This window comes from Callorhinchus milii, unplaced genomic scaffold (assembly GCF_018977255.1).
Source record: "Callorhinchus milii isolate IMCB2004 unplaced genomic scaffold, IMCB_Cmil_1.0 Scaffold22, whole genome shotgun sequence".
Classification (NCBI taxonomy): domain Eukaryota; kingdom Metazoa; phylum Chordata; class Chondrichthyes; order Chimaeriformes; family Callorhinchidae; genus Callorhinchus; species Callorhinchus milii.
In genome coordinates, this window is record NW_024704763.1 from 8,319,491 (window position 1) to 8,463,669 (window position 144,179).

Sequence of the window (144,179 nt, forward strand, 5' to 3'; positions counted from 1 at the left end):
TACCCATACCTATATCCATATGGTATCTCACACCTGGAGGAATACTGCAGACGCTGGAAATCTAAAATAAAAACAGAAGTTGCTGGGAACAAGCACCAGATCAGGCAGCATCTATGGAGAGAGGAAAATGAGTTAACGTTTCAAGTCGGTAAACTTTTGTCAGAACTGGGGGGTTGATGGAAGGGAGCAGATTGTAAGGATAAACAGAGAAGGGGGCGGGAAAAGAAAGACAAAGGAAAAATCTAGGTGGGATGAGATCAGATGTGTTGATTGTGCAAGACACAAGAACGCAATAGTGGGAGATTATAGAAAGAAAAGATATGTTTAAGAGGATGTGTGAATGGCTATAGAAGAGGGGGAGGGGGGAAGCAAGTCTGAGAGAAGATGGGAGCTGTGGTTAAAGTTTGAACTTACTAAGGTTTTCACTAAGTTCTTAAACACATCTTTTCTTTCTATAATCTCCCATGATTGCCTTCTTTTGTCTTGCGCCATCAACACCTCGGATCTCGTCAGCTCTTGTCTTTCACCTAAATTTTTCCTTTGTCTTTCTTTTCCCACCTCCTCACCTGCTTGTCCTTCTCATCGCCTTATAAATCCTTATAAATCATACCTCCCACAAAATATACAGTCAATTCACTTTACAGTATATTCTGTGAAACTCTTTGAGACAAATACAAATGTAATCTTGTTGTTGAGACGTCTCAGTGACATGATAAGGTCCTACATCAGATCTAAGGAGTATTATTATCGGTTGGGTCATAACATTTAATATGAGTTATGCAAAGTATGACTTACAGGCAAACTTGCGTAAATCGTATAAAATCCGATTTAATCAATAATGTACACTGCGCACACATATTGACACAGTCACCTTTAGATTAACCCTCCACATCTTGTGTTGGGGTTATTAATGTAGATATTCTGCGTGGGTTGAGATTTTGTTCAAAGTGGGGCACTTTCGCTTTAAGCGCATTTATGGTCTAGGGACCGAAATAGAGTTTACAACAACAACAACAAAATTACATTTATAGAGCGCCTTTCACGTCGGGAGGACGTCCCAAAGCGTTTAGAGCAGTAAGGGTCAGGATGAGGGGACTCTCCCCCCAACCTGACCATTTCCCCCCCTGCTCGGGTCCTGACCCAACTGTCCAGCGCCTTGGGATGTCCTCCCGCCGTGAAAGGCGCTCTATAAATGGAATCTTGTTGTTGTTGTAAGGACAGCCTTGGCGACGTGGAGTCCGTGTTCTGGATATGTTACTGAAGCAGAAAGGCGGAAAAGGATTATGTGGGTCCTGGAGGGGGAACCGACTGACACATTGAAAGAGGAGATTGAAAATGGAGGGGAAAAAGTATAAATGTGATACATTGGAAAGGGGAGGAGTTAGGACAATATAAACGGGGGTTCGTTGAACTTGGGGGTCACTCTTCACGTAACTGACCTGAGAGCCTCACCTCCAGGTCAAGATTGGTATTAATTTGTCCGAAACACTGATTGTCCAGCGCCTTGGGATGCCCTCCTGATGTGAAAGGCGCTATACAAATGTAATTTTGTTGTTGTTGTAACTAATTTGGGTGAGGCATAGGGTTGATGACTAATAAAAATGCTGTTGGGTTTTCTGTACAGTGCTTCTCAGGTCTCTGTGAAAAAAAATCAAGGAGGGAGGGGAAAAAAATGTAGGTTATTGCTGATGTCAGCTGTCTGGCAGTCAGTGGGAAGGGCACTGATGATTGAATGCATCCATTTGTTTTGCAATAAAACATCATGATTATCTGTCTTTGTGTGTTTATTCTCATTTTGGTGTTTAACCAGGGATTTATTAATCCCCAACAAAACAATAGTAAACCTTACATAAATCATACCTCCCCCAAAATATACAGTCAATTTACTTTACAGTGTGTATACACACACATATGTATATCAAATTCAAGGATAATGATTATTATCATCATCAGTCGGGACCATAACGTTTAATATGATTTATGCAATGTATGAGTTACAGGCAAACTTGCCAAGTCATATAAACTCCGATTTAATCAATAATCTGCACTCCTCACACATACTTCAATGCAGCCGGTAAGTGCAGTAGCCACATTACAAATTAGGAGATGATTTGCTTAATAAAATAATAATAATAATCCTTGCATTTGATATAGCGCTTTTCACGTCTTGACGTCTCAAAGCGCTTCACAGAATAGACTGTAACGTGCATTGACTGTATATTTGTGGGTGAAACGCACCAGCCAATTGCGCACAGCAATGCCCACAAACAGTCGTGGATTGAAGTGACCAATTTATTATTGTTTTTTTTCTTGCGGGATTATTATCAGGCGTGTGGAGTAAGGAAACTTGCCCAAGGTTTCGCCCCCTGCAGGGAATTGAACCCATGTCGAGTTGTGCAAATAAATCTAAAGTGTTTTTTTCAGTAGGAAACTGAATGGTGTGGGGGGGGAGTTCAGTGCACGTGTGACTCAGGCGATTATACAGATATAGAAAGATAAGATTTATGCAAGTTTTGCTGTATTCAACTGAAAAAAAAGCCCACGTTAAATGTCTTATCAGGGGAGAGAGGGGGAGGGTTGGTTGTATCCAGAGGAACATGCTTGCACATTGGGCCAGAAGTTGCCTGTTTTAAAGTCGATAACTTTGTCAGTCAGTGCGTCCCACACACTCACATGAAAGAGACAAATACCAAGGCTGTATTTTACAGGCTATTTGTTTGGTTGTTTATTTATCTAATTACTTAATTAATTACACAAGGAGCTTGGACAAGCACTGAACAAGCGGGTGATTGTGGGCTGCAGTTCTTGAATAAAGCAGCACTCTCTCGAAACCTTTTAACCCTCCAATGGACAGTGTTAAGGGTGTCGAAAAGGGTTAAGAAAGTGGTTGATGAAGGTGACTCATCATTTCACTTAATTGTGAAACAAATTGCTTTCAGCTGTGGTTATTGGTTCAATGTGCTCACACCTCCCAAAACTCTATATGTGGAGGGGGGGAGTGAGGGAAGGCAGAGAGAAACTAGTTTTAATATTCTTTCTTGGAAGGGAAAGGGTCTTCTAATCTGATACACACTGTTGAAACCTGTATTTCTAAATCTTCAGTCTGGTAGACTTGTTTCAAAACAACATTGTTTTTGGCCTAGAGCCTAGTTTCAGTGACATCACTTGCTATTTCATCACTTGCAGTGTATGTATGTGTGTGTGTGTGTGTGTATATATATATATATAGCTTGCACACACAGCCCAGCATTTAGCATTTTTGCATAAAGGGGAAATACAGTTTTTTTTTAAAAAAACTGGGTGTGGGGGAAGCAGAACTGATGCCTGGATCACTCTTGGTTACAGCTTTGAGAGGAATGTATTGTGTCCCTCCAGCCTGGTTTGTGGTGTTTCTCACCAGTTAACACCTGGCTTCTGGACTAAAGCAGGTGGGTTGGGTTGGAGAAGGGGAAGGAGAGGGAGAGGGAGGCTTTGCTTCTCAGTAGTTCCTCCAAAGACACCTCTTTTTCTCTCTTGTCTCACTCTCATCAGGATTCTCCTTTGAAGGATACAGTCGAGGATCCACAGCAAAGTGCAACACTGTTAATGCAACTTGTGATTTTCACGTTATTTTTGTGTGTGTGTGTGTGTCTGTGTGTGTGTGGGGGGGAGAGAGACAGAGAGAAAAAGGTAAGAATTCATTTCTACCCCCTGCTGTTTCTCCCCTTCACTTGTTATTCATAATAACTTCAAGCAAGTTTTTATTATTTTATTTACATAGATAAAAGAGAGTAGATTTGCCCCAGTGATGTGATTGCAATCCTCAGGCTCAGAAGTTTCCTTATCCTCAGAAGTTCCCCAAAGTGTTTCTATTTTGTGTCTTATGCGAAAACTTGGGCAAGAAAAGAACTTGCAAAGTTTAGTGCAGTATGTCTGCAGTGTGCAAGCTAAGGAAAAGTTGGTTGTTTTTAACCTAAGGTAAGGGACATTGTCAAGTGGGTGGGTGGCTGAGTAGAGAGGGATTCAATTCTAGAAGTGCGAGAGATTAAGGTGTCTTTTTTTTACAAGAGAGGAAATTGTGTTTTTAAAATAAAAATGAAAGACGTTTGCACAAGTCTGCAGCTCTTTTGGTGCAAATGTCTTGCGTTGCAAAATGAAGCCTTGCACTCGATATAACTCCTTACCGTGCTCTCAGTTACTTAAGAGCCCAGGATATTTTTTTTTACTGTTCACGAGCAGCGACTTGTGTGATTTGTAGTCGCGCACGGCAGCCCACTTGAGCACAGTAAGTGTCCCACACATAGCCCACGGCGTGAGTGACCAATTTTATCTGGAGGATTAGTTGGCCAGGACACCTGAGAGAGAGAGAGAGAGAGAGAAAAACTCCCTTCTCTTTCCGCTTACTGCCATGGGATCTTTAGCATCCACCTGAACAGGTAAATCAAACCTCAGAGCAACCTCTGTTAAACCTCTGTCATTGCAGCACACCCCCAGCACAGCACTGGAGTGTCAGCCTCGACTGGAGAGGAGTGCCGACTCAGACTTGGAGCTTGAGCCCACAGCCTCAGAGGTGAGGGTGCTGTCGAGCCACGTCCAACTCACAGAGCAACGGGTCTTTTCTTCAGTTTTCTGCCCTTCCAACTCTTTACACAGAACTTACTCGTGTATTAACTTGCAATAGTGATGTCTGCGTGTCGCCACGTGACTGCCGAGTTCTGTGGAGTAACTGCAACAGCCACTAGATTACACGTGTGGGGGGCATTTCAGACCCGAGCTGGGGTCAGGGGGGAGAAGGGAGGGCAGAGGGGGTGTCCGATGGCGTGGTCGAAGAGGAGGGTCTTGAGCGGGACTGAGGCTAAGGAGGGGTCAAGGCGGAGTGATTGGGGGATGGAATTCCAGAGGTTGGGGCCAGAAGGTTCTCCCGCCAATGGTGGGGCGGATGGGTCGGGGGACGTGGAGCAGGCTGGAGCCGGCTGAGCGGAGGGAACGGGCGGGTTGGTAGGGGGTTAGGAGGTCACAGAGGTAGGGTGAGGCGAGGCCATGGAGGGCTTTGTAGGTGAGGACCAGGATCTTGAACTGGATCCTCTGAAGGATACAGAGCCAATGGAGTCGGGCGAGAGTGGAGGAGATGGGGTCACGGAGTTTGGTGCGGGAGAGGACACGGGCTGCAGAGCTCTGGATTATCTGCAGTCTGTGGAGGGAGGAGTTGGGAAGGCTGACAACTCCGTGGTTAGAGCACACGTCTCACAAGCGAGAGGACCTGGGATCAATTCCCGGGCAGGGCGAAACGTTGGGCAAGGTTCCTTACTCCACACGCCCCTGCTTATCTAGCCGTAAGTAGGAACCCAGTTGTTAGTCGATTATCGGATCGCTTTTCGGCTGTTAATAATCCCTTCAAAATGAAAATAATTTGGTCACTGACTCCATAACTGTCTGTGAGACGCTGCTGTGCACAATTGGCTGCTGCATTTCGCCCACAAAACATAGTCAATTCACTATATGGTATATTCTGTGAAGCGCTTTGAGACGCCTCGAAGATGAGATATGGCGCTGTATCGAATGCAAGGATTATCATTACATTTTAAGATTGACTCCCAACTCGTACATTTGCGTCCATCTTTTGAACGGTACAGAATATTGACATGCTTATTCCCGCACTCCCAGCTGATTGAGTAATCCATTCACTTCCTTTTTTGAAGCGCTCTGAGACGCCGTCCGGCGTTGTTGAATCACTGAAGTACGATCTGTAACCAAAACTGCCACCTCGCCCACCTCTGTCCCGATCTCTCACTCAAATGCTGCCAAATCCCTTATTTTGTCACCTCTCAGCTGGAATTTTCTAACTCTCTCCTCGCTGGTATTTTTAACGCCCACCATTCATAAACTTCAACTGCTCCGCTATCTGCATCCTTACCCGCACCAAACTCCTCATGTCCATCGTCTCCTCATTCCTCAGCCCTGTCTCTCAGATAGATTTCAGGTCTTCACTTATAAAGTCCCTTCACGCCCAAGCACCTCCCTATCTCTCTGATCTCTTGCACTACTCCTGTCCTAGGCTGAATCGGGTCTGCTCTATCATCGGTAACCAGGCTTTCACTTCCTAGTCTTTCACCCTAATCTCTAGAAGGCCTCCACCTTCCCTCATTCCCCTCCTTTCCCCCCATTTCCACATCAGTCTTCAAGCCCCACATTAACACATACCTTTCCAATCTGACATGGAGTTTCCCCCCCCCCCCCCACCAACCCACCCCTTCCTTTAGATGGTAATAAATTATGGTAGGATTCAATAAAGGGGACATTAACAGACCGTTTCCACTTGTTGGGGAGTCCAAAATGAGGAAGCATGAATATGAGATGGCCGGTAGCAGATGGAACAGGAAGTTTAGGAGGAACTTCATTATGCAAAGGCTGGTGACAATGTGGAACCCAAGTAGAGAACATCAACATAATTAAGAGGAAACTCGATTCCAACATGAGTGAGACGGGAATGAGGAGAGACGGTTTGAATGTAGTATGGGCTAGCTGGGCCGAACAACCTGTGCTGGACTGTAATGTTCTATGAAATCTCGGCTTTTCTCCTGTCTCTGTATAATAATAATAATCCTTGCATTTGATATAGTGCTTTTCACGTCTTCTAGACGTCTCAAAGCGCTTCACCGAATATGCTGTAAAGTGAATTGACTGAGTATTTGTGGGCAAAATATATAATCTGCTCGAACTCGTAATTCTCTCAATGCTTTTTGATTCGCCCTTCAGATGAGATTTTAAACCTGAGGTCCCATCTGCCTTGGAACGTCCTCCCGATGTGAAAGGCGCTACACAAATGTAATTTGTTGTTGTTGCCTTAAGCACCCCCAAGACGCTACCCCACATGGAGGGCTCTATGCAAATGCTATTTGTTTTTTGATGTTCCCCGCCCCTTCCTACGAATGACCATGAAGTGAATGACCCGTGTTTTATCTGTGGATTGTTTGGCCACGTATCTTTTGGTTATCAGCTGGTTGGTGTGTCGACATGCCAAACAGTTAACGTTGTCAACTCGTGGTCAGTCATTTACTTGGGTAATCTTGTTGCTGAGCCTTAAGATTCCCAGTTAATCGATGCTTCAAAGTCTTCCCTGTATTAATGTTGTGAGGGCTCCCACTGCAGTGAAGTAAAGAAAAGACTACAGTAAAACTCCTGATAACTCCACCCTGCCTTAATTTGTCACTGCCTCTTAATTGTTCATGCTGTCGATAACCTGGCCAAGTTTAGTTATGTATTAATGCATATAACCCAACTCGTCGCTCCGCAGAACATTTCGGTTCATGTTTCAGACGTGTATACGAGCTTACTTTGAAATCTTGTAAAACCGCACAGGAAGACCTTTGTGTTCTTCACCGTGACAGAAAGAGGAGTCTTCCCCTGCTGGGGGAGTGTTACACTGTCAGAGGTGCCGTCCTTCGGCTGAGACATTAAACCCTTCTGCCTGTTCGCCTGGACGTGTCCAGATTAAATCGTCCATTTACATTACGGCTGTTTGTGGGACGTTGCGGTGTGCAAATTGACTGCCATGTTTGCCCACAAAAATCCAGTCCACTCTCATCTTGCGGTAAATCCCACAAAGCACTTTGTGAGACGTCTTGACGACATAAGATGCTGAATCGAGTTCAAGAATTATTTTAATGCGGTGATACTGAACGTGGAGAGAGCGCAAAATATCGGGCAAATGTAATGATGACGAGAGATTGACGACTAAGTGGTTTCACTTCCTCTCTAGAATCTGTGCCAACTAGGAACCAGGAGAAAAGATTATTCCAGAGTTTCTGGTAAGTGTCTGTTTTCTTTCCTCCTTTGTTTCTGTGGTCAGCTATTATTCAGTGTGTGGAAATAATCGTCACAAGGTATCAGGGGAGTATGTTTCTGGAAAAAAATAGCATTATAATTGTGTGTAATGGTTTTAAGTTGGATTGGAGGGTGATGACATCCTGATGTGGGTAAAAGGCGGTCGTTGACGCACCACGTTTCCTGCAACTAGATGGCACCAGTCCATTCTCTATGTGAGGATAATGGTGACCCCTAGTGGCCCAACAAACCTCGCTTTTGAGATGATTTTCGTTGATCAGAAGTGTTTTATTTTCAGTTTTTGCCTTGAACTCTGCTCACAAAATGACTTTCATTCCCGGTCGAGGGGTGGCGCGGTGGGTGGGGGGAGGGGGGGTGTTACACGTACAGTGAAACTTGCGAGGAGGGCAAGAATTGTGATGGGTTCCTGCGTCAGCCCTGTTGCAGTCGGAGCTCGATGCGTCGTGTGCTTTGGGTTCTGCTCGTAGTGTGGCTTCGCTAAAGGGCAATGGCCCAGCTTCTCTGCTGCAACATACCAGAGCGGAGAACTGTCTCGCACTAATGAACAGCTGAAAATTGTGCTCTTTGATACTGTAACCACCCGAGCCAGGCCAATAGGGACAACGCGCGGGGGTAGAAATGCGTAGCAACATGCCTAAACATTCCCTGTAGTGGTTAGAGCACTCGCCTCGCAAGCGAGAGGACCCAGGTTTGATTCTCCGGTCAGAGTGAAACCTTAGCCAAATTTCCTTACTCCACACGCCTCTTGTTTTCCTAGAAGTAAATAGGAACCCAGTTGTCAGTTGATTGGCCGACCGCTTTGCCGGAGGGAACAATCCCTTCAAAAATGAAAATAATAATAATAATTTGGTCACTCAACCCACCCACGACTGTTTGTGGGACGCTGCTGTGCGCAATTGGCTGCCGTGTTTCGCCCACAAAATATACAGTCAATTCACTTTACAGTATGTTCTGTGAAACGCTTTGAGACGTCTCAAAGACGTGATATGGCGCTGTATCAAATGCAAGGATTATTATTGGCCCTCACGATCCAATCCCCGCTCCAAACCTCAGGCCATCCATGTGCCTCCTGGAACAGGACCTCTTTCCTTCCTGCAAGCCCAGAGAAAGACAGAGCTTGCTGGGGGACTCAGTCGCCCCATTTATGTGTCCCTCCTGGTCCAACCCAATGGCCTTCCTCACTGCCCATTCTCTAAGTCTTATCACATCAACAGAAGGGGCCAGTGTAGGTGCATTTTTTTCTCATTGTGACCCACTTCAAGGAATCTTAGTGATGCAATAATAAGTGTGTGTGTGGGTGGGTGAGGGGGGGGTGGACTGAAGTGATGTAGCACTTGCAGTGCAAACTTAGTTGAAGAACGAATTGGGAAGAAGTATATAGTCACACAGCAGCATTGCAGGAGAAGGAGATTGGTCTCTTGTGCAGGTAACTCTGTACTCGGTAAATGTTGCCCTCGAATGGCCCCCGTGATGATCGCTGTAAAGTTTGTTGTCATTTAAGTTATAGTAAACTCCTGATAACTCGACGCCTGGCTTTTAATTTGTCACCGCCACTTATTATTAATTTATTTGATGTATTTATGCACGTGTCTAAATCGCCGCTCCTGATAACTCGTCACTGAGCCCCCATCCCTCCTCGAAGTGACGATTTTACATGATGACCCTGCTTCTTAAGTATTTTTTTAATGTACATATATGCAAAAATAATAAATTGGTCACTTCAACGCACGACTGTTTGTGGGGACGCTGCTGTATGCAATTGTCTGCTGTGTTTCGCCCACAAAATATTCACTTTACAGTATATTCTGTGAAGTGGTTTGACATGCTTCGAAGATGTGATAAGGCTTTATATCAAATCCAAACATTATTATTATGATCATTATCACAGCATTGGGCTGCTTTTTAAACGAGTCCCAATATTCTGGCCTCAACCACCTTTCCTGGGAATCCTGTTCCAGTTGGTAATTACCCTCCTGAGTAAAGAAGTACTTCCTGGTGTCTGTCCCATGATGTTTTGGTGTGACACAATACCAAATGTAAATATTGACGTGCAGAAAAGGAAGTGGTTGAAACAAGGAAGCGGTCAGCTTTCAAAAGCCAACTGCAAAAACTTGCATCTATATCGCACCTTCGCCCTTCACTGTATCTCACAGCGCTGATAACTAAATTTAACACCTCAAAGGTGAATCGACTACATGGGTGTGGGGAAAAGGCAGGTAAATTGGACTGAAAGGATTGCTCTTAGAGGAGCCGTCACCAACACGATGGACCAAATAGCCTTCTATTGACTCCTAAATGATTGAGTCCAATCGGATAACTAAGCCCAGCTCGGCAGTTTGTTCCAATCAATCTTTATTATTTGCGTCACAAAGGTACAAAAGACATAGGTTTTTTTAATAAAGAAAATATATATTTGTGGATACAATGTACTTATAACCTTATAATAATATAAAAGAATAATAGTTTTGATATAGCACCTTATCACTTTGTTGAGATCATATTAATAATATTAAAAGATAATAATTCTTGCATTTGATGTAACGACTCATTACATTGTTGAGACACCGCAAAGTGCTTCACAGAATATACTGTAAAGTGAATTGGCTGTATATTGGGCAACATGTGGCAGCCAATTCTGCACAGCAGTGTCCCACAGTCGTGCATTGGGTGACCACATTATTATTTTTTTGAAGGGATTATTATCCCCGCAAAAGCGATCCGCCAATCCACTTAACAACCGGTTCCTACTCACTGCTAGGTAAACAGAGGTGTGTGGAGTAAAAAAAACAACTTGTCCAACATTTCACCCAGCACGGGAATCAAACCGAGCACAATGGCTCCAGTGCAAATAAATCTCAATAAAATACCACAAAAAAAACGCTCATTGCAAATTAAACAGTTCACTTAACCCAACCATTTTTCAGACTGTTCACCAGCCAGGCAGGAAAACCCAAAAGATTGCTAACGGGCCACAGAAATTCTTGAGCAAACTCTACACTGATGCCCGACTTGTTTACTTAGCCTTCCTTCAATCTAACCACAAAACCATCTGGTTTGTCTCACATATACCGGTTGTCTTACTTCCGAAATAACAAAAGAACCATTTGCACATTCCTTTTCTACATGATTGCTCCAGCCCCCCCCAAAAAAATGAGGACTGAAGATAAGGAAAAGACAGCACAAATTAATCAGGTTGCGAGGTTGCAAAGGTTAGCAGCAACATTCACAGCAGTAGAACAGCATCTCAGCAATCTAGACTTCTGTGCTGTAAATTTCTGTGGTCCGTTAGCAATCTTTTGGGTTGCGATGAGCGTTTTTTTGTGGTATTTTATTGAGATTTATTGGGAATGTCTCTCTTTTTTAAGATGTGATTTTTTTTTGTTTATGAGGAATATGCCTTTTACCTTCCGAGATGTCCCAAGACATAATGGAAATCCCCAAACCATCCCAAAGAACGGGGTTGCTGTAGCTAATTGGAGTTTCCCCACCTTTGTTGCAACCGTTACAGGTCTCAGCCAGCCTCACTCAGTAGCGCTCTTGCCTCTGAGCCAGAAGGTTATCTTGTCAGGATTTTGAGCTCCCAGTCCAGGCCGACACTCGAGCGATTCATAAAGGAATGGCCTGGAAAAGGAAACTGGCCCAACATTTTGCCCGGCCGTGAGTCGAACCCAGGTCCTCTCGCTGGCGAGGCGAGTGCTCTTACTACTGAGCTACAAGACTAGATTAGAGAAGGAAAGAGTTAAAAAGGGAGTATGTTAAGTTAAGGGGCTGAGAGGCTGGCTGGAGATGGTGAGGAAGAGGACAGGGGTGGACGGTAAGCAGTGGGCTCCAGATCGGTGGATAACGATGGGTTGGGGCAGGGATATGGAGCAATTCGAATGTAGGAATACTAAGGTAGAGAGAGAATCATTGGTGTCTGGCGAGGGTGGTAGTGATGGGCTGCCACGTTCTGGAGGAGCGAAGCTTAGGGAAATGGTCAGGAGATGGGACAGACTCCCAAGGGAAGCAGAAAATGTCATTTGTATCAAGAACAAATTAGATAGGTATCTGCTAGGAATTAATATCTGGGGATGCAGTGTGTGGTTTGGGACATAACATGTGGAGACCTGTAGCTCGCCTTGCTTAGAGACACCTGGGTTCAATTCCAGACAGGGCGAAACCTTGGACAAGTTTCTCTTTACTCTTAATAATAATCCCTCCAAAAAACAAAATAATAATAAATTGGTCATTTTCATTCCACGACTGTTTGTAGGACGCTGCTGTGTGCAATTGGCTGCGTGTTTCACCCACAAATATACAGTCAATTCACTTTACAGTACATTCTGTGAAGCGCTTTGAGACGTCGAGAAGACGTGAAAAGCGCAATATCAAATGCAAGGGTTATTATTATTATGTCAAGCGATGGCCAGGATGGCGGAAGGCGAACTAGATGGACCTTGGTCTTCTTTCGCCAGCAAATTCTTATGCGAGCGTTTTCAGAACAAAATCTGGAGGTGACTTTTATACTAAATACATCAGCGTTAGTCAGTACCTCTCACCCACACGTGAATCCAGAAAGAACAATTAGGCAAAAGTTACTTCGCGTTTCAATGGATCCAAAGTTCAAAACATTTTTTTTTGAAAAAGAAATTAAAATATTGATTTCCGCAAATATCAAAGTGTTGAGTCCTTCAAACACAGATGAGATAGTTTTCTTTTAGGAAATAACATTATGGGATATAGTACATAGATAGTTCAGGACATATGTGCATGTGACCGCCAGGAAGGTAGAAGGCAAGCTAGGTGGACCTTGGTCTTTTTTTCGTCCAGCATTTCTTATGTTAGTATGATACATGTGCCGGTCTCTCAACAAGTTGGGTTTTGAGTTTCTGCCACCTTGGCCAGACTTTCAGGATTAATTATTTTATAAGTGACTTATTGCTGAGGAATGATTTTCTCCACACTGGCCCGGGCACATGTACTCTAGTGATAACCAGACGTGAAAGCCAGATTTTTACTTCCCAAGCCAATAAAGTGTGGAAATTATCCAAAGTAAATGTCTCTTTGCCTGGTTAGAACCAGGGCAGGTGTCTCAGTAAATGAAGAAAGCCCCAAATATTTGTTCTCGCTGGATTATGCACTTGCCCTGCATTCGTCTTATTTAAGATGTCCAAACGTCACACAATAACGATTTGATTAATTTCCAATCCAGTGCGTAAACATGTTGTTCATTGCCACTTTATTTTAAAAAATAAATGAGAAAATGGGACCAGAAGGCCATTCAGGCCATCAGTGTCGAGAAAATCATTCCTCAGCAATAAGTCACTTATTAAACAATAGATCCTGCCAGAACTTTTAAACCCAATCCCCTCACCCTTCCTTCCGCCAAACCCCTTAATATCTCTAATCCTCAAGTAATTGTTTCTCTCGCTTTGAAACATAAAACAGCAGTGTTTGTGGGACACCGCAAATGCTGCGTTTGGCCCACAAACTATACGGTCAATTCACTTTATATTCTGTGAAACGCTTTGAGACGTCTTGACGTGGGTGCAACGCGGCAGCCAATTGCGCACAGCGGTGTCCCACAAACAGTCGTGGATTGAATGACCAATTTCTTTCGAGGGGTTATTACCCCCCCGATAAGCAATCCGCCAATCGACTAACAACCGGGTTCCTATTTACTGCTGGGCAAACAGAGGCGTGTGGAGTAAGAAAAGTTGCCCAACGTTTCGCCCTGCCGGGAATAGAACCTGGGTCTCTCGCTTGCGAGGCGAGTGCTCTTTAACCACTGAGCTACAGGGCTCCCATGTATTGTGTAAAAGATAAACCGATGTTGCTTTGGAGTGGTTTGGTAAGGCTTCGGTTCAGAGCATTTCTGCCGAAACTTTCCCATTGTTTTCCTAAACTGAAGCGAGTTGTGCTTTTTTAAAAAAAAATAATAATTCCTCATTATTTATTTCAAGTTGAATGGCCTGCGCGCTTTTGCCCTTCAAACAGTCACTACACTTTGTAGCGTGTCCTGTGAAACGCTTTTATTTGAGATCTCCTCCCAATATGAAAGGCATTGCATCAAATGTAAGCATTATTATTATTGCTATGATAATCAGTAAAGCTTCTCACAGCTTTCTGTAACGTTCAGGTCTTTTAGTTTCTGGAATAATTATCCTACGTTTTCTGTGTGTGTCTTGTGTGCAAGATTGTATTGGGAGTCCCGGAGTGTATTGGTTAGAGCGCTCGCCTTGCAAGCCAGAGGACCCGGGTTCGATTCCCAGCAGGGCAAAACTTATTCAAGTTTCCTTACTCCACGCACCTCTGTTTACTTAGCACTGAGTAGGAATAATGGTTGTTATTCGATTGGCAGATCGTTTTCTGGGGGTGATAATCCTTCTGAAAAAAAATAAAAATTTGGTCACTGAATCCGCGACTGTTTGTGGGACATTGCTGTGTGCAATTGGCTGCCGCGTTTTTCCCACAAAATATACAGTCAATTCACTTTGCAGTGTATCCTGTGAAGCGCTTTGAGACATCTCGAAGACGTGATAAGTTGCAGTATCACATGCAAGGATTAATATCGATTGATGAGCCCTGCCGGCCTGTACAGTGGTGTTGAATTGAGTGGACAATCTTCGCGCTGTGGTTTAGATGCGCTGGCGCGACACACTGCAGTGCAAGTGGGTGTTTCTCTTCACACCAGGGGCAGGCGGGCGCCAGCCAGGGCGGGCGAGGTGTTCCTTGGTAAAGAGGAAGAGCAGACAGCAGTGGGTTAGCTTGTGCAAGAAGCAGCGTGAACCAGCGGGGTTTTACTTGGTGTAATCTCACAGAGGGTTTACTTGTCAGCAATGGGGGATTGTTAGCCCGGACACCGAGTCTATCCTGAGTGAAGACAACGGTATGCAAGTTGTTGTTGTTGCCTCCTTCAAGACCCTCCTCTTCGACCGTGCTTTGGGTCAACCCTCCTACCCCCTACCCTTCCCACCCTTCCTGATCCCAACCACCAGCTCAGGTGCGGTTCCCTGACCTCGGGACGTCCTCTCGACGTGAAAGGCGCTGTACAAATTGAATTTGTGGTTGTTGAAACGTCTCATAGCAAAAGTAATAATAATATTAATAATCCTTGCATTTAATTACAGCCTCTTAGCACGTCGCTGAGAGGTCTCAAAGCGCTTCATAGGATATACCGTAAAGGTGAATCGACTGTTTCTTCGTGTGGTGGAATTACTGCAAAGTGTGTATTGCTGCAGACTGTGTATCTTGTAGGTGAACCGCGGCAGGCGACCTGCAAACAAACCAACAACAGCTCCTGAACAAACGGGATCTTTGTTCCCCCTCATGTGTTGCTGTGTTTGACTTGAGCTGTTGTCCCACTTGTTATCGTAGACTTGCACAGCACAGAAGGAGGCCATTCGACCCATCGTGTCTGTTCTGTGCCAGCTTTTGAACAGAACCAAAAATCCCACCTCCCCGCCCTCTCCCCATAGCCCTGCAAACTTGTCCTCCCCAACTTTATGACCTTGTCTCGTGCACAGTCTCGACTCTATTATTGCCAAACTGTGCTCTCTTCCTCCTTCCCCTCTCACCCCCCACCCACTGGTGTCTGGGTCAGGAAGCTTTCAGGCCTCCACATTGCAGAAGTGGTTAAGAAGTAAGTCCGCATTTTAATGTGGTCCGAGCTGGACGAGCAGCGAGAAGCTTGCCAGACAGTGCTCTCAACCCATACTCAGTGGTCCCTAAGCCTTGGCTCTCGCCAACCTAATGCGCCTAATACCTTCGGAATTAGGTAAGCAGAGTGCGTCCCTCCTGGGGAGAGATAGAGAGAGTGTGCGCGTTCCATTGCAGACACTGGAACTCGTAAGTGTGGTGATGGGGTTTCCACTTGTGTCAAGATTACCGGCTGAGCAGGAAAAAAAAAGGAACAGCTGTTGGTTTGTTGGGAATAAGGTCAACGCAAGATTTGTCTTATCGTGTACAGCGCCATCGAGGCGTCTCGAGGCGCTTCACAGAATATACTGCGACACGAATTGACTGTATACCTTGTGGGTGAAACGCGGCAGCCGATTGCGCACAGCAGCGTCCGTCCCACAGACAGTCGTGGATTGAAGTGACCAAATAATTTTTTAAATGTTTTTGAATACTTCCCAAGGTTCTCACCTGCTCCATTGCTGAGAGAGTTTGTGTACGTGTTGTTACGTGACAGTACAGTCTGTTCTCTCACGTAACAAATTACTTGTCAGACGCTAGAAACAAACAAACCAAATTGCACGTGCAAAGCGCCTTTTCACGTCGGGAGGACGTGCCAAGGCGGTGGTTGGGACCCGAGTTGGGGGTCGGGATCGGGGAGGGTGGGGGCGGGGAAGGAGGGTGACCGAAGGCACCGTCGAAGAGTAGGGTCTTGAGACGAGTCTTGAAGGATTCAAGGGGGGAGCGAGGCGGGAGCACTGTGGGATGGAGTTCCACAGGGTGGGGGCACAGTGGCTGGGGTGAGCGGGGTGGGGGAGGGAGCGAGCAGGATGGTAGGGGGTTAGGAGGTATAGAGGTAAGGGGGACCAAGACCATAGAGGGCTTTTGAAGGTGAAGACTAGGATCTTGAACTGTATCCTCTGTGTGATGGGAAGCCAGTGGAGTTGGGCGAGGATGCGGGTAATGGGGTCACGGAGCCTGGTGGGGGAAGAGGACACGGGCTGCAGACCTCTGGATGATCTGCAACCTGTGGAGAGGGAGGAGTTGGGGAGGACAACAAGCAGGGAGTTTGCATAGTCTTGAGTGAAGGGCGTTGTATAGATGCAGCAAGTCATCCACTTTGCAAAATCGTTATCGTCCAACAGGCCAGGGTGGGTTTAATGACGAGACCTATCGGAATGTTATGATAGTTATATGGGCGGACTAGAGAGGCTGGGATTAGACCATATAGGTGTTCAAAATTGTGAGGGGTTTTGATCGAGTAGATCGGGAGAAACTGTTTCCTCTGGTAGGTGTTTCGGGGAGTAATGGCCGGCAATGGTGCCGGGGACGAGGGACGAGCAGGAAGCCGGAGCCAAGGCGAGTGGACCAGTAACCAGGGGACACAGATTTAAGATATTTGGCAAAATATTTTTTTTACACACACAGAGTAGTTACGGTCTGAAATGCGCTGCCTAAAAGGATGTTGGAGGCAGATTCAATAACAACTTTCAAAAGGGAATTGAATGGGTAATTTACAAGGATGTGGGGAAAGAGCGGGGCAGTGGGATGGATTGGGAATCTCTTCCAAAGAGCCGGCACAGGCACGATGGGTTGAATTGCCTTCTTCTGTGCTCCGTCTATCTCCTTTTGGTAGATTATTCATTTTTATGAGCCAGCAAAGTGTGGAACAAACCTAACCACACATCCTGAATAAGTCACACCGCCTTTCGAACTGTAACTAATTATGTTGAACAATGTTCGTGTGTGTGTGTGAGCTGGAACCCTGGTCCAGTCTTGTTTGCCTGCAGGCATTGAGGGCTGTGAAATGAACTCAGTTGTTTGACGCACCGTTGCTGCTTTGGGAAGTTCTTTCCCACCTCCTGTGGAAGGCAAATTCACCTCATTCTGTCTTTTGGTGCAAAGTTAGCAATTAAGCAGGCCATATGCATGAAAGGCCAAAAGGAAGATCAAGCATTTTATTGTAAAGTTTTTACAACAACCTATTGAAATATAAGGTGACTATCTCATGTTGACCTAAAACAGATTAACACCCTTGTGATGTTTCTCGAGAGCTCTTGCGAGACAGGACGTTGTATAGTAATCAATTTAGAACGTCTCCTCAGAACTGTTGAATGACTCATGGTACAATGAGATCTGTATAAAGGTGAGATGTTTTCATCTATTTGGGGTGCAGAGTAGGGAGCAGCACTAGAAGAAAGTCGTTGCTACTGCTCTGCACCCCATATATATATATATATGTGAAATAAAGCTTGCTAAGCAAAAGCCGCACTGACTCCGTGTTGAGCTTCAGGTCATCAAGAGCAATCGCACATCGCAACTGGGTTCGACACTCCCTGGTCTTTCGACATGAATCCGCCACTCACTCTCACCCCAATCTGGCCAGGACTCCCGCCCAGTTTATTTAATGGGCTGCAAACGCACAGTCACTCCACTTCACGGTCAGAAACCTACCAGGTGCTGCGAGACATTTCATGAGAAGCAAGTATTAATTATTTTCATGATTTTTCTCCTCCCGCCGAACATCTACCTTTGGAGCTTGATGTCCCTTCTTTCTGCGTGCACAAACAAGTGGAATCATGCATTTGTCGTTTTTTTTATATACACATATATAGCGCTTTTCACGTTCTTCTCGACGTCTCAAAGCGCTTCACAGAACACACTAAAGTGAATTGACTGTATATTTGTGGGCGAACGCGGCAGCCAATTGCGCACAGCAATGTCCCAAAAACAGTCGTGGGTTGAAAATGACCAATTTATTATTGTTTTATTATTGGAGGGATTATTATTAGGCTCTGTGCGGAGTAAGGAAACTTGCCCAAGGTTTCGCCCTCTGCCTGGAATTGAACTCAGGTGCTGTCGTTGCTGTCTTGGTATCAGTTTTCACTGTAGCTTAAGTTCTACCGCGGTGCACAAACTAGCTACGCCCGTGTTGTAACGTTCTATGGAATTCTTCTCAGTTCTGCAATAACGTAAGCGCTCAGATCCTACCCCGTGTGAAGGGTAGTAAGTTGTTGTAACTGTTGGACCTGTCTGATTTGACCTGATCAACCCCTTTCCTCCCACTGTAGGTGTCAGCCTTAGCTCAGCCGGGGACACACTCGCCTCCCACTCAGTAGATTATGGGTTCAAGCCGCACTCAGAAACTTTCAGCTCAGGGGCTAGGCTTGCGGTGGCCAAATTGGGTCCTTGCGTCCACAGAGACAGAAATATGAACTAATAATAATTATCCTTGCAATTGATATCCCGTCAATTGCCTCATCGCGTCAGGACTGCGTCTCAAAGCGCTTCACAGTTTCCAAACATTTTCTCGTCACTGCAGAACTCTACAGAAAGCGCTGTAAAGTGTAGTGACTGTGTATTTTTTTTCAGGCGAGCACTGCAACCAGTCGGAGCACAGCGATGTGCCACAAACAGCCGTGAAGTAAGTGAACGATAATTTTATTTGGGGGATTGGTGGTTAGGACACCGGGGGAGAGAAACTCGCTTCTCTTTTCGGATTAATGACGTGTGATCGTCAAAGTCCACCTGAATAGATACAGAGATTAACGTCTCATCCGAAGGACGGCACTTCCAACAATGCTACAACACTTTGCATTTACGTAGCGCACTTTACGCGAGGTAGCACCCCGGAGCGCTGGACAGTAAGCCCACCCCGCGCCAGGGTGAGGAGTGGGGGGGAGGTGACCGTAAGCACGATCAAAAAGGAAAGTCTTTAGGTGGGATTTGAAAGTGGGGAGGGAGGCGGCCAAGGGGTTGAAGGAGAGAGTTCCAGAGTTTTGGGGGGTGTAGTGGCTGAAGGCACGGCCACCAATGGTAGAGCGGAGGGGACGAGGAACAAACAGGAGGCTGGAGCCAGCCAAGCGGAGGCAAAAGGTGGTGGTGGGTTAGGGGGTTAGTTAGCAGGTGGGAAGGTGCGAGGGCATGGAGGGATTTGAAAGCGATAGAGAGGATCTTAAAACCGATCCGTTCGGTAATTGGGAGCCAATGGAGCTTGGCAAGGAATCGAGTACTGTTCTGCCCCCCGTCGAGCCAGACTGTCTGGATCTAAAGATAACCCGCTCCAGGGTGTTTTTCTTTGGGCTGGTCAGATAGTTTCAGAGGTGTAATGTGATATTGCATCACTCAGACACCACACGTGTCCTGTTATCCCCTCTCCAGGATGAGTAATGGTTGAGTTTGCATTCCACACCTCTTCCTGATTAACCCAACCAGTGCCACAAGCCCGAGCCCAGTGAGTGTCTGCAGCGAGGGAGGAGGTTGTCCATTGACACCAGGAATGTAACGTTATTTCAAACACAAGCAACAACGGGGACCCACGGCCATGGACTGATGCTGCGTCCCCTGCTGGCAAGCAACCAATTGGCATGACGCTACTCAGTGGTTACTCTTGTGGATCAGGCAGATCACAATAGGTTTGTCACGTGCGGAAATCCATCGCCAGGGTTCACTTTGAGCTCACATAGTCTAAGCAGACGCTCCAGTGCAGTGCTGGTGGGGGAGTGCTGCATTGTTGGAGGTGCTGTCCTTCTATATTTCGTCCACAAAATACACAATCAATTCTCTTTACAGTGTATCCTGTGAAGAGTTCCATCAAATGCCAGGATTATTATGATTGTTATTAATTATTATGAGACGTTAAACCTCCCTTTGTTCCTCTCCGTGTGACGTGTGAATTTCCTCATTGGCTTGGGGTGTCATCTGTGATAGCTCTCTCGTCTCTTGAGTCAAGACAGTTGTCATAGCTGCACGTCGGAGTCACATAGACTCTTAAGCTCTCGCTCCAGTGCAGCGCTGGGGGGTGTTGCACGGTTAGGGTCGGAGGTGCCGTCCTTCAGACGAGACGTTAAATCGAGGCCCCTGCTCTGACGAGCCTTGCGTGAGTTTTAATGCCTCTAATTGTACAGAAGTGGAACCGTTAGCAGCTCAGAGAACAGAATAAGTAGCGACAGGAGTTTCTCCTGTGGACGGGCCATGCTGTAGCGAGAGCCCTGGGACAAAATAACAGGCGGAACGATACAGATTGCAAGCACAAGCCTATTAGAAAGCCTGAAACGTAAGGAATGGTGTGTCACCTGGCTCGGCCGGAGGCTACCAATACCATAAAGGGAGAGGGTGATTGCCAAGAGATACAAACTGCAAGCTTGGGTCTGAGCCAAAGACTTAAGACAGGGGAAGGAGACCTCGGAACCAAAGTCTGGAGAGCGTTGAGATCTTGTGTTGAGTGGCAGTCTCCTGACTCCAGGCACGTGCAAGGCACGTGCAAACTCCGTTCTCCCGAGTTATTGACTTGACTGCTCTGTTGCTTGTTCAGGTTCAGAATCGTAAGTAAGCACGCACGCAAGCAAGCGGGTGTGTTTTGTTAGCTGTAACGTTCTAAAGGAACGAGAGCCCAATACTTTTCGCCCACAAAACATACAGTCAATTCGCTTATCCTGTGAAGCGTTTTGAGGCGTCTCGAAGACGCGATAAGGCGATTTATCAAATACAAGGAGTATTGTAATAACCACATGTGGTTGAAATTCACCCACTAATTTAAAAAAAAATAAAGCTGATAATAATTTGGTCACTTCAATCCATGGCTGTCTGTGGGACGCTGCTGTGCGCAATTGACTGCTGCGTTTCACCCATAAAATACAGTCAATTCATTTTACAATGTGTTGTGTGAAGCGCTTTAAGATGACTTAGTGACGTGATAAGGCGCTGTATCAAACACAAGGATTATTATAATAAATTGTTTCTGACGCTTTACGGGTGTGTACCACTGTACTGGTACTGTTTGACCGTGATTGAAACTGATGGACATTTCACTGAGCTTGTGTTGATAATTTTCTCATCTTCTCCTCGCTCGGTTTGGGATGGTAACGAGGACGATGAGGATGTGGAACCAGATGTGTTTTGTCATGTGAGAGAACCTGAGTAGTTGGTGCCCATGTTTGATAAATAGATGGTTTTAGGGTCATGCTTAAAAGAAATCCGAGTCTCCTTATCTAACGTCTTTGTTTGTACAAGTGCCGCCATGCAGAGAAGGAATGTTCAAATGGGATTGTCTTAGTTAGGTGAGATCATAAAAACCAGGAGACTGCATCTTGTGAAACAAACCAGATGATCCTGCAGTTAAGAGTTGAAAAAAAGGTTAAGTAAACACGTAGGGGAGACTATAATTGTGGCTGGTGTATAACCCTTTCATTTGATATAGCGCCTTATTATGCCTTTGAGGCGTCTCAAAGCGCTTCACAGGATATACGGTAAAGTAAATTGACTGTATATTTTGTGGGTGAAACGCGGCAGCCAATTGCACACAGCAGCGTCCCACAGACAGTGGTGAATTGAGTGACAAAATTGTTTTGGGGGGAATTATTACCCACGGAAAGCGATCCGCAAATTGACCGACAAACCAGGTTCCTACTTACTGAAACTTGCCTAAGGTTTCGCTCGATAAGCTCGAGCAAATGCCTCAGTGAGCTTGATTATCTCGGATTCCGAATGCAGTCAACAACCCCTTTCTTCAAGGTTTCCACATTAATATTTTGATAGCAGAACAATGCATTCTGATAATTCATGGCTCTCATGTCAAAAGCAACTCGCCCATGCATGCTCTGTTTATCCAGCAGTAGTTGTTAGTCAATTGGCGGATCCCTTCAATTATAATAATAACTTGGTCAACTCAATCCACGACTGTTTGTGGGTCGCTGCTGTGTGCAATTGGCTATCTCGTTTCGCACACAAAATATACCATTAATTCGCTTTACAGTGTATTCTGTGAAGCGCTTTGAGATGTCCCAACGACGTGATAAGGATCTCTGTCAAACACATTTTTTATTATCCTGTGCCACTATTCTTAAAGAGCCGGGAGTTTATCAGATAAAATTGGTCATTCACTTCCCGGCTGTTTGTGGGACTTTGCTGGGCGCAGACTGCAAAATACAGTCGCCAAAATGCACAGCAAATGCTGAGGAGCCCTTTTGAGATGTTTTGACGGTGTGATAAGGCTCTTTATCAAACCGCAAAACATTGTTATTTTGCTATTGTGAAAGGGCGCCCTTGAATTTTGGAGCTTACGTTTATATGGCATCCTTCACGTGAGCAAGCCTCTTGCAACTGAGAAGGTTTAAAACAAAACCGTGTTTGAACGCAACACGTCAGTATTTATTTAACCTGTTCGCTCCTTCCACTCAGCGGGCTCCATGTCTCACGCTTCGCCCACCCACCATCAGTGGTCAGGGCTTCAGCCGCTCTGCCCCCACCCTCTGGCACTCCACCCTGCAGTCCCTCCGCCTCGCCCGCCCTCCTTCCCTTGCTTCTTTCAAGGCACATCTCAAGACCCCCCTCTTCGACCACGCATTCGGCCACCCTCACAGCCGTACCCGCCCTGCCCTCCTCCCCTCCTGATCCCAACCCTCTGCTCGGATCCATATTGTGGCAGCCGGTTGCACACAATTTGGGACACCACATGTCAAGCGACTGCCAGGATGGTGGAAGGCGAAGTGGATGGACCTTGGTCTTCTTTTGCCGGCAAATTCTTATGGCCCACAAACAGCCATGGAGCGAGTGACCATTGTCTGGGGAATTGTTGGGCAAGACTCCAGGGGAGAGAGAGAAACTCCCTTCTCTTTCCGGAATGTGCCATAGGATATTTAACCTTCACCTGAACAGACAGACGGGATCTGGGTTTAACATCTCATCCGAATGACTTGGTTCATTTGAAAATACAGCTAGCGAGGAATGAAAGTGAGAAGACTGGTTTCACATGTCACCAGAGGTGGGAAAACCTATAGCTGAAACCGAGAGAGCAATCACCAGGCAAGAAAGCCGAGTTTTAACTACTTTCGCTCTGTGGGATTTTTCTGTGTGCCTCTAAATTTTACCTTAACATTTTTTCGGTCTTGGTGGTGGGGAGGGGGAGGAGAGCCACAGGGTTCGCTATTTCTCGGAACGCAGTGTCTTCGTAACCAGTGAATGGGCTTTGGAACAAACCTCGCAATCTCTGCTCAGTTTTGTTCTTCAAAGAGGAGTACTTGGCAACTGCTTATTGGCTGCTCCTTGTAAGTGCCGTCACAAGTGTGTGTGTGTGTGTGTGTGTGTGAGCGCGCTCTGCATTTGGCAAACAAGCAACTGAGGCTGAGATCCCATTTGTTATAGCGTCAGCCACAGTACTAACATGGGTCGAGATTCTTAAAGTCCCCCCCACCCCCTTTCGATTAATCCCTTGATTTGTTTGAAATCTTATCCGTGGGATTTAAATCATGGAGCAAGTCAGTCCCTGTTTATAATGGTACGTGCCGCAACTTATTTTCTCTCCCTCCCTCTGTTCCCCTGTTTTTAAGTGTTCTTTGCTGTTTGGACAAGGATTTTCTCAACCTCTTGACTTTCCCCGTGGCTTGTAATCGCAGGGTTAATAATCCACCAGTTTCTGTGTGGCGAGCGAGTGAATATTCTGACGTGAAGAAGGTTGTTGGAAGTCGTTTTTGCGTTGCAAGTTGCGACTTGAAAGGGACACACAAACCAAGGATACAATACCAAGGGCATTACTAGATCATTGGTACTTTTTTCTAAGTCCTGGCCTGTTCTGTGTGTTCACTCTTTGTTTGCACTTTTGTTCATTGAGTATTTATATTGCAGCATTAGTACTCATAAGGAATAGGACTTGTTTGAAAAGTTGACTGAAAATGGTGTGAGTAAGGAACTGTCTTATCTCGATTACTACGTTGATTCATTACTAGTTCTGTTTCTAAGATTCTTGCCTCTTCCCTCTTATTACAGTTAACCCAGCAGCGACTGCCAAAAGGAGAGTAAAATAAGCTTCGGTTCTCTTGCACCAAACTTTGTTCTGAAGAGAACAGGGAGATCTGTTGACCGTCAACAAGCTTGGGTTTTCTCCACGTTGTGTACATGCAGCGAAAAATACTTTCCTTGTATTCTGTTCTGAAACTTGGTCGGTTTTGTTAAGCTGTTGAACGAACATTGCGAAAAGCCTGGGCAGAGACACAAGTGTGTCACCTTGTGGTGGTTTGGCATAGCGGCAGATTTTCACACTTGACCGCAGTGGATGCATTGAAAGAGTTGTAATAGTTTCATCAGGTTTATTCATTGATTTGGACTTGCATCTCGTGTGGTTCACCTTCATCTCTGCACATTTGGCAACGGTACAAGAAAAGGCTCTTCTTTAGCAGGACCTCTCAATGTCCTTCACAGGCTATAGTGTAAGGTCGAGACTGTGTATTGGGAATGCTGGAAAGCATGTATTATTTTAAAAAAACACACACAGTTGAGGCTTTTGACCTCATGCAGGTTATTGAAACGTTCTAGATTACCTGAGCACATTTGCAACTGATTTACTAGGTTATTTTCTATAATGTGTGATTAAAACAGTGGGAATTTGGGTTGCCATGAAGCCAATCTATCCTCATCTTCTTTCGTGGTGATATTGTTGTCGATAGTTGACCCAGCTCCAAGTGTTGGCCCTTCACCTCCTTCAGAATAATCAATGAAATGGTGATTGACATTGCGTATTTGATGATAATAAAGCTTTACATGTGATTCAGTGCCTTAACGTGTCAGCAGGATGTCTCAAAGAGCTGTCAGATATGTCGGTGCTGCAAGGGGTAACCCACTAGGTCACAGGGAGGCCACACAGATAGTTGACCAGATGGATCATATCACAATAATAATAATCCTTGCATTTGATATAGCGCCTTATCACATCTTCGAGACGTCTCAAAGCACTTCACAGAAAACACTGTAAACTGAATCGACTGTATATTTCCTGGGCGAACACGGCAGCCAATTAATTGCACACAGCAGTGTCCCATAAATAGTCGTAGATTGAGTGACCATATTTTTTTAATTGATTATCAATGGGCGAAGCATGCAGTCAGGAGTGAGAGGAACGAAGAAAAGATGAGCTACATGTAGCCTTGGGACACACTCATGCAAAGCCGACCAGAGGAATGTGTGCTAGTTAATAAGAGGAAAGATAAGGTAACATTGACGGATCATCGAAATGCTCATTAGTTGGTGAGGCCTGGTACCGGGAACCTTGTGATTAAGGAGATGAGATCATTCTGTTTTCAGAGTTCTGCAGTGGACAGAAATGGAACATAAGAAAGGAGCAGTTCCATAATTGTTGGAAGCAAAACAGTCAGAGAATCCTGAAGCTCTGCCTTACACATGTGTAGAGCTGATCACCAAAACCTTTGTAATAAACCTTAATTCCAATACTTTACGTTTTGTGTACACCTGTTGTTCAGGATCGAGCGTGTAAGCTCTTCGGAGGGAATGGGGCAAGTTTAACAGAGCTTTGAGATGTATGAAACACAAGGCTTATGTTATTAAAGCTCAGTGAGGGTGCATTTTGTTGATTAATGTGGGCAGCCAATGTGCGTGTGGCAATGTCCCACAAGCAGGCATGAAGTGACTGACGGATTGCTGATCGCAAAAGTGTTGAGACAACATGCGAGCACGTGAACGAGAAGCTCGAGAATACGGTGATGCAAAAAGAGAGGAACGAAGCCAGAGTTTAACCTGCTGGGCTCTGGAAGAGCTGAGCGTTGAGTTATAATGGGAGAATCTCGCTGCACTTTTTTCTAGTCACCAGAAATGACTGACGGCCGGTGTACACTTGTTTTGGTGGTGCTGGGGTGGGGGAGGTCAAGAACTGAAGAGGAAATGGGACTTTTCCACCAACCACTGTGATGTTAAATTTAGCGTTTCGCTGTTTGACTAAATTCTCCCTTCTCTGTAAAATGGGGGTCACAAATGGGTGTCCCCCATCCCAGGGGATTAACTGGCTCATTGTGCAATGAATGGGACCAAGTACTGGATTTGGTGTCTTGAAGCCGCTCGTTTACCAAGTGCTATCTGCTGTTGGTTCAGTAAACCTTCAGCCAGAGGTGATGTGTTTCATTAACCCCACCTCTTTGTCAAAGCAAGGATGTAGTGACTGTGTGTTTTGTGGGTGAAACGCAGCAGCCAATTGCGCACAGCTGTGTCCCACAAAGAAAAGTGTACAGTGTTGAACAGACACAGGTGGGACCTAGATCTAACGTCTTATCTGAAAGATGCGATTATCTTTTAATCACGCAAAACTACTGTTGGTCGTGAGATTGCTATCAGCCAAGCTAAGATTGGTCTGTGATTCACCTCCGTGCTGTGTCCTTGTATTGTAATTCCTAATGAGAGGAAATTGAGGTCTTGGCAGCCCAGTGATTGTGCTTTGAAGTGGTCTGTTAGCCTACGGCATCATTTTTAAAAAAAATCCAAGCCATTATCAATGAGAAGTTTCACTGCCGCAGATTAGTTTTTCTGTCACTCTTAGACGATTGAGCTGGGAACCTCATTAAACCAGCACAAGGGTAAAATCTTCCTTTCTGAACGGAGGAGGAAAAGAATGCTGTACACAGTAAGACTCAACACAAGTCGGATCAGTCGTGACCATAACATTTAATATGACATTTAATAAGGCTCTGTGACGCTACCCCACATATAAAAGGGCCCTATATAAGTTGTTGTTGTTATGACTTGCACAAAGTCTCCAAGTTGCAGGCAAAGTGTAAATGGTCTAAAATCCGATTTAATCTAAAATCTACACTGCGCGAGCGTAATTCAATGCAGCCAGCATGCGACGACGGGTCAAGCCTGTTTCCTGCGATTGAATGCGCCTCGACCCGTCGCCGCACGCGCACTTAAAGGCGAGCGTTGTGATCACATTGAATTGCGGGGAGTTAAGTTCTCTGCCCCTGTGGCGACTGATCAACACTATGTTTCCCGCGATTTAAGGCAGCCGGTAAGTGCGGGAGTAATGGAGGGTTGGGGCGCAGGGTTACGAGTTGGGAGGTGATTAATATGAGTCGTGCAAAGAAATCTAGGTGTTTTGATAGGAACCTGAATGGGCCTCGGGTGAATGTACAACTTGGCCGATTGTACGAATTGTAAAGAAGAGTTATGTGACTGTATTAATGGCCTGAAAGGTATATTCAACACCAGCAGTTTACACTTGTACAACGCCTTTGACCTTGGGAAGATGTTGCTAAGGGCTTCACGTGACTCACTGGGCTCCCTGAGTTTTGGGGTGGGGGGGTGGGCAAGGAAGGTGGGGGAGGCTGAAAGCATGAAGGAAGAGCAGGGTCTCTTCATATTGCACAAATTAACCATCTTTCACCCACAAAATACAGCCAATTCACTTTACAGCGCTTTGAGATGTCTCGAAGATGTGATGAGGCGCTGTATCAAACGCAAGGATTATTATTAATTTGCTGTGATCGCTCTATCCCAACAACCTGCGTATACATTAACACACTCTCTCTCGTTTCTTTGGTCAGGCCTCGATTCCTTCGTCTGACGGAGAGAGAGCGAACGAGGGGAACGCGAAGCACCATGATGGCCAATAAAAGAAATCTGGAGTACGTGGAATCGCTGATCCGGAGCAAGATGCCTCGATTGGAGAAGGAACTCAACCTCGCAGGGTCTCCGAAGCTCTGCAAGCCCAGTCCACTAACCACGTACGTTCCTGAAAATCCACTGAAATACGCAGGCACGTACTTAGCTTATCACCTGCGCAACCGCGAAGGGCCTGACCTGCCCACGGTGTGGAACCACCCCCCACAGTATTTGACGCACGTGGGGAATCCACATCTCCATGCCCAACCGCCCGGCGATGGTCCTCAACCCAACGACCACTTGTACAGGGTGGAGCCCGAGGGCAGGCCCTCCACTCACCAGTCGGCTGCCAGCGAGAAGAGGAAGGTTGACCTGGTCAAGGATTTGATGAACGTGCGTTTGAAATGGGTCACGTTCGTGGAACGTCAAGAGAATCTGAGGAATGGGCAGAACCCGCCCGTTCTGCTACACCCGTCCCCCGGGGACAAATGCCACTTGGCTGCCGCGCCCCCGTCTTATCTCCCGGGCGCAGCTGCATGAACGTAGCTGTCCCGCAACCCGTCTACAGAAACGGAGCCTGTTACCCCGTCAACGGCTGCTCGTTGGAGAACCCCGCAGATCGCTATCACCGGAGCGTCCAGGAGACCGCCGAGTGGCGAGCCCTCCCTCCTGCATCTTCCAGCTGCTTGATGGCAGGCGACAATCACCGGGTACGTCAACTACAGTACAGTCACCTGCCTCCTCCCGTGGACAACACCTCGGAGCCTGCGCCCAGGCAGGTCAGCTCGGCCGGGAGGAAACACAAGGAAGCGCGAGGGATGCCCCCCGCGATGGCTCCAGGCTACGGAGCTTTCAACGGGAACCTACTGCAGGGCCCCAGGTATTCTGCCCTGTCTTACGATAGCGTGGATGGGTCGAGTCACATCAACGCCCCCGTGCACAGCCTCCAGGAACTGCAGAAAATCTCGATGCAGCCTTACTCGCTGGCGGACTGCCCCCGGGTGCCGCCCCCTCTGTACCACAGCACGTCCTCGCCCCCCAAGTTCCCAGGACCCGTCCAGCTCAAAGTAGTTCAGGGCTCGAGCCAGCCAACCGGCGGCCATTACTCCCTCCAGCCGCAGAGCTACCGGCTGCCTGTGGAGTACCCGGCCTCCAGCGGACAGGTTGCTATGCCCACTGCCCTGTTCACCAACCGGCACAACCCGGGCAGTTTCCCCCTGTTTCCCGACAACGTCCGGTACCTGCCTCCGCACTATCATGTGCTGCCGCCCGAGAGCCCCGGCCCCCCCCCCACCGCCACCACCGTGCCTTTGATCCCGCCCGCCTACCAGCCCCCGGACTTGGCGCGCCAAGCCTCCACCCGAGCCAAAGGGTCTCGCGCCCCCTCGCAACGGGACGACTGCGCCCACACCCCTCCCAACGCTCCGTCAGGAAACGTCTTGCGCTTCCGGCCGCGGGTCATCATCGACGCCCAAAAAGTCCAAAGGTGCCGCCGAAGCCCGCCCGACCTTGTCCCCGACGAGGACCAGGCCGGTCATTGCCAGCTGCTCAGTAAGCACAGCGCCTTCCACCCCGTGGTGTCGGGGAGCCACGTGAAGGGGGCAGGAGAGAAATCCGCTCTCCCTCCGGCCCCCCGCCCGTTGCAAGAACCCGCCGTCCACGACCCCTCGGTGAGCGCCTGCCTCCTGCCGCCCAGCCTGGATTACGACCCGTCCCCGCTTGGCAAGTTGAGAAGGGAACTCGCAAAGGCCAAAGCGGGCGGCCGCCAAACTCCACCCCCGAGCTATCCCCTCGCGGTGGCCGGGACCGCCAGAAAACCCCCGGCCCGAATTCCTCACCCGTTATTGAAGAGAAGTCGAAACCCCCGGCTTCCCCACCCATGCCCGTCATCAACAACGTCTTCAGCCTGGCGCCGTACCAGGCCTACCTGGAGGCCTCGGGTATCTTCACCAAACATCTGAAATGCCAGTTGCACCAGGAGTGCACCTGCGCCAAGGAAGGGAAGATTCCGGGCTGCGGGGAAGGCGTGGAGGACTTGCACTGCGAGAGGCGTAGTAGCCCGGCCTCCAACGGGCCGGCGTCCAAAATGGCCACCGGGTACCCGTTCGAGGGGGGCAGGGAACCCCTCGACGGGACGGGCGGACGCGGGCAAAGTGAGGCCGGCGACTCGGCCGGCCCAGCGAGGGCTCGCTCCGAGTTCCAGCCGCGAGCACTGAACTTCTCTCTCAAGCCCAGCGGCCGGCTCCAAAACGAGGGACCTCCGCCCGGCGGCGAGTGCCCCCCCTTGCCGCTTATGCCCGGGTCAAGCTGTGAGTGCCCGCACGCTCGGCTCGCGGCGGAAAACGGAACGGAACCTGACACGGCCTTGGACCTCAGCGTGAGAAGCAAACTGCGGTTCGTGAACGCCGCCTGGCAATCCCCGGCCCCGTCCTCTTGCTTCTCATCCTCCGCCTCCTCCCCCTCTCCCGGGGCCAAGCAAGAGTCTGCCTGCCCTCAACCGGCTGCACCCGCTGAACTGCCAGAGGTCGTCACCGAGCTCGCGAGCCAGGGAGAGCGACCCGGAAGCCGAGAGCCGTTGCCTGCAGAGCCGGGCGAGAAGAATGCAGGCGAGGCTTCCGATGAGGCCACCAAGTCACAGACAGGGCACGTTAACCTGAAGAAGTACAAGACTCTGAGACCCGCGCCAGCCCCGCCAGCCCCGCCAGCCGAGAAGGTGCCCGGACCTATTAAATTTCATTCGGTCGATCTCCTGGTCCCATTGTCGCTGAAGCTGAGACCTTTGAAGCTGCTGTTGCCCGACCTGCCCAAGTCCATGTTGAGCCGCAAGCCGGAGCCCGCCACTCCCCCGAGCGAGAGCAAGGTGCTCGTGCCCGACAACGGGGAGTCTGTGCACAGCGACCCCCAGGCCTACTTCATGCGTCTCCACCAGTCGCTGTGCAGCATGGTGGCCCAGTCGGTGACCGATACCTCCAAGGATGTCCTGCGTCTCTGCCTGCGGGACGTGGAGGCCGAGGAGAGCCAGGGCACAGAGAACCCCAGGCTCCGATCTTCACCCAAATCCAAGAACGGAACAAAGAACTACGGGCTGCTGAAGATGTCCAAGTCCAAAGAGATCTGGCTGCACCACGAGCCGGTGCAGAGCGCCCTGCAGAAACTGCTTGCCCACCTGGAAACCTACCTCTTCACCCGGAGATGCCCCTTCCCGCACGTCATCCGGGCCGGGGCTATCTTTATCCCCATCTATCTGATCAAGGAGAAGCTCTTCTCCAAACTCGATGGTACTATGATCGACCAGGTTTTCCAAGAGCACAAGATCGAGCTCCGGCCCACGACCCTGTCAGAGGAGAAGAAGCTACAGAGCGAGTTGCAGCTCCAGCGATGCTCCTCCAGGCTCATCAAGCTGCTATCCCTCAAACAGTTGCCCGACATCTATCCCGACTTGCTGAATGTCCTCTGGCATTCCTGTCTGAAAGTCCACCTCGGTGAGTATTCTGTACCGTTTGCTTTCCTTTCCACCTTGGGTGTGCTGAGGGTAGCAATCGATCGCTGCAGGTTGTGACTCCATAACTATGACATCCAAGACTTTTGATGTTCGTGTCGACAGCATAGGGGTTGTCGAAAGACAACCGGATAAATAGCTTAAAAAAAGGAGAGAGATACAGTCGGGATGTGGGGGAAAAGGGCAGTTCAATGGGATTGAAAGCATTGCTCTTAAACGTGCCAGCACAGGGACGATGGGCTGAATGTGCTGTGAATTTCTATTGTTCTTTTGCTCCTGACTCGACTGTGCTTGCATGCAAATCTCTTGTGTCTCTCCCTCTTCAGGCTCTTCCTCAACCACTTTGTCTCCTTGTCCTGCCCTCCTTCCCACCTTCTCTGCCGGCTTGGTCCTGGTGTTAATCGCTTTTCACGCCAATTCCCGGGGAATCCGCACCCGGCCTTCAAAGTATCTTGCTGCGCCTTTGCAAGCGTTCTCTCTGTACCTTGCAGCAAAGACGGATTTAAAATTGCCACTAACTTGTACGAACTAATCATTGGTCATTTCTTTTGGTGCAGAGATCTTGTAATAGTCCTCCTACACTAACTAGACACTGGAAATCAGCTCTAAATCATTTTTCACACCAATACAACCAATGATGTATCATCCCAGGGTTAGGGAGAGGGAAGCCAGCTAGGGTTCTACCTCCCGGTCCCTCTACTGGTTTTTGTGTGTGTGTGTGTGTGTGTGTGTGTGTACCAACCTTTCCGCTCAGCGGGCTCCGGCCTGCTCCAACATCGGCGGCCGAGACTTCAGCTCCTCACCCCCCCCACCCTTTGGAACTCCCATCTCACAGTCCTTTTGTCTTGCTTCCTCCCTTGCCTCCTCAAGACCTTCCTCCTCAACAGCGCATTCAGCCACCATCCTACTTCCCTGCCCTCCACCCTCCCTGATCCCAACCCCCAGCTCAGGTTCAAATCCCTGACTGTCCAGTGCCTTGGGATGTCCTCCCAACGCGAAGGGAACTATACAAATGTAATGTGTTGTTGTTTGTGTGGCAGCCAGGTGGGAAGCGGTCAGGTTCGACTGCGAAGCCACCTACAGTTGAGTGATCTGTTGACACTAACTGCCAAGACTCGCACATGGTCAATGGATGCTAGCGGGGGGTGGGGGGGGGAAGTTTGGTACCAGAGAGCAACCATGCCAGTGGAAGCATATTCCAGTGAAAAAAAGTGTGGTGCGGGGTGGGGGGGAGCGAGAGAGTGAAGAGGAACATGGCAAAATCCTACAGGTTGTGAGTGATGAAAAAGCTACAGATTCATTGTGAAGTGGAGTCCAGCTGTTGCTGAGGGTGGGGGGGTGGTGGGGGGGGGGGTAGGGAATCTTGTGGTGGGGTGTGGTCGGAATTAACGCTTCAGTGAAAATGCGGCTTATTATTTGTCTCTCTTTGTTCGGGCTTTGCACGTTGCAGCGAAGTCTCTTTGTTTGCTCATGATTCCGGGATCGGGTTCCCCGCTGAACTGCCAGATCCGGTGGTGGAATTTTTCGAGTAATTTTCAATTAAATTGGAAGCTTTGTCTCGTTTACAAAAGGGTTAAATGCTGCTCTTTGCCTTCTCTCCTCAAGCTCTTTAATTGACGCACATCAGTTGTTCTGTCTGCCCTCAAGAGAGAGAGAGAGCCTTCCTCTAAGGGCATAAACAGAGCCGAGATCCTCTTGTTTTCAAACCCCTTCATGCTCTCGCACCTCCCTACCTCTCTCTCTCTCTCTCCGACCTGCTTACCCCCCACTCCAGCATCCTCGGCCACCTCCGGCCTCCCGTTTGTCCCTCGTGCCCTCCGCTCCACCATCGGTGCCTGTGCTTCAGTCACTACGCCCTGAAACTCTCCTTCAATCTCTCCGCCCCACCCCCCTCCCTCCCCACCTTCAAATCACCTAAAGACTTACCTTTTTGATCGTGTTTATCGTCACCTCCCCTCTCCCTCCCTGCCCCACCCCCTCAGCTCGGGGTCAGATTCTGCCACTGTCAAGCGTCTGGAACTTTACCCTGCGTGAAGGGGGGGCGCTACATAAATGTTTTTGATGACGCGTTAAAATGCGTAGCAGTTAGCTAGTCATTTTAGCCTTTGATATATAAAAAAAACTGTCCTTCTCTGCACAGTTTCTACACCTTGCACCAAAGTTGACGAGGGAAATTGCCAACGTCTTTCTTTCCCCAAATGGAATTAGTGGCCGGGGCATTCGCTCTGATCCTGAATCTCGTGGGCGTTGAGCTCGTTCTGCAGTCTGTGCTGAGCCGGTGCCTGGTGGTAACTGAAGTGTGACAAATGCCAGCAAGTGTTTAAACGGTGGCAATAATCCAGCCACAGCGCAGTTTTAAGGGAACAACAGACACCAAACAAAATAAAATGAAGAGTCCTTCTCCCTGACATTGTTTGGCCCCTTTAGAATCTTAAAGACAGCAATCATATCGCTTCTCCAGCGTGAACATGCCCAATTTACTTAGTCGCCATTAGTCGTCAAGATGATGTGAATCCCCCACCCCACCCGATCCCAATCCACTGCTCTAGCTCCAAACCCCTGAAGGTCCAACAACTTGGGACATACTCCTGACGTGAAATGCGCTGTGTAAATGTAACTTCTTGTTGTCAAATCTCTTCTGCAATTATCAGCGGATAGAGAGAGATGTGGGAGGTTGACGCTTGTGTGGAATAAAAACCCGAGCATGGACTAGTTGGGCCGAATGGCTTGTCTCTGAGCTGTAACGTTCTGTGTAATAATTCTGGTGTGTCAGGGATACGTGTGGTGTACAAGGTGCTGTTGGCACGGTACATCATCACCTAGCTTAATTTGTGTGCAACCAACTGCGGGAAACAGGTAAGATTAAAAATAACATCAATCCATCCTTTCTGATCTTTGCTGGGGTAAAATTTAAGCGACTTCTATCTGAAATCTTCTTGCTTGCTGGTGGATGTTAATCAAAGGTCTCCTCAAACAGCCTGGGCTTGTGAACAAATACTCTTTATACTAAAAAACTGTTGGCTTTCCAGCTTTCTTTCAAATGATGAGCTTCAGCTAATGGTCTTGGGTGTAAAATGCTAATTGTGGTGGATTCTTCGACCGTGGCTTTGTGTTTCAAGTTGTTGGTTTGGGTTCCATTTGGTGAGTCAGAAGGTTGTGTGTTTAAACCCCACGTTAGTCTTAGAGAAGGGCCCGCTCCATTGTTAGGTGCGTCATCTTTCAGATGAGACATTTAACTACACCCGTCTGCCAGATCGGATGCATATAAAGATCCCATGACGTAGATTTGTAATAGAACAAAGAGTTCTCTCACAGCCTGGCCAATAATTGACGAAATTCACAAATGAATCATTTGACCTGATGAGATAAGGCAATGAGCCAAACAATTGCCTGTGTTTTTTGGTACATTTTAACAAAAAGAATTGCCCCAGTTACCATATTAAGTAACTACAGGCATCATTCTGATAGTTAGTAAAGGGGTAAACGGAGAGAGTAGGACTTTTTTTTCACTTGCACAGTAATAATATAATAATCCTTGCATTTGATATAGTGCCTTATCACGTCTGTGAGACGTTTTCAAAGTGTTTCAAAGGATATACTGTCGACTGTGAATTGACTGTATATTTTGTGAGCAAAACGCGGCAGTTGTGGATTGAGTGGATACGGAATGTTCTGGAGGGTGGTTGAGGCAGAATTCATATTCACCTCTAAGAATTGGACAAATACCGTATCAAGTTTTCTTTTAGGTGATAACATTGTGGGATATAGTTAATAGGTAGTTTGAGACGTGTAACTGCCAGGAAGGTGGAAAGGCAAATTAGATGGGCCTCTGTCTTTTTTCGTCTTATTTCTTATTTTCTTATATATCAATGTGGGGAAAGGGCAGTTAAATGGGACTGAAATGATTGCTCTTAAGGGAGCCAGCACACACACACGATTGGCTTCTTGTGTGTCATAAATATCTATGCTTTCTGATAGCATTAAAACTGCTTGGTGTCGTAAATATGTTTAATCCTTACAAGGATTTTACAGGACGAGAGATAAGTTTGGTCACAAAGACTTTACAGCATATTCTTGTGAAGCACTTTGGGACATCCTCCCAATGTTAAAGGCACTGTACCAAATGTAAGGATTATTATTATTATTCCTACTTGTGTACAAGTGAAACTAAATTTCTAGCAGATATTTATTTTTTCTAAATTTTCATGGACACATTTCAACCTGCCCACACAGCATCAACTTTCCAGTAAATGGGTCATCAGTTAATCATTTGGAATTGGAACAGTTTTTGTTAGCCCGATGCTAATTGTGCTCAAGCAATGCCCGAGAGCAAGTCAGACGAGGATTTAAACCTGGAACCTTCTGGCTCTCGCTGTCTTTACTCACTAGGCCAAGGTGGGAGAATGTACTGTAAAGTTAATTGAATATTTTGTGGGTGAAATGCGACAGTCAATTGCCCACAGCAGTGTCCCACAAACAGCAGTGGATACTCTGTAGAGAAAACAGGGGTTGAGATGAAGTCCTTTCTGGTCTGTAGCATCTCCTTTGGGAGAGGAATGAACTTGATTGCAAACTCTGGGGCCATCTTTATTCAATGGCCTCTTCCCTCTCCTCCTGACTCCATCCTCAATGGATCCACCGCCTCCTTTTAAAATAAAATAATACAAAATAAAATAACACCTCTTTGAGCCAATTGACTTGCCATCTGATGGCTTCAGTCTAGACCACAGAGCGATTCAGAGTATCTTGATAGTTCTACCATTCAGGCTTTGCCTTGATTCCCAGGCAAGTAACGTTATCAGCCCCAACTTTGTTGAGAGTATATTAGACGTCTAAGTGTTGTATTCAGAGTTAAAGATGACTGTAAATTTTCTTGCAGATCTGTCTTCACGTGGTGATCTAGATGCTCCCTTGCAGGTATTTTTTAACCAGTGTTTTGAATCCTGTAGATCTCTCTTATTTTGTTTCCTTTTGACCGTTCTCTCTTTTTTCTTCTTTCGTAAATCTGTCGTCTGTCTGAGAGACTAATGGTCGACTGTTTGTCTCCTTGTTTATTTCTTGTATCAGGTGACGACATTGATGAAGACCTGAAGGACACGGATCCCCCTCAGGCTCCTGCTGATCCGAGCAACAGCGATGACGTCGGCAACAATCAGCCGTCGGACCCTCCTCCCGGGGAGTTTGGGGCAAAACCACAGAGTGTATCGGACGTCCCGTCTTGCACGCAGGAGAAGCAAGACGTTAGCGTCACGGGCTCGAGGCTCAGGGTGAAAGGAACCAAACGCCGTTGGAAATTGGCCATACCTTGCTCTGTGAATTCGAAGATGCCGCGTGTCGCATGCTGTCCACAGAGCGCGCACGAGGTTAAAGAGCGTTCAGAGAGCCCCTCCGGCGTGCGGAGCAATGGAGGTAGTACCCCTGAGGTGAAGGCGGAGGAGGCCGAGACGCCCCAACCATCTTACAGGAAGTTACGGAAGAGGAAGATCCTGTTGATGGCGAAAGCCAGCGCTACACCTAACTGTGAGAAAAACAGTAGTAGTCTGGCGCTCACCAAACCCGTGACCCCCAATGGGGGCGAGAGAGAAGCCAAGGATTCCAGTCCTGTCCGAGTCACCAAAGTATGTCGCGTTTTGAACAGGAACAATGCCAAGGCCGATTCCTTGAGGCCAACCAGAAGCACGTCCAAAGTGCTGCACCTCCGCAGCTCAATCGTGCGCTTGAAATTCCAGAGGCCGCATCGATTGTCCGCGTGCCGGCCCACCACCCTGAAGCCCCCAGTCACCGGGAAAACTGCCTCGACCTGCAGGAAGTACCCTAAAGCCCTCGCAAAACACCGGGAGATGGAGTATCCGAACCTGGTGGGGAAACGCATAAGACACCTCTATGAGGAGAGCGACAAATCAGAGTCCTGGTACAAAGGTCTGGTGGTCCGATTGCACGAAAAGCACCCAAACCCTTTAAAGACCGTGTACGAGGTGAAATACGACAGCGAACCTGAATGGCAGTACTACCTCGAACTCCTACACGATTACGCAAAGGGGTGGGTGAGGGTGGAAGTGTAACTTAAAACGGAACGTAATTCTTTAAAGTTTGATGTAAAAAGAGACTCGAGTAAATATTCCTTATTTTTTTTTCCCCCGGGGTGGGTGAGTGGCGGGGTGGGGAGACAGGGAAGAAAGAGAGAGAGATTTTTGCGTTGATCGATCGCCCCTCGACTCGAGAGGATTACAGATTGCGAAGATCACCTTCAGCCTGAAGTGACAATCGAGCTGCTTCTCCCGGGTCGGGAACGCTACATTTGGTCCGTTGAAAGGATTGAAAGGATTGCCCTATCCTTAACACATAGAGTTCTGTGCACAGCACCTTATGGGTTCACTGTAAAACTCACGGCCGCAACACTGGCGTGTAGCTTGTCAACAGCATTGACCTTGTTGTAATCGTTCAATGTTCTCCCTTTCCCCCCCCCCCCCCCCCCAACCATGCACACCCCCTACACTTTACCTCTTAAGTTAAAACAGATTTATATTTTTTAACAGGTTTCAAAGCCGACTCTAACCTCATTGTCCACGTGGAAATGATAAATTGCTTGAACTTTGCTTCCCTGCGAATCACTTGTGTTGTTTGTCTAAGGTTGACATTCCGCCTATTGGGCGGTGCTGGACTAACAGTGTTTTTGGGTGCAATAGTGACGAGGAAGCTGTGTTTATGCTGCTAGTTCCTAATGCTGCGGAGTTGGCAAGGAAGACTGGCAGAGCTCACTGGGGCAGGCTGGTTGCTGTCCACTGAGCACTCAGCTCCTGTTAGCCCCAGGAGCCAAAGTCCTAGCAGCGGGAAAGCTCGCCGGACCAAAACACTAGCAGAGTTGAACCAAAACTATGCCTATGTGCAAAACTCTGCATTTATTGTCGGTCGTTCAACAGAGTTTTTGACTGTTCTTGTGTTGGAAGGAAATTTCAACCCGGGTTTAGATTTTCCTCTTAATTGTCACATTTCTTGGTTTTTTTTCTTAAAAAGTACTTTGCAGAAAACTTGGCTTCAAGACCAAGGCTCTTGTTTCCACGAGTTAGCCAGATTGGGGATGTTGTGAGATGCTAAGTAAGAGGAGAAGCCTAGACCCTAGTGGAATCTCTTCCCACTTGTTGGCAACACTGTTACACCCAAAAGTGCAATATAATCCTAGGCGGTGGACGAAAATATTCATTTTGGGGGGTGCAGAGTGGGGGCTGAGTAAAATTTGTTGGGTTGTCCTCACCTCGATGGATCTGTCAGTCAAGCCTTTTAAGACTGGCGATCCATTGGCTTGACTGACAGGTCCATTGGCCAATCACAGGTGAGTGCCCCCCCCCCCCCCCCCGATCAGCAGCCCTCCGGGACCAGAAGTGGGCGGGTGCCACCAACAAATTAGGAGATGGTTGAGAAGGGGGCCTGCAGGTTGGGGCTCAGAGGACTAAGGTCTTCTTGGGGCTTTCCCCCCTTCCCTTTAAAGAGGTGACTGAAGAGATTTGGAAGGGGGCTGAGAACCCTGTAGTCTCATTGCTGCCTTAAATCCATCCGTTCTTCCCCTCAGTTTCCCCGACTCCATTAGCATTATTTGTTAGAATAGTTTGGGTTCTCTTTATCAGGGGTTCAGTTGAATCAACTCCAGAGACAAATGTATTTCCATGTTTACTGCTCGTATTTCCAGTCCGTGCTAAACTTGGGCATTGATCAGACACACACACGCATTAATTAAAGTGTTTCTCTCAAGAGTGTATACATTTTTTTTGTTACTCGTTGCAATTTGTTTCATAAGTTAAGTTAAAAAAAGATTCAAGTTTAAATGTTTTCAAAGTTGTTGTTTACTATGTGCCTGGAAGTGGAAAAGGCAGGTTTGAGATGTAACCATTCGCGTTGCAAACTGTGTAACTTTTGTATAAAGATTCGAAAGTGATCAAAACGTGTCTTGTCTTTCTTTTGTATTTTTCTTTCAAAAATTGTGCTCGAGCTCATCACATGCATTTCATACCTTCTGAGCAACATTCCTAAGATGTGGGAACTGCATTGAAAGGAACACAGTGCAGATGCAGTCTGTCTATCCACTGCCATGTTGGAAGGACTTATTTTTTTGCATCGTTGATGAGATGCTTTGAAGAATGAGATCAGAGGAATCCAACATTACTGCACAGCAACTCTTTTCCTCTCCAATCAATCGCCACACAAAAACCTGGAATCATCACAAGTTCACAAGATCGGTTCGCATGAAGAAGGCCTTTCGGCCCGTCCCGTCTCATCCCTCAAACGTTCATCCTTTCAGATCACCCACCCTAATGTTTCTCCCCTCGTCCATGTCCCCATCACAGCATCAAGCTGCTTTTTAAATGAGTCCAGTGTCGTGGCCTCAACCACACTTCCTGGCAACCCTGTTCCAGTCGTTGATTACCCTCTTATAAAATAATAATACTTGCATTTGGTATAGTGCCTTTCAGGTCAGGAGGATATCCCAAAATGCTTCACAGGATTTTTTTGTGCAGTGGGTTTTTGTAGGTGAATGTGGCAGCCAAATTGCATACAGCCATTTCCCACAAACAGCCATGGAGTGAATGATCCAATTATATTTTGTGGGGGCTGTTGGCCGGTAAATCAGGAAAATCCCTTCTCTTTTTGCGCAGTCCCCTGAGATCTTAATGTCTACTTAAACAGGCAGATGGTTTATCTGACATCAGATGACAAGTTTAACAATGCAATGCTCCCCCCCTCCCAGCACGGCAATCGAATGTTAACTTAAGACCGAGTTCCTGGTTCCTGATTTGAGGCTTGAACCCACAACCTCATGCCTGCAGCGAGAGTGTATCAAATGCGCCCAAGATAATTCAACCTTTTATCACTACCATTGAGTCAGGCTGACACTTGTATAAAAATGCCTTGGAGCCACTGTCTCTCACACTTGGAATCGATGGAAATGATTGTCTTTTTAGCTATGTCATTGCTACATGCTCTCATGCGATTGCAATTCTCAATCAACTAACCAGATCAACTCAATCCCTCCCTCATTTGATGCACGACCTGTCACTTACACAAGTCAGATTCCTATGGTGTCCTGGTGCCTTTCATAGTCCAAACCTTTATTTTTGCAAATTATGAGCAAAGATGACTATTTGATTCTGAAGCCAGCAAACCTTGTTCTCGCCTCTTATCGTGGCTTAGGATCCCGGGGTGGTTAGACTATCTGAGCCAATTGGATATCCAGACCTGCCATTGTGGTGAACTGGTGGCAGAAGCCTCAAGAGGAACCATGAAGAATAATTGCTGGTGACTGCCCTGCTAGCTTCCAGGATGCAATGGAAGGTTTTCATGTCTTCCTCTCACAAGGATCTTTTCATCCGCTTAAGGGTGTTCATGTGCTGGTGTCCGCTTCAGCCTGTGGGCTATACTCCAAACTCACATAGGAACAGCAGTAGGCCATTCACCCCTTTGAGCCGGTTCCGCCATTTAACTAGATCATAGCAGATCTGTACCTCAACTAATCCTTTGAATTCCAATTTTCTGCTTTCTCCCCATATCCCTTAATACTCTGACTTACCAAAAATCAATCAACCTCACTCTTGAAGATGTGGATGGATCCAGCTTCCTCAGCTTGAATTATTCTAGTCATGGCCTCTTGGGTTTCTCAGGCAGTTAAAGGACAACCCTCAATAGAAGGTGGTCTGAAAGCTGTCAATAAACCTTGCAATTATTGCAGCGCCTTTCACGTCAGGAGGACATCTCAAAGCACTTTGTAGGATTTTCTGTAAATTACAGTATTTTGTTGGTGAAAAGGCAGCACACAGCAATGTCCCACAAACACCCATGAAGTGAATGATCATTTTTATTTGGGGTATTGTTGGCCAGGACACCGGAGAGAGAAACTCATCTTGTCTTTTCGAATAGTGGCATAGGATCTTTTAACATCTACCTGAACAGGCAGATGGGACCTCAGTTTAACTTCTCATCAGAAAAACACCTCTGACACCACGTTTGGTTGCCCCAATATAGGGATTTGAAACTAGTCGTAAGTAAGATCTCAAACACTTACAGGTTTTCATGAACTTGCTCTTCTGCTATTTATTTCTGCTATTTTACTGGCTTGCTTTGCTTTGTGGCGATCTCAGAACTCAGAACTTCCTAATTCTATGTGATTTCCAGCAATGAGAAAGAATTCGCAAAGTCTTATGGTCGAGTCCAGTTTAGCTTCTCTTGTGGTATTTTGCACTGAAAGAGTCAGGGAACCGAAAAGACGAAGGACATTATATAATGCTGTTCTTGTTCACTACATCCCTGTCAAATTTTAATGGCGTCCTTTAAGATTTGATAAGAGTGCAACACTGATTACTTATTATGAAGAAAAGACTTGTGGAAGATGTTTTTTCTTCAGTGTGTTCCACCTCTGCCACTGGCCCTTTAACCTTCTGTACCTTGTCATCTCTACCTTGCTCTGTATACAGCCCAAGAATAACCAGGTCTGGTCTCCATCATGTTAAACCTTTGTCTCTGGATATTCACTGTTAACACAATCTTTTTGGGCACTCTGCACCTGTTCGATAATTGAACATTTTAACGCAACAGATCGCTCACAAAGACTGGTTTGTGTTTCACCCTAATGGCTGACTGGTTGAGGGTTGCATTTGATTCATCATTGGTAGCGGTTCTGATTTAATCATTGGTTTGCTTCAAATGGGGCTAGAACCTATCTAGAAGCACTTAATGGAGACCAGCAGTCTATCTTTGCTTAGATTCTCGAGAGGAGCCAGAAAGTTTATGACGGAGCCACTTAGAAATAATCTTGAGCAACAAGTGTCCATCTCAGATTGCTTTTCATATGGCGCCTTATACCATCAAAGAATTTGCTGGGAAGTGTAGTGACTGTAATTGTAGCCAAACGCGGCAGTAAATTTGCACACTGTCATGCTCCACAAAAAGGCTATAAAGTGACTTGACTAATTTTACGTGGAGTGAATTGTCAGTGTATTCAGATACGCAAGACAATCAAACTCACAGAAATGTTTTGGGTAAATGGCAAACATTTCTGCGAGTTTCATTAAATGTAAAATTCTGTTATTGTACAGAGGCATAATTACCAAAAAGAAGAGAATAAGTAGTTACAGGAATTTCTCTCCTTTAAATGGTATGTACTGCACCTCCTCACCTCCCGGTTCTGTTGTCGGTTTTGGCAAGTTGGTGCTCTATGCTTATACGCCTGAACAAACTTAAGTTTTCATGACTTTTCCTTCAACTATTAACTACATGACCATTTGGTTTGCCTCACAGATACCGTTTTATTGCTTTCACTTCTCACCTAATAAGGACCATCTGGTTACACATCCCTTTTTCCAGAAAAAGCAAAGTCATTAGATAAAGAAAAGACAAAGACCATATGGTCCTTTTTTCCCTTATTGCTGTCCCAAACCAAGCAAGGACGTTAGATAAGGAAGAGACGGATATTATTCATTTCAAAAGTTACATGAGTACAATCCTAAGCAAAATTTCATTTAAATTGGCTGTGTGCAATTGGCTGCCGCATTTCTCCCAGAAAATAGACAGTCAATGCAGTTGATAGTATATTCTGTGAAGCACTTTGAGACGTCTTGAAGACGTGATGAGGCGCTATATCAAATGTAAGTATTATTAAAGGTGCAGCTATATAAATGTTCAGTAATTTTCCATTATAAGCAAAAGGCATTAAGCATAATGCATTATGAACAACTTCTGTGAAGCACTAATTTATGCTAAGACAACTTGTGCATAATAATGCTTCATAGGGGATTGTTAGCCAGAACATAAGGAGAAATTCCTTTTTCTTTTTGAATAGTGCCACGAGATCTTTAACCTGGACAGGCAGACAGGACCTTGGTTTCAATGTCTCATCTGAAGGATAGCACCTCCAACAATTCAGTGCTCCCCAGTGCTGTAATGTAGTGTCAGCCTAGACTTGAGTTCCAAGTCCTGACATGAGGCTTGAAACCATAATACTACTACTAATAATAATCCTTTTATTTTTATATGAAGCTTTACATGTCTTCTAGACATCTCAAAGGGCCTCGCAGAATATACTGTAAAGTGAACTGATTGTATTTGTGGGCGAAACACGGCAGCCAATTGTGAAAAGCAGTGTTCCACAAACTCATGCATTGATTGACCAAATTATCATTATTTATTTTCTTGAGGGATTATTATCCGCCGTGTGGAGTAAGGAAACTTGGCCAAGGATTCGCCCTGCCGGGAATCAAACCCAGGTCTTTCACTTGCAAGGCGAGTGCTCTAACCACTTGTTATCTGAAGTTTAAAAAGCTATCTTCGGATAACATTGAAACTTGCATTCAAGAATGTCCGTGGTTTTGCTGGTTAGTCCGTGGTTTGTTGTTTATGTTGCCAGTTGTCCTTTCTGAGTAAAATAATCAAGCATTTCCTCTCTACAAAAAGATACCACTAGTCAGACACACCAGCTACAAACCAATTTCCCTTCTGCTTATTCTGATGCTGTTGATGTAAACCAATTGCCCCATTTCAATGGCAGTGAGTTGTTAGCTGGTTACCAAATCAAATTGTGGCACTCCTAAACTCATGCTCCCGCAATGCAGAGCTTTTCTGAGAGCGTCGCTCAAGGTTATGGCAGTGTTCTAGGTAGTATCAGTCTGACGCAATGGTAGCCCTCTCGCCTCCTGAGTCAGAAGTTGGCAGGTTCAAGCCTCACGTCGGGACTTAGAATCACATAATCCTTTAAGTTGACCCTTTATGGCAGTACTGGGGGATGATGCATTGTCAGAGGTGCTGTCCTTTGGTTGAGACATTAAACTGAGGTCCCGTCTGCCGGTTCAGGTTGATGTTAAAGATTCCATGGCGTTAGCCTGGCCAAGAATCTCCCAATCCTGCCTCATGCTAATGATAAATTGATCATTTCAATCCACGACTGTTTGTGGGACACTGTTGTGCGCAAAGAGGCAGCTGCATTTCACACACAAAACGCATAGTCAATTCACTTTACAGTATATTCCGTGAAGCGCTTTGAGACGTCTCAAGATGTGATGAGGCGCTACGTGAAATGCAAGGATTATTATTATTTGGCTGCCGCATTCGCCCACAAATACTCTAGTCAGATATAAATCCGCTTTGAGACGTCGTGAAACATGATAAGGTGCTGTATCATGCAACAATTAGTAGTGTTATAACATTGAAATAAGGATGTGTGTGTGTACCTTTGAATATGAATTATACAATTTACATTGATGCAACGCTTTTCATAATGGGTGCAAGTCTTAATGTGCTTCACACAGCTGGCTGGGCACCCCAGCGCAGGGGAGGGGAAATCTATAAGCACGCTTTAATTATAATCATTCTCCAATTAAATTTTGTAATCCTGCTAGCAATTAGTCACTGATTTGATGAGGGCGAGAATTACATACAGTGCAATAAAACAATAAGGAATTGAATGAGGGTTTTTTTTGTAGATCCTATGGTTGAATGCTCTGCCCAGCGTGTTACTGAAACACACAGACTAAGAAGGTTCCAGGTTCAACCTGCTGGGACAGCAGACACAAGTGTCGGGTGTCAGCCTGGCTCCATCTGCGACACTCCCTCAAGTCGCAATTTCAGTTTGGCTCATCTGATCTCATCCCTCCAGAACACCCACCCTGCAGTTCCTCCATCACAGCATCAACCTGCTTTTTAAATGAGTCCCATTGTCCTGGCCTCAACCAACCTATATTATACAACCTATAAGAAAGAAGATGTGATATGATTATGTTGGATTGCATTTTGCTACAAAATCATAATCAAAATGCAACAGATGAAGTTATACCAGACTGAAAAGCAGGAATTGGTGATATAAGAATACAATATATATATACTCAGCTTTCTTGTATGTGTTGAATGATTACCAAATAAGGGGAGGAATTATATGACCAAAGACATGTGGTAGTAAAATAACAAGGTATATAGTTAGCAAGAAAGAGGTCAATAGTCAAGCTGTGCATCCGCCATCTCACTATTCATAGAAGACCTCAAGTAATAATAATAATAATCCTTGCATCCTTTGACATAGCGCCTTATCACGTCTTTGAGACATCTCAAAGCCCCTCATGGGATATACTGTAAAGTGTAGTGACTGTGTGTTTTGTGAGCGATTGCACACAGCAGTGTCCCACAAATGTGGATTGAGTGACAAAATTATCTTTATTTATTTTGAAGGTATCATTACCCCTGGAAATCCCAATCGACTTACAATCGGGTTCCTACTTACTGCTAGGTGAACAGTCAATTGGAGTAAGGAAACTTTCCCAACTGTTCGCCTTGTCAGGAATCGAATCCAGGTCCTCTCGCTTGCAAGGCGAGTGCTCTAACCATTAAGCTACAGGACTCCAAACCGATAGAGACCAGACAAAGTTCGGTAAAGAAGCTGATACTTAATATGCAGCATGCTTGAGAAATATACAAAGAAGGAATAAAGATTGATTTGTGTTGTCTCTGATTCCCTCTGTTCCTGAGTTTCGTTGAACATCACGATTTAAATTGGATCAATTTAACATTAATAACACAGCAGTGAGCAGATCTGTATGCAGTAGTCTAAAGTGCGGTCTGACCAGAGAACTGTACAGCCTGAGTCTGATTCTGCGCAACTCAACTCAAGTGATTTAGCAATATAGAATCATAGGATATTACAGCACAGAAGGAGGCCTTCTGGCCCTTTGTGCCTGTGCTCTTTGGAAGAGTTACCCAATCAGTTCCACTCTCCCGTTCTCTCCCTGTATCATTGCAAATATTTCCTCTTTAATTGCCTATCTAATTCCCTTTTGAAAGTTGATATTGAATCTGCTTCCACCACTGTTTTAGACCGTAACAACTCTCTGTGTAAAAAAAATCTCATCTCCCCTCTGGTTCTTTTGCCAATTATCTCAAATCGATGTTCCCTGTTTACCGACCCATATACACATAGCCCAGCATCCTGTTTGCTTTGTTTACAGAAGGTTGTGGGTTCAGGCCCAATGTCAGGACTTTGAGCTCATAGTCCAGGCTGATACTCCATCCCAGTGCCTGAAGAGTAAGTAAAATAATCAGCCTGGGTTATTGCTCCTGATAGCAATGTGAATGACTGCTGCTGCAATGTGTGTGGACATAGGATGAGGAAAGGATTGAGTTCAACTGTGACGCAATTCAATTTACATTTATTCAATGCCTTTCACGTCACAAAGCGCTCTGGGATGCTACCCTGCATCAGGGGCGCCAGATAAATGCAAGTTGTTGTTGCTTGGCACTGTTGGTTGGGCACTTGAATTGGGGGTAGGAGAGATGATTCAATATGTGGTCAAACAGCTACCCCTTGAGATAAAACCTTGAATGAAAAGAGAGACTATGCTTCCCTTACCGCTGACATTTGAATAATAGTCACTTGGGTGTGGTATTGGAGGGTTATCAGCACACATGACTCACTGCCCTAATGAAAGGTAATAAAAATGATAATAATCCTTGCATTTGATATAGCGCCTTATTACGTCTTAGAGACGTTTCAAGCGCTTCACAGGATATACTGTAAAGTGAATTGACTGTGTATTTTGTGGGTGAAACCCTGGGCAGCCAATTGCGCACAGCAGTGTCCCACAAACAGCGGTGGAGTAAAATGACCAAATTATTATTATTTTGGGGGGTGGGGGGAAGATGTCAAATGCCAAACACAATACGTTGATGTGCAGCACGCAATTAAACTAGAGCTTGCCCAGAATAGCTTTGCATTTCTCACAAATGTTTTTCTGAAAAGACAAGCAATCTATTTCGAAAAGCGAATCTTTTCGTATCAGAACCAAGCGTTTTCAGTACGATAAACAAGATTTATCATTGCTTCCTTCCTTTCTTGCCGTGGGTCACCATGAAAGCGAAAGAGCTGCGCTCAGTTCAGTTTCTGCACGCCATGACAAACGCTGCAAAGTGATTCGAGTTTATTGAAAACAGAACCCGCAACCACAAACCTTCTTCCTCAAAAGAGAGGTTGCTGTCAGTTGCGGTATTACTGTCCTTCAGACGAAACAAAACCGAGGCTCTGTCTGCCTGTTCAGGTGGACATTAATCTCAAAAGAGGCGCCATCTCAAAAGAGAAGGGAATTTCTCTCTCTCCCGTGTCCTGGCTGACAATCCCCAGATAAAATTAGTCACTCACTTCGTGGCTGTTTGTGGATCATTGCTAAGTGAAAATTGGCAGCCAAGTTCACTCACAACTATACAGTCACTACACTTTTGAGAGGTCCTGATATGAACGGTGGGATATCAAATGCAAACATTGGTTATTATGAGGAAAGACTTTAACATGATGAGCAAGCAGACTGTTTAAACTATGAAAGCAGAACGATAGGATACAGTTGTTTAAACAAACACACGCAGTTTAATTGCTGAAGGCATTCACGCAGAAGATCTCAAAGTTGGAAAGTCTTTCACCGCAATTTGATGGCTTTAGCTGTTTCAATGACTCAGAGCAGTAGATAGAGTGACACACCCAAATTGAAAAGTCATTCATGACTTTGATTTCATGTGAAGTTTACTTTTAACCTAAAATATGTGGCATTTTGTGTTGCAATGCATCAGGTAACCGAAATTCACAAGATTGTTCCCATGTACAGCACATGTTCATTGCTCTACATAATATCTACGGTTGACTATTTTATCTTTAATTATTCTATATTCAATTTATAAAACAATCGTACTTCTCACCTCTGACTCACAAGTGTCATAGTTCTCCGAATCATTATCAGTCATGAGTTCACGTCTTCAGGTCAGGACTTAGAATTCACAGTTCATACACCAACCCTAAATGTTGCCACTGGCATCCATCTTATTATTATTATTATAAGGGGTTATTAGCCCCGGTTGTTAATCGATTGGCGGATCGCTTTCTGGGGGTAATAATCCCTTCAAAATAAATAAAAATAATAATTTGGTCACTCAATCCACATGTGTTGTGGGACATTGCTGAGCGTAATTGTCTGTTGCAGTTCGCTCACAAAATACAGTCAATCCACTTTGAAGGCATGATAAGGTTCTATATCAAATTCAAGTATTATTATTGTTATTATTATAATTACAGACTCATTATCCCTTTCAAATGTTTTCTGAACTTTTGAGCTAGGTTTCAATAAATTCTGTGTTTGCAGTTACACGGGTTCCAACTAAATCATCTGTAAATTAAAATCTTGCCTCAGTTTCAAGCTTGCTTTACCGATTCCAATTTGGATACTGCCTCGACCACATTTTCTGTCAGAAAACCACATCCGCTACAAAAATGAAGCTTATTCTATACAGGAGGCATGGCTCTGAGAGCTTTAACCAGTTAGATGCTGTTCAAACAAGGGAATCCACTCAGCCTTCTGATACCCTTTTGAAGTAAGTAACTATAATGATAATACTTGCATTTGCTTTAGCGCTTTTCACATCTTCTAGACATCTCAAAGCGCTTCACAGAATAGGCTGTAAAGTGAATTGACTGTATATTTGTGGGCGTAACATGGCAGCCAATTGCATACAGCAGTGTCCCACAAACAGCCGTGGATTGGAATGACCAATTTATTATTGTTTTGTTTTGGAGGGATTATTATTAGGTGTGTGGAGTAAGGAAACTTGCCCAAGGTTTCGCCCTGCCTGGAATTGGTGTCTCGCTTGCAAAGCGAGTGCTCAAACCACTGAGCTACAGGACTCCACTGTAACTAACAATAAACAAAATTCCTCACATTTCCTTTATAACCATGATATGGATCAGAACCAGATATTGACCTGAATGTAATCCAACAATGCACCTTTCATGTGATTCCCAAATCCTGCCATAAGTGAATTATTGCTATACCACTCCCAGGTGAAACCAGAGAATGTCGATTATATGACCTTTTCAATCTTTCCATGAAACGTACACCTTTGCACAACAGACCTACAGGTAGGCTATAAACCTCCACAGCACCTCACAGGCCCTGTGACCCCCACCATACAACAACAACTTGCATTTATATAGCGTCCTTCACACGGGGCGCTTGAGTTTTGGGAGATAAGAGCCACCCTCCTGCCGTGCCAGTTGAGCTGGGGGATATAGTGAAAAGTGTAGTTGGTGCTGGGGGGAGGCTTCGAAGAGGTGGACAGTGTCATCGGTAGGCAGCCAGGTTTCTGTTGTATCAATGGGAACGCCATCATTTCTTTGTTCCAGCTCTGCCTTTCTCCACCTCTGCAACTTCGCCCGTCTCCTCCACTGTCTCACACCGCAGGCCACTGAAAGCCTCACACCCGCATTCATAACATCCAGGCTTGACTATGCAAACTCACTGCTTGTCAGCCCCCCCAACTCCTCCCTCCTTAGGCTGCAGATCATCCAGAACTCTGCAGCCCATGTCCTCTCCCGCACCAGGTTCCTTGATCCAATGATCCCCATCCTCTCCCAACTCCACTGGCTTACCATCACACGGAGGATATAGTTCAAGATCGTGGTCCTCACCTTCAAAGCGCTCCATGGCTTTGCTCCTCCGCGACCTCCTTACTCCCTACCATCCCCCGCTCCCTCCACTCAGCAGGCTCCGGCCTGCTTCACGTCGCCCGCCTCACTTGCCCCACTATTGGCAGGTGGGCCTTCTTCCACTCTGCCCCCACCCTCTGGAACTCCATCCCGCAGACTCTCTGCCTCACCCCCTCCCTTGCCTCCTTCAAGACCCATCTCAAGACCCTCCTCTTTGACTGTGACTTTGATCACCCTCCTTCTCCTCCTGCCCTCCACCCTCCCTGGCTCTGAACCCCCAGCTTGGGTCCGAAATACTGATTGTCCAGTGCCTTGGGATGTCCTCCCGACGTGAACAGCACTATACAAATGTAATTTTGTTGATGGTGGTGTTGTTCCCCTCTCCCAGTCATTTCCTGTTTCACTTCCATTTAATGTTCTAGATCTCATGTCATCCGTATCAGGTTTCTGGAGAACTGCCAGTTTCATTATCTTTTTTTCTTTTGGGAGGGAAGTGGGAGGAGATCGGAGTGTAGATGGTCACAGCAAATAATAATAAAATAATAATCCTGGCCTTTGTTATAGCACCTTATCACGTATTCGAGACGTCTCAAAGCGCTTTGCAGAATACACTGTAAAGTGAATTGACTGTATATTTTGTGGGCGAAATGCAGCAGCCAATTGCGCACAGATAAGTTAAGCACCTTCAGCTGATACAAATTTGGATCAGTTATAACAAGCAATAGTTGCAATCACAGCTGTGACAGCTTAGTTAACGCAAGTCATCTGCAATCTAGAATATAAATAAGATGGCGAGCAGGTGAAGATGCTTCATTCTTTGGTTAGTGAGGTGAGTAGTGTAGGCTGTGAGTGCTTCTGGAGCTCTGTGCTGGTAAACAGCTCTGTTTATTTCTTATTTTTGTTTCCCCTGCCCCCAGTTTTGCACCAGTTTTGTGATGGGAATGTGCTGTGAACAACAACAGCAACAATTTGCATTTACATTGAGCCTTTTGTGTGGTGGGCGGGTGGGAAGGGAATGATTCAAAGCAGCTTCGTATTGCTGAGTGGGAGCTGAGCTCCGCTCGTGGAGGTCAGATGACTGAAAGCATAGGTGGAAAGAAAGGGTTTAAATGTGGGGAAGGGGTGAGGCAGAGGGACTTGAGGATGGAGTTCCAGAGAGAGTAGGCAGAATGGCTGAAAGCTTGTCCAGAGGATGAGGATTGGGTGGGGGACATTGTCACAAGGCTTGGGTTCTGTTTGTGCACTGGTTTGAGTGCAAGTTAATGCTCTGTCATTACTGTGGAGTCCTGTAGCTCAGTGGTTAGAGCACTTGCCTCACAAGTAAGAGGACCTGAGTTTGATTCCCGGCAGGGTGAAACTTTGGGCAAGTAATTAGGAAGCTGGTGGCTAGTCGATTGGGGGATTGCTTTTCCGGAGATAGTAATTCCTTTCAAAAAAAATAATAATTTGGTCACTTAATCTACGGCTGTTTGTGGGACACTGCTGTGTACAATTGGCTGCTGTATTTTGCCCACAAAGATACTGTCAATTCACTTTGTGATAAAGCGCTATATCAAATGCAAAGATTATTATTATTTATTATTACTCTGTGACGTGCCTTGAGAAGTATTGATGATGTAATAAATGCAAAGATTATTACATGATGAATTCACTGACACATAATTAAATTGTTTATTAATACAATTTATTTAATACATAATATTTATTAAGATATTTATTCAATGTTCCCTCATTTCTAAGGGTTACAATAAATAAATTTTGTTGGAAATACACACACACGTGTACGGTTCTGAGTTTGAGCAAGAGACAATCCATCCCTCGGGAGAATCGGGTTGTATCTGTCTCCATAGGCAGGTCACAAGATCTCACCACTCCCCAGGACCTAAGTCCCAATGACTCGTGTCTTTATCTCTTGCTTAGATTTGATATAGTTTCGGCATAGGATGTGGTTTCAGCCAGCCTTCTGTCTTGTATACGTAGGTGTTATTTACTTAAGGTTGACCTAGTTTACTGCTTTTAAGCTTTTGCTTGCAATTTGTATCTTTTAGCAATTTATCGTATCTCCTTTTTTACATTATTTATCTCGACATGTCCAGCCTTGTGTTTACTAACACTTCAGCCTTCATACATGGTTAGATGGCTCATTCACCACCCCTCAACCAGAATAATAATAATATCCTTGCATTTCATATAGCACTTTTCACGTCTTCTAGACGTCTCAAAGCGCTTCACAGCATATACTGGAAAGTGAATTGAATGTATATTTGTGGGCAAAACGTGGCAGCCAATTGCACAGAGCAGTGTTCTCCTCCAGCCCCCGCACCGTCTTGTGCGATATTCCTCAGGGCGCTGTCCTCGGGGCCCCTCTTCTTCACCCTCTACAGGCTCCCCTTGGTGACGTCATCTGCAGCCATGGGGTAAATTTCCACATGTATGCGGATGACACCCAATTCTATCTCTTTGCCTCCACCCTGAACTCCAGGACTACTGGCGTCCTGACCGACTGCCTGTCCGACATCAAGTCCTGGACGAGGGACAAATTTCTCCAACTCAATGTCAGCAACACCGAAGCCCTTCTGATTGGCTCGCGCCAGCACCTCCGCACCTCGAGCGCGCCTGGCAGCATCAGCCTCCACGGCTGCACACTCAACCTCACTACGCCAGTCATGAACCTGGGTATCTTGTTTGACCCTGAACTTTCTCCCCCACATCCGCGCCATGACAGGCACTGCCTACCACCACCTCCGCAACATTGCCAGACTCCGTTACTGCCTCACCCCTCAGGCTGCCCAAACCCTCACCCACGCATTCGTCACCTCAAGGCTCGATAATGGGAACTCCCTTCTCATCGGCCTTCCCAACTCTTCCCTTCACATCCTGCAGATCATCCAAAACTCTGCAGCTCGTGTACTCTCACGCACCAGGCTCTGCGACCCCATCACCCTCACCCAACTTCACTGACTCCCCATCCCCCAGAGGATCGAGTTCAAGATCCTCGTCCTCACTTTCAAGGCCGTCCATGGCCTTGCCCCCTCCTACCTCTCTGACCTGCTGACTCCCTACCAATCTGCCCGTTCCCTCCGTTGAGCGGGCTCCAGACTGCTCCATGTCTCCCCGACCCTCCCTACCATCGGCTACCGGACTTTCAGCCTTTCTGCCCCCACGTCCTGGAACTCCATCCCACAGTCCCTTCACCTTGCTTCCTCCCTTGCCTCCTTCAAGGCCGGTCTCAAGATCCTCCTCTTCGATCATGCCTTTGGTCTCCCTCCCACCTCTGTGCCTTCCCTCACCCCTACACCATCCCTCCCCGATGCTCATGCCCCGACACCTGACTGTTCAGCGCTTTGGGATGACCTCCTGACGTGAAAGGCTCTCTATAAATGTAATTTTGTTGTTCTACAAACAGTCATGGATTGAGTGACCAAATTATTATTGTTTTCTTTGAGGGATTATGATCCCTGGAAAATCGTTCAGCCAATCGACTAACAATCGGGTTCCTACTTTTTGCTAGGTAAACAGAAGCGTGTGGAGTAAGGACATTTACCCAAGGTTTCGCCCTGCCAGGAAACTAATTCAGGTCTTTTGCTTGCGAGGTGAGTGCTCTAACCATTGAATTACAGGACTCCACAATGATACCAGGGATTAAAGGGTTAAGTTATGAGGACAGGTTGCATAAACCTGGTCTCTATTCCTTTGAGTTTAGAAGCTTGAGGGGTGATATGATTGAGATTTTTAAAATAATAAAGGGATTTTAATAGGGTAGCTACAGAGAAACTATTTCCTCTGGTGGGGGAAACCTGAACAAGGAAAGCATCGTCTTAAAATTAGAGCCAGGCCATTTAGGAGTGAAATCGTGAGGCAGTTTTTCATCCAAAGAGCAGTGGGAATGTGGAACTCTCTCACCCAAAAGGCTGTGAATCTGGATCCATTTTCAAAATGGAGGTAGATAGAAATTTGTTAGTTCAGGTTATTAAGGGATGTGGGTGATTGGAATTGAGGTGCAGATCAGCCATGATCTTATAAAATGGTGGGGGAGTCTCGAGGGGATGAATAGCCTCCTCCTGTTTCTGTGTTTCGAATGGAGCAGGCGTGTGTTTGCTGCGGAGGGGGAATGAAGCTGGGGTGGTTGAGTTGCAGGAATCTAGTCGTTTCCAACTGATTGATGTGTTTCTTGGGTGCCCCACCCCCAAACCAACCTAAGCCCAGCAAGGTTTCTCTGTAATGCAAGAATTTCAACGTATCAGTTTCCAGTTGTGAACATCACACTCTCAGAGAGTGTGAGTCTGTTTGATTGAAATGGTGTTTCGTGTTGCAAGAGGTGTTGATTCGCTTCGTTGCTTTGTGGGCAACAAGTTGGATCTGAACTGGGATCCAGGTACTTTTTGCACATCATCAGAGCAAGGATAATGTGTCGGATTGTATATATGTAGACCTTTTTCAGAAACACCATCAGGAGTTGGCTACTGTTAATTTTCAAGGTGAAATTTAATATGAGCTTAAATGATGTGTGTCAGCTAAAACATGTGAATAAACCTCCTCGGGGAAAACAGAAGGCTCCAGGTTTAATTCTCTGCTGAGAGCATATGCAGATGACACCTAACTCTACCTCTCTGCCTCCACCCTTGACTCCTGGACCCACTGCTGTCCTGACAGAATGTCTGTCAGACATCAAGTCCTGGATGAGAGCGAACTTACTTCAGTTGAACGTTAACAAGACCGAGGCTCTCCTGATTGGCTCCTGTCAGTGCCTCCTCACCTCAGGCGCTGACAGCATCACCATCCATGGTTGCACACTCCACCTTGCTAAGCCAGTCCGGAATCTTGGGGTCTTGTTTGACCCTCAACCATCCTTCTACTCTACATTCGCGCCATGAGCCACTCTACCTTACCCCACTTCCGCAACATCGCTCGCTCCCACTGTCTCACACCGCAGGTCGCTGAGACCCTCATACACGCTTTTGTTACATGGAGGCTTGACTATGCAAACTCATTGCTGTCGACCTCTCCAACTCCTCCCTCCACAGGCTGCAGATCATCCAGAACTCTGCAGCCCGTGTCCTCTCCCATACCAGGCTCCGTGACCCTATCACCCCCATCCTCGCCCAACTCCACTGGCTTCCCATCACACAGTTCAAGATCCTGGTCCTCACCTTGAAAGCCCTCCGCGGTCTTGCTCCCCTCTACCTCTCCCACCTCCTAAACCCCTTCCATCCTGTTCGCTCTCTCCGCTCAGCGGGCTCTGGCCTGCTTCACATCTCCCACCTTGCTCACCCCACTATTGGCAGGTAGGCCTTCCACCACTCTTCCCCCACTCTCTAGAACTCCATTCCCGCAGTCCCGCCGCCTCGCCCCCTCACTTAGCCTCAAGACCCTCCTCTTCGACCGTGCTTTCGATCTCCCTGCTTCCCGCCCTCGCCCCTTGCCCACCCTGACCCTCAGCTCAGATCCGTAACTCTGTCTGTTCCAGTGTCTTAGGTCGTCCTCCCGACATGAAAGGCGCTATACAAATGTGATGTTGTTGTTGTTGTTGGAAGATCTTAGCTTGTTACAGTAGTGGGAAAGCTTGCCAGATGGTGACATCAATGGCAAGTTATGCGCCTTTAGCTGGTTAGAGTCCGGCATTTACCCCAACATACACTCTAAGTACCCCCAAGCCTTGGCTCTGGCCAATGCTTTCCGGAATTAGGTAAACAGGATGCATCCGTCCAGGGAGAGAGAGAATGCACATTCCATTCCAACAATCTGTCTCTTGGATTTCCATGTGTAGGTGGGATGTATGGAATTCTCAGCTTAGTTTGGATGCTCTTAAGCACGATGATGGGTTTCTGCTTCATGGGCCTCTGGATTAGGTTTAGCCTGAAGCTGGCACTAGCTGGGTGTCAGTTTAATCAATTCCAGAGAGTATCTGACAATGTTGCCAAGAGCCAAGTCTTGAACTAACTGTTGAAGTTCAACCAATTAAAACTGCATGGATCACCATTGAAAGCATTATGGCAAACTTCGTACTGCTTCCAGCCAGGGCTGTTAGGGCTTTGGCTTGCAGGGTTAATCGGAGCTGAGCGGGAGGAATCCCTGGAGGAGTGTTAACAGTGATGATGTGGGGATGGGGCTAGGGTCGGAATACACAATACAGTTAAACCTGTCTTCAATAATTTGTCAGGGGCAAAGTGAGGCCTTTATACAAGGGTTTCTTTTAAGTAAGGGCTTGTTGATGTGCGTGGAATCTTTCTGGGCTGCTCGGGGATGGTTGTTAATATGGTTTACTGTATACAATAGTGATGATTTGAAACTCCTGCTTTTTTTTCCCAAGGTTTCCTGGCAATGTTATTGAACCAGACGTGATCCATTACAAGAAGTGTAAAGGCAGCGCTGTTTGAAGATGTTTCGCCTCCTGCTTTTCATATTTGTGAATCTAGGTAAGGGCTGGTACGTTTCAGCTGATCAAGAAGAACAGATAACATTTGTATAGTGCCTTTTAAGTCAGGAGGACATCAGCCAGTGCAAGCAAATTTATAATCTTAAAAACCTCATTGTGGAATCCTGTAGTGTTAGTGTGCTCGCCTCGCAAGCAAGAGGACGCGGGTTCAATTCCCAATCAGGGCAAAACCATAGGCCTTTTTTTTTTTCTCCACGCAATTCTGTTTACCTAGCAGTAAGTAGGAACCCGGTTGTTAGTCGATGACAGATTGCTTTCCGGGGGTAATAATCCCACCAAACACTGGAACACTGCTGTGTGCAATTGGCTGCCTACAAAATAGTCAATTCGCTTTACAATACATTTTGTGAAGCACTTTGAGACATCTCAATGACATGATAAGGTTTTATATCAAATGCAAGGATTATTATTTTACCAGGACTTGCAAAGGAAACTGGCTGTTGGATTATCATGATATGGGATTTTGGTTTAATAATACAAGAAGATAGATCTCAGTATTGTGCTTTCAGCCCAGGTTATGTTAAGACATGCCATAAGGCCCTAAACTAACATTGTCCAAACTCTATTTCAGCTGAGAGAGCAGATCATTGACATTGCATTCAGAAAGTAAATTCCTGAGGTTAAGTACTAGCCTTGACTCATTACAGAATGTAACTTTACTAAGGCATAATACATGGTCAATCCATTTTACAGCACATCCTTTGAAACTCTATGCGGGTTCTCAACGATGTGAAAAGACTCCATGTCAAATGCAAGGATTATTATTATTTGCAATGTAAAACTATTATATAGAATTTTATACCCTTGCCCAACTCCACTGGCTTCCCATCACAGTTGAAGGATATAGTTGAAGATCCTGTTCCTCACCTTCAAACCCCTCCATGGTCTTGCTCCCCCCTACCTCTCTGACCTCCTAACCCCCTACCATCCTGTTCGCTCCTTACGCTCAGTGGGCTCTGGCCTGCTTCATGTCACCCGCCTTGCTCGCCCCACTATCAGCGGGCAGGCCTTCCGCCACTCTGCACCCACCCTCTGGAACTCCTTCCGCAATTCCTCCATCTCGCCCCTTCCCTCGCCACCTTCAAAACCCACCTCAAGACCCTCTTTGATCGTGCTTTTGATCTCTCTTTTTAAATGGGTTGATTTTTTTTACTTTTTTACCTTTTTTTTACTTTTTTACCTTTTTTTACCTTTTTTACCTTTCACAGCTCCCAGCAACGAGTTCCACAGTCGCACCACCCACTGTGTGGAAAATCTATCGATTTATAGGTCTTGAATTTTTAAGGATCTATAGATCCCTAAAAATTAATCGCAATAAATAGTAGCTCAATTGAAAGAAGCTTTTGCTGAATTCCCTTGAAGTAAATCTGATCAAAGTTGCTTCTTGTGTTTATCAGGGCGGTTCCTTTGTGCACCACTGGACAGGCCTGTTCACTTTCTGTCAACACATGATGCAGTGGACGTAACCTCTGAATCGCTTTCCCTTAACCCGGCTTGGATGACCATTCCTACAGCTACAAACAAGCTGCCCTCGAGTCAAACACCCTGGAGGCATGAAGGATTTGGGCCAACTCTTACATTTTTGGGGAAATCTCTTGTGACGGCCACCAAATTGGATCAGATTTTGCAAAGCAGAGCAGCAGGAAGGAGCAGCACATCCCAGGATGGGCAGAAATTATCTGCTTCCGGCATCCACTCAGATGGAATAACACCAGTGAGCTCTGTGTCCACCAAACACAAGTGGCTGGGGTCAGATGCATCCAACCCTCTTAAAATCATCCCGCCAGTAGATCAACACAACGTGAGGACTGTGAAGCCCCAGAGAATAGTTCCATCTGTTGCTGTTACAAAAATGCTCCTGTCAGTTAATTTACAAACACTCATGTCCAGAACAAGTGAGATGGGTGGAACACCAGTTTGGTACAGAGATGTGACCATCGCAGAGTTTAATCATGGAACACTGTCCCCTTTATCTGAATCTGAGCAAACTCCAACATTCAACGTAATTGATGGTCTGGGAAGCCCATCTACTGCTGGTGATGTGGATCTCGTTAATAAAATGGACTTGTATTCTTCATCTTCTGACTCTGGTAACAAGTTGACACCAGCTTCTGATATGAAGCAAATAACATCTGAACCCATCCAGGTGACATCAAGGTCCTCAATGGGACCAACATCGCCCAGGTCAGAGATGGAAATGAATCTCACTGTGAGATCTCACTTGCTAGATAAGGTAACCATCCAGAAACCTAGCACTGTTGCAGAATCGCTAATAACAGAGCACCCCGAAGACTTGTCAACTGTCCTCATAGGTTTGAGGCCAACAGTTGCCACCTGGCAAGCTAAAGTTCTGAAGACCCATTCCCCAGGGTTACCAATTGGTCACCGAACAACTCTGAAGAATTCTCCACATCCTCACCATCCACCGGCACCAAGTGGAATGTGGGTCCTCCTAGATCAAAGGAAGAACTATCCACAGTTGGACCAGCTCTGGCTACCAGCCAGTTACCTCACATCTCAAATGATGGATCCTTCACAGACTCCCCACTCACAACTACAAGCCATCTGTTCGGTCGCTTGACGGAACAATTCTCAAGGACTCTGTTACCCGCCTCTACTAACTGGAAACTAAATGGTTCTGAGGAAGACCCTCTGCTGGGACCAGTGTGTTGCCTAGTGGCTACCAAGCATCCTCCAGAGCCTTGCCATTTACAGCGACCGATTGGGGACCAAAGGTTTCCACCAAGGAAACGTTCTCCTCAGCTTCATCTACGCCTCCCAGGTGGCTCCTCAGTAATGTCAAAGGTAAATTCTCCACCATCTCACTGTTTACAGTGACTAGTTGGCCAGTTAATTATTCTGAAGATAAAATCTCCACAGATTTGCTCTCTTCAGCCACTGGCGGGCTGGCTGGCATCTCAGAGGCTAGGTCCTCCTCTGTTTTGCCTTCTATTGCTATGAGTCAGGGGTTAACTGGTTCTGAGGAATTCTCCACAGCCTCATCATCAACCACAAGTGGCTCTACTAAAGAGCTCCTCACAGCCACTCTCTCAAAATTCTCACCAACATGGCCATCCACGGCCACTAGCTGGGTACCTTCCAGAAATAAAGACCAATTCTCTACCAGCTTGCCATTTACTGAGACCAGCCAGCTACTCGGTAGCTCTGAGGTAACATTTTCTACTGCTTCACCAGCTTCGCAGATACTAGATATCAGCCACATCTCCGTTGGCACTGAACTGTCTAGAACCTCTCCATTCCCAGATACCAGCCAACAGCTCAGGACTTCTCAGGAATCATCCACAGTGTCGCAGCCTATAGCTGTCCGTTCGCAGACGAAGTATTCCGAGGATGACATCTCCACAGCTTTGCCAAGTGTCCGTAAGAATGGGGTCTCCACGTCCTCACCATCCACAGTTACCACCCATGTGTTCAGTCAGTCTCAGGATTTCTCCACTGCTTCACAGCTTCCTTCTGCCAAATGGACCCCCAGCGGCTCTGAGGTGGGACTTGAAGATTCCACCTCCCGGGATCCCTTCACCTCTGCTGAAGTTCCCTCTACAAGCTCGGCCACTCTTGCTGTTTCTTTGAAGCCCAGTCCTTCTGAAGGCCACCCTCTTACAATGGGAGTTGATGTTGGAAGCAAACCTGAGTTTTGGTCAAACCAAAGACCTACGCAACCCTCACAGACCATTCCCCCTGCAGTCCCCTTTGGTTCTCACCTGGTACAGTTCACAATTCTGAACAGGAGCTACACAGCCTTCCTGAGGAACCGATCTTCAAGTGTTTACCGAGACCTGGAAAGCCTAGTGAGGCAAACTGTAAGTCTGTCTGTGAAATGGATGCTAACGCCAAGAACATTAGAGTTCCTTTTCACTTATTCCACTTCGAACCAGTCAGTCTTCCACAAGACAGCTCCGAATGTGTGATAATCTGTACAACAACAAAATATATTTGTATTGCGCCTTTCACGTCGAGAGGACGTCCCGACGCCCTGAGATGGTGTGCGTGAAAATGTTTCATTTTAGAATATTATGTAAGGTCTGAAATACCAAAACCAATAACCAGGGTTTTGTTGTCATCAACAACAACTTGCATTCATATAGCGCCCTTCATCTGGGGAAGGGTCCGGCAGTGCTTTACTTACACAAGTCAACTAAATGGCTCTATGCTTCTGATTTAAAATTGTGTTTATTTCAGATGGATCAAATCTTTCAAGCTCGCTATGGTGACAGCTTTCTCGAAACCAAGATTCTTAATTTTGTGTAAGTAAGGCATTTTTGATTTTCGACTGTGCTTTAATCCTCGGATTTAGAATTTGTAATAGATATCGATTACAAATTAATTTGTCCAATTTTTAGATGAACAATGTTACTGATGTTCTTTTCTAGTGTTTTCCAGAGTTAATTGTGAAAATCCAAACACTAACAATCTGAATGGACATTAAAGCTCTAGAATGTATCATTGCTGAAAAGTTAATTTTCATTGTAATGGAATTGTTGAATTTTCTCTCTCCTCCATGGAAAGAAATCGCTTGCTTAAGATGTTGAAAGAATATCAAATGTACTGAGAATTTATGGTTATTATTATAATAATAATTTGGTCACTCAATCCACAACTGTTTGTAGGACACTGCTGTGTGTAATTGGCTGCCGCCTTTCACCTGCAAAATACAGCCAATTAATAATAATAATAATAATAATCCTTGCATTTGATATAGCGCTTTTCACGTCGGGAGGACGTCCCAAAGCGCTTCACAGAACACACTGTAAAGTGAATTGACTGTATATTTGTCGGCAGCCAATTGCGCACAGCAATGTCCCACAAACAGTCGTAGATTGAAAATGACCAATTTATTATTGTTTGTGGTTTTGGAGGGATTATTATTAGGCTCTGTGTGGAGTAAGGAAACTTGCCCAAGGTTTCGCCCTCTGCCTGGAATTGAACTCAGGTCTCTCACTTGCAAAGCGAGTGCTTTACCACTGAGCTACAGGATTCCACTGTAATTAGCCTTACAGTGTATTCTGTGAAGCCCTTTGAGACATCTCAAAGATGTGATAAGGCGCTGTATCAATGCAACAATTATTATGAAATTAATTTTGTGAAGCGAACACAATATCTTACATTTTTACTTTGAAAATGTATAATTCTATATAGGTTTGTCCCCGCTGTATTTATTGTATTATTAATAATTTATTATTTAATTATTATAATTATTATTCATGTATTATTATCCCTGCCTCCTCTACTAAGGAGAGGAATTTGCTCCACAAATCAGGTGTGATTGATCCAATATCTCAGCTGACCAAATGTGGCCAGTGAAGGGAGACGTCCTTGATTTCAGGGGTATTTGTGCTATTGACAGCAATTGGCTTTGTGACTAACATGCACACACAGTACTGACTTACACAGGCCAGAAACTTCCAAGTTTGAACTTCAGTTTGAATTCCTGCCGAGATGGTGGCAACACTAACAGACTGTGGAGACCATTTGGCCAGGTTCCTACTCCTGATTTTTTTTTGAATCCAGCCTTTCTTTCTCTTTCTCCCACCCCCCTGTTTCTTTCATCCTCTTTCCTGTTCTCTCCCACTCCTCCGGGTACAACTTTAAGACAAGTTAGCAAGACTCATTCATGTCTAAACTGAATGCTTTGATCTGAATGTGTATCAGCCTCAGCGCCAGGACTTGTACAGCATTAATATATTTATTTAAAAGTAACAATTAAGTGACTATTTCCATAAATGTTTGGCAGTCAAGTCGCTAGATAACCTGGTTAAACACACAGTTTTAAAAGCTCACATTAGCTGTTGAACGCTTTGATGCACAGGAATGGGTCCATTAAAGTTACAAGTGAAGCAATGTTCCAGCATGGTGCCTCGCAGCCCAGTAGCTCTGATGTTGTTCGAACATTGGTTACTCACGTATACAAAGACCTGCTTCCAGCCGAATTGCAGATAGATGCCAGCTCTGTCGTTTGCAACGGTGAGTGAGAATGTAGTTTGAAGGTTTGTGAGTCAGCCTGGCCCAGCGATGGCACTCTTGCCTCTGAGTTGGAAGGCTGTGGTTTCAAGCCCCACGTCAGCATTTGGAATCGCATTGTCTAAGCTCATGCTCCAAAACAGCGCAGAAAGGGGGGGTGGGCATGTTGCATTGTCGGAGTCGTCCTTCATGCAGACAGGTTAAACCCAGACCCTGCCTGGTTGTCCAGGTGGACATTGAAGATCCCACATTCAAAAAGAGAAGGGAGTTTCCCCAATTCCCCAAATAAAATTGGTCACTCACTCCATGACAGTTTGTGGGACCCTGCTGTGTGCAACTGGCTGCTGCGTGTCTCTCACAAAAAAACTAACCCTAAACCAACAAAATATGCAGTCAATCCACTTCATTCATTGTCTGTTGTTTGTTTGGAGGGTGGTGGGGGGAGGACGGAGTGAGAAAATTAACTCGGTCCCTGCGTCTGAGTTGGCTCCAAGGTGCCTGACAATGGAATACTGGAATCAAATAACACACTGGTAGTCCACCAAGTGGGTCTGTAGTATGTTAAAGCACTTCTGAGAGCAAACCATTCAGCCTGACTTGGAAAGTCAGACCAGTCATTATGCTTCTCACTTGGCTCCTGTTAACTCTGCGAGCCGAAGTCCTAATGGGTAGGGTAGTTCCAGATGGACAAACAGCAGGCAGCTTGCCTTGGGACGTCCTCCCGACGTAAAAGGTGCTATATAAATGTAATGTTATTGTTGTTGCTGCACACTCTGACAGTGGTCTCCATTCAAGCTGTGTGTTTCTTTTTGGTGGTAAAACTCTAGCAGTTAACCCAGTGCCATTACATTGAGGCTCGACTATGCAAACTCACTGTTTGTCGGCCTCCCCAACTCCTCCCTCCACAGGCTGCAGATAATCCAGAACTCTGCAGCCTGTGCCCTCTCACGCACCAAACTCCGTGACCCTATCACCCCCATCCTCGCCCAACTCCACTGGCTTCCCATCACAGAGGATACAGTTCAAGACCTTCAAAGCCCTCCATGGTCTTGCTCCCCCCAACCTCTCTGACCTCCTAACCCCCTACCATCCTGTTCACTCCGTCCACTCAGTGGGCTCCGGCCTGCTTTACGTCTCCCACCTTGCTTACCCCACTATTGGAGAGCAGGCCTTCTGCCACTCTGCCTCTACCCTCTGGAACTCCATCCCGCAGTCTTTCTGTCTCGCCCCTTCCCTCATCACATTCAAGACCCTCCTCTTCGGCCATGCTTTCGATCTTTCTGCTTCCTTGCCCTCCCCCTTCCCCCACCCCAAAACTCAGCTCGGGTCTAACTCTGTCTGTCCTGCGCCTTGGGACGTCCTCCCGACATAAAAGGCCCTATGTAAATGTAATGTTGTTGTCGTTGTTACACACTCTGGGTGTCCCCAAGCCTTGGCTCTCACCAAACTGTGCCCCAAACCCTCAAAATAGGTAAGGGTGTAAAGGAGAGACACAGAAAGTAGTATTCCATTCCAGATACAGGCAAACTTACGTTTTTACATTTTGCTGAAGTGTATCTGAACCAAATTGAGTTTCATGCATCTCTCTTACACCTAACGTTTGGAGATTCTTAGCTAACGGCTGCTTTTATTTATTTTTTGGTCAGGTTATAGCTTATCCAACCTGGAACCTGAAAAGCTCTTTGTGGAATTTACAGCCTTGAGTACAGGGTTTGGTCCCAGCTCTGGAAAACCCACATTTTACCAAGATCTCCTCCAACACGTGAGAACCTGGGTATGTACAGTTTGCCTGGGTGTGTAAAAGGCAGTGGTGGTCCAATCCTCCTGCATTGGGATTGTAGAACCATGGCCTTAGATAGTAGTGACCAACCTGTGGTCATTGGGGCCATCAAGAAGTCCACTCCCCCACCCCATCCCACCAACATTCACACAAGTCTAGGTAAGTCCGTGTTCAATCAGTTGTGTGTTTTCAGTTTTTTTTTCTTGATTGATTCATGGCATGAATCAAGAAATATTCAATCAACAACATTTATTTTGTTGGCCGACCATAAAGGAGTTGAGCATTTGGAGTTGAAGTACAGATCAGGCCATGATAGAATGCCAGAACGGGCTCGAGGGGCTGATTGGATTTATGTTCCTAAAGGTTGGCCACCTCTGCCTTTGAACTCCTGGTTCTCCAAAGCTATGAGCTATGAACATCTGGTCAAAACTCGCAGCAGATAAACGGGAGTGTTCAGAAGAAAAGAGTTTGGATGAACTTGATCTCTTTGCACAATGTCACTCCAACCATTGGATCAGTAGCTCAGGCTTGCCCTTGACTGCCTTTTCCTTGTCTCACATACTCCTATCCATGCCTCCTTATTCTGTAAACATCTAAATATTGTTCTGGTTTTGCTTGACAATTCCTTTTAATATGCTATATACACCTCTCGACTCTCTTCCTCCTCCTCGCTCCCTCCCTTCCCTCCCCTCACCCTGACCATTTCCCCCCTCCTCTCTCCCTCCCTTCCCTCCCCTCACCCTGACCATTTCCCCCCTGCTCGGGTCATGACCCAACTGTGCAGCGCCTTGGGACGTCCTCCTGACGTGAAAGGCGCTCTATAAATGGAATCTTGTTGTTGTTGTTGTTGTGTCTGTGAGGTCTCCTCTGGTATGGTTTCTCAGCTTGTTCAATCGTTGCTCATCCCTCATTCCTTTTGACACTGGAACTCTTGAGGGCAGCTCCGATTTAACTTTTAATCTCCTATGTTAACATTTCTCTCAACTGAGACACAAGTGATGGTGGTTGGGTGTTTTCAAGAACGGGTGCCTGTATGTGAGTGTGCTGTCTTTATCAATAGCCAGTTGTTCTAATGTGTCTTGACTGTTTGCAAGGTTGTGCAGAGCCTCGAGGAATGGTATCCAGTCCAAGAGTTCAATATCGATAGGGTCAGGTGAGTAAACTTTCCACTTCAAAATTGAACAGCTCAGAAATAGGCCATTCGGCCCATCCAGTCTGGTTGGCTTTTACATTCCACGTAAGTGCCCATCTTAGATCCTATCCCAAGTCCCATATCTTGTCTTTCTCCATATCCCTCAACTTTATTCTCTCTACTACGTGTCCAATTTCTTTTGAATGTGCCTTGGTCGCTGCCCCAACAACTGGCCTGCGGTTTGAGCCATCAATCTGGATAGGACTCCAGTCTGGGAGCAGGGTTGCTCGTTTGGAGGTGGCAGCCTGGCCCAGTCAACGGCACTTTGGCTCCTGAGTCTATTGCACGCAAGGGCTTTGAGCTCTTTGCTGACACTCCAGTGCAGTGCTGAGTGGGTGCTGCCATCCTTTGGATGAGACATTAAACTGAAGTCCTTTCAATCCGTGGTACTATTCAAAAAGAGAAGGGAGTTTCTCCTAGTGTCTCGGGTGTGAAGTGAACAACGGTCTCCTTCCCACCCACCTCAATTGAAATTGGTCATTCGCATTGTGGCTGTTTGTGGGGCCACCTGAGGTGAACAAGGGAGCTGCAAAATAATCATTCCACCTGGCATTAAAGCCCTTTGAAACATGTTGAAGGCATCGTGTCAAAATACAATCACTACACTTTAAAGCATATTCTGTGAAGCGCTTTGAGAGATCTCAACGACAGGATAAGGCGCCGCATCAAATGAAACGATTAATATTATTAGCAAATGCAAGGAACAGTATTACTCCCCCTTTTCTTTCTCCCCCACATCCGCGCCATGACCGGCACTGCCTACCACCACCTCTGCAACATTGCCAGACTCCACCAATGCCTCACCCCTCAGGCTGCTGAAGCCCTCACTCACGCATTCGTCACCTCAAGGCTCGATTACGGGAACTCCCTCCTCTTCGGTCTTCCCTTCATAAGCTGCAGATCATCCAAAACTCTGCAGCTCGTGTACTCTCACGCACCGGGCTCCGCGACCCCATCACTCCCACCGTCACGCGATTCCACTGTCTCCCCATCCCCCAGAGGATCGAGTTCAAGATCCTCGTCCTCACTTTCAAGGCCATCCATGGCCTTGCCCCCTCCTACCTCTCTGACCTGCTAACTCCCCAACAACCTGCTGCTCCCTCCGCTCATCAGGCTCCGGGCTGCTCCATGTCTCCTGCCTGACCCTCCCTACCATCGGTGGCCGGGCTTCCAGCCTCTCTGGAATTCCATCCCACGGTCCCTCCGCTTCGCTTCCTCCCTTGCATCTTTCAAGGCCGGTCTCAAGAACCTTCTCTTCGACCGTGCAATTATCTCCCTCCCACCTCTCGGCCCTCCCTCACCCCTACACCACCTCTCCCCCATGCTCAGACCCCAACATCTGACTGTTCAGCCCCTTTGGATGTCCTCCCGACTTGAAAGGGGCTCTATAAATATAATTTTGTTCTTGTCCTTGAGATCTGTTTGTTCATGATCGCAGGCACATCCAGGGGGATGTGAATGTTCATGGCACAGCACTCCTGAACACCTCTGGCCACGTTGATGATGTGCAAGCATTGAACAATCTTCACAGCCTTGTTAATCATTCTGTGGATCTGAGGTCCCTGAAAGTGAACGGTGAGTCCCTGGTGCCTGATTAACCTCTCCTTATCTTGGTTATCATTTGGTTAATCTTGAGGCTGGCCATTGTCAAAGACTTGAATACAATGTGGCATGTGATTGCACTCCCAACATTAGTAACCTATTAAATGCAAATACAGATCTCTGACAAATAAGTCTAAGCCCACCGAGACTGCCCAAATTTAGAGTAAAGTTCAAGGTGACTTGTGCACTCTGCTACCTTAAGACTGTTTGTGGGACACTGCTGTGCACAATTGGCCCACAATTTCGTATTTCACCCACAAAATACAGTAACTCTACCATACAATATGTTCTGTGAAGCATACGTATTCCACTCCAGACACAGGGACATTTCTATACATAAGTGGCACATCTCTGTGGAGCTCTGTCAAATCCGAATATATTTAAGCATGGTGATGAGTTTCTGGGGATGTGTCAGACACTTGGATGACCAAAAAAAAATCGAGGGCACGAAACAGCCTGAATTCTCCTCCACCCCGTAGCCTCACAAATTGGGTTTACAAGTGACTTGAGGTTAAATATTCTGCCAGCATATTGTGATACTGACTGGACTATGAAATCTATGTAAGAAATGTTTCAATTCTTGCAAAATGTTAAGCATTTTTAAGAGCTGCAAACGTGGCTTTATCTGCTTCGATTTATGCTAGCGCCTCCCTACCTCTCCAACCTGCTCACACCCCACTTGTCTACCCACCCCCTTTGCTTGGGCCTTCTGTGTGCCTCCCAATCCCTCCGCTCTCCCCTGCCTCAGTCCTTCCATCTTGCCCCTCTCTTTACTTACCTTCAAATCGCACCTGAAGTCTTTCCTCTTCGACTGTGCCTATGGGTAAAAAAAATAAAGTCCTATGAGACACTGTCCCACGTGAAGGGTGCTATATGAATTAAAATTCACGTTTTAATTTGATCACTCAATCCATTACTGTTTGTGAGTCACTGCTATGTACAAATGGCTGCTATGTTTCACGCACTTTAACTTGTTCCTTATTTTTGAGACCACAAATGAGTCATGACTTCTGTCCTTGTTTCATCTGATTACCTCACTTCTGTCCTTGTTCCAGCTCTTTATCCTGTTGTCATCCTGTCAGTGTATTTTACATTGACTTGCTGACCACATCCCCTCCTGTTCAACCTTATTCCTGGACATTATCTCCGTTAGAGTGTCTCACAGCGATTGTTTCAGCAAAACATCTGCTTCCATCCACTTTCAGTTCCCTAGCCGCATAGATCTTGCAATACTTCTCATTGTAAAATAGCTGACATTCATTTAATATTTATATATTCTGTAAAGTGGTTTTGACTGTTTTGCCCACAATACAGTGCAAACCATAGTATATCCTATGAAGTGCTTTTAGACGTCTCGATGACGTGATAAGGCGCTATATCAAATGCAAATATATTTTAATACTTCACATTCACTTCATATTTTACAATCCTCAGTGTTATTGGACAGAGCTGAAATTATTGCTTGCGTATTTACCTAGCAGTAAGTAGGAACCTGGTTGTTGGATCATTTTTCCTGGGGTAATAATCCCTTCAAAAAATAATAAATGAATTAATAATTTAGTCACTCAATCCACGACTGTTTGTGCTACGCTGCTGTGTGCAATTGGCTGCTCGTTTGGCCCATAAAACATAGTCGATTCACTTTTATAGTATGTGGAGTCCTGTAGCTCAGTGGTTAGAGCACTCGCTTTGCAAGCGAGAGACCTGAGTTTAATTCCAGGCAGAGGGCGAAACCCTGGGCAAGTTTCCTTACTCCACACAGAGCCTAATAATAATCCCTCCAAAACCAATAATAAATTGGTCATTTTCAATCTACGACTGTTTGTGGGACATTGCTGTGCGCAATTGGCTGCCGCGTTCGCCCACAAATACAGTCAATTCACTCTACAGTGTGTTCTGTGAAGTGCTTTGGGACGTCCTCCCGACATGAAAAGCGCTATATCAAATGCAAGGATTATTATTATTTTCTGAAGCGCATTGAGACATCTCAACGACGCGATAAGGCGCTATATCAAATGATATATTAAAAATCCTGTAGGCACAGTTTATTATTATTGAAAAACATACAGATGACAAAGATGTTGGGTCGGTGTATTGAAACTGGATGTTTTATCGCTATCGTATTGTTGTGTATAAATGTGCTCTGCTTGTTCCAGGTGCTGGGGTGAGTCTTCATGTGTTGCCAATTTCCTTTGCTATCACCAGCCGGGAGTACAACAGCACACTAAGAGACTCGCGATCTGCTGATTACTGCAGCCTTGGCAGAGCCGTGGTGGAGGCTGTAAGTTTCCGCTATTATGTCTTTAAAATTGGTCAGTCGAGGGTTTAGCTAAAAGTCTCTGTGACCAGAACCCACCTCAAGCTTTTTGGCCATCACCCCCATTCCTTTCCCAAGGGGAGATACGGAAATCATAATCCCGTTTGGCACACGTGTTGCCCGGTCATTAACTATTAAATGCTTTGGTTAATGGATGATAGGGTGTGCTGTACTCTGACTTCTGTATATTTTCTTTGCTCATAACCGTTTTGCCCAGCTGTTCAAAGGCATTTTATCTACTCTTTACTGGTCATTCCAGAGGGTTTCAGGATGGATTGGAGCTGTTGAACATTCATTATATACAGAAACGTGTCCCATGGCTTGACGTCGCTGTAGCATGGGCTTACTTGATTTTATTTCAGCGAGTAGATTGGGGAAGAGGTTGAGAAAAGGGTGAGGGTTTCAACGTATTCACTCCCTCACCAGACTCCCGAGTCTATTACTCCCGACAATTAGACACAAAAAGTATCATTGGTATTAGACACTAACTCAGTCCCCTGGGTGTGGCTGAGCCCCTTGCTCAGTTCAGCTACTAGCAGGACGATATTAACGCCACAGAACTGAGCACTATCTCATAGAAAAGCCACAGTTCAGGTCTAGAAGGTGAATATAATTGTGGAGACTGAATCTGTTGGTAGTTTTCCACTGGAGTTTTTTTTACATTAAGAGTCCACAGATAATCCTTCAGATGGTAGATATTACAGAGTGTCTTTCATACAGAAGCTTGAATGAAAAAGAATAATCGTTGAAGGGTAGAGGTGATGATACTTTGACTCTACATTGACTGCAACCCTTGAAGAGGTCTAGCCTTTTAGTTCTCCAAGCAGACTGAGCCAACAGTCCCTACTTACCCACCAATAATAATAATTTGGTCACTCAATCCACGACTGTTTGTGGGACACTGCTGTGCACAATTGGCTGCTGTGCTTCGCCCACAAAATACAGTCAATTCACTTTACAGTATATCCTGTAAAGCGCTTTGAGACGTCTCGAAGATGTGATAAGGTGCTACATCAAATGCAAGGATTATTATTATATATCTCACCTTCCCTTGTTTTGAGAATTTCTCCTTGTTTTGAGAGCTTTTCCCCTCTCGGACTCCATTTCCCTCCCCTGCCCCCACCCCGACACTAAACACCAATATGAAAGAGTCAACAGACAGGAGGCTTGTGGTTTGGGTCCCCATCCCCCAATGGATAGAATTCAAGATTTGCATTTGAATTTCTCCAGGATCTTACAACAGCTGTGTATATTACAAAATAGACCTTGCCCCATTACATTCTGTGCAACTTCCGCTCCGCTTTGCAGCAATAAGCAGATTGTATTCCACAACAATGATGATAATAATCCTTGCATTTGACACAGCGCCTTATCACTTCATTGAGACGTCTTAAAGCACTTCACAGGATACACTGTAAAGTGAATTGACTGCGGATTTTGTGGACAAAACGCGACAGCCAATTGCGCACAGCAGTGTCCCACAAACGGTCGTAGATTGAGTGGCCAACAAGTGTGGACCATTGAGACGTCTAAAAGATGTGAAAAGCGCTGTATCAAATGCAAATATATTATTATAATTTCTCTGCTTTGCAGCACTTCATCTAGTGCCCGAACAGCAGACCCCTTAGTGACCAATGATCTAGTGAAGCACTTTACGATGGCATTCCCCTATGTTACCGGTTAGGAAAGGGCTTTGGACTTTGTTTATATAATAATAAACCTTGCATTTGATATAGCACCTAATTATGTCTTCGAGACGTCTCAAAGAGCTTCACAGAATATTCTGTAAAGTAAATTGACTACATACCTTCTGGACGAAATGTGGCAGCCAGTTGCGCACAGCAACGTCCCACAAACAGTCGTGGATTGAGCGACCACATCATTATTTTAAAAATGTATGCTTTTGAAGAGATTATTACCCATGGAAAGCGATCTGCCAATTGACTGACAACCAAATTGCAACTTACTGCTAGGTAAACAGAGGCGTGTTGAGGAAGCAAACTTGACCTTTGTTTCGTCCTGCCCGGGAATCAAACGCTGGTCCTCTCGCTTGTGAGGCGAGTGCTCTAACCACTAAGGCGCTGCACCGACTCTGTCAAACATTGGCAAGTTGTAGAGTGAGGCAACAACAAGGACAATAAATTACGCTACATTTGTACAACAACAGTTTTCATGCCGAGAGGATGTCCCAAGGAGCTGAGGCACTTACTAAGCTTTGCTTCTTTCAGTTGCAGAGAATCCTGGAAGAAGAATATGGCCATTTCAAGCAAGCAGTAATCAAACACTTTAGGTAAGCTGATAAATCAGTTTGTTGTAGTTTCTTTATTTGCAACAATCGCCAATCCTCAAACCCTTCATTTAACTCCAGATCACTTATCTTCAGCCCCTCCCCCCAGGAGCCTAATCACTACATCTTATTCACTGTAGTCTTGGCAACATTACAGTACCAGTGCCAGCCTTTAGCTGACAGTCATTTATTATATTATTGTTGCCCACTGGGTTGGACATTCCTCTTTTTGAGCCTCTTCCACAATTTTGCCAGATCTCTCGCACATTTGCCATAACCCCTACTCTAAAAAGATTGTACGAGACCTGAACTAAACTAATGGAACGGGTTTGATGGCCTCCTCCTACGTTCCCTTTATGACTTTACTGCCCTCCTGTCCTTCCAGGGAGAGCGTGCATATTCGATTAGACATGAGAGGTTTTGTTTGAAGGTAGCAAGCATGGTTTGGGTATTCTTAAGCATTGTGTTGGGTTTCCATATGTGTCAGACACCTGGCTGACCAAAACACAAACCTCCACTACCCACATCTCTCTCTCCCCCTCTCTCTCTTAACTCTCCCTATTGATCCTGGAGTTCAATTAATCCCATTTCCTTTATTAGGAGAGGGTCTATCATCGCCACAAGTGACCTGATATTTCTGAACACACCACCATCCAGGAGTGATGTTTTGGATCTATTTTCAAGATCTGCTCCAAAGGGACTTTTGGCTGGGACAGACTTTGAAGTTGACTCTTATTCTTTCAGTGTTGGAGGTGAGAATCCCGATTTGTAACTTTCCCTATAACTAAGGTTTCTTCAACAAAGTCACCTTGACTAAAGATTTGCTAATGAAGCGATCAACCAACTTGCACACAGCGATGTCCCCAAAAACAGACGTGAAGTGAGTGAACAATTTTTTTGGGGGGGAATTGTTGGCCTGAACACCGGGAGAGAGAAAACCCCTTCTCTTTTCGAGTAGTACCACATGATCTTCAACATCCACCTAAATGTTGACTGAAGTCGTCTTTCATTCTCTTATTGCTCGCTTACCTTCCTTGTCCTGTACTTTTCTTGGGTAATAATTGACAGATTGTGGAACCAATCAATTGTCATGGAATTGCATAGAATATACAGCACAGAAACCGACCATTCAGCCCAACTGGTCTGTGCTCCACATGAGCCTCCTCCTGCCCTTCCTCAACTATGACTATCAGCATAACCTTCAATTCCTTTCTCCCTCATGTACTTATCTTGCTTCCCCTTAAATGCATCTATGCTATATGCCTCACCTACTCCTTGTGGTAGCAAGTTCCACATTCCCACCGGTCTCTGGGTAAAGAAGTTTCTTCTGACTTCCCTATTTTATTTATTGGTGCCTGTTTTATATTGATGGCTGGTTTTGGTTTCCCCCACAAGTGGTAACACCTTCTCTATGTTTACTCTATCAAAACCTTTCATAGTTTTAGAGATCTCTATTAAGTCACTGCTTCTCAACCATTTTAATAGAAGACGCGAAAAGCGCGATAACAAATGCAAGGATTATTATTTAATCAGCCTTTCAGTGACTTCACTGGCAACTCCTGACTTGGCTATTTGCCATTAACTCGCTTACTTTAACTTTACTGTTATTTTCAAGCTTTTACCCCTTGATCAGATTATCTGGATGTTTTCATTTTGGGTCTGGGGTTCTCTTTATGTGGGTGGAAATGGCCTGAGATGGTTCAAGTGAAATTCCGGTCAGATGCTACTTTACAGATCGCCTACAAAGTCAGTAAGTCCTGAGTCATCTCAATGACATAAATCCCTATATCAAATCCAAGGATTGTTGTATATTAAGTAGCTATTCTTTAGTTTTTGTTCTTGATCACTCAGAGCCATTGATCTTTGAGATGGGTGATGCCACAGTTCAGGAGATATGGTCTGTAATGGTAACTTTCCCAGCAACAAGGTATCTGTTAGAAACTCCTTCAGACTGCTGGCACCACACTGGCAATTAATCCCACCTGTTATGGTGTAAGCGAGACAGTTATTGCCTTTGTGTGGAGTGTCCCTTCTGCTTAATTGGCTTCTTTGGCACCTCCTTACAGATTGATTTGGTTTGTTTTGCTTTTACTTCATGTCTGGTTCCTATCACACTGACCTCCTTGTAACCTCACTGAACTGGCAACACAGCAGAACCTCTTACTTCTGCTAACCATCCCCAAGTAGTATAATACCTTGACCAACATGAACCCTTCAGTCAAGCTGTTCATTGCCACTGATTTGAGTGTCACTTTTCCAACAGGATTGCAGTTAGGACTACCAATTTTTGTTTTGTTTTTAACCAATAAACCCTGATAACAGCCCTGATACAAACACAATTCTTGTGAATCTTCTTGTCTCTTTGTCTTCTATCTTCTCGATTCAAAAAAAAAAATAAATTTGGTGTTTATCCTGCCGAGTTAACAAGGCAGCTTTATCCAATAAACATCAGAACTGCCTGCCTTGATATAACTCTGAGATGAGATTTTCTCTTTCTTTCTTGCTCTAGGCAGCTTCCCGGTGTGAAACTGCACACACGTCACTCTGCGCCTCTCCCTCTTCTCCGTGCAATGTGTGCGCATGTGTCTGAAGTGTTTGTAAAGAGGGAAACACTGCGCGTGTGTGTGTATGTGTGTGAGGGCATCTCTCTCCCCTCCATGCGCACTGTCTTCTCAATACATTAACCAAGTTAACAAAGCCCTGGACACCCACCCCCCATATTACAAACGTGCTGAAAATAAACCACGAAAGATCAAATCAATAAATTCCAAAAATCAGAACCCCTAATTTAACTATAGTTTGTAAACCTCCCTGATATCCCTACAACTGTGTGTTTTGATGTGGGTGTCAGCTGCATTTTCGATTTGTCTTAGTTTAGGTATCAAAATGCCACTGAAAGTCTCACTAAAAATGCGTTCAATCAGTGTCATTGAAAATCTGACCTCCTCCCTCTGTAGGTGTATAATGCAGTCTTGTAGTGCACACTCACCTCGCAAGCGAGAGGACCCAGGTTCGATTCCCGGGCAAAGCAAAACCTTAGGCAAGTTTCTTTACTCCACACGCCCCTGTTTACCTAGTAGTAAGTAGAAACCCTGTTGTAATAAACCCTCCAGAAAAAATTCACTCAATCCATGACTGTTTGTGGTACACTGCTGTGCGTAATTGTCTGCCATTTAGTCCACAAAATATACAGTCAATCCACTTTGCAATAAATTCTGTGAAGCACTTTGAGACGTTTCAATGACATGATGAGATGCGATATCAAATGCAAGGATTATTATAATAATTGCAATGCTTCAAGACTATTTGAAATTCCTGTTGTGAGCTGGCCCTTTGCCATGCTCTGCTGAGTTAACAATCCAGCTTTTTGGGGTAAAATATTTACAAGGCTTTCTGTGGCTCAAGTCAAATCCACTCAGTCTCCCGTTCCCCAGCTCTGTTGCCAATTTATCCCATTTGAATCCGTTGACTAAATTCGTTACTCTATTTTAATTATAGTTATTTGTATTTCATTTAAATGAAATTGTTGACTTCTAGGTCTTCATGTTAATCAAGCTTACAGAGACATTTAAGAAATCTTTATACAGCAATGTGCCTGATTCAGGGTTTAACTGATCCGGGGAACAGAGTTGAACAGATCTGAGATGCTTGTATTTCCTTCTTGTGAACCTTCTTGCTGCTTTGTCTTCTATCTTCCGGGCAAGGTGGTTCCAACTTCAGGCGAGTGCACGACCAATACTTTTCTACCCCTGAACAAACATGTTTGTTGACTTGGTGCTCAACTGTTCTCCTTCAATCCATCATTGGTTTTGAATTGCCATGGAGTCCTGTAGCTCAGTGGTTAGAGCACTCACCACGCAAGCGAGAGACCTGGGTTTGATTCCCGGCAGCGCAACACCATACGGCTGATGATAATCCCTCAAGAAAAAAAATAAATTGGTCACTTCAATCCATGTTTGTTTGTGGGACAAACGCTTGCTGCATTTCACCCACAAGTATATAGTCAATTCACCACTTTACAGTACATTCTGTGAAGCGCTTTGAGACGTCTAGAAGATGTGATAAGGTGCTATAGCAAATGCAAGGATTATTATTATTACAATTTTCATCCACTATATTTTCCTTACATGGATCTACTATTATCAAATGGTTCTCTTGATTATTACACCGATGCTATTTTTTCTTTTAATTGTTAATAGAGAGCAAAGACTTAAAAAAATGAAAGGGTGGTGGAAACAAATTCAATAACCACTTTCAAAAAGGAATTGGATAGCTACTAGAAAAGGAAAAAATTGTAAGGATTTGGTGAAAGAGCTGGGGAGTGTGACTGATTGTCAGGAAGCCGGCACAGGCACGATGGACCAAATGGCGGCCTCCTGTGGTGTAATATTCTATGATTGTATAACTCACATGCATCCTCCCACTGCTACATCCTGCCTCTTAGACTTTGAGATAGGCCCCATCCACTTCTGCATACCAAACCCTCTTGTCATACAGCCTTTTTCTAATTAACTGCTCAAGGACATTAGACAAAGGAAGAAAAAACAGACTATTCATTTCTACCAAGGTTAACAAAGTTCTCAGCAGAATTTCAGTTCAAAGTATAGCCGTACAAATTTCAAGTATCTTTCATTATTGCCTCTTCCATCTGAATGTTAAATGCCAATGCCACTTTGGGAAAAGAAATACTCCTATTCATTTCGCCCACAAAATAAGGTCAATTCACTTTACCGTATGTCCTGTGAGGCGCTTTGAGACGTCTCAACAAAGTGATAAGGCGCTATATCAAATGCAAGTATTATCATTATGAACAAAATGCATAATAAAACAGCATCATAGTCAACTTAACTGAGTAATGGTCTATACTGTTAAAGTGATTGCAAATGTATTTCATACTGGCAAAACTTAGCAATTGTCTACAGTATATTGTCATGATGTATCATATCCTTATGCCAAAAATAATGCATCATGAAACTTCCCACGGTTGTGTGTGGGTGTGTGAAAAATGCCAATCCCAAGCTTCCTCTGCAATCGAATTAAAATATAAGCTTGCATTTGATACAGCGCCTAGAACCTTGATCTCTAAAGGACTTCAAGGGTAATTGCTGTCAACTGTAGTAGATATTTGCAGGTTGACGTAGCAGCCAATTTGTGCACCATGCCATAATGTGAAACAGCTATGAAGTGAGTTACCAGTTTTGTCTGGAGTATTGTTGGGCAGTGCTCTGGGAAGAACTCCATTCTTTTTCCCAAAGTGGAATTGCATTTAACATCCAGATGGAATAGGCAACAGAATCTCAGTTTAATGCAGTTGTTAACACCTCAAACAAAATATTGCATCTCTGCCAACTCAGCTTTCCCCCAGCCTAGGCTTTATTCCCAATGTGGGTCTCACTCACTCTGAGGCCCTGCTGTTGAGATTGTCTGGGTACGTCTCTCTCCTCTGTATATATATGTGTGTGTGTGTGTCTCTCTCTGAGTGTGTGTCTTCTTCTGTGAGTGTGTACGTCTCTGCGTGTGTGTGTCTCTCTCTCTGTTTGATAATAATTATCATGGTATAATGCCTTATCACGTTATCACAATGTCTCAAACGCTTCACAGGAATGACTATTTTATGAGCCAAACACGGCAGCCAGTTTACGCACAGCAATGTCCCACAAACAGTCTGGAAGCAGTGACCAATTTTTTTAATTTGAGGGTTTATTAGCCAGGACACCGGAAGAAGCTCCATATCTTTTCAAATAGTACCATGAAATCTTTTAACATCCACCTGAACAAGCAGATGGGACCTCGTTTTAACGTCTCATCAGGAGTAAAGTGGATTGATTGTATTTTGTGGCCCTTAGGCAATTTGGGCACATTTTTCTATTCCTAAAAATTGGTGAGGATTTAAAACAAAAAGTGTATTTTGGTGGCAGAAGGGAACCTAACTAAGGGAAGGAGGTCTGAGAAAGTGTTGGAGGATAATTTGGGAAGCTTATTTTTCTTTACCATTTAGACCCAAGGAAGAGGAACAAGCAAGGGAAAGTGAGGAGACCTGGGCAAATGTTCCCTGTATCAGATCACTAGACCTTTATCTTGTTTCCTGCTCAATGCTCTCTCGAAATATGGAGCATTCCTGGAGTCTTGAATGCATTGGACCAGGAGAGAGATTGTTGTTTATGAGGTAACTTGTAGAACCATATAATAATCCTTGCACTTGATAGATATCTCGAAGTGCTTCACAGAATATATTATAAAGTGAACACACTGTATATTGTGAACAAAATGTGGCAGCCAATTATGTGTCGCAATGTCCCACAACAGTTGTGGATTGACAACCGTCATGTTATTTTTTTCAAAGCATTGGTAAAGCAATCTGCCAATCGACTAACAACCTACTAACTGCTAGGTAAACAGGAGGTGTGGAGTAAGGAAGCTTGCCCAACATTTCGCCCTGCCTGGGAATCAAACCCAGGTCCTCTCGCTTGCGAGGCAACTGCTCTAACCACTGAGCTCAGGACTCCTCAATCAAAGAATTGTGCTAGAGATGGTATTGAAACTTGACTTACAAATTGGGATGCTTCAGAGAAAAGTGCTGATGAGCAGTACTTTAGCAAATGGAAGGCTATGATTGAGTTGAGGTCTAGTGTTGACTCTGGCAGTTGGTAGTATTGTGAATTGAAGGCTTGTGTGTCATTTGGCTCGGGTGGTAGCACTCTTGCCTCTGAGTCAAGCCCCACCATGGCTTGGACCTTGTAATGTATGCTGACACTGCAGTGCAATGCTGAGGGTGTGCTGCATTGTTGGAGAATATCCTGTAGAAGTCCAGTCATGTACATTATTAATTTGGCATTTGTATTTTGCGTTTAATTATTCACGATTCTTCTGCTCGACCAAATGGTCAGGAGAGTGATCATTCACGTTGGAACTTCTGAATTTTGCCAACAACCTGCATTTTCGCCCACACTCACTTTACGGTATATATTCTGTGAAGTGCTTTGAGACGACTCAAAGACGTGATGAGGCGCTCCATCAAGTGCAAGCGTTACTAAGGATTATTATTGATTTGGGCCAATTTTTAGCACAACGTTTTATTCAGTTAGGGAATGGCTAGCTTGCTCGGGTAGCTTGAAGTCAGAACTTTTTGCACTCAGTGACTGTACCCACGAGACCTCACAGCTAATTATTGAGTTCCAGTGATGCCTGGGGCTTGTTTAAGGATCACACGTCCCACGGGGATCCTGACTCCCCTGAGGTTTGCTGCCTCGCACAGACTTGTATGTTGTGGGTAAGTGGCTGGCTTTCTGCACAAGTTTTCCATTTTGTGTGGTTTTGAACTGTGCCAGTAATAGGCATCAAAAGTGGCGGATGTCTGCACGTGGAGCTATGGTTAAATGCTGGGCGAGTGGTTCCTGAATCATCCAAGCAAGTGGCACATTGTGAAATTCACTGTGTGCTTTGAAATCATAAATGTGGTGTGACTGTTTTGTGGCAGAAATATACACGGTGATGCCACTTTAAGGTATATCCCATGTACTTGAAATTATAAATTATACCATTGTCATAAGAGTAATCCTTGCATCTTTGTCATGTCTTCAATACTATAAAGTGAATTGATTGCATCTTTTTGTGGGCAAAATTCAGTAGCCAATTGTGCACAGCAGTTCTTGCAAACATTGGACTATATTCCAAGGATAATCTCTTCAAAAAAAGAGGAAAATAAGACGTGATGAGGTGCTGTATTAAATGCTGTTTTATTTTTATTATTCCCAGTTCATGTCCAGTACAACTCCCATAGACACTTATCCTACTCTGACGCTGTCCGTTTGTTCCATTCACAGGTGGGCAGATCAGCCAAAAAAAACCTTTTGATGTTTGCAAACTTAGCAGCGAGACACAAATTCATATTCATAGTTAATTATAAATGCAAAAACTCTAATGCATTTGGTTTAATAAAAAGAACCTTGCATTTGGTACAGTGTCATCACATTACAGGATATACGTCAAAATGGTATGACTGTTTTGTGAACGAAATTAAAAAATATTCCTTGCATTTGATATAGACTATATATTTTGTGGTCACTGTGAAACAATCATATGAATGAATCCCATTAGAAGATCCCACACATTATCTTTCTGTCCAGTATTGCATTAACTGTAACATACAAACATAGATATTATGGTGTGTATATATATATATATACACGGTGGCCCCACTTTAAGGTATATCCCTACTACTACTAATACTACTACTAAAAATCCTTGCATTTGATATAGCGCCTTATCACGTCTTCTAGATGTCTCAAAATGCTTCACAGAATGTACTGTAAAGTGAATTGATTGTATATTTTGTGGGCAAAACATACTGTGATTCTGTGAAAGGAGAAGAGTATGTGTGGGACTGGGTGGCTGTCTTTGTTAGCTGTAATCCACTCAAACACTGCCACCTCATCCTACATTGTTTGTAGGTTATTTTTGGTTTATTTTTAGTTCTCTTTATTAACGGCTGGAGGGAGATGGGTTTCAGTGGGGACATCTGGAGGCTGGAGTTGGTCTCTGGAGGATATGTTGTAAAGTCAGTGGGTAAAGGTAGATGTGCCACTGTCTGATTGGCTGACAATAACCACAAGAGACGTCCTCTGCGCTCATTGTAGTGGAAAGTTTTGTTTGTGGTGACGTGTCCTTATTTAAGGCTCGTTTTCTTCCCCTTCTTATTTCTCTCTCTTCCCTCCCTACCCCACCCCCACTTCCCTCAAATACTCGGTCTATCTTGGATAAAAGTAAATTCCCACGGTATTTCCAAGCTGCAAAATTGCATGTGTATAGGGCCTTTCCTGACGTGAAAGGCACTATACACATGTAATTTTGTTCTTGTTGAGCTCAATTTAGGATGACACTCAAGTATTGTGTTTGGGGGGCCCTGCATTGTTGGAGGTGACCTCCCTCAGAAACATTCTGACTCTCCGTTCAGCTGGATGTTCGATTCCCGGGTGGGGTGAAATGTCGGGCAAGTTTCCTTACTCCGCACACTTCTGTTTATCTAGCAAATAAGTAGGAACCGGGTTGTTAGCCGATTGGTGGATCGCTTCTCCAGGGTAGGAATTCCTTCAAAAAAAAATAATGACAATAATTTGGTCACTCAATCCATGACTGGTTGTGGGACATTGCTGTGCACTGGCTGCCGTGTTTCGAGCTGAAAATATATAATCAATTCACCAATTGAATTGGCCAATAATTTCCCAGATAAAATTGGTCCTTCACTTCATGGCTGTTTGTTGAACGTTGACATTCACCTCTAAAATAGCCTCCACACTTCACAGCAAAACTTGATGAGTTTTGCAGTTGAGGTTAAGGTACATGTTTTGAGTTTTTCCTTGAATGCACTTTTTTTTAGTTGTTGGTCAGAGAATGTGACTGCAGGAAGACTGCTTGAGCCTGTGTAAATAGCGCTGCTTGTATTCTAGAATCTATTTATTTTCCGCTTAACTTTTGCCAATATGCAAATGCTACAGAAATGTAGACTGCTGCCCAGGACCAGGCCAATCCTATGGGAAGCAACCCTGGTTTCTCTCCTAAGCAGCTGTGATCTGCAGAATTCCTGGAGCCCCGGGAATGGGGCTCCAGGAATCCATCTGTCAGTATGTAACATATCAGCTTTGATTGATCAAAGGGAAGGGACGCAATGACCTTAAATATGAACCTGATGACTTTTGTTTATATGGGCGCTATTAAATTGTGCTACTTGTACAAACTCCCCCCTTAAGACTCTGGCCCCTTTTAGACCTGTCAAATTCCAACGTAACACTTTTCACACCCTAAATTTGCTGGTATTCCGCTGCTTTGTACTTGTCCAAATGCAACTAGTCTAAACTTCAGAGCGAGGTGCTTTGGAAAGTTTGGCATTTAAGTGTTGTATCAAATGCGGTTGTGGCAGAACCTTGGTGACTTCTGCAGTTCCATACTGCTCCCTGGTGGTGGTCGATATATAACTTACCTTTTTCAAAATAACTTCCCGCAGGACTTTATGTTAAAGATTAAATATGTAGGCTCACACATGGTTGACAATGTGAACCGGAAAGTCATCTGAAAATGATGACGAGCCCGTTAATTTCAATTCTTAATGATCTTTACATTTGGTATAGCAGAAGTTCGCAAAGTGGTTCAAGGACTGTATGTAAAGTTTATTGACTGATCTGCAGCCAGTTTGCACATAGCAACGTCCCACAAACAGCCATGAAGTAAATGATCAATTTTATTGTTGGCCAAGTCACTGATAGAAACTCCCTTCTCTTTTTAAATCGTTCCATAGGACCTTTACTGTCCACCTGAACAGACCTCAGATTAGCGTCTCATCCAAAGAACTGCACCTCCAATGCAGAGCTCGCTCCCCCAGCACTGCCGTGGACTGTCAGCAAAGACTGAGTTCAAGTACCAATGTGGGGGTTCAAGCTAACAACTTTTCGACTCTGAAGTGAGATTGCCACCACCTCAGCCAGACTGATGTGCACACTCAATGGCTGCCAGGGAACTCAAGTTTTGCGTTCTTATTCCTAGACTTATACAACATCTACTTGGTAAACTGTTCAACTGAGCCAAGCTGCCACCCTTACATTTGCCATGTCCAATAGATAATGATAACCAATGCAACAGTCTACAAATACTACCTTACAATGTCTGAACAAACCCAGATCAACTAGGAGTTTATTTGAACTACAGGAGGGGTCGGTACAGACTGAATATTGTAACCATTCATTTTAATTTTAACTATTTTCTTTACGAAAAGATAGTCACACACTTTAGTCAGTTCTGTGAAGTGCTTTGAGATGTCCTGACAAGAAAGGTGCTCCCTGAAATGAAGTAGTAACCAGTGTTGAACAAAACCTTGCTGCTTAGTGCAAGTTAACATAGATTTATGATCTGTAAGGACACACAAATCTACTTTTTAAAATGTTTGCTTTTTCACAGCATTAAATTGTTTGATGCTAAAATGGGTTTTAATGGCATTTAAAATGCTTTTACTGGCAAGTTATCTCTATAAATGTCTTGTTTTTTGTGTCCTATCCATAGAGTTCAGTCTTGTACAGTTGGTAGCACTCTGGCCTCTTCGTCAATGTTGTGTGATTAAGTCAGGACTTTGAACTTTAATCTTGGCTGGCAATCCACTGCCTTTGCTGGGGGAGCACTGCTTTGTCAGAGATGCCATCCTTCGGATGAGTTGTTAAACTGAGGTTCTATCTGTCTATTTAGGTGGACATTAAAGATCTAATTGAAAAGGAAGGGCCAACAATCTCCCTGATAAAATTGTTCAATCACTTCTTGGCTGTTTAAAAGTTATGTGCAAGTTGGCTGCTGTGTTTGCCTGCAAATAGTCACTATACTTCACAGTAAAATCGCGTGAAGTATTTTGGGATGTCTTCATGTGATAAGAATCTATAATAAATGGTAAGTTTTTTTTAAGCCTCGGCTTTCACGATGGCAAAAGGGCAGGGGAAATATTGGCTGTTGAGACCAAAGTGGTATAGGATGGAAACTGACCCCCCCAAAAAACTAAACTGTCCTCTTGTGTCATTCTCCAGGTGCAAGATTACAAAGGCCATACACGTATGTGCATTTCCCAGGATTTGGGATTGCAATCATTCTGATGTGTGGCATATCACTCCTCCTTTTTCCTGCGATGGTCTATCTGGTGAGTGTCACAGTGCTCGACGATGGGTTGCATGTGTGAGTTCACACTGTCCTGGGAAGGGGGTAACAGGGGACTCCTTGGAACTCCTTTTCCCCTGAGTCCTCTGCTCCACCCTCAACGGCTGTGCCTTCAGCCACTATGCCCCGAGGCTCTGGAACTGCCTTCCTCACTCACTTGGCAACAAGAATTTAGCCACTGTGATGGTCTCTAGTCCAGTTCCTGAGCCAGGTGGGTCCATAGTATTCCAGGGCACTCACTGCTGATGACAGCACAGCCCAGCCTGGCTCATCAGCAGGCCTTGAAAGGACAGACCAGTTACTGGGGGCAGCGAGTCATCCCACTCAGCTCCTATTAACCATGCAAGCCAAAGCCCTAATGGATACAGTGGTCCAAATCTCCATATCCTGATCCCAAGCACCAGCTCGGCTGCGGATCCTCAACTATCCAACACCTTGGGACGTCCTCCTGACGTGAAAGGTGCTACACAAATGTAATTTGTTGTTGTAGGTCCAAGCTGGACTAGCGCTAGGCTAGTGCTTTCAATGGCAAGTTGTGTGTTTTGTAGCTGGTTGGACTCTGGCACTATCTTCACGTAGTATTGGGTCCCTGAGTGCAGAAATCAGCCTACGGTTGCAGTAAATTGTTCTCATAAGTGCAGCATTCCACCTCTTTGGGATGTGAGGAATGCATTCTTGAGTCCTGCCATTGCCACATGCACACAGCTGAAATATCACTTGTGCAAAAAGCACTCAAAAAATGCCATAAACTTGTTGAGGTCCTCTTGCAAACCAAGGTGTGGTCTTTTAGTCTTTACTAGTTTTATTGTTTTGTCTTTCTAAACCGTAATCATACAGTAGGAAGCGAGCATTTAGTTTGAGGTTGGGTTTTTCCCTGGTGTATTATTCAGTCCAATGTTTTGGTTCCGCCTTGCCAAACATACTTGCAAAAATTCCTTAACTTGACCTATCATTTTCAAATCAATAATTCACTGTTTTGATGATGACGTTTGCCTAAGAAATTTGTAGACTAGAAGGCCATTCACCCTCTTTACCCTCTGCCTCCCAACCTCCACCCCACCACTCATCAGGTCTGTACCATATCTCTGAAAGATCGATCCATTCAATCCCATTTACCAGTCTCTCCTGTGCCCTTGCAAACTGCTCTTTTTTTTCTATCTCACTCCCTCATTAAAAAGTTGGTCTGGATTCTGCCTTGGCTACCACATTCTTTTGTGAATTTTGCCCACAAAATGGTCACTGCACTTTCCAGTACATCCTGTGAAGCACTTTGAGACATCTTCCTCACGTGAAAGGCAGTATATCAAAGAATTATTATTATTTTTAGAACATTTCCTTTGTTGCTGTCAGTATGACTTAGGTGTACTGAACATTGAGAGTGTTGATATCACAAAGTTAGGGAGGGTGGTAAACAGTGAGAAGGATAGAGCCAACTGCAGGAAGACGTAGACAGAATGATAAAATGGGCAACACATGGCAGATGAGTTTCAATGTGGAGAAATGCAAAGTAATTCATTTTGGTAGAAAGAATGAGGGAGCAATATAGGCGGTAATACAATCTTAAGGGGGTGAAAGAACAGAGACTTGGGGGTGCAGGTAAATAAATCCTTGAAGGTGGCAGGACAGGTAGATACAGCTGTAAAAAGGGCATATGGGATACTGGGCTTTATAAATAGGGGCATTACAACAACAACAAGATTGCATTTATAGAGCACTTTTCACGTCGGGAGGACGTCCCAAGGCACTGGACAGTTGGGTCGGGACCCGAGCAGGGCGGAAATGGTCAGGCTGAGGGAAGGGAGGGAGCAAGGAGGGGGAAAATAGTCAAGGTGAGGGGAGGGAAGGGAGGGGGCGAGGAGGGGGTAGAGAGTTGAGAGGGGAGCTGAAGGCACAGTCAAAGAGAAAGGTCTTGAGACCGGCCTTGAAGGAGGAAAGGGAGGAAGCGGCGAAGGCACTGGGGGAAGGAGTTCCAGAGCCTAGGGGCTGAGAGAGAGGCTGAAGGCCCGGCCACCGATGTTAGGGCGGTTGGGGCGGGGAATGTGGAGCAGACCGGAGCCAGAAGAACGGAGGTAAGTAGGGGGATAGTAGGTCGGAGAGGTAGGAGGGAGCAAGGCCGTGAATGGCCTTGTAGGTGAGGATGAGGATCTTGAATTGGATCCTCTGGGGAATGGGGAGCCAGTGGAGGCGAGCAAGTGTGGGAGTGATGTGGTCGCGAAGCCTTGTGCAGGGAGATTAAGTACAAGAGTCAGGAGGTTATGATTAACCAACATAAAACACTGGTTAGGCCTCAGTTAGAATACTGCGCTCAGTTCTGGGCACCGCACTATAGGAAGGATGTTAAGGCATTAGAAAGGGTACAGAAGAGATTTACGAGGATGGTACCAGGAATGAAGGACCGTGATGATGAGGAAAGGCTGGAGAGGCCGAGATTATTCTCAATGGAGCAGAGAAGGTTACGAGGAAACCTAATAGAGGTCTTCAAAATCATGAAAGGATTTGATAGGTTAGAAAGGGAAAAACTGTTTCCACTGGTGGGTGTGTCGGTCACAGATTCAAATTAGTCTCTGAAAGAAGCCGAGGGGAGAGGTGAGAAGTAATTTTTTCACGCAGTGAGTTGTTCGAATCTGGAACGCATTGCCCGAAAAGGTGGTGGAGGCCGATTCGATAACAACTTTTAAAAACGCGGTGGACGGGTATTTGAGGATGACGGGTTTGCAGGGTTATGGGGAAAGGGCTGGAGAGTGGGATTGACATTAACTGCTCTATTCAAAGAGCCACACAGACTCGATGGGCCGAATGGCCTCTTTTTGTGCTGTACGATTCTATGATTCTGTTCTATGTACAGAAGTGCAGGTAACTACAATAGATTCACAATTCTCAAATGTAGAGGTGTCCCATTGAATGAATGAGAATTAATTTCTTTCTCAATCAACCATTGCAGGTTTATTATTGATCTCTGTCTTGACCTTTTAGTGCTGGAAATATGAAGTGCTCACAAAGTGGCAGAAACACTGCTCACTCAACAGATGGAATATTGAACAGGAGGCAGTAAGCATTCCTATCCCACTCCCAGAGGTAAGGTCAAACCCTTGTGTTTGTTAGCGACTTAACTATCTCATGAAATTTCAGTCGAATAAAAATCAAGCTTTGAACTTTAGAATCGTTTGAGATCTGGGCATCAATTTAAGTGGAATAATTGTCTTGTAATAATAATCATAATCATCATAATCGCAATAATAATAATTATTAATAATCCTTGCATTTGCTATAATGCCTTGTCACGGCTTTGAGAAGTGTAGTGAATCTGTGTTTTGTGGGCGAAACACAGCAGTCAATTGCGCACAGCAGTGTCCCACAAACGGTCATGGATTGGGTAACCAAATTCTTATTTTTAAGGGATTATTACCCCCGGAAAGCGATCTGACAATTGCCTAACAAGCGGGGTCCTACTTATTGCTAGGTAAACAGAGGCTTGTGGGTGTGTGGAGTAAGGAAACTTGCCTATATTTTGGATGATGGCACTTTGTCATTTCTTATAGTGACAAAAGTGCCAAAATACTTTCTTCCTTCCTCATTTCTTTCCTGGTTTGTCTATCTCTCGATGGCAATCAGCAACAGAGCCTTCACAGTTCTTCTCTGCTCATCCAAGGACATAGTTGGCACTAAAGCAGGTTGTGTGAGCCCTAGTTTAGCCCAGGGAGACACTGAACATCTGACCTGAGCTTTGTGGATTAGTACCGCAGATTTTAAAATAACTTGTATGTTTAAACATTCTAGTGTTCTACACCAAAAAGGTGTAATAACTGTGCTAAGCAAAGGCCCATGTACTGGATGGGCCAACTGTGGAGTCCTGTAGCATAGTAATAATAATAATCCTTGCATTTGATATAGCGCTTTTCACGTCTTCTCGACATCTCAAAGCGCTTCACAGAATAGACTGTAAAGTGAATTGACTGTATATTTGTGGGCGAAACGCAGCAGCCAATTGTGCACAGCAGTGTCACACAAATAGCCGTGGATTGAAAATGACCAATTTTTTTTATTGTTTTTTGGAGGGATTATTATTAGGTGTGTAACCTAATGCCTAATGCCTCACATGCCTCTGTTTACCCAGCAGTAAGTAGGAATCTGGTTGCTTGTCGCTTAGCCATTATTTTCTGTGGGTAACAATCCCTTCATAAATAAATAAGAATAAACATAATAATTTGGTCGCTCAATCCACAACTGTTCGTGGGTCACTGCTGTGGGTCAGGCGCTGACAGCATCAGCATCCAAGGCTGCACTCTCCACCTCTCAAAGCCAGTCAGGAACCTCGGCGTTTTGTTCGACCCTGAGCTGTCCTTTCTCCCTCACATCCGCACCACAACTGGCACCGCCTTCCATCACCTCCGGAACATCGCCAGACTACGGCATTACCTCACCCCTCACGCGGCTGAAACACTGGTCCACGCCTTCATCACCTCAAGGCTGGACTATGGGAACTCTCTCCTCGCCGGCCTTCCCGCCACCTCCCTCCACACTGCAGGTCATTCAGAACTCTGCAGCTCGTGTACTGTCCCGCACCAGACACCGCGACCACATCACTCCCACCCTCGCTCGCCTCCACTGGCTCCCCATCCCCCAGAGGATTGATTTCAAGATCCTCATCCTCACCTATAAGGCCATCCACGGCCTCGCTCCCTCCTACCTCTCTGACCTACTATCCCCCTACCTACCTGCCCGTACCCTCCGTTCCTCTGGCTCTGGTCTGCTCCACGTCCCCCGCCCCAAATGCCCTACCATCGGTGGTCGGGCCTTCAGCCTCTCAGCCCCGAGGCTCTGGAACTCCATCCCCCAGTGCCTTCGCCGCTTCCTCCCTCTCCTCCAAGGCCGGTCTCAAAACCTTTCACTTTGACCGAGCCTTCAGCTCCCCTCTCGACACTCTTCCCTCTCCTCGCTCCCTCCCTTCCCTCCCCTCACCCTGACCATTTTACCCCCTCCTCGCTCCCTCCCTTCCCTCACCCTGACCATTTCCCCCTGCTCGGGTCCTGACCCAACTGTACAGCGCCTTGGGACGTCCTCCTGACGTGAAAGGCGCTTTATAAATGGAATCTTGTTGTTGTTGTGCCCGATTGGCTACTGCATTTCGCCCACAAAATATGCAATCAATTCACTTTACAGTATATTCTGTGAAGCTCTTTGAGACGTCTCAGTGATGTGATAAGGTGCTATATCAAATGCAGCCAGTAACTATTATTATGCAATCTTCCAAAAATGTTGAGATTTGCACCTTGTTGGTGCACCTTGGAAAGGGCTGATTTTTTTTAGATTTTGTTGCATTAATGTTCATCTTTTTGTATTGTCCTCTGATTTTTATTATTTCGATTTGGGCGTTGCGCCTTCTCTGAACATTTGCTCTTGATCTTGTACCAAAAATACATTTTCTGTGACTTTGTTCTTGACTCTACAAATGCCAGTCTTTGAATTCCTCTTGCTCTCCAATTCCCTCTCTCTTAGCCCCAGGTGGCTGCGCACAATTTTAATAATAGACCATGATCGTTACATCGCTAGGAATGCCACTCTGTCTGAAGACTTGAGGAATCTCAGGACCTCCCTATTAAGTAGCAAGATAGTTTAATTTGCCACCTACATTGCCCTGGATTTCCTTGACGTTGTTTGTATACTTCACACTGGATCCCCGTGCCTTTCAAATCCAATCTCTCTGAGGCCCTGTGTATCCTGACTTGCCTTTATCTAGTATATTCAGTGGTGATAACATTCTGCATTTGAGACAGCACCTTATCACATTGTTGTTTTGTTCCACTTCACTACATTTCATTGTAAAGTTTAGTGACTGTTTTGTGGGCAAATTTGGCAACCAATTTGCGCACAGCAATGTCTCACAAACAGCTGTGAATCTAATGATCAATTTTATCTGGGGGATTGTTGGCGAGGACAAACTTGTTTAATAGTGCCATGGGATCTTTAATGTCACTACACTTTATGATGAAATCTTGTGAAGTGTTTCGAGACATCAACAATGTTGAAAAGGTGGTGTATCAAATGCAGTTCATCAACGGGTAGATGGGACCTCAGTTTAATGTCTCATCTGAAAAACAGCACCTCTAACAATCTAGTGCCCAGCACACTACACTGGAGCATCAGCCTACATTGACTTCAAAGCCCCGACTTCAACCCACAACATATGAAGCCAAACCATAACTCGGTAACTGGAGTTTCGTTTTTCTTTTGCGAACAGGTTGGGCCACAAATTTACAGGCGTCGTTCTGTAGACGAGGATTCATCCGAGCCCTAAGATTTCACCCACCACCAAAAAGGACTGGGGTCTTGACAAGATGGGTGAGAGATTGGCTCAACATTGGAAGACAAGCATCTACATTCTGAGCAGGAAGGTTAACCATTCTTTCCAAACTTTGTCTACCATTTGTGCCACTTTTGGAACCATTCTTCTCAGGGACTCTAGTTCTGAGCTTTGTGATGTGGGGCAGATTCACTGTGCACATCTTTCAGGATAGTTTTTTTAAAATAAAAAGGGATTCAATTTGTTACACTAAAGTTAATTGTGGGAAAACTAAAATGGGCCAACAGGAATTGGCATAAGGTTTGTCAGTACAATAAAACCAAGTTTCAAGTTTGAACAAAAAGTTACCCTCTCACTAACCTGATGATCTTTTCAGAGAGGGCTTCCAGGATGGAGCATTCAATGAAACCTCCTTACAAACCTGACAAATTGGCAAAAGTGTCTCATTTAAGCTGCGGCAGTAGANTTTTTTTTGGGGTGGAGAGGGGTTTGTGTGTAACTGGAGACCCATACCATGATTACTTTACTTTTGGCTGGTTAGCATGACTTGTGAACTGTCTAGGTGGATAACTAGGCTGGGCAAAATAATGCCAGTCACTCAACTCAGCTGATTACTACAGAGTGGGAGGTATTCTTTGACTTTGTTGGGTGGAATGCTCAAACAAAGCACCACATAATTATTATTGGAAGAGAAGTGAAATCAAGTGTTGCAATATCCCTTATGGCTTCTATTTGTCTTGTCATCCCTGAATACACTGAGGTGTAAATCTGGTTACATCTCATTCTAATCTAGGTGTATGTCTTGATTAGAATATATTGGGTGAAGTCCATTATACAGATTTGGTTCCACAAGCATGTCCGTGACATTGGGTTTGATTGTTCCCAGAAACAAATCATTGACTAGTTTGTCTTGTATTCATCCTTCAGAATGCTGTTTAATGGTTCCCGACACACTTTCCTACACTGTGGAAATAGTTAATTGTGCACTGCACTGGATGGGATACTGAGCTTTTTTTTAGTGGGTGGGGTGAGAGAAGAGAGTGGACCGAGGGCCTTGTGTTCTGATTTCGACCTCTGTTTTTTTGGTTAGGATATGGTCTTTTTAAAATTCAGCTGAGATATTGAGGGGAATAGTGACCCATCTCAGTTCTCACTAGATCACAGGCCTACAACACGACTGGCTGCAATGTGGTGCTAGATTGGTAATGGAACTGCATAATATAGCACTGGGCTGGAGGGAGCAAGGTTTCACAATGGAATCTGAGGCTTTGGGAATTCTTGGACAGAATGGGAGACAATTGATTCAATCAAATCATGGGCTGCTGAGTGATGCCACATAGTGTTCATATTTACAGTTCTGACCTCCTCACCTGAACTCAAACTATTTCACTTTTAAAATTGTTTTAGTTTTTTATATATGGAACAAATGGTTCTGGGGGGAGGGGGTGGGGGGGGAGAATGAGGGGTGATGTATATAGTGGACCTTGTGGCTCGGCTGAAGCAACCTGAACCTGGTTGGTTCTGAGTACATACCTGCATATGTATCTGTGTTCCCATTCAGTCCCTGACGACTGAAATCTCACACTGAGGTCTTCAAATTGTCAATCCCTCTGATGAAACCATTTCACATTGACTGGTGAGTCTAAGCCACTGAGCGAGTCTGTGACTAAACCGGCACTGATAAGGCCATTTAGTTCCAACCTTCAGAAGCCATTGCAAATTACTTTCACTGCTCCAGCCCATAGTTCTGACACTGGTCTCATTTCTCTGAATATGGACAATGATCATTCACTTGGTTACTCTAAACTTGCTTCAAGAAGGCCAGGTGTAAATTGTGCAGGGTGTTGATTCTTGCCTTCAGAACGTGAATGTCTGCTGGCATTCTAGCTAATGGGGTTCTCAAAAGGGGATGTTTTCTGCTTGTGCAATCGGCAATGTGCAAACTAAGCATTTTGAAGCATTTGTTGACCTGTCGACCAACTTTTTCCACTCCTACACTTTATACAGCGCTTTCTGAAACATCACCCTCCCTGCCCCCTCCCATTCCACACACAATGAACTCTCCATGATCTAATTGTCACCAGCTGATACTTCAGGTTGAGTTGAGTCAATATTGGGAATCGTTCCCTGATAATGTGGGCATTATTGCTCAGTTTGTTTTAATATAACTTCATGTGTACAGTATTGCAGTGATGTGCAACAGGCAATTCACAAAAGTTATCACTTTTGGAAAACCTCAGCACAAGAATTGCCCAGAAATGACCCCATGGATGTGAATGAAGCTATGGTGAGGTTGGATTCACTCGTACATTAAATTATTTGTAAAGATTTTTATTAAAATGTCACCTTTGATCTCTGAGTTGGGTATCTTTCACTGTGCAGGGTACAAGATCAGCTGGGATGAAAAAAAACCTTTGGACCATTTGATCTCTGAACACTCAGTTTATGTGGAGTTTAAGCGAGAGAACTGGGTTTGATTCCTGACAGAGCGAAACATTGGGCAAGTTTCCTTATTCCATAATCCTCTGTTTACCTAGCAGTAAGTAGGAACCCAGTTGTTAGTTGATTGGCGGATCGTTTTTCTGGGGATAATAATTCCTTCAAAAAAAATAACTCAATCCACGGCTGTTTGTGGGACGCTGCTGTGCGCAATTGGCTGCCGCATTTTGCCTACAAAATAAACAATCAATTCACTTTACAGTATATTCTGTAAAGCGCTTTGAGACGTCTCGAAGACGTGATGAGGTGCTGTATGAAATGCCGGGATTACTATTATTTACTGTCCTCCTGTCACATTGGAGTCTCTCTAGAGGGCGTTCCAAATACTGAGATAGCTTCAGACGATAACTGGGATTGAAAAGGTAAACCCAGAACAGTATCAGCTACATCTGGACAGGATAACTGGTTTAGAATTACTCAGAGTGATTATCAGGACAAATTTCCAAAGGGTAAAAGAAGTCTCATAGCATAGGGTGTGGCGCGCATGCCTGGCAAGCGAGAGAACCTGGGTTTGATTCCCAGACGAGGTGAAACCTTAGGCAATATAACGTTTGCCTGCAATGTTGGGATTCTCAAATCACTTCACAGAATATACCATAAAGTGAAAATAGGCAAATTTCCTTACTGTACAGGCCCCTGTTCCCCTAACCATAAGTAGGAACCCAATTGTTAGAGGATTGGTTGATCACATTGCCAAAAGCACTTACAACATCAGTTGCCTTACTTTACTGGTTTGTCCCTTCGATCGTGTGAATTGTTTTGATTTCCCCCACCCCCATGTCACTTACCGTAACTTATTACTGTGCACCATAATGATTGACCTTTCTACATCTATCGCTGGTCTAATTGCAAGGTAGGTGTGGCTGCTATGTTGCAAGTATTTCACGCACAAAGTCATTCCACTTCACAGTAAATTCTGTGAATCGCTTGCAGGCATCTCGTTGATGTGAATAAATGTCATCTGTGGCTTTATAAATCTCTTTATACAGATGCCAATTAAAGAAACAACTCTAAATGAAGCACTTGATGTCCACACCCCTATTTATGTGTTAGCTTATAAAATGGTATCTCCTCTCTCACCCCACCACAACCACCCGCCTGAAATCAAAGCTATTGATCTCCCCAGCTTTATCCTCTTTAACTTCTGACTCATTCAGACCTCAGCACCCATAATAATAATTAATAATACCTGCATTTGATGAAGCACCATATCACATTGAAGTTTCAAAGTGCTTCATATAAAATAAATAATTATTGCATAGCACCTTACGTCAGTGAGACATCTCAAAGCGCTTCACAGAATATATTGCGCAGTGTAGTGGCTATATTTTGTTGACAAAATATACTGTGAAGTGACTATTTTGTGGGAGAAACTCGACAGCCAATTGCGCATGGCATTGTCCCACGAACTGTCATGGATTGACCACAATTTTTTTTGGGGGGAGCCGGGAGGGATTATTACCCCAGGAAAGCAATCTGCCAATCGACCGGGTTCCAATCTACTGCCGGGTAAACAGAGGCGTGTGCAGTAAGGAAACTTGCCTATGGTTTCCCCCGCACAGGAATTGAACCTGGGTCCTCTCACTTATGAGGCAAGTGCATGAAGCAATGTGCCACAGGATAATTCTCACTCTCCACCCAATCACTAGGTTCCACTATCGCTTGGTGCCAACTATCCTATTGTTCATGCTCTTTTCTTACCCTCCCTCTGCTGTCTCTTCAGTCCATTCACCTCCAACTGGGAGCGTACTGCATGGCCAATGCTCTCTCTGCCCGATCATAAGTGGCCAAACTTTCATCAGTGGTGCCTCGGAGTACTTTACTGCGCACCCACCTGGCTTAGGAACTGGTCTCCAGCACCTGCATTTATTTGCCCCACTCTCAGCGGGCAAACGTTCAGTCATTTTATCCTTGCTCTCTTAGAAATCCATCCCCGCTGATTGGCACCCTTTCCCTCCCCACTTTCAAAACCTACCTCAGGAAGGACTTCCTTCTTTAATTGTACTTTCAGTTGTATTTTTCTCCTTTGTTTCCTCTCCAGCCCTTGGCTCTGGCAGTCAGTCAGCTGTGTTGAATGCTTTGAGATGATCTCCTGAGGTTACCACAGAATGTTTGCTGAATTCCAATATTTCACTGCTGAGCACCTCACCTTGGAATTAGTTTGGCCTGAGTGAAACTTTTCATCTTTCTCTACCCCCTTCCCGAAAATACTTCCTCATCAGTTAATCACAGGTTTGAGCCATTACTGGGCGGGGAGCAGGTACCAGATGAGCAGGACTGACTTATTTAAAGCTTACTAATACTTACACAAACAGTTCATTCAAATGGCATATTGATAATCTAGGTTTTGTTTATTGAATATTTTTAAGGTACCTGGTTTAGAACAGGAAGTAGAAATGAAAATATACAATTCCTCCACTTCACAATTGGTTTCTCGGTAATTGGGTTAGATTCAAAAGGTTTTCCACGCCCATAATAATAATTGCTATACTGTAAAATGCAGTGACTGTATATTGTGGGTGAAACAAGGCAGCCAATTGCGCACAAACAGATGGATTGAGTGACCAAATTATCATTATTTTTTTTGAAGCGATTATTACCCCCCAGAAAAGTGATCTGCCAATCACCTGAAAACTATGTGCTTACTTACTGCCAGGTAAACAGGAGGTGTGGAGTAAGGAAGCTTGCCCAACATTTTGCCGGCCTGGGAATCAAGCCCAGGTCTTCTCGTTTGCGAGGCAACTGCTCTAACCATTAAGCTACTGGACTCCATCACCCCAGTCCTCTCCTGGCTCTGAAAGGATTGATTTTTTTTCCTCAAAGATCCTCACCCTCTCAGGCAAATCTCTGAGAGGGTGAGGATCTTTGAGGAAAAAAAACACCTCCCAACCTCTCTGATCTGCCTGTGCTCCACACCACTACCTGTCACCTTCACATGCTCAGGCTTGCTGCACAGCCCCCACCTCCTCCGTACCCATGAACGGTGGCTGGGCCTTCAGTCACTGCACTCAAACTCTGTCTCAATCTCTCCGCTTCTTTTCCTCTTAACTTTAAATCTCACCTTAAGATCTACCTCATTCATCATTTCTATGGTAAGCTCCATCTTCTCGCTTGCTCAGCATCTGACCCCTACTTAGTGCGGAAAGCTATCTTTGTTGGAGGGATACGATACATCAGAGTGGCCACAACGTCCTGAAGCTTTGGAACACTTTCCCTCAATCCCTCCGTCTCGCCCCCTCCTTCCCCCCCCCCTTTACAGACCATCCCTGAAGACCTTCCTCTTGGACTGCGCTTACGGTCATCTTCCGCCTTCACCTGGCTTGCCTTCATGCTCTGCCACTGTTAGTGACTCTGCGTCACCATTCTACGTAAAAGGCACTCTATAAATGCAAGTTGTTACGTGAAGGTCTATGGTGTGGACTATTGTAAGTGACGGGTGCCATATTGTGGGAAGGTTACAGTAGTCCTAACTGGACAAGCAGTTGTAAACTTGCAAAGTAATACTCGCCTGCGCAAGCTCCACCTTTTATCTACGCTGGGGTCCTTAAGCCTTGGCTCTCACTCTAACCTGAGCCGAATGCTCTCTGGGCTTAGATAAGCAGAGTGCACATCTCCAGGGAGAGTGAGTATCCCATTCCACACGGAATGGTTTTAGGTTGCTACAGGTTAGACACCCGGAGGACCAAAATCTGTTGATCACACAGCAATTCAGTTTAATTCCCTTCAAGGTAACTTGCTGCCCATCGGGAAACATCTCACCATGAGGACAATCCACCAGACAACAACAAGATTACATTTGTCTAACACCTTTCACGTCGGGAGGACCCAAGGCACTAGACAGTGTACGGCATTTCAGATTCGAGCTGGGGAGGAGAAGGGGGGTGGCTGATGGCATGGTCAAAGAGGAGGTTCTTGAGCCGGGACTTGAAGGAGGCTAAGGAGGGGGTGAGGCGGAGTGATTGGGGGATGGACTTCCAGAGGTTGGGGGCAGAATGGCTGAAGGCTCTCCCACCAATGGTGGGGCGGGTGGGTCGGGGGACGTGGAGCAGGCCAGAGCCGGCTGAGCGGAGGGAGCGGGCGGGTTTGTAGGGGGTTAGCAGGTCGCAGAGGTAGGGTGGGGCGAGGCCATGGAGGACTTTGTAGAAGAGGACCGGGATCTTGAACTGGATCCTCTGAAGGATAGGGAGCCAATGGAGTCGGGCGAGAATGGGGGAGATGGAGTCACGGGAGAGGACACGAGTTCTGGATTATCTGCAGCTGTGGAGGGAGGGGTTGGGAAGGACGACAAGCAGGGCGTCGATTCTGGAGGTGATGAAGGCATGAACAAGAGTTTCAGCAGCCTGAGGGGTGAGGTAGTGGCGGAGTCGGGCTGTTACGGAGGTGAGGGAAGGCAGAGCGGGTCATGGCTTGGATGTGGGGAAGAAAAGTCAGTTGAGGGTCGAACAAGCCACCCAGGTTCCTGACTGGTTGGTGAGTTGAAGTGTGCAACCGTGGAGGTTGATGTTGCCAGAGCCTGAGGTGCGGAGGCGCTGGTGTGAGCCAATCAGGAGGACCTCAGTCTTGTTCACATTCAACTGTAGGAAATTTGCCCTCATCCAGGACTTGATGTCTGACAGACAGTCTGTCAGGACAGCAGTGGTCCTGGAGTTGAGGGTGGGGGCAGAAAGATAGAGTTGGGTGTCATCTGCATTCTTATGAGATTTTACTCCATGTCTGCGGATGATGTCACCAAAGGAGAGCGTGTAGATATTAAGGAGACGAGGACAGAGCCCTGGGGGGGGGGGGACTGGATGTGACAGTGCGGGGACTGGAGGAAAAACCGTTAGAGCCAACAAAGTGGAGATGGTGAGAGAGATAGGAATCGAACCAGGCAAGGGCATGTTAGCGAAGATTACATAAAGAGGAGAGGCGGTGTATGAGTACAGAAGAATTAGGGGAGATTTTATTGAAACATAATAAGATTCTTAAAGGGCTGATAAAGTAGACTCTGAGGGTCTGTTTCCCCCAGTGGGAGAATCTATAACCAGGGGTCACAGTCTTAAAATTAAGGGTCAGCCTTTTAGAACAGAGTTGAGGAAACATTTCTTCACTCAGAGGTTAGTGAATTTATGGAATTCACTCCCCCAGAAGGCTGTAGATGTCAGTCCTTGAACATTTTCAAGGCTGAGACTGATAGATTTTTAAAAAACAGAGGGATTAGGGGATATAGGGATAGGGCAGGTAATTAGAGTTTGGTCAGAAAATCAGCCATGATCTTATTGAATGGCGGGGCACAGCTCGAGGGGCCGAATGGCCTACTCCTGCTCCTAATTCTTATGTTCTTAGGATGGAGTGGTCGATAGTGTTGAAGTGCAGAGAGGTCAAGAAGGCAGAGGGCGCCCTGATCATAGATATTCAGACCATCATTAGTGACTTGGACCCGGACTGTTTCCGTGCTGTGGGCAGCTCGGAAGCTGGATTGGTGGGGGTTCAAAGACAGGGGTGAGAAAGAAAGGAGCGGAGCTGGGACATGATGACTTTTTCCAAGACCTTGGAAAGGAATGGGAGATTAGCGATCGGGCAGTAGCTGGAGAGGAGGAATGGGTCCAGGGAAGATTTTTCAAGATGGGGGTGATGACGGCTGTTTTTAGTGGGGTGGGAACTGAACTAGTGGACAAGGAGAGTTGATGATGTCGGACATGAGGGGCCAAAAGGGATATAAACAGTAACACTGAGTGAAACGATAATTTGTTCTGATTAACACTCAGCTGACCCTGCTCTGCTTAGGCCTATCTGCTCGTTGTCGTCACAGTGACAGAACAAAATAGCCGTAGAGGAGTTGGAATCATTATCAGGACAAATAAAAAAACTCTTATTTTGTCTGTATGTAAAGAGCATTGGCTCTTGCTGTGTGAACTCTGGCAATGATCTGCTGGTGGAAATCCACAGCATTCAGTCCGCGAGTGAGATCGCTTTTCTGAATCACCATAAAAGCAGTTCTGCTAGTTAGTTAATTGTGATACAACCAGTTCTGCAGCAACTTAGAGAAGGTAAGTTCGTGCATTTTCAGTCTTCCAGTGTGGCCTGAGATAGTATCTTCTGCAGAACAAAGCAACTCACTGCTGCAATAGTAATTGAGAGGGAGAGCTTTTCTTTACTCACCTCTGACACATGTGGTCAGGACATTGGGACATAGTTTCAAACTCAGCTTGATTCTATAATGATGATAATAATAATCCTCGCATTTAATAAAGTGCCTTATCACATATTCGAGACATCTCAAAGCGCTTCACAGGATACACTGTAAAGTGTAGTGACTGTATTTTGTAGGTGAAATGCAGCAACCAATTACACACAGCAACGTCCCACAAACAATCGTGGATTGAGCGACCAAATCATAATTTTTTTTAAAAGTGATTATTACCCCTGGAAAGCCAACCGACTAACCATCAGGTTCCTACTTACTGCCAGGTAAACAGGCATGTGAAGGAAGAAAAAATTGCCTAATGATTTGGGGTGGGAGGAGACAGCAAGGTGGGAGTTCTGGAAGGATAAGAGCAGATTTCTTAATCTGAACCAATCTTGCACAATTAGCTCTACTGCGCAGTGGGCATTAATTGGTAAGATAATGATAATAATCCTTGTATTTGATATAGCGCTTTTCACATCGGGAGGACGTCCCAAAGCGCTTCATAGAATAGACTGTAAAGTGAATTGACTGTATATTTGTGGGCGAACGCGGCAGCCAATTGCGCACAGCAATGTCCCACAAACAGTCGTAGATTGAAAATGACCAATTTATTATTGTTTTTGGTTTTGGAGGGATTATTATTAGGCTCTGTGATAGCATTGAAGCTGAAGGGGGCAGATGATGGAGAAGGACAGGGTGGGCAGTGAGGAGGAGAAAGAGGATAATAAATGGATTTCAAAGTACCAGCACACGCAATGAGACAAATAGCCTTCTGTGCTCAGAGTTTCCATGCTTCTCCTACCTCATATTACTAGAGTGTCATCTTGGACCACCTTTTTAGTCGGTCAACCAAATAATTTTTTCTTGACTGAATATTTCTTGATTTAGGGCCACACCACAAACATCGCTACTCAATAGCTACCGGTAATCCCATACTGATTTAACATCTAGACTCGTGCGAATGTTCAACCGGCCATCTTTGTGAAATCAGGAAGCATTTTCTTTCCCCACAAAGTTTAGTGGAAATCTAGAAATCTCTTTCTCCCACCTCCCCCCCCACCCCCCCAAACTGCGGAAGCTGCCAGATCTCCTGAGCTGGAGATGAAACGGTTCCAAACTGAGCCAGGCTCAAATTTTCAAAACTGAGTTGGATGGATTTTTGTTAGGTCAGGGTAAGGGACATGGTGCAAAGGCTGTTAATTGGAGTTGAGGTACAGATCAACCTGCCTCCGACCGTACCTTACACCAAATTCAGCCCGCATACTGACCCGGACCAAACTCCCTACCCACATCTCACCAGTTCTGGCCCATGCTCTAATGGCTCCCCATCACCATCACTGAACAGATCGACCTCAAGATCCTCACACTCATTTTCAAACCATTCACTCTCTGGCACCTGCCTACCTCTCTGACCTCTTCACTTCCCAATCCACCTCTTGGCGACTCTGCTCAACTGGCACCGGCCTCCTGCTTGTCCCTCGCACCATAGGAGGTCACTCTTTCAGCCTCTATGCCCTGAAACTCTGGAACACTCTTCCTCAATCCCTCTGCCTTGCCCCTCGCTCCCCTTTTTTAAGTCCCATCTGAAAATCTTCCTTTTTGATTTTGCTTACAGTCATCTTCTCCCCCCTCCTCCCCAAACCTGGCTCGAAGCCATGCTCTGCCACTGTTAAGTGCTCTGAGATGCTACCCTGTGTGGTGGGCAAATTATTGTATACATACATATATACAATAACTTGCATTTATGCAGCACCCTTCACACTGGGCGGCAGCTCAGAGCTTAACAATGGCGGTGCCTGAGGTCGAACCAGCGGTGGGGGGAGCCAAGGATGGTGGGATTTAAACACCAAGAGTGAAGATCTTGAAGTGGATCCGCTCTGTGACAGGAGCCAGTGGAGAATGACAAGCACTGGATAATCGGGGTGCAGCGTTTAGTGCGGTTGAGAATGCAGGCGGCGGAGTTTTGAATGAGCTGAATTTTGTGAATAGTAATAATAATCGTTGCATTTGATAAGGAGCTTTCACGTTTTCGAGACGTCTCAAAACGCTTCACAGATTAGACTGTCAAGTGAATTGACTGTATATTTGTGGGCGTAATGGGCAGCCAATTGCGCACAGCAGTGTCGCACAAACAGTTGTGGTTTGAAGTGACCAATTTATTATTGTTTTATTTTCTTGAGGGATTATTATCAGGCGTGTGGAGTAAGGAAACTTGCTCAAGGTTTCACCCTGACGGGAATTGAACCCAGGTCTGTCGCTTGCAAAGCGAATGCTCTAACCACTTAGCTACAGGCCTCCATGGAGAGGGGAGACAGGTGAGGAGGGAGTTAGAGTAGTCCAGCCGAGAGGTGACAAAGGCATGACAAGAGTTTCAGCAGCTTTTGGGGTGAGGTATTGTCGGAGATGGGCAATGAATGTGGCAGAAGGTTGAAGAATGCGGTGTTTTTTTTCACCTCCGCCACATAAATGCAGGTTATTGTTCTTGTTGTTGATCTAATAGAATGGTGGAACAGGCTTAAAGGGACTGAATGGCCACTCCTATTCATATATTCCCAAGGGCCATGGGTTGGCCACCAGTGACTTAGACTGTGAGTCCCTAAGGTGGGGCTTGAATCAGCAATCTACTGAGCTGGAGATGAAACGGTTCCAAACTGAGCCACGCTCTCGACTTATATAACTGCTAAATACCTGTGAGATGAGATTGTAAACCAGCTAACACTTGAGCCTCTTTGGATTCAATGCAGAAAAAAACACATACTGTTGACTTTAAATATGGTATTTTAATGCTCTGTAATATTAGCCAAAAATATTTGAATCAATGACACATCCATTCAATCGAAGTTCATGAGACTGATGGGGACAACAGTTTTGAGCTTATTAGGAACTCGATGGATAACATAACAATAAGAACTTGCATTTTTATAGCATCTTTCACACAGTAGTAGCTACCATTTATATTATATATAGCATTTATATTATATATAACGCCCATCATGTAGGGTAGTGCCTCGGAGTGCTGTTCAGCAACATTCACACAAAGTAAAACACCGAGTAAATACAGCAAAGGTTTCTTTGTACAAATGTACAATGGACGGTCAGATCAAATGCGCCTCTTATCATTGGCACAATCACTCTTGCAGATACAAACTGTCTTGCCTGCCACCGTCACAATCATTGTTTGAGGCTGCTTATCTTTGACCTGTGCACTTTGTAGTGCCTTTCAAGTGACGGTCTCAGAGAGCAAGAGAAGAGAAATTAAAAATAAAAATGCACCTTTTATTATAATAATAATGATGATAAACATATAATAATAATCTTTATTTTAATATAGCACTTCTTGTCAGCAGGCTGACAGAGGATTTACGGTAAAATATATAAAACTTTGTAGGCGAAGGCAGCAATCAGTTTTTCACCAGAAACATTTTCACATAGAAATGGAAGCAGACAGTTATCTGATTCTGTTTTTGGGGGGAGGGGGAAAGGGCTGATTTAGCAAGGAAACCTCCCCTCCACCTCACCTCACTTTAAATGCTGGCAAGCAGGGTCCCTTAATTTCCAACTGAATCACAAAGCAGATGGGACCTAACTTAATCACTAGTGGTGGATAGAGAGCTATTTGGAATAAAATAAATAATGTATTAATGACAATAATCCTTGCATTTGATATAGAGCCTTATCCTGTCTTCTAGATGTCTCAAAGCGCTTCACAGGAAATACTGCAAAGTGAATTGACTGTATATTTTGTGGGCGAAACCCGGCAGCCAATTGCGCACAGCAGCGTCCCACAAACAGTCATTGATTGAGTGCCCAAATTATTATTTTTTTCTTGAGGGATTATTATTATCTGACGGGTGGAGTAAGGAAACTTGCCCAAGGTTTCACCCTGCCGGGAATCGAACCCGGGTCTCTTGCTTGCGAGGCGAGTGCTCTAACCACTGAGCTACAGGACTCCACATTAAATAACGTTGCTTTCTGGCACTGACTGACTCGATTTTTCCATTGATTAAACATACGTTGGTTCAAATTACCCTGGCTCAAGCGAATGCGGGAATAAATCAATTGTCAGGCTTAACTTGTAAGGTGTTCCCTCTGGTCCTTCAGTTGTCTGTTTGTTGTGAGTGTTTGCTCACTTCTCCCCACAGTGATTCTGTCACCAGTGGTGAGCAGCTCAGACAGCTCTGCCTTCCATTCAAACCCTAGAGTTTGCTACCAATTTATGTACAGATTAGAAATTGCCCTTTTTTTAATACACAAAGGGGCACATTGAGCTATAAATATGAGAGTTAAGGGAATTCAAGTTTTCAGAGCAAATCATTAAGACACAAATAGTTGCTGGTTTTCCTTTGCCAATGTATGTTCTTCCATTAGTAAGCCAGAGGGTGTGCAGTGGTTACTTAACATGGCACCAGAATAAGATGACAATTGATCTTAATGTGGAATTCGCAGCAACTTTGACGACCCATTTTGCATGAGTTCAAGTTTAAACGCGCAAAAGCAGGCCTGTTCAGTACATGTCCTCTTAATGTGTTTCTTCATAAATCCATACACAGTACGTGTGTTACGTGTCGACCATAAGGCTTCTTGTCGTCCTGGGCTTTTTCCTCAGTAGAGGTTGTATGAGCGCTGTAATGATAAAGAGAGAACTGTTACACCCTGCACTTTATTATGATAATAATAATAATCCTGGCATTTGATACAGTGCCTTATCACACCTTCGAGACACTCGAAAACACTTCACAGAATATACTGTAAAGTGAATTGACTGCATATTTTGTGGGCGAAACACAGCAGCCAATTGTACACAGCAACGTCCCACAAACAGTCGTGGATTGAGTGACCAAATTATTATTATTTAAAAACTTTTTTAAAGGGATTATTAATCCTGGAAAAGCGATCCACCAATCTATTAACAACCGGGTTCCTAGTTACTGCTAGCTAAACAGAGGCGTGTGGAGTAAGGAAACTTGCAGCGTGTTTCGCCCTGCCGGGAATCAAACCCAGGTCTTCTCACTTGCGAGGCAAGTGCTCTAAACACTGAGCTACAGGACTCAAGTTAAACCCCATTAAACTGTGAAAGGCAATAGGGGCTCTCACATGTGGATGTGTTTTGGATAGGGTGTGAGTTTTAGAAGCTGGATGTAGAGTGTTATGGAGTGATTCGTCACAGAAACACGGTACCCTCCGTTCCTCCGGCTCCGGTCTGCTCCACGTCCCCCGCCCCAACCGCCCTACCATCGGTGGCCGGGCCTTAAGCCTCTCAGCCCCTAAGCTCTGGAACTTCATCCCCCAGTGCCTTTGCCGCCTCCTTCCTTTCCTCCTTCAAGGTCGGTCTCAAGACCTTTCTCTTTGACCGTACCTTCAGCTCCCCTCTCGACTCTCTACCCCCTCCTCGCCCCCTCGCTTCCCTCCCCTCACCCTTACCATTCCCCCCTGCTTGGATCCTGACCCAACTGTCCAGCGCCTTGGGACGTCCTCCCGACATGAAAGGCTCTCCATAAATGAAATCTTGTTGTTTTATCTTGTCCATGACGGACTCCACTCAGGCCTCCACCCTTCGCATTCCCCTGTCCCATTACACCTCAAGTCCCTTCTCCCTCATCACTTGCATCCCTGTTCCCCTTAAGACGTCTCAGACCCGCACGTATGAATGGCCTGGATTAATGGCACAGTGAAAAATTCTCCGTGGCATGTTCGTTATCACAGGAGAGGGAAAGTGAAAAGATTTCAGGCATTTGCCCTTTCCTTTCCAATCAATATCAATGTATGAGTGTTGACTGGATTCCGAGGTGGGAAATTAGTCAATTTCCCTACACTCACTCATGTCATAAAGTAACGCATTCCTTAGATGTCTTGTGGTTTAAAAGCACTACTCATTGTCTGCTTTCAACTGTTGCAAAATCTCAGACAAAGAAAGAGAGAGAGAGAGAAATCACACAGCCCAACCCTTGCTGTGGCAATGACCACAGCCAACAAAGCCATTGTGCAAGATTATCAGTGTGGTTCAACACAGGAAGGTATGAATCCTTTTTTTTAGAGTAAAGTGATCCCTCATCGCCACATTTACGGATTTAACGTCGCCAAAAAATAAACCATTTGTTAAATGATCTCCAATTAAGATCTGAGTTGCAAATGTTCTGACATTAAACACGTACGTAGGCCTATTGACACCTGAACTGTGGTCAACACTGTACCAAAGTGTTGAATTTCACCTATTATTCCTGTGACTAAGTGGATGCAACCAGAAATGAAACGTAACTTGCAATGTAATAATAATAATAATCCTTGCATTTGATGTAGGTGTACTGTTAATAAGAATGCTGTGATTGAAGTGACAGATTTTCGAATATGTCTGCGTGTGTTGCTACGTTTAACCATTACAACAACAAAGTTGAGTTACAGAGGGTGGGGTAGAGTGGCGGAAGGCCCACCCACCGATAGTGGGGCGAGCGAGGCGAGTGATGTAAAGCAGGCCGGAGTCCACTGAGCGGAGGAAGTGAACAGGGTGGTAGGGGTTTAGGAAGTCGGAGAGGATGGGGGGAGCACGACCGTGGAGGGCTTTGAAGACCAGGATCTTGAACTGTATCCTCTGTGTGATGGTAAGCCAGTGGAGTTGGGCGAGGATGGTCGTGATAGGGTCATGGAGCCGAGTGTGGGAGAGGACACGGGCTGCAGAGTTCTGGATGATCTGCAGCCTGTGGAGGGAGGAGTTGGGGAGGCCAACAAGCAGTGAGTTTGTATAGTCGAGCCTCGATGTAATGAAGGCGTGTATGAGGGTTTCGGTGGCCTGTGGTGTGAGACAGTGTCGGAGCCGGGCAACGTTGCGGAGGTGGGGGCAGGCAGAGCAGGTCATGGTGCAGATGAGGGATAGAAAGGATAGTCGAGCATAGGAATTAGGAGCAGGAGTAGGCCATTTGGCCCCTCGAGCCTGCCCCGCCATTCAATAAGATCATGGCTGATCTTCTAACTTAACTCCATCTGCCTGCTTTATTCCCAAATCCCTTAATCCCCTTATCCTTTAGAAACCTATCAATCTCAGTCTTGAATATGTTCAAGGACTGAGCATCTACAGCCTTCTGGGGTAGAGAATTCCATAAAATTCACTACCCTCTGAGTGAAAAAATGTTTCCTCAACTCTGTTCGAAAGGGCTACCCTTAATCTTAAGGCTGTAAGCCCTAGTTATAGATTCTCTTACCAGGGGAAATAGCTTGCACTGTCTACCCTGTCAAGCCCCATAAGAATCTTATATGTTTCTATAAGATCACCACTAATTCTTCTATATTCTGGAGAATACAGCCCTAGTTTATTCAGCCTATCCTCATAGGTCAAACCCCTCATCCTAGGAACCAACCGAGTGAATCTACGCTGCACCCCCTCTAAGGCGCGTATGTTCTTTCTCAAATAAGAAGACCAAAACTGCACACAATACTCTAGGTCTCACAAAGGCCCTATACAGTTGCAGCAAAACTTCCCTCCTCTTGTATTCTAACCTTTTTGCAATAAACCCCAACATGTCATTAGCCTTCTTAGTTGCTGCTGTACCTGCATAGTAACTTTTTGTGACTGGTGTACAAGGACACCCAAATCCCTCTGAACACTAACACCATCTAATCTCTCCCCCTCTAGAAAATAATCTGCTTTTCTGTTTTTACTACCGAGGTGAATAACCTCACACTTCCCCACATTATATTCCATCTGCCACCTTCTTGCTCACTCACCTAGCTTTTCTATATCGCTTTGCAATCTTTTGTGTCATCCACAGAGCTTACTCTCCCACCGAGCTTAGTATCATCCACGAATTTAGATATTTTAAGTTCTATGTCCTCGTCTAGATCATTGATATGGATTGTAAATAGCTGAGGCCTAAGCACTGATCCTTGTGGCACTCCACTAGTCACATCTTGCCAATCTGAGAAGGTCCGGTTTATCCCTACTCTCTGTTTTCTTACCGTTAGCCATTCTTTGATCCATGCTAATATATTGTCTTTAATTCCATGTGCCAAGGTGCCACATCTTGTATAATCTTGTATAGCAGCCTTTTATGTGGCACCTTGTCGAATGCCTTCTGAAAATCTAGATATACTACATCTACTGGTTCCCCCGTATCTAATCTGCTAGTTACTTCCTCAAAAAACCCTAAAAGATTTGTTAAGCATGACTTCCATTTGTAAAGCCATGTTCTGGAACGGTTCCCATTGATTGAAAGATCGCAAAAGTAACACCACTATTTAAGAAGGGTGGGAGAGAGAAGATGGGGAAGTATGGACCAGTTAATCTGACATCAGTGGTAGGGAAAATTGTAGAATCTTTAATTAGGGGTGTCGTAGTGGGGTACTTAGAAGACCATAACATGATAGGCGGAGTCAACATGGTTTTACCAAAGCTGTTTACAATCTTGCTCTTTGTGTATTTGTAAAAACGCTTGCAGTCTGTCTTTATGTTCCTAGCTAGTTTGCCCTCATAATCTATTTTCACCCTCCTAATCAGTTTCTTAGTCTTTCTTTGTTGGTCTCTGAACTCCTCTCAATCCACGGGCTTACTGCTCTTTTTGGCAGTATTATAGGTCTCTTCTTTTAATTTTATACTGTCCCTAACTGCTCTAGTTAATCATGGTTGAACCCCTTTTCCCGAGGTATTTTTATTCCGCAAGGGAATATGTGATCGCTGGGAATTATGTATTACATCTTTAAAGGTTTGCCATTGCTGGTCTACTGTTATATCCTTTAATCTAATTCCCCAGTCTATTTTAGCTAAATCCTCTCTCATACCTGCAAAGTTGTCTCTATTTAAATTTAAGACCCTTGTTTCGGACTTAACTACATCACTCTATAACTTAATGCTAAATCCATCATGTTATGGTCACTCTGCCCAAGAGGAGCCTTAACTTCCAGGTTGCTGATTACATAAAACAAGATCTAGGATAGCCTGTTCCTTGGTTGGTTCCTTAGCAAACTGATCTAGGAAACTATCTCTAATGCATTTTATAAACTCCTCCTCTAACTTATTTTTGTTTTTCCCAATCTATATGACGATTAAAATCACCCGCCCACTGTTGGTGTATTTCCACTGCTACATGCTTCTCTAATTTCTTGGTTAATATTCTGCACAATACTGTAACTGCTGTTGGGTGCTAATCTTCAGCTACTGAACCCCCAAACTCTGGAGCACCCTTCCTGTATCCCTCTACCTTTCCCCTTTCTTCCTAATCTTCAGCTCGCGCCTGACGATGTTCCTGTTCGATTGTCACCTCTCCCTTCCCCCGGCTTGGCTTTGTGCTCCACCACTGCACTTTGAGACGCTACCCTGTGTGAGGGGCGCTATATAAATGCAAGTTTTTGTTGTTGATGTTGAAATTAGCTACAAGGGGATTTTGTTTTCTGATAGGACATGCATAAAATGGCCTTAGTGATGTATTCTGGTCTGGCAGAACTGAACAAGGCATTTGTACTTACCCCAAATATTGGGAGTTTCATATCAACATCATCAGGGGCTTCTAGCCTGCAGGCATTGGCCACTTTAGCACAATAACCTGTCTTAAATGCCTAGAGAATAACAGACAAGCATTAGTTTTTTCTCTTCACTTTTACACTGTTTTCATTCACATACTGTGGTGTTTCCCAATTAACTAAACTTTTTTGTTAATTTCATCCATGGTTGAATGTACTTGTAACCTAGTACAATTATCCTCCTTATTTGGGAGAGGATGATTGGGGGAAGGGACGGGACTTGGTTGACTCCAAGGCGATGTGCTTGGCAATGGAGGATTGCAATCAAGTTCAATCTCTGTAGTGGTCTCAATGGTCTGGTTCTGTTCCTAACTCACATAGTTCCAAGGTACAAGTATGACAAACTAGCCAGCCTGAATTGTTAGCAGAACCTGGTGGAGCCAGGCCAGTCACTGGGGCAAGCGATTCTTCCCACTCTGCTTTTATTAACTCTGCAAGCTATTGTCCTAACAGATAGGAACATCGTAGCTGGATAAGCAATGAGAAGCTTGCCAGTGTTTGCAATGGCAAAATGTGTCAATTTAGCTGGTGAAACTATTCTTGCCTCTTGCCAACCAACCTATGCCTGGTGCTCACCAAGATTAGGCAAACAGAGTGCGTCCCTCTGGGGAGAGCGCGTGCATTCCATTCCAGACAAACAGAAATTATATATGGAAAGCTTGCCAGACAGCGATATCAATGGCAAGCTATGAAGGTTTAGCTGATTAGACTCCAGCAGTTACCCCTAAGCACACTCTGGGGTCCTCAAGTCTTGGCTCTTGCCAACCTGTGCTTAAAACCTTCCAGAATTAGGTAAGCAGGATGTGTCCCTCCAGGAGAGAGTGCGCATTTCATTCCAACAATCTATCTCTGGGATCTCTATGTGCAGGTGGGATGAATGGAAATCTCAGTTGGGTTTGGATATTCTTAAGGTAATGGATTTTTGGATGTGTCAGACACACTGCTGGCCCCCAAAAATGCAGGCATGCCATTCTGACTTGTTACTGATGAATGTTAAGCTAAGCACACGTTTTACTAAGATTTTATTAGTCAGAACTGCCCTTGGACTCACCAGAACAATGAGAACAATGATTGCAATTATAGCCAATATGCCCATGACTATGATTGCGATGGCATAGCTTGGGAAGTTATTGTCTGGTGGTGCTGGTCTGGTGGTAGTTAAGGTAGTAGTCGGAGGTGCAACTATTATGAATAAAAAAAACAATATGGTTAATATACCTCATTGACTGCCTTGCTTTCGTTGATTCAGTTTGCTCAGCACGTCACAGTAGACTGTAGACTAACCGTTCATTATAATAATATATTACATTTGATAAACAACAACTTGCATTTATATAGCACCTTTCACATGTGATAGCATCCCAGCGCGCTTGAAATATAACGTCTTATCATAAGATTAATTTGCCTTTAAGCGCTTCACAGGATTTTACAGAGACTTTGTAAGCGAACGCAGCAGCAATGGAAACGCGCTATACCAAACAAGCATTATGATTATTATTGTTATTAGAAATACCTACAAAACACATGTGCAAGTCTCTGTACCAAATACAAGGATTATTAAAAAATTGTCACTTCTGTCCTCTCTCCTACCTGTAGTCAGAATGAAGTGAGTGTCCAAAGTTAAATTTTCGCTCCTGAATTCTTGTTCATTATTAACCAGAGACCTCCGGACACTATTATCGTCTGTGGAATTGACTGCAAATCGCATGACTGTATTCGCTATAACAGAGCCAGACCTGGACAGATAAGAGACAGAAGCAAATCTGTTAGTTACAAAGCTCATTTACATATAGAGTAAGATAGAGTCTTGTAGCATATCGGTTAGAGCCCTCGCCTCACAAGCGAGAGGACCCGGTTTGATTCCCAAGTGGAGCAAAACCTTAGGCAAGTTTCCTTACTCCACATGCCTCTGTATACCTAGCAGTAAATAGGAACCTGGTTGTTTGTCGATCGTGTTCTGGGGCTAATAATCCATTCAAAAAAAATAACAATAATAATTTGGTCACTCAATCTAAGACTGTTTGTGGGACAATGCTGTGCTCAATTGGCTGACGTGTTTCGCCCACAAAATATTCAGTTAATCCACTTTACAGTATTATCTGTGAAGCGCTTTGAGAAGAAATGATGAGGTGCTATATGAAATACAAGGATTATTATTGTTATTAGAGTGAAATAGACCATTTGGCTCAACTGGTCCATGAAGGTGTTGATATTCCATATAACCCTTCTGGTGCCCTTTCTTATACCTTGCTATTCCCTTCTCCCACATATATGCATCAAGCTTCCTCTTGCATACGATTATGATATTTGCTTCAACCACAGCTTCCAGGAATGAGTTCCTCATTTCAATGATAAGACTGAATTCAGCAATTTGTTAAATCTCTGAGGTGATGCTCTGAAATGCCACATAAGCGGAGTAAATCCAGACCAGGGTGAATTCTTTCCCCAGGTGTCTATACAATCAGTCGGCTGGAGCTCAATGATAAAACCACTCACCTAAAGCTCTCGATGGTGATTTCAACGTAGGAACTGTTCCGCTGAAATATCTTATTCACCTGGAATACAAAAAGGGGCAGAAGAGATCAGAAGTGTGTATTGCTATGTGGTAGACCTGACATAGCCTGACTTGACATTCACAATGCCACCGAAAATCAAATGATCAATGTCATTTTCTTTTCTTTTAAATAATGGTTTAACAGAATTCTGACCTGTTCCTTAATCATCTCTTTCTGCCTTTCTTATTCATTGCCGCCTCACACTGCTTTGACATTGGGAGCCTTGAGGAAACTAACCCCCAAGGTCTCTTTCAGCTTCCCCCTTTGGCAGGTTCTGTCCAATCCATGGAGTACACGTGATTCCTATTCTTACTTCCTATATATAGTATCTTCCATGTATCAGTGTTAAACTTCATTTGGCATTTATCAGCCCATGTGCACACCCGGTCAAGCTCTCTTTGTAAGGCCTTTGCTGTCTTCTCTGATTCAATAGTTCCCGCCAACTTGGTGTCATCGGCAGTTGCAACTATCTTACAATACGATCTGTGAATCCAGGCCGTTAATAGAATATATACAAGGAATAGGAGAGGTCCCAGTACAGACCTCTGAGGCACCCCGCTTAATACTACCCCTATTTTCACAAGAGAATTGCTTTCAAGTGTAGTGACTGTGTATTTAGTAATAATCCTTGCATGTAAGGTCCTCACTTTGACTATAACCCCAAATCAACTTTTCTAGCAATGATAATAAAATATTCCTGGTACAGTGGCAGCTTTGCTTCCTCTGAATGAAGATTAAAGTCTGGGCTAGTACTTACCGCTCGTGTTATTCTTCCGCTGAGATCTTTGAACTTTCCAGTTGCTCGGTCATTCAGCGCTGGTTCAAAGTTTTGGTTGGTGAATCTAATTGGTATGTCAAATTGCTGAAATGTGACGGAGTTTCCTGTAGACAGAGGATGTAAGCACATGGTCAGGATAAAAACTCACCACAAATTCCCACGCCTCAGTGCTCCTCATGTGGCTCACAGCACAATACATCTTTACGTAACACCTTTCTCGTTAGGAGGACATCTCACTGATCAACAGTGAATGCTAGACATCTTTTTCTGAGTAAACTTACAATGAAATCGCACCCTTCTCAGTAATCAGTCATTTGGTAACTGATCCAAGACTATTTGTGGGACATTGCTGTACGCAATTGGCTGCTGAATTTCCCCCACGAAATATACGGTCAATTTATTTTACACTATATTCTGCGAAGCGCTTTGAGACATCTCGAAGACCTGATAAGGTAAGGATTATATTATATATTATACTGAAAGGGAGAACTGAGACGTCTCACTCTGCTTGATGAAGCTCTGAGGAACGCTCGGTGGAAAAAAGGTAAGATGATTCTGAGGGCAAATAGCAAATCAATAATACTGCTATTACGACTACTCTAATAATAACGTTGTTCAAGCGTCTCAAAGCGCTTCACTGTAAAGTGTAGTGACTGTGTACATTTTGTGGGCAAAATGCGGTAGCCAATTGCATACCCAAGTATCTCACAAACAGTCATGGATAGAGAGACCCTTTTTTATTGGATTGATTATTACCCCGGAAAGCTATCCGCCAATTAACTAACAACCAGGTTCCTACTTTCTGCTTGGTAAACAGGAGGTGCATATGTGCAGTAAGGAAACTTGCCCAATGTTTCGCCCTGTCAGGGAATTAAACCTGGACCCTCTTGCTTGCATAAGGGCATCAGTACAGTTATTACAGAGGGGCTTTGACTCGTGTGGCTTTGAATGCATTTCGCGCTGGTGACGTGAACAAAGTGTAGGTTCAGGTGTGTCGGCAGCAAAGACCTACCGTTTATGATAATGGTGGACTTGATGATGTCGAAGCCTGAACCATCGACACCCTCTGTGATGAGACTAATCAACCGGTTGCGATTTTCGGGCTTGGTACTGTTGATCTGGAAGTGAGCGTTGACGAACACCCTTACACTAGAGTTGCTGGAAATAAAGAACCGAACAAGTCAACCAGTTGTAGTAGCCTTGCTTACGTGGTTAAGATGGAATAGAATTGATATAGTTTACCCTCTAAGTAGTCACCACAGCTTAGAACCGAGGGCTGAAGGTGGCATGGTGTGTGATTCTTTGCTATTATTTCTCTCCTTCTCTTGTAGATGCTGTGGCTATTATACCCCTCAATGACGTCATGCCTGAGGTTGGATAACTCAATACAAAGGCTCAAACAGTTGACCAATTCAGATAAAGATGTTTACCAATTAGGATCTAACTTGTGCCATATCTGTGTTATACGTGTGTATTGTGGGCAAGAAGCGGCAGCCAATTGCACACAGCAGTGCACACAAACAGTCATGGATTGAGTGACTAAGTTATTATTTAAAACANTTTTTTTGAAGAAATTGTTACCCCCGGAAAAGCGATCTGCCAATCGACTAACAACCAGGTTCCTATTTACTGCCAGGTAAACAGAGGGATGTGGAGTACGGAAACTTGCCTAACGTTTTGCCCTGTCCGGGAATCAAACCTGGGTCCTCTCACTTGCGAGGCAAGTGCTCTAATCAACACACTACAGGACTCATTCATGGTCAAAATCCCCACTATTAATGAATCATGAATTCCTGGATAATGTCCTGAAGGATGCTCACTGCCCTGAAAACCTAATCATCAAGAGAGAAAGAATTATAAAGAGCTTCCTCCTCTACTGTACGCTGGATGTAGTTAAGATAAAGAAAGCTCTTTGGCCCATTTGATATCATTCTTTCATAACAGCCATTTTCCAACACCTCCATCTCAATAGGGGAGGAAATTAGAGAAGAAACATAAAATAGAGGGTAAAAGAACATACAAGAGGTGGTTTAGATGTACCTGAAATCAATGGTGGAATTATTTAGCACAGTTTGGCTTCCAAACTCGTTCTCAAGGATAGGTTTAAGCTGTTGAATAAAAAAAGGAAGTCAGGGAAACAAACTTGATAAAGACAGTTCAGGATTTGCATCTTTGACTTTAACATTGCTAATATCCGTCACCTCGATAATACATACCCAGGAAAGAATTCTTTGCTTAAGATCAGTAAATGTAGTGGAGGACTTGTTGCTTAGACTCTCTGTGAAGGTTTCATTTTCAATCACAAAGGAAATTTGCAAAGGTGATGGTTCCAGGGTGCTTAAGCGAATGCCTAATGCAGAGAACACAGAGGAACTTTAGATACAAAAGGGATGTAAATCTGTAACAGTACGATTGCATTGACTGGGCTGGTTAAGGGAATGACTTTCCAAATGCAATAATTATCTCTACAACAAACAATTTCAAAGCCACTTTTCAACTTACCGTTTGAGTCGATTGTTGACCGGATAATGGACAGGTTTCCGAGCTGTGTGTTGTTCTCCAATTGATCTGCCATTGTCTTCACCACTTCCGAATTGGATGGTATAACGGAGTTATTATTGAAGAATATGTCAGTGTCGACGACAGTAGATCCTGACCTAGGAAGAGTTAAATGCAACAAATCCTGTTAATGTTGGGAGTCCTAAAGAAATGCTCTCATGTGACACCTTTTCAAGGTGGCGATGAAGTTGATTTGGTCCAAAGTTAAGATCCATTTTGTGTCAGCAGGGTACTCGGAGGTGAGCCACAGCTGACACTGAGTTTGCCTGTTGTGTGGCACTGGTGCCATCCACAGTTGCTTCTGAACTTAACTGAATGAGAGGTATTTGCTTTCAGGTAAGAATCAGCAAGAACATTCAACCACTATTAGCTCCCTCCCCACTCCAGCCCCACTCCACCCGTAAATTGGTGAGAAATTGCTTACCTGAATTTCTTTACACTTAAGCTTCTGAAATTCGGATAGTTTTTTCTGTAGCCTGGTGTTAGCTTTGTTATAAAAAGAAAAGTACTTTAGCATTGAACTATGTTCATAACTAATGGTGTCAGCCTGGCTCAGTTGGAAGCATTCTCGTCTCAAGGTCAAACAATATAGATTCAGACCTCATGGATTTGTTAACAGCTTTGAAAGATTTGCTAACAAGTTTTAAAAGGGTAGTAGATAATTATTTGGGGAGGACATGTTTGCAGGGCTCTGGGGAGAGCACGGGGGAATGGGATTGATTTGGATAGCTCTTTTCGAAGAGCCGGCACAGACACCATGGGCCGAATGGTCTACTTCTGTGCTGTAAATTCTACGTATTGAGACTTTCAGCTCACAGTCTAGGCTGACACCCAAGTGCAAGGCTGGAGGGAGCACTGCATTGTCAGAGGTGCCATCCTTTGGGGGAGACATTAAACCGAGGTCCCATTTGCCTGCTCAGGTGTGCGTTAAAGATCCCATGGCACAACTCAAAAAGAGAAGCGAGATTCTCTCTCACGGTGTCCTGGCCAATAATCCCCCAAGTGAAATTGGTCACTCACTCTATGGCTGTTTGTGGTACATTGCAGTGAGCAAATTGGCTGTCAAGTTCGGCAGTATACTTATATATTCCATAAGGGAATTTTGGGACGTACTCCTAACGTGAACGGTGCTATACAAATGTAAGGATTATTGTTACTGTTGTTATTATCGTAACCACATTCTCATGAGATGTTTATATTTCCAGTGAGTGGAAGCACATGACCAAGGTTTGATCTAGAAAATAACAATAGCATTCCTGTAATCTTAGTAATCTTTGAAACAGTGAGAACAAGAACTTACCTCTTTTACTATCTGGGCTTTAAGTTCTATGGATTCTTTTGAGGATAAATTCAATAGCTCTGGTCGGAACGTGCGATTTATGCTGAAAGACAATGGTACCCGTTCAACATTCGCAGGCAACGGGGCAATGGTGGTGGGACTGAAGGTGGGCGTTGTCTGTGGGGCTGTTGTTACACTTGACGATGAGCTTGCCTGTTGTCTGGTGCTGGTGCCAGCCTTAGTTGATGCTGAGCTTGCCTGTTGTCTGGTGCTGGTGCCAGCCTCAGTTGATGCTGAGCTTGCCTGTTGTCTGGTGCTGGTGCCAGCCACAGTTGATGCTGAGCTTGCCTGTTGTGTGGTACTGGTGCCAGCCACAGTTGATGCTGAGCTTGCCTGTTGTGTGGTACTGGTGCCAGCCTTAGTTGATGCTGAGCTTGCCTGTTGTGTGGTACTGGTGCCAGCTACTGTTGATGCTGAGCTTGCCGGTTCTGTGGTGCCAGCCACAGTTGATGATGCTGAGCTTGCCTGTTGTGTGGTACTGGTGCCAGCCTCAGTTAATGCTGAGCTTGTCTGTTGTGTGGTGCTGGTGCCAGCCTCAGTTGACGCTGAGCTTGCCTGTTCTGCAGTAGTAATGGCACCCACAGTTGATGCTGAGCTTGCCTGTTGTGTGGTACTGGTGCCAGCCTCAGTTGATTCTGAGTTTGCCTGTTGTGTGGTACTGGTGCCAGCCTCAGTTGATGCTGAGCTTGCCTGTTGTGTGGTGCTGGTGCCAGCCTCGGTTGATGCTAAGATTGCCTGTCCTGTGGTGCTGCTGCCAGCCTCAGTTGACGCTGAGCTTGCCTGTTGTGTGGTACTGGTGCCAGCCTCAGTTGATGCTGAGCTTGCCTGTTGTGTGGCACTGGTGCCAGCCTCAGTTGATGCTGAGCTTGTCTGTTGTGTGGTGCTGGTGCCAGCCTCAGTTGACGCTGAGCTTGCCTGTTCTGCAGTAGTAATGGCACCCACAGTTGATGCTGAGCTTGCCTGTTGTGTGGTACTGGTGCCAGCCTCAGTTGATTCTGAGTTTGCCTGTTGTGTGGTACTGGTGCCAGCCTCAGTTGATGCTGAGCTTGCCTGTTGTGTGGTACTGGTGCCAGCCACAGTTGACGCTGAGCTTGCCTGTTGTGTGGTACTGGTGCCAGCCACAGTTGACGCTGAGCTTGCCTGTTGGTACTGGTGCCAGCCTGTTGATGCTGAGCTTGCCGGTTCTGTGGTGCCAGCCACAGTTGATGATGCTGAGCTTGCCTGTTGTGTGGTACTGGTGCCAGCCTCAGTTAATGCTGAGCTTGTCTGTTGTGTGGTGCTGGTGCCAGCCTCAGTTGACGCTGAGCTTGCCTGTTCTGCAGTAGTAATGGCACCCACAGTTGATGCTGAGCTTGCCTGTTGTGTGGTACTGGTGCCAGCCTCAGTTGATGCTGAGCTTGCCTGTTGTGTGGCACTGGTGCCAGCCTCAGTTGATGCTGAGCTTGCCTGTTCTGTGGTACTGGTGCCAGCCTCAGTTGATGCTGAGCTTGCCTGTCCTGTGGTACTGGTGCCAGCCTCAGTTGATGCTGAGTTTGCCTGTTCTGTGGTACTGGTGCCAGCCTCAGTTGTTGCTGAGCTTGCCTGTTGTGTGGTGCTGTGCCAGCCTCAGTTGATGCTGAGCTTGCCTGTTCTGTGTATGGCACCCCAGTTGATGCTGAGCTTGCCTGTTGTGTGGTACTGGTGCCAGCCTCAGTTGATTCTGAGTTTGCCTGTTGTGTGGTACTGGTGCCAGCCTCAGTTGATGCTGAGCTTGCCTGTTGTGTGGTGCTGGTGCCAGCCTCGGTTGATGCTAGTTGCCTGTCTGTGGTGCTGCTGCCAGCCTCAGTTGACGCTGAGCTTGCCTGTTGTGTGGTGCTGGTGCCAGCCTCAGTTGATGCTGAGCTTGCCTGTTGTGTGGCACTGGTGCCAGCCTCAGTTGATGCTGAGCTTGCCTGTTCTGTGGTACTGGTGCCAGCCTCAGTTGATGCTGAGCTTGCCTGTCCTGTGGTACTGGTGCCAGCCTCAGTTGATGCTGAGTTTGCCTGTTCTGTGGTACTGGTGCCAGCCACAGTTGTTGCTGAGCTTGCCTGTTGTGTGGTGCTGGTGCCAGCCTCAGTTGACGCTGAGCTTGCCTGTTCTGTGGTACTGGTGCCAGCCTCAGTTGACGCTGAGCTTGCCTGTTCTGTGGTACTGGTGCCAGCCTCAGTTGATGCTGAGCTTGCCTGTTGTTTGGTGCTGGTGCCAGCCTCAGTTGATGCTGAGCTTGCCTGTTGTTTGGTGCTGGTGCCAGCCTCAGTTGATGCTGAGCTTGCCTGTTCTGTGGTACTGGTGCCAGCCTCAGTTGATGCTGAGCTTGCCTGTTCTGTGGTACTGGTGCCAGCCTCAGGTGATGCTGAGCTTGCCTGTTCTGTGGTACTGGTGCCAGCCTCAGTTGATGTGGAGCTTGCCTGCTGTGTTGTACTGGTGCCAGCCTCAGTTGATGCTGAGCTTGCCTCTCCTGTGGTACTGGTGCCAGCCTCAGTTGATGCTGAGCTTGCCTGTTGTGTGGTGCTGGTGCCAGCCTCAGTTGATGCTGAGCTTGCCTGTTCTGTGGTACTGGTGCCAGCCTCAGTTGATGTGGAGCTTGCCTGTTGTGTGGTACTGGTGCCAACCTCAGTTGATGTGGAGCTTGCCTGTCCTGTGGTACTGGAGCTTGCCTGTCCTGTGGTACTGGTGCCAGCCTCAGTTTTTGCTGAGCTTGCCTGCTGTGTTGTACTGGTGCCAGCCACAGTTGATGCTGAGCTTGCCTGTTCTGTGGTACTGGTGCCAGCCTCAGTTGATGTGGAGCTTGCCTGTTGTGTGATACTGGTGCCAGCCTCAGTTGATGCTGAGCTTGCCTGTTCTGTGGTACTGGTGCCAGCCTCAGTTGACGCTGAGCTTGCCTGTTCTGTGGTACTGGTGCCAGCCTCAGTTGATGTGGAGCTTGCCTGTTCTGTGGTACTGGTGCCAGCCTCAGTTGATGTGGAGCTTGCCTGTTCTGTGGTACTGGTGCCAGCCTCAGTTGATGTGGAGCTTGCCTGCTGTGTTGTACTGGTGCCAGCCTCAGTTGATGCTGAGCTTGCCTGTTGTTTGGTGCTGGTGCCAGCCTCAGTTGTTGCTGAGCTTGCCTCTCCTGTGGTACTGGTGCCAGCCTCAGTTGATGCTGAGCTTGCCTGTTCTGTGGTACTGGTGCCAGCCTCATTTGATGCTGAGCTTGCCTGTTCTGTGGTACTGGTGCCAGCCTCATTTGATGCTGAGCTTGCCTGTTCTGTGGTACTGGTGCCAGCCTCAGTTGATGCTGAGCTTGCCTGTTCTGTGGTACTGGTGCCAGCCTCAGTTGATGCTGAGCTTGCCTGTTCTGTGGTACTGGTGCCAGCCTCAGTTGATGCTGAGCTTGCCTGCTGTGTTGTACTGGTGCCAGCCTCAGTTGATGCTGAGCTTGCCTCTCCTGTGGTACTGGTGCCAGCCTCAGTTGATGCTAAGCTTGCCTGTTGTGTGGTGCTGGTGCCAGCCTCAGTTGATGCTGAGCTTGCCTGTTGTGTGGTACTGGTGCCAACCTCAGTTGATGTGGAGCTTGCCTGTTCTGTGGTACTGGTGCCAGCCTCAGTTGATGCTGAGCTTGCCTGTTCTGTGGTACTGGTGCCAGCCTCAGTTGATGCTGAGCTTGCCTGTTCTGTGGTACTGGTGCCAGCCTCAGTTGATGCTGAGCTTGCCTGTTCTGTGGTACTGGTGCCAGCCTCAGTTGATGCTGAGCTTGCCTGTTGTGTGGTACTGGTGCCAGTCTCAGTTGTTGCTGAGCTTGCCTGTGGTGTGGTGCTGGTGCCAGCCTCAGTTGTTGCTGAGCTTGCCTGTTGTGTGGTGCTGGTGCCAGCCTCAGTTGATGCTGAGCTTGCCTCTCCTGTGGTACTGGTGCCAGCCTCAGTTGATGCTGAGCTTGCCTGTTGTGTGGTGCTGGTGCCAGCCTCAGTTGATGCTGAGCTTGCCTCTCTGTGGTACTGGTGCCAGCCTCAGTTGTGCTGAGCTTGCCTGTTCTGTGGTACTGGTGCCAGCCTCAGTTGATGTGGAGCTTGCCTGTTCTGTGGTACTGGTGCCAGCCTCAGTTGATGCTGAGCTTGCCTGTTGTGTGGTGCTGGTGCCAGCCTCAGTTGATGGGGAGCTTGCCTGCTGTGTTGTACTGGTGCCAGCCTCAGTTGATGCTGAGCTTGCCTGTTGTGTGGTGCTGGTGCCAGCCTCAGTTGTTGCTGAGCTTGCCTCTCCTGTGGTACTGGTGCCAGCCTCAGTTGCTGCTGAGCTTGCCTGTTCTGTGGTACTGGTGCCAGCCTCAGTTGATGTGGAGCTTGCCTGTTCTGTGGTACTGGTGCCAGCCTCAGTTGATGCTGAGCTTGCCTGTTGTGTGGTGCTGGTGCCAGCCTCAGTTGATGCTGAGCTTCCCTCTCCTGTGGTGCTGGTGCCAGCCTCAGTTGATGTGGAGCTTGCCTGTTCTGTGGTACTGGTGCCATCCACAGTTTTTGCTGAGCTTGCCTGTTGTGTGGTGCTGGTGCCAGCCTCAGTTGTTGCTGAGCTTGCCTGTTGTGTGGTACTGGTGCCAGCCTCAGTTGATGCTGAGCTTGCCTGTTCTGTGGTACTGGTGCCAGCCTCAGTTGATGCTAAGCTTGCCTGTTCTGTGGTACTGGTGCCAGCCTCAGTTGATGTGGAGCTTGCCTGTTCTGTGGTACTGGTGCCAGCCTCAGTTGATGCTAAGCTTGCCTGTTCTGTGGTACTGGTGCCAGCCTCAGTTGATGTGGAGCTTGCCTGTTGTGTGGTACTGGTGCCAGCCTCAGTTGATGCTAAGCTTGCCTGTTCTGTGGTACTGGTGCCAGCCTCAGTTGATGTGGAGCTTGCCTGTTCTGTGGTACTGGTGCCAGCCTCAGTTGATGTGGAGCTTGCCTGTTCTGTGGTACTGGTGCCAGCCTCAGTTGATGCTAAGCTTGCCTGTTCTGTGGTACTGGTGCCAGCCTCAGTTGATGTGGAGCTTGCCTGTTCTGTGGTACTGGTGCCAGCCTCAGTTGATGCTAAGCTTGCCTGTTGTGTGGTAGTGGTGCCAGCCTCAGTTGATGCTAAGCTTGCCTGTCCTGTGGTACTGGTGCCAGCCTCAGTTGATGCTAAGCTTGCCTGTTCTGTGGTACTGGTGCCAGCCTGAACCACAATGGTTGACACGATGAAGTACCCTATTGAACATCGACACTGGAGTCAGTATTCCCTTAGCACAGTTTGTACAGTGGTTCTATATTTTTAACATCTTATTTTGAGTCATCGTTTTAAGACTAATTGTTTTCTTTCCTCGCGCTGCACTATCAATTTTCTCTTTAGTCTCTTTGCACATGCTTTTATGTTAAAGATACTCAGGTTTAAAGTCGGGTTACCGACCCACCAGCCAGTTGAAATAGTTTCTATTAAGTCTCCTCTTAACCTTCTCTGCTCCAAGGAGAATAATCAGAGCTTCTCTGCCTCTCCTCATGAAGTCCCTCATTCCTGGTACCATCCTGGTCAATCTCCTCTCCAATGCCTTGACATCCTTCCTAAAGTGTGGGACCCAGAACTGAACACAATCTCCAGCTGAGGCTTAACCAGAGATTTATAAAGGTTCATCATAACAAAGTTTTTGCTCCAAAATATAGTTAGTTCACTTTACAGTGTATTCTGTGAAGCGCTTTGAAATGTCTTAAAGATGTGACAAGTCTCATTTTCTAGCCTTAGTCAGCTCTTTGACTTCTTTTGTCCTGATGACATGAAACTTGTTATGTTATGGGTGGGATAAATTGCTCCCCATTAACTCTATTCAGTAATCCACAGGGCTGATGCTCTTTGCACCTCTCCACTTGAGCAGCTTTTATAATAATAATAATAATCCTTACATTTGATATAGCGCTTTTCACGTCGGGAGGACGTCCCAAAGCGCTTCACAGAACACACTGTAAAGTGAATTGACTGTATATTTATGGGCGAACGCGGCAGCCAATTGCGCACAGCAATGTCCCACAAACAGTCGTAGATTGAAAATGACCAATTTATTATTGTTTTGGTTTTGGAGGGATTATTATTAGGCTCTGTGTGGAGTAAGGAAACTTGCCCAAGGTTTCGCCCTCTGCCTGGAATTGAAATCAGGTCTCTCGCTTGCAAAGCGAGTGCTCTAACCACTGAGCTACTTCCCAACAAAATGCACAGTCACTACACTTCACAGTAAATCCGATGAAGCACATTGAGACATCCTCCTGACATGAAAGACGTTGTACTAAATAGAAGGATTATGTAACACAGGATTTATTTTGTCCAGATAAAGCAAGCACATTGATAACACAATACAATGGACATGTTGGCAGGATATCTTAAATCATTTTACAAACCGATAAAATACTCCTTTGACATTTAAGGGCCACTTCAGGGGGATTAAAGAATGTTATCTATCATTGAAAAGCAATGCTCAGGGCAACACTTTTCACATGAAATAAATGTCTCAAAGGTACATACATCTGAGTGGAAATGATGATCCTGAATAATTTTCTTACCTGCAAGAATTAGATGAGTTAGCAGTTTAGCTGAAGCCATGTTGCTCTGCCGGGTTTGTCTGCTCGAAATCTAAGAAACAAGAATGATTTTCATCTTAATGTTTGGCAGATGCGTGTCCAAGCCATCGCTAACAGTTAACAGTTTTCTTCCATTTCATTCAGAGCTACTACCAAATGATTTGAATATGAGGAAGCATTATGCATACTTGAGGAAGAAGGGAATAGAAAGGAATAGGAGGGCAGTGTCCAAATTCCGACATGTACCAGTTAGGCTGAATGGTCTATTTCCGTGCTGTAAGGTTCTATCCAAGTCTTTGTAAATTTGTTCTATTTAATTTAGGACAGATTAATGGTCAAACCTAGAAACTCCATTCTATTGTATCTCCATCATCTGTTTACCCAGCAGTTACTTAGGAACCCGATTGTTTTTTGATTGGTAGATCACTTTCCAGGGGGGTAATAATCCCTCCAAAATAATAATAATAATAGTAATAATTTGGTCACTCAATCCACGACTATTTGTTGGACACTACTGAGCTTACAGCATATTTTGTGAAGCGTTTTGTGACGTCTCAACGACGTGATAAGACGCTGTGTCAAATGCAAGGATTATTTATTATTATTATCGAGGCTCTGCTCTGTGCTGTTAGCAAATTTCTTACAATCCGAATCACTGTTCGCTTCTAAAAATAGTTTCCTTGCATTATTTACCACTCCCTATATCGTCGATTTGGAAGACTTTGTACTGGGCTTGTTAGGAACAGATGAGAAGCTAGAGCATAAGAACATAAGAATTTGCTGGCGAGGGAAGACCAAGGTCCATCCAGTTTGCCTTCCACCATCCTGGCAATCACCTGAAATGTCGTGTCCCAAACTATATACTGTATCCCCAGATATTATTTTCTTACAGAGATCTATCTAATTTGTTCCGCTTCCACCATCTCCCTAGGGAGCCTGTTCCATAAGTTTACTACTTGCTCACTGAAGTAGTGTTTCCGCAGATTTGTTCTGAATTTACCCCCTTCAATCGTAGAGTGTCATTAGACCAGGAGCAGAGAACTGAGACATACTTAACAGTACTGGAAGCTGATCAGACAACAGACCAGAGCAAGGAGATAAACTTGGGGTATAAACATCAAACTGAAGTGTCTGCCAATTTTTGTTTTGTGTCATTAATATCAAACACATTGAAAATCCCAGGAATATGTGGGGAAGTCACATTTTCCCTTGAAATCTGCACTCCACAGTCACATGGAGTGAAACGGCACGGAAACAGGCCATTCAGCTCAACTAGTCCATGTGCCAATGCTTATACTCCATATGAGCCCCCACCTCTCTGCTATACCCTCTCTTCCCTTCTCCTCCCATCAAGTTTCCTCTTAAATACATTGATGCTTTTATGCTTTGTCCATAACTTCTGGCAGCGAATTCCACATTCTCAATAGCATGAAGCAAATCATCAGAAGCCCGAATACAGAGTTACAAACTCAACAGCGTTTCGCCCACAAATTCACTTTACAGTGTATCCTGTGAAGCGCTTTGAGATGTCTCGAAGACGTGATAAGGCGCTATATCAAATGCAAGGACTAAAACTCTCAGCCCCATGTGGCTCAGCCCAGTACCCAGCTTGACAAAGCTATACAGCAATAAACAGTCACGTTGATTTAACCAGGCAACAGTCGATCCCTGCTTACCTGACCCTGATTTAACAAGTCACTAATCCTTCAGCCATCACACTGTCAATATCCCGGCCACATTTATTGATGTTCTTATACCTATGCCTAACTCGCCACTCCTGATAACTCATCATTGATCCCTTTGCCCTTGGAGTGACGAGTTATCAGGAATTTACTGTGCTTGGGTCTCATGACGCTCCTTTCTCTCCCTTTCTGTGGGTCATGGCTTTAGGCTCGTATGGCCCCACCTTCCACCTGTTTTAGCTGTGGAAGCATTCTGGTAGGAAATTTAAGAATTATTACAATTTCTAAAATTCCATCTTAATTTGAGGCTGTGTTTTTTGTCCTCCTTGCAGTCTCTTCGAAAGAAAACTGGCTTCGAATCAAGACAGAATTGAAGAATTTTCCATAATTCGGAGCGCAACAATGTACAATTTTAAGATAAAAATTTTATCTTAAATGTTATCACAGTGGGAGGAATTTCAGATTTTTCATGTACTCAGAGTGCAACTTGCTGCCTCGTTTCGCCCACAAAATGTACAGTCAGTTCACCTTACAGTATAGTCTGTGAAGTGTTTTGAGACGTCCGAATGTCGTGCTAAGGCGCCATATAAAATCCAAGGATTATTATTATCACGAGATGTAGAGTGAGCGCTCTGAGATGCTAGCCAGTGTGGAGGGCGCTATAAAAGTGCAAGTTGTTGTTGTTTTTGTTTTAGAGACCACCCAGCAACCTGTTGCTCTTCTGGAGAATTTATTTCCACAAACTGACTCTTGAAGATTTATAATAATATTTTCTACACAACAGAGATATCAGTCATTATGATCAAGGCAGGCTAAACACAAATACCAGGCTAATGTTCTTCACTTTAACAACAAGTTACATGTCCATCGCAACAAGTCTTTCCTTACACAAAGACACAAAGCAAGCCCTGCTCAGAGCCTCATCTCACTTAGACTTGCTGCAGCCTTCCAGCCGGCTGAGCCTCGGCCAACAATTCCCCGGATAAAACTAGTCATTCACTTTGTGCTGTTTGTGGGACATCAATATGTGCAATTGGCTGCCGCGTTCACCTACAAAACGCGCATTCACTACACTTTACGGTAAATCCTGTAAAGAGCTTTGAGACATCCTCCTGACACGATAAGGCGGTATATCAAATGGAAGGATTATTGTTAAGGAATATAAAATAAGGGTGATATTTGGCTAAGCATTTTATTTCGCCCACAAAGTATACAGTCAATTCACTTTACAGTATTTTCTGTGAGGCACTTTGAGACGTCTCAATGACGTGATAAGGCGCTATATCAAATGTAAGGATTATTAGAATAAGTTTAATAATAATAATAATAATCCTGGCATTTGATATAGCACTTTTCATGTCGGGACGATGTCCCAAAGCGCTTCACAGAACACACTGTAAAGTGAATTGATGTATATTTGTGGGCGAACGCGGCAGCCAATTGCGCACAGCAATGTCCCACAAACAGTCGAAGATTGAAAATGACCAATTTTTATTATTGAAATGCACTGCTTTTAAAATTGGTGTTCTAAGAGTGTCAGACTAGAAAAATGTTGTACAGCTGCCAATCCACCTACCCTGACATAATATATGAATCATGTTTAACATGTGTAAATGGTGGCTTGAAACTGATCCAGGTAATTGCTAAATTATACTTTCCAAATGCACTTTACCAGCAACGTACAAAAAATACACGTGTTTCTCAGACTGAGGGGGTGGCAAACCAGTTGCACTTTTCTATATTGTCCAATTTTGCCAAAGGACTAGCTAAAACCATTACCTTTGCTAGAGTTCCATTCTCAACATTTTGATTTAATAATGCACTTCAGCATCTTAAAACATCAAATTCTGACAATCACTCTGTTTTTTACACCCACCCAATAAATGTTGTCCACAGATATTAAACCACTGAACATTCTTTGGTAGATTTTAAGCAGCAGGTGCTGAAGAGATTTTTTTATAAATTATTTGAAAAGGCTCCCAAATATTCACATAATGAGCGAGTTAATAAAAGCAGAACAGACTTACTTTCGTTTTCTTTGCTGCAAGAAAATCCCCTTTAGTATTTTAGTCCGTTCTTCTTATCCTCCTCAAAGTTGAGCAGTGTTCAACACACGGGTGACTCGCCAACGAATGTTTCCTCGTTGCTGAACAAAGGTTATTTATGCTGTCCGCTGATTTTAAAATATTGCTCAGCCTGCCTCTACGCAAGTTAAGTCAAGAGTCGTGTTTCAGGTTTCGTGACGTTTGTCTTTTTGTCTTTCCCGTAAAACTTGAAGCCTTGGGGCTGCTGAATGCATGGGATTGACGAATTCTGGTGGAATGTTGGAGAAACAGGTCTTGCAGCCCTTCAGTGCATGTCCACTGAGTTTTGCTTTGTAGTAGTTTGTCCCCTTTGTCTTTTGAGTTGTTTCTTCCTCCACCCCCCCCCCCCCTTCCCCCCCACTCCCACCCCTGTCTCCTCCCTGTCCCACCTCTCCTCTCCTCCACCACTTCCCACATTCAGGTCCCTCCAGGGCAAGCATCAAGTGCGCTGTGTAAAGCGCTGGAGACACCTGCTCTTCACAGAGTCAATGGGGGCAAAAGTGTTGTCCTTGAATTCAGGAAGAGAGAAAGAAGGAAGGAAAGAAAGAAGGACACACAATCAGACAGAACGAGAGAGAGAGAGAGAGAGAAAAAGAAAGAAAGGAAGAAAGGAAGAAAGCAAGCAAGAAAGCAAGAAAGCAAGAAAGGAAAATTAGATTACGGTAACAACTGTCAAATGTAGTGACTGTTTTTATACACTGGCAATCATAGCCCTCAGTAAGGCCCCACCAACAACCACAAAGTGACAGACCACTATATCTGGTGGAATGCTTCCCCTGGCCATTAGGAGAAACTTCTTTAAGCATGCCGTGGGATCTGAACAACAGACACGTTAAGAAGCTATAATCTTTAACAATGGTGTCCTCTTGCCCAATAACAACTACACTAAATCTGGGTGATTAGTGATACTTCCTGTCACTGCAATTTCATCAAATGACAGGCTCAACATTTGGAAAACAAGAATATTTCTTGTTGGTTTTGTTCCCTCCCGAGTGTTTAGCCAAGCTGTGCCCGTAGAATCAATATTACAATCGCTTACGTTGATGCTCTTAAACTTTAACTGAATCACTGGCTTAAGTTAGTCAATCAACTGGATCTTGAGGTTTAGCATTGTTCATCACTTAGCAACGTCAAGCAGTCTGTCAGCGCTCTCATCTGCGGTTGAGACTTTGTGGATTCAAGCACCACATCAGGAGTTTGAACACAACAGCGTGGTTGACCCTCCAGTGCACTGCCTCATTGTCGAGAGGTATGATAAGACGTTAAACTGAGGTCCCGTCTGCCTGTCTACCGCTATTTGAAAAGAGAAGGGAATTTCTCTCTCCCGGTGTCCTGTCCAAAAATCCCCCTGGTAAAATTGGGCACTCGCTCCATGGCTGTTTGTGGGACACTGTTGTGTGAAAACTAGTCACTTTTGCGACCAGTTTGGTCACTCACTTCACATTAAAATCCTGTGAAGTGCTTTGAGATGTGCTGCCAACGTGAAAGGTCCTACATCAAATGCAAGGATTATTATTACATTAAAAACTACTTATCTCCTCTTTGCAAATGCAAATAAATTATTATTATAAAAATAAAGATCAGAGAATCAGCCTTAGAGTGAAACAGTAACATATAAACCAGCTCATAACACCCATAAGCACTGACAGGTAGCTGTCAGCACAGCAGTGGTCCTGGAGTCAAGGGTGGGGGCAGAGAGGTAGAGTTGCGTGTCATCCTCATAGATGTGGAAGTTGACCCCATGTCTGCGGATGATGTCACCAAGGGGGAGCATACAGATATTGAAGAGGAGGGGACCGAGGACAGAGCCCTGAGGAAGGCCGCACAAGACAGTCCGAAGGCTAGAGGAGAAACCGTTTGAGGAGATGAAGTGCAGGTGGTATGAGAGGTACGATCTGAACCAGTCAAGGACAGAGACGTGGAGGTTTGAGCTGAGAGGAGAGGCGGTGGATGAGGATAGAGTGGCCAACAGTGTCGAAAGCAGCAGAAAGGTCAAGGAGGACGAGGAGGCAGAAGGAGCCCTGGTCACGGATGGACAAAATGTAATTTGTCACTTTGACCAGGGCTGTCTCAGTGCTGTGGGCGGCACGGAAACCTGATTGGAGGGATTCGAGAAGGGAATGGCAGAGAGAAAGAAGCGAAGTTGAGAAGCACAACTAATTCCAGGACCTTGGAGAGGAAAGGGAGGTTGAGATGGGGGTTTTAAGCAGTTTTTAAAGAATTGGGAACAGTACCAGAGGACAGGGAGAGGTTTACAATGTCAGTGAGTAGAGGGGCAAGGAGGTGGAGCTGGGAGGTAAAGAGGGGGGTAAGGATGGGGTCGAGGGAGCAGGTGGTGGGTTTCATACGGGTTATGAAGGTGATGAGAGAGCAGGGGGAGACAGGTTCAAAGGTGTGGAGGGAGGGATGGGGAGGGGCCGGGGTGGGAGGAGGAAATGGGGAGGGGATAGCAGATGCAGTAGCAGAGGCAGCTGAGCAGATTCCCTCGACTTTGGATTTGAGGAAGTCCAGCATCGCCTCGCAGTTGACATTTGAAATGAGAATGGGTGAGGCATGAGAGGGTGGACGGAGGAACCAGTTCATGATGGAGAAGAGGAGCCTGGGGTTGTTCTTAGTCTCCAAGATTCTCTTGGAGTAGAACAATGATTTAGCGGAGGCGAGGGCAGAGCAGTAGGATTTGACGTGCTCCAGCCAAATCTGCCGATGTGGACAGTTAGGTTTGATTTAAGTTGGAACGCTCCTGAGCTTTAAGGGAGCAGAGGTGATTTGCGTGAGTAGAAGAGGGTTCGGGAAGCGAGAAGAGCGAGGGAATCGAGAGTGGAGGAGAGGGAGCTGTGGAGAAGAGTGACCGAGGAGGATAGGAATTGTGGGAGGACTCCCAGAGGGGAAGGATTCAGATGACTTCAAGGCAGCCGAGAGGGAGGGGGGAGGGGGAGATTTTTTTCCAGGGGCGGTTGGAGGTGGAGGTGGGTTGGATGGCGGTGGGGAGAGGGATTGAGGAGTTAAGGGAGATGAAGTGATGGTCCAAGATCATTTTGTCATAGGAGAGTGGAGATGTCGTGGAGGGCTTGGGGGGGCAGTAGATAAGGAGAGTTTTGAGGGAAAGGTTGGATTGGTGATAGAGGGTAAGGTGCTGAAAGGAGGGGAAAGTTCCAGAGAAGTAAGGGGATAGGCCGAGCGGGGACCGGTAGATGAGAGTCACACCACCGCAACAGCAGATAGGTTGAGGGGTGTGATGGAAGGTGTAGCTGGGTGGTGTGGGCTCTGTCAGGGGGAAGGAGTCACCTGGAGTGATCCAGGTTTCAGTGAGGGCGAGGATGTCGATGTGTTCATCGACGATGAGGTCTTGGAATGGTGTGTGTTTTGTTGGAGAGGGAACAGACGTTTTGTAGACCGATGAGGAGGGGACAGTTGGTGGGGGAAAGTGGGGGGGGCGAGGTGGGGGAAGGGGAGACTGATGGGGAGGGGAGGGATGTGGATCAGGGAGGACATGTTGGCCCCCGTGGTCGGGGACTGGTGAGCCTTGCAGCGAAAGTTGGAGACTGGACACTCAGAGTGGTTGCTGTTGGACAGCCAGCGGCGACTGTCACGGTGAGCCCGATGGAGGATTTGCAGTCTGGAGCAGAGGGAGGCTGTGGGACAGGGATAGGTGTCGGAGAGGGCAGAGGGAGAGGAAGACCGAGCGGAAGTAAGTGAGGGTTGAAGACAGGGGTGGGGGCATTGTGGGTACGCAGCTCAGGTCGGTGAAGGCAGCCAAAACGCACGCCGAGACTAAAAGCAAGCGGTAGCGGTGGGGGGCTCAGCGAGGCACTGGTGAGGGTCATCATGAGGAGAGGGGACAATCTTAGAGTCTGTCCAGGCTGAGAGATCTACATCCCTTCAGGGAGTTTTCCATTCCAATCCACAGGAATTTATTTGCATGAATACACAAAACTCTCGGCTTCCTGGGAAAGGCGTCATGTAAATCCAAATGTGGCTCTTTTTTAATCACTGCATTGTGTAATCCGTTTATATTCAGCTACGAGTGTCAGTAATTTTTTTTAACAAAAAAACAGCTTCTGCATCACGCATACCTGTGTTGATACAGGGCGTTCCTGCTTAGATAAGATGCAAATACTATTTTAAGGTGTAGTTTTCGCAGAGGTTGCAAGTCTCTGTGTTGAAATCTCAAGTATCCAGTGAAATTGGAAACTGAGTCTGTGGGTCAGAGGGGGGAGGGAGGAAGAGGGAGAGGTGGGGAGTTGGGGGCGAGGTGGTGGCGAGATTGAGGAGCAGGTGGGGAGGGAGGGAGAAGGCAGGTGGGGGAAGGAGGCAGGAGGGGGCAGGTGGGGGAGGGAGGGTGTGGTGGAGGGAGGGGTTGGGGTGAGGGAGGGGGCGAGTGAGGGAGGGTTGGTGGTGGGGGTGGTGGGGGAGGGAGGAGGGGGATGTGGTGGAGGGGCGGGACATGGGGAGGGAGGAGGGGGATGTGGTGGAGGGGCGGGACATGGGGAGGGTGCTGAGGTGGGGGGGGGGAGGTGGGAGGTGGGAGGGAGGGGGAGGGGAGGGGTGTGGGGAGGGGGGGCAAGGGGAGGGTGGAGGAGGGAGGAGAGGAGGACTGAATGGAGCGCTCTTTCAGAGAGCCAGAACAGGAATGATGGCCCAAATGGCCTTTTACTGTGCTGTAAATTCTTCTATGTTTCATTTACCATCCTTCCTCCTTTAAGATGCTTAAATTGAAATAAAATAAAACACAAAGCGAACGCATTCCAATTTCCCATTCATTAAATTTCTTTACTTGTTTGTAACCAAGAAACCATACCTCCAATTGCGTATATGTCTGCAGCTCATTGTAAGCAGAGATCAGTCTGTTACCAATGGAATGTCAGCAATGTATTTCAGAGAAAAGTGGATGTGTCATGAGAAGAGGGAATAATAATAATCCTTGCATTCGATACAATGCCTTATCACATCTTCGAGACGTCTCAAAGCGCTTCACACAATATACTGTAAAGTGCAGTGACTGAGGAAGATACGAGAGGCTGGGCTCATATGGTGTATAAACACCGACATGGACTAGTTCGGCCAATTGTCCTGTTTCTATGATATATCTCTCTATTTAAGGCTCCGTGTTTCACGTGGAATGATTTTTTTTTACACACAACTCACAAAAATCTAATTCAGAAAATAACTGAGTCATCGTCATGTGCTAACCTGATGCCAGCCTGACTCGGTTGGTAGCACGCTGGCCTCTGAGTCAGAAGGTTGTGGGTTCAAGCCCCGGGTCGAGACTTTGAGCTCACAGTCCAGGCTGACACTGTGCCAGTGGAGTGCTGGGGGTTGGTGCTGCATTGTTGAAACTGCTGCTCTTCGGATGTGACGTTCAACCAAAGACTCGTCTGTCTGTTCAGGTGGACACTAAAGATCGCGTGGCACTATTTGAATAGAGAAGGGAATTTTCCCCATTTCCTGGTCAACAATCCCACAGCTAAAAGTTTTTATTCACTCCGTTGCCTGATTATGGGACGCTGCTGTCTGTAAATGGGCAGCTGTGTTTGTCTACACTATACACAGTCACTACACTTTACAGTGAATCCTGTGAAGCGCTTTGAAATGTTGTCCTAACATAAGAGGCCCTGTGTGAAATGCAAGGATTCTTATTATTGACCTAAATTTTGTATTAACATCAAGTCCTGGATGAGAACTAACTTTTTCCAATTGAATGTTGACAAGACAGAGCCTCTTCTGCTTGGCTTCTGTCAGCGTCTCCTCACCTCACAGGTGTTACATAATTACGCCCACAAAATATACAGTTAATTCACTTTACAGTAGCACTTTGGGACGTCTGCAAGATGTTATAAGGCGCTATATCAAATGCAAGGATCATTATTTTATCATTAGATAAATGCAATTTGTTGTTATTGAGGTATTTTTAAATTCCACTGTGATTTATTTCGTTGCTGTGAGGGATTATTACTCCTGAAAAATGCCAAACATTAATGCCAAACTGGTAATTGGAGCTCGTTTAACATCTCATCTGGAGTGTCAGTCTGCACCGTGAGCTCAAAGTCTCAGTGTGAAACATGAGGCCTTGATACATAGGATGTGAATCACTCTGGACTTTGCTCTCAGGACCATCTTGACACAGCAATTAATCAGTTCTTAATTTACTGTCCAACATTCTCTGGTTATAGAACTGCCTGCCTCTCTCTGGGCCACTTTGAGAAAGCGGAAAGTTGGCCCTGGAGTCCTGTAGCGGTTAGAGCGCTCGTCTCGCAAGCGAGAGGACCATGGTTCAATTCCTGGTCAGGGCAGAACCTTAGTCCAGTTTCTTTACTCTCCACACACGTCTCTGTTTACCCAGCAGTAAGTAGGAACCCGCTTGTTAGTCGATTGGCGGATTGCTTTCCGGGGGTAACAATCCCCTCAAAAAACACAATCCAATCCACGACTGTTTGTGGGACGCTGCTGTGTGCAATTGGCTGCTGCATTTCGCCCACAAATATACAGTCAATTCCCTTTACAGTCTATTCTGTGAAGCGCTTTGAGACGTCTCAACAATACGATAGGCGCTATATCAAATGCAAGGATCGTTATCATTTTTTTGTTTTATGTTCCTGCCTGTTTATGGAGCATTAACATGCTCACATTTGGCCGCTGAGTTTGATACAACTGCACAGTCATTACACGTGCTATATTGTTTGGTATTGTTATTAGTTTTTGTTACTGCAACACTAAATCTGTGCCTTTCATCCATCCTTTGTGTTTGCCACCAAACCATTTTACTCTAAACAAATGGTTTAAAAAAACTCCTACCTGTCTGTGTTCTGTTCAGATGGAAATTAAACATCCCACAGCAAATTGAAAAGGGAAGGGAATTTCTCCTGCTGTTCTCCTGACCAACCCCTCAGCTAAAAATCAGTTATTTACTTCATGGCTGTTGGTGGGTTATTGATGTGTGCCAACTGGCTGTCACGTTTGCCTGCAAAATATAATTAATCCGCTTTACAGTAAATCCTGTGAAGGGCTTGAGAGACGTCCTGCTAATGTGAAAGTTGCTATAGCAAATGAAATGAAATGAAATCAGTCCAGTTTCTTTACTCCACACACGTCTCTGTTTACCTAACAGTAAGTAGGAACCCGCTTGTTAGTCGATTGGCGGATTGCTTTCCAGGGGTAACAATCCCTTCAAAAAACACAATAATCTGGTCAAATGATAATAATGCTTGCATTTGATAGAGCGCCTTATCACGTCTTTGAGAAGTTTTCGAGACGTCTTCACAGAATATGCTGTAAAGTGAAATGACTGTATCTTGTGGGCGAAAAGCCACAGCCAATTAGGAATGGTAGCATGTGGTAAATCTCATTGTTAGCTTCCCTCTGTGAACGCTTCCCCAGCTCTTAGCTCTTACATCTCCAAATTCCAGTGACAACAATGAGTAGGAGACAAACAGTACATGATTGTAAACCCCGGGCACCTCCCTCACTCGAGGACATGACACCTATAGCTAGCTACTCATCAAACCAACTAATGATATTGGGCTTAAAATTCCATCAGGTCTTATAATGTTATAAGAAGGTTAAGGAGGTGCAGAACTGTGTAACTTTCTCTTGCAGCTTGATTTCAAACCCCGTTTCTTGGCTGTGTAAAACATCATAGTTATATGATAACAACCTTTGCATTTGATATAGCGCCTCATCACATCGTTGAGACGTCTCAAAGCGCTTCACAGAATATACTGTAAAGTGAATGGACTGTGGATTTTGTTGGCGAAAAGCAGCAGCTGATGGCACACAGCAGTGTCATGGATTAAGTGACCCAATTTTTATTTGAGGGATTATTACCCTGGAAAAGCGATCCACGAGTCGACTAACAACTGGGTTCCTACTTACTGCTGGGTAAACAGAGGAGTGTGGAGTATGGAAACCTGCCAGATCTTTAAATTCCCCTTCGACAGTGCCTGTGTTCACCCTCCTTCCCCTCTGCCCTTCACCCTCCCCCCCAATCCCGACCCCCAGCTCGGATCCGAAGCATTGATTGTCCAGCACCTTGGGACGTCCTCCCAACGTGAACGGCGCTTTACAAATGTAATTTTGTTGTTTTTGTTGTCTAAGCTTTTGTCCTGCCTGGGAATTGAACCCTGGTCCTCTCGCTTACAAGGCAATCACTCGAACCACTACATGACAGGACGCCACAAATCCCGTAGCAGGTCCATCGGACCAGGGAAATTTAAAGCACAGAAAAAGGCCATTCGTCCCATGGTCTACACTGACCTGACCAACTTCCTAAATTCATGTTGAGTTTAAATGTAATTCTATGAGGAATCTTGAGGCAGTTTTTAACACTATAAGATCCAGATGCAATGAAATACTGGTGACAGTCAATTCATTTTACAGTATATTCTGTGAAGCGCTTTGAGACGTCTCGAAGATGTGATAAGGTGCTATATCAAATGCAAGAATTATTATTATAAGCATGTGAAACTCCTTAAGTAGTTTGGTTTGAAGATTCACAAGATCACAAGATTGGTTTTGGAAGAAGGCCCTTTGGCCCATCTGATCTCATCCCTCCAGATCAATCCCCTAGTGTCCTCCCATCACGCCATCAAACAGTTTTTTTTTACTGAGTCCCAGTATCCTGGTCTCAACCACCCTTCCTGGAAATCTGTCCCAATCGTTAGTTGTCCTCTGGATAAATACATACTTCCTGGTGTCTGACTGAAATTGCCCTTCACAACACTAAACCTGTGTCCACCCTCGCCTGACTCCACTGGCTCCCCATCCCTCAGAGGATCGAATTCAAGATCCTTATCCTCACTTTCAAAGCCATCCATGGCCTTGCCCCTTCCTACCTCTCTGACTTGCTGACTCCCTACCAACATAACATAACATAACATGTAGGAGCAGGAGTAGGCCATTCGACACTTGCCCCGCCATTCAATCATGGCTGATCTTCTAATCTAACTCCAGCTAATAATCTAACACTGCCTTATCCCCATATCCCTTAATACCTTTTGCAATAAGAAATCTATCTGTCTCAGTCTTGAATATTTTCAAGGACTGAGCGTCAACAGCCCTTTGGGGTAGTGAGTTCCATACATTCACTGCCCTTTGAGTGAAGAAGTTCTTCCTCAACTCAGTGCGAAAGGGCTGCCTCTGATTTTAAGGTTGTGACTCCTGGATTTAGTTTCTCCAATCGGGGAAACAATCTCCCACTATCTACTCTATCATCCCTTTGATGATCTTATAGGTTTCTATAAGATCCCCTCTAATTCTTCTATATTCTATATAGAATATAGGCCCAAATTGTTCAGCCTATCCTTGTAACTCATCCCCTTCATCCCTGGTACTAACCGAGTAAATCTACGCTGCACCCCCTCCAAGGCAAATACATCCTTCTTTAAATAAGGAGACCAAAACTGCACACAGTATTCCAGGTGTGGTCTCACCAGGGCCCTATACAGTTGCACAAGACTTCCCTACTCTTATACTCTAATTCTTTCATAATGAATGCTAACATACCAGTTGCCTTCCTAATTCCTGCTGCACCTGCAGAATAACTTTCTGTGATTGGTGTACAAGGACACCCGAGTCCCTCTGGACACTAACACATTCCAATCTCTCCCCTTCTAAAAAATAACCCGCTCTACTGTTTTTGCTCCCCAGGTGGATGACTTCGCACTTCCCTACATTATACTTCATCTGCCACCTACCTGCCCAATCACCTAACCTATCTATGTCTCGCTGCATTTTTTTAATGTCATCCTCTGTGTTAACACTTCCTCCTAGTTTTGTGTCAACTGTGAATTTAGATATATTAACTTTGATGTCCTCACCAAGATCGTTGATGTAGATGGTAAATAGCTGAGGCCCAAGGACTGATCCTTATGGCACTCCACTAGTCAAATCCCAATCTTCCCGCTCCCTCCGTTCAGCGGGCTCCGGCCTGCTCCATGTCTCCCGCATCACTAGTCTCTCTGCCTCTCTGCACCCACACTCTGGAACTCCATCGCACAGTCTCTTTGCCTCGTTTCCTCCCTTGCCTCTTTCAAGGCCAGTCTCAAGACCTTCCTCTTCGATCGTGCCTTCAGTCGCTGTCCCACCTCTCCTTCCCTCACACCTCCCCCATGCTCGGGTCTTGACTCCTGACTGTCCTCCTGACGTGAAAAATGCTCTATGAATATAATATTGTTGTTGTTGTCCTCTTGTTCTGCTGTTTTTTTGGTGCATCCAAAATTATTGTTCTGGGTTTACTCTTCAATTCCATTTAAATTCTTGCACAGATCTCTTACAAACTCCCCTTTGAGATGTCTCCTTTCAAGACTGAAGAGCCTGAGCTTGTCTAATCATTTCTCACAGCTCATTCCTCCAGCACTGAGCATTATTGGCTTGGATTCCCAGGCAGGGCGAAACCTTAGGCAAGTTTCCCTACTTACTGCTAGGGTTGGTTTAGCAGGCAGGATGGTCGAGCCAATGACATTTAGAAAACAGCTCGGTGCTGTGATGAGGGGACGCGAGGGTGGGAATTTTGGAGGGTGGAGATCAGAAGAACCTTCTTCATCTGAACTAATCTTGTGACAACCCTTTGTCGAATATAACACATAGAATGTTTTAAGGCTGGAATGCATGAAAATTATCATCATTAAAGTTACTAACCTTGTTCAAAGGAGTCAAAATAGTACGAACAACCATTTTGCACTCAAGCTAACAAGCTGTTTTGTTTCAAAAAGAAATGGTCAGTCAGCAGAATGTCGGGTAAGATAGCGGATAGTTTCAAGAAGAGAGTAGGCTGTTGTGTGCTGATAACACCGAGGTGGTCATACATTCCTTTACCAAAACTAAGTAAAACAACCCTATCCTCCTGTAAACATCTTCCAATCCTACTAATTGTTTTCCCCAGTCGGGGACCAGCGCTGGTCTTGGGAGGAAGAGAGCTACCAGGTGCTGAGGATTAATGCACAAGTTGCTCTGTATCAGAAGCCCCGGCTATCTTTGTAAAGGAGAAGTTTGGCGCCAGTCGTACAGCGCAAACATGATAAGCTCACGATTGGTCGAATGAGCAACACGTGTAAAGCCTGAATACATGGCAGGCCTCTAATTGGGGGAAGAACCTTAGCCCGCATGGTATAACTAACCTAGTATTAAGCAAGCCAGGCAGCAGATTCAGCCAACTGAAGACTTGCTGGGGCCGTTACTGCTGATGCTCCAAAACCGGTAGTATATGTTTTATTACATTGTATAAGCATTAATCTATCAGATTTGTATGTTTTATCCTGATCAAAAATCTCTATTATTGGATTGTCGGGTCATTTATTTGGACCTCGGGATCGGAAATCCCAATAAATTGGCGAGCTTGAAGTGATAGAGATTATTGTCATTAGTAACTAAGAAAGACCGGGAGCCAACAAATTATATGTATAAAGTTAAGCAATAGTGGGGAAAGCTCATAAAGATGTTAAATGGTATCAAACCCTTTGGCTCTTACACGCATAAACAAATAATGGAAATAATCCATAAGAAAAAGAAATAAACTCAGGGAGTTTTACAAACGTAGACTCGGGGAGATCTACAAGATAAAAGACTCGGGGAGTCTGATGCGGGACTGTCTCCCTGAATTAGAGGATGCTGACTTCAAACACATCCTCATGGCCTCATTGAGATAGGTTTGTGCAGAATGTAATGGCAGCTCCATTTTTTGAAACTGTAAAACAAGCGGTCGGGGTAGGAACCTCATGGGATGTCCCATTAGAAACGACTACCCAGGGAAAGTAGGAGAGTCCCCGAGAGTTTCATGAACGCTTGGTGGAAGTGTATAGGCTGACTCAGCACGATGCTCCCGATAGAGATAATACTGAGGTACAAGTGGAGTATAAATGCCTGTCACTGTCGATCATGACGCAGACTGGCCATTTATCGTGCGAAAAGCTGAGCAGGCTTTCGATAGTCAGAGTACCAGCCACGTAGCTGAAATCAAACAAGAGCGAGAGGTGTACGAGGTAGAAGGGTGATGTCCCGTGATTAACTCTGGCAGGAGGAGGTAGTTGGCAAGGACGGAATAGACCATATGGACGTAACAACCATGGGTGGCTGCCGGGGTTATTAAGTAACAAGAGGGTTTGGACACGGCCAGGTTTCGGCTATAATACAGGAGGAAGCCCACTGGATGGGGGCCAGTGCTTCTTTTAATAATCCTAATAATCCTTGCATTTGATATAGCGCTTTTCACGTCGGGAGGACGTCCCAAAGCGCTTCACAGAACACACTGTAAAGTGAATTGACTGTATATTTGTGGGCGAACGCGGCAGCCAATTGTGCACAGCAATTTCCCACAAACAGTCGTAGATTGAAAATGACCAATTTATTATTGTTTTGTTTTGGAGGGATTATTATTAGGCCATTCAATCATGGCTGATCTTCTAATCTAACTCCAGCTAATAATCTAACACTGCCTTATCCCCATATCCCTTAATACCTTTTGCAATAAGAAATCTATCTGTCTCAGTCTTGAATATTTTCAAGGACTGAGCGTCAACAGCCCTTTGGGGTAGTGAGTTCCATACATTCACTGCCCTTTGAGTGAAGAAGTTCTTCCTCAACTCAGTGCGAAAGGGCTGCCTCTGATTTTAAGGTTGTGACTCCTGGATTTAGTTTCTCCAATCGGGGAAACAATCTCCCACTATCTACTCTATCATCCCTTTGATGATCTTATAGGTTTCTATAAGATCCCCTCTAATTCTTCTATATTCTATATAGAATATAGGCCCAAATTGTTCAGCCTATCCTTGTAACTCATCCCCTTCATCCCTGGTACTAACCGAGTAAATCTACGCTGCACCCCCTCCAAGGCAAATACATCCTTCTTTAAATAAGGAGACCAAAACTGCACACAGTATTCCAGGTGTGGTCTCACCAGGGCCCTATACAGTTGCACAAGACTTCCCTACTCTTATACTCTAATTCTTTCATAATGAATGCTAACATACCAGTTGCCTTCCTAATTCCTGCTGCACCTGCAGAATAACTTGCTGTGATTGGTGTACAAGGACACCCGAGTCCCTCTGGACACTAACACATTCCAATCTCTCCCCTTCTAAAAAATAACCCGCTCTACTGTTTTTGCTCCCAGGTGGATGACTTCGCACTTCCCTACATTATACTTCATCTGCCACCTACCTGCCCAATCACCTAACCTATCTATGTCTCGCTGCATTTTTTTAATGTCATCCTCTGTGTTAACACTTCCTCCTAGTTTTGTGTCAACTGTGAATTTAGATATATTAACTTTGATGTCCTCACCAAGATCGTTGATGTAGATGGTAAATAGCTGAGGCCCAAGGACTGATCCTTATGGCACTCCACTAGTCAAATCCCAATCTTCCCGCTCCCTCCGTTCAGCGGGCTCCGGCCTGCTCCATGTCTCCCGCATCACTAGTCTCTCTGCCTCTCTGCACCCACACTCTGGAACTCCATCGCACAGTCTCTTTGCCTCGTTTCCTCCCTTGCCTCTTTCAAGGCCAGTCTCAAGACCTTCCTCTTCGATCGTGCCTTCAGTCGCTGTCCCACCTCTCCTTCCCTCACACCTCCCCCATGCTCGGGTCTTGACTCCTGACTGTCCTCCTGACGTGAAAAATGCTCTATGAATATAATATTGTTGTTGTTGTCCTCTTGTTCTGCTGTTTTTTTGGTGCATCCAAAATTATTGTTCTGGGTTTACTCTTCAATTCCATTTAAATTCTTGCACAGATCTCTTACAAACTCCCCTTTGAGATGTCTCCTTTCAAGACTGAAGAGCCTAAGCTTGTCTAATCATTTCTCACAGCTCATTCCTCCAGCACTGAGCATTATTGGCTTGGATTCCCAGGCAGGGCGAAACCTTAGGCAAGTTTCCCTACTTACTGCTAGGGTTGGTTTAGCAGGCAGGATGGTCGAGCCAATGACATTTAGAAAACAGCTCGGTGCTGTGATGAGGGGACGCGAGGGTGGGAATTTTGGAGGGTGGAGATCAGAAGAACCTTCTTCATCTGAACTAATCTTGTGACAACCCTTTGTCGAATATAACACATAGAATGTTTTAAGGCTGGAATGCATGAAAATTATCATCATTAAAGTTACTAACCTTGTTCAAAGGAGTCAAAATAGTACGAACAACCATTTTGCACTCAAGCTAACAAGCTGTTTTGTTTCAAAAAGAAATGGTCAGTCAGCAGAATGTCGGGGTAAGATAGCGGATAGTTTCAAGAAGAGAGTAGGCTGTTGTGTGCTGATAACACCGAGGTGGTCATACATTCCTTTACCAAAACTAAGTAAAACAACCCTATCCTCCTGTAAACATCTTCCAATCCTACTAATTGTTTTCCCCAGTCGGGGACCAGCGCTGGTCTTGGGAGGAAGAGAGCTACCAGGTGCTGAGGATTAATGCACAAGTTGCTCTGTATCAGAAGCCCCGGCTATCTTTGTAAAGGAGAAGTTTGGCGCCAGTCGTACAGCGCAAACATGATAAGCTCACGATTGGTCGAATGAGCAACACGTGTAAAGCCTGAATACATGGCAGGCCTCTAATTGGGGGAAGAACCTTAGCCCGCATGGTATAACTAACCTAGTATTAAGCAAGCCAGGCAGCAGATTCAGCCAACTGAAGACTTGCTGGGGCCGTTACTGCTGGTGCTCCAAAACCGGTAGTATATGTTTTATTACATTGTATAAACATTAATCTATCAGATTTGTATGTTTTATCCTGATCAATAAATCTCTATTATTGGATTGTCGGGTCATTTATTTGGACCTCGGGATCGGAAATCCCAATAAATTGGCGAGCTTGAAGTGATAGAGATTATTGTCATTAGTAACTAAGAAAGACCAGGAGCCAACAAATTATATGAATAAAGTTAAGCAATAGTGGGGAAAGCTCATAAAGATGTTAAATGGTATCAAACTCTTTGGCTCTTACACGCATAAACAAATGATGGAAATAATCCGTAAGAAAAAGAAATAAACTCAGGGAGTTTTACAAACGTAGACTCGGGGAGATCTACAAGATAAAAGACTCGGGGAGTCTGATGCGGACTGTCTCCCTGAATTAGAGGATGCTGACTTCAAACACATCCTCATGGCCTCATTGAGATAGGTTTGTGCAGAATGTAATGGCAGCTCCATTTTTTGAAGCTGTAAAACAAGCGGTCGGGGTAGGAACCTCATGGGATGTCCCATTAGAAACGACTACCCAGGGAAAGTAGGAGAGTCCCCGAGAGTTTCATGAACGCTTGGTGGAAGTGTATAGGCTGACTCAGCACGATGCTCCCGATAGAGATAATACTGAGGTACAAGTGGAGTATAAATGCCTGTCACTGTCGATCATGACGCAGACTGGCCATTTATCGTGCGAAAAGCTGAGCAGGCTTTCGATAGTCAGAGTACCAGCCACGTAGCTGAAATCAAACAAGAGCGAGAGGTGTACGAGGTAGAAGGGTGATGTCCCGTGATTAACTCTGGCAGGAGGAGGTAGTTGGCAAGGACGGAATAGACCATATGGACGTAACAACCATGGGTGGCTGCCGGGGTTATTAAGTAACAAGAGGGTTTGGACACGGCCAGGTTTCGGCTATAATACAGGAGGAAGCCCACTGGATGGGGGCCAGTGCTTCTTTTAATAATCCTAATAATCCTTGCATTTGATATAGCGCTTTTCACGTCGGGAGGACGTCCCAAAGCGCTTCACAGAACACACTGTAAAGTGAATTGACTGTATATTTGTGGGCGAACGCGGCAGCCAATTGTGCACAGCAATTTCCCACAAACAGTCGTAGATTGAAAATGACCAATTTATTATTGTTTTGTTTTGGAGGGATTATTATTAGGCCATTCAATCATGGCTGATCTTCTAATCTAACTCCAGCTAATAATCTAACACTGCCTTATCCCCATATCCCTTAATACCTTTTGCAATAAGAAATCTATCTGTCTCAGTCTTGAATATTTTCAAGGACTGAGCGTCAACAGCCCTTTGGGGTAGTGAGTTCCATACATTCACTGCCCTTTGAGTGAAGAAGTTCTTCCTCAACTCAGTGCGAAAGGGCTGCCTCTGATTTTAAGGTTGTGACTCCTGGATTTAGTTTCTCCAATCGGGGAAACAATCTCCCACTATCTACTCTATCATCCCTTTGATGATCTTATAGGTTTCTATAAGATCCCCTCTAATTCTTCTATATTCTATATAGAATATAGGCCCAAATTGTTCAGCCTATCCTTGTAACTCATCCCCTTCATCCCTGGTACTAACCGAGTAAATCTACGCTGCACCCCCTCCAAGGCAAATACATCCTTCTTTAAATAAGGAGACCAAAACTGCACACAGTATTCCAGGTGTGGTCTCACCAGGGCCCTATACAGTTGCACAAGACTTCCCTACTCTTATACTCTAATTCTTTCATAATGAATGCTAACATACCAGTTGCCTTCCTAATTCCTGCTGCACCTGCAGAATAACTTGCTGTGATTGGTGTACAAGGACACCCGAGTCCCTCTGGACACTAACACATTCCAATCTCTCCCCTTCTAAAAAATAACCCGCTCTACTGTTTTTGCTCCCCAGGTGGATGACTTCGCACTTCCCTACATTATACTTCATCTGCCACCTACCTGCCCAATCACCTAACCTATCTATGTCTCGCTGCATTTTTTTAATGTCATCCTCTGTGTTAACACTTCCTCCTAGTTTTGTGTCAACTGTGAATTTAGATATATTAACTTTGATGTCCTCACCAAGATCGTTGATGTAGATGGTAAATAGCTGAGGCCCAAGGACTGATCCTTATGGCACTCCACTAGTCAAATCCCAATCTTCCCGCTCCCTCCGTTCAGCGGGCTCCGGCCTGCTCCATGTCTCCCGCATCACTAGTCTCTCTGCCTCTCTGCACCCACACTCTGGAACTCCATCGCACAGTCTCTTTGCCTCGTTTCCTCCCTTGCCTCCTTCAAGGCCAGTCTCAAGACCTTCCTCTTCGATCGTGCCTTCAGTCGCTGTCCCACCTCTCCTTCCCTCACACCTCCCCCATGCTCGGGTCTTGACTCCTGACTGTCCTCCTGACGTGAAAAATGCTCTATGAATATAATATTGTTGTTGTTGTCCTCTTGTTCTGCTGTTTTTTTGGTGCATCCAAAATTATTGTTCTGGGTTTACTCTTCAATTCCATTTAAATTCTTGCACAGATCTCTTACAAACTCCCCTTTGAGATGTCTCCTTTCAAGACTGAAGAGCCTGAGCTTGTCTAATCATTTCTCACAGCTCATTCCTCCAGCACTGAGCATTATTGGCTTGGATTCCCAGGCAGGGCGAAACCTTAGGCAAGTTTCCCTACTTACTGCTAGGGTTGGTTTAGCAGGCAGGATGGTCGAGCCAATGACATTTAGAAAACAGCTCGGTGCTGTGATGAGGGGACGCGAGGGTGGGAATTTTGGAGGGTGGAGATCAGAAGAACCTTCTTCATCTGAACTAATCTTGTGACAACCCTTTGTCGAATATAACACATAGAATGTTTTAAGGCTGGAATGCATGAAAATTATCATCATTAAAGTTACTAACCTTGTTCAAAGGAGTCAAAATAGTACGAACAACCATTTTGCACTCAAGCTAACAAGCTGTTTTGTTTCAAAAAGAAATGGTCAGTCAGCAGAATGTCGGGGTAAGATAGCGGATAGTTTCAAGAAGAGAGTAGGCTGTTGTGTGCTGATAACACCGAGGTGGTCATACATTCCTTTACCAAAACTAAGTAAAACAACCCTATCCTCCTGTAAACATCTTCCAATCCTACTAATTGTTTTCCCCAGTCGGGGACCAGCGCTGGTCTTGGGAGGAAGAGAGCTACCAGGCGCTGAGGATTAATGCACAAGTTGCTCTGTATCAGAAGCCCCGGCTATCTTTGTAAAGGAGAAGTTTGGCGCCAGTCGTACAGCGCAAACATGATAAGCTCACGATTGGTCGAATGAGCAACACGTGTAAAGCCTGAATACATGGCAGGCCTCTAATTGGGGGAAGAACCTTAGCCCGCATGGTATAACTAACCTAGTATTAAGCAAGCCAGGCAGCAGATTCAGCCAACTGAAGACTTGCTGGGGCCGTTACTGCTGATGCTCCAAAACCGGTAGTATATGTTTTATTACATTGTATAAACATTAATCTATCAGATTTGTATGTTTTATCCTGATCAATAAATCTCTATTATTGGATTGTCGGGTCATTTATTTGGACCTCGGGATCGGAAATCCCAATAAATTGGCGAGCTTGAAGTGATAGAGATTATTGTCATTAGTAACTAAGAAAGACCAGGAGCCAACAAATTATATGAATAAAGTTAAGCAATAGTGGGGAAAGCTCATAAAGATGTTAAATGGTATCAAACTCTTTGGCTCTTACACGCATAAACAAATGATGGAAATAATCCATAAGAAAAAGAAATAAACTCAGGGAGTTTTACAAACGTAGACTCGGGGAGATCTACAAGATAAAAGACTCGGGGAGTCTGATGCGGACTGTCTCCCTGAATTAGAGGATGCTGACTTCAAACACATCCTCATGGCCTCATTGAGATAGGTTTGTGCAGAATGTAATGGCAGCTCCATTTTTTGAAGCTGTAAAACAAGCGGTCGGGGTAGGAACCTCATGGGATGTCCCATTAGAAACGACTACCCAGGGAAAGTAGGAGAGTCCCCGAGAGTTTCATGAACGCTTGGTGGAAGTGTATAGGCTGACTCAGCACGATGCTCCGATAGAGATAATACTGAGGTACAAGTGGAGTATAAATGCCTGTCACTGTCGATCATGACGCAGACTGGCCATTTATCGTGCGAAAAGCTGAGCAGGCTTTCGATAGTCAGAGTACCAGCCACGTAGCTGAAATCAAACAAGAGCGAGAGGTGTACGAGGTAGAAGGGTGATGTCCCGTGATTAACTCTGGCAGGAGGAGGTAGTTGGCAAGGACGGAATAGACCATATGGACGTAACAACCATGGGTGGCTGCCGGGGTTATTAAGTAACAAGAGGGTTTGGACACGGCCA

General features: G+C 45.3%; 2 protein-coding genes, 2 long non-coding RNA genes and 1 other non-coding gene across 5 annotated transcripts; 4 read left to right on the top strand and 1 right to left on the bottom strand.

The window, feature by feature from the left end:
- Nucleotides 1-23,060: 23,060 nt before the first annotated feature.
- LOC103189145 lies at nt 23,061-25,448 on the top strand. Its single transcript, XR_006085669.1, has 2 exons — nt 23,061-23,755; nt 24,244-25,448. It is a non-coding gene; the product is annotated as an uncharacterized LOC103189145 (long non-coding RNA).
- Nucleotides 25,449-28,547: 3,099 nt separating this feature from the next.
- On the top strand, nt 28,548-39,287 carry cunh15orf39 (chromosome unknown C15orf39 homolog). Its single transcript, XM_042343142.1, has 3 exons — nt 28,548-29,580; nt 29,709-31,340; nt 36,425-39,287. Exons 1-3 carry the CDS (start codon nt 28,548-28,550, stop codon nt 37,417-37,419), a joined length of 3,660 nt encoding a protein of 1,219 aa, XP_042199076.1. The 3' UTR covers nt 37,420-39,287.
- Nucleotides 39,288-66,727: 27,440 nt separating this feature from the next.
- On the top strand, nt 66,728-71,437 carry LOC103189147. The gene is made up of 3 exons (XR_006085670.1): nt 66,728-66,806; nt 68,990-69,114; nt 71,379-71,437. It is a non-coding gene; the product is annotated as an uncharacterized LOC103189147 (transcript).
- Nucleotides 71,438-72,131: 694 nt separating this feature from the next.
- Nucleotides 72,132-86,189, top strand: LOC121850584. The gene is made up of 3 exons (XR_006085671.1): nt 72,132-72,189; nt 82,996-83,105; nt 86,096-86,189. It is a non-coding gene; the product is annotated as an uncharacterized LOC121850584 (long non-coding RNA).
- Nucleotides 86,190-102,002: 15,813 nt separating this feature from the next.
- LOC103189645 (cell wall protein AWA1-like) lies at nt 102,003-123,236 on the bottom strand. Its single transcript, XM_042343145.1, has 17 exons — nt 123,159-123,236; nt 121,369-121,438; nt 119,480-120,030; nt 117,402-117,990; nt 115,877-116,047; nt 114,788-115,689; nt 113,912-113,973; nt 113,431-113,585; nt 113,145-113,278; nt 112,969-113,036; nt 111,941-112,086; nt 110,908-111,032; nt 110,092-110,150; nt 109,186-109,331; nt 108,647-108,777; nt 107,542-107,631; nt 102,003-102,714 (listed from the first exon to the last, which is right to left on the bottom strand). The coding sequence occupies exons 1-17, from the start codon at nt 123,234-123,236 to the stop codon at nt 102,694-102,696; spliced, it is 3,498 nt and encodes a 1,165-aa protein (XP_042199079.1). The 3' UTR covers nt 102,003-102,693.
- Between the last annotated feature and the right edge of the window lie 20,943 nt (nt 123,237-144,179).

Coding starts and splice junctions, on each gene's coding strand:
- cunh15orf39 (XM_042343142.1), top strand. CDS start 28,548: ATGGCAGGCGACAATCACCGGGTACGTCAACTACAGTACAGTCACCTG. Junction 29,581..29,708: donor TTACGACCCGTCCCCGCTTG/GCAAGTTGAGAA, acceptor CCGTTATTGAAG/AGAAGTCGAAACCCCCGGCT. Junction 31,341..36,424: donor CTGTCTGAAAGTCCACCTCG/GTGAGTATTCTG, acceptor TTCTTGTATCAG/GTGACGACATTGATGAAGAC.
- LOC103189645 (XM_042343145.1), bottom strand. CDS start 123,236: ATGAGACCCAAGCACAGTAAATTCCTGATAACTCGTCACTCCAAGGGC. Junction 121,439..123,158: donor ATGATGAGTTATCAGGAGTG/GCGAGTTAGGCA, acceptor CTTGTTTCTTAG/ATTTCGAGCAGACAAACCCG. Junction 113,586..113,911: donor TTAAGTGTAAAGAAATTCAG/GTAAGCAATTTC, acceptor AACTCTTCCTAG/GTCAGGATCTACTGTCGTCG.